This window comes from Pistacia vera, unplaced genomic scaffold, assembly GCF_008641045.1.
Source record: "Pistacia vera cultivar Batoury unplaced genomic scaffold, PisVer_v2 Contig476, whole genome shotgun sequence".
NCBI classification, from domain to species: Eukaryota; Viridiplantae; Streptophyta; class Magnoliopsida; order Sapindales; family Anacardiaceae; genus Pistacia; species Pistacia vera.
In genome coordinates this window covers 265,734-409,912 of record NW_022196308.1, presented here as the reverse complement: position 1 = coordinate 409,912, position 144,179 = coordinate 265,734, and the positions used below count along the sequence as shown (strand labels likewise).

At 36.7% G+C, this 144,179-nt stretch overlaps 10 protein-coding genes and 3 pseudogenes across 13 annotated transcripts; 3 read left to right on the top strand and 10 right to left on the bottom strand.

The window, feature by feature from the left end:
• Positions 1–3,409: 3,409 nt before the first annotated feature.
• LOC116146299 (isoaspartyl peptidase/L-asparaginase-like) lies at positions 3,410–3,745 on the bottom strand. The gene has a single exon (XM_031431706.1). It carries the CDS (start codon positions 3,743–3,745, stop codon positions 3,410–3,412), a length of 336 nt encoding a protein of 111 aa, XP_031287566.1.
• A 1,108-nt stretch (positions 3,746–4,853) lies between these two features.
• On the bottom strand, positions 4,854–6,134 carry LOC116146339 (cytosolic sulfotransferase 16-like). 2 transcript variants are annotated; one of them, XM_031431749.1, is made up of 3 exons: positions 5,758–6,134; positions 5,590–5,672; positions 4,854–5,461 (listed from the first exon to the last, which is right to left on the bottom strand). In XM_031431749.1, exons 1-3 carry the CDS (start codon positions 6,017–6,019, stop codon positions 5,003–5,005), a joined length of 804 nt encoding a protein of 267 aa, XP_031287609.1. In that variant the 5' UTR covers positions 6,020–6,134; the 3' UTR covers positions 4,854–5,002. The 2 variants fall into 2 exon arrangements, with proteins under 2 accessions (XP_031287609.1, XP_031287608.1); XM_031431748.1 differs by lacking the exon at positions 5,590–5,672 and having other exon boundaries at positions 4,854–5,550.
• A 36,846-nt stretch (positions 6,135–42,980) lies between these two features.
• LOC116146345 (isoaspartyl peptidase/L-asparaginase-like) lies at positions 42,981–69,791 on the bottom strand. Of its 2 annotated transcripts, none has more exons than XM_031431758.1 (2): positions 69,415–69,791; positions 42,981–43,444 (listed from the first exon to the last, which is right to left on the bottom strand). In XM_031431758.1, the coding sequence occupies exons 1-2, from the start codon at positions 69,674–69,676 to the stop codon at positions 42,981–42,983; spliced, it is 726 nt and encodes a 241-aa protein (XP_031287618.1). In that variant the 5' UTR covers positions 69,677–69,791. The 2 variants fall into 2 exon arrangements, 1 of the variants encoding a protein (XP_031287618.1); XR_004130483.1 differs by lacking the exon at positions 42,981–43,444 and adding an exon at positions 68,894–69,118 and having other exon boundaries at positions 69,415–69,502.
• On the bottom strand, positions 66,713–67,993 carry LOC116146346 (annotated as a pseudogene).
• Positions 69,792–76,799: 7,008 nt separating the features above from the next.
• LOC116146298 (isoaspartyl peptidase/L-asparaginase 1-like) lies at positions 76,800–79,674 on the bottom strand. The gene is made up of 4 exons (XM_031431705.1): positions 79,406–79,674; positions 78,566–78,799; positions 77,712–77,798; positions 76,800–77,282 (listed from the first exon to the last, which is right to left on the bottom strand). Exons 1-4 carry the CDS (start codon positions 79,565–79,567, stop codon positions 76,800–76,802), a joined length of 966 nt encoding a protein of 321 aa, XP_031287565.1. The 5' UTR covers positions 79,568–79,674.
• A 2,427-nt stretch (positions 79,675–82,101) lies between these two features.
• LOC116146297 lies at positions 82,102–85,907 on the bottom strand (annotated as a pseudogene).
• A 513-nt stretch (positions 85,908–86,420) lies between these two features.
• LOC116146333 lies at positions 86,421–88,882 on the bottom strand (annotated as a pseudogene).
• A 3,170-nt stretch (positions 88,883–92,052) lies between these two features.
• On the bottom strand, positions 92,053–103,703 carry LOC116146287 (uncharacterized ATP-dependent helicase YprA). Its single transcript, XM_031431697.1, is given in 26 exon segments — positions 92,053–92,188; positions 92,266–92,328; positions 92,420–92,515; positions 92,866–92,989; positions 93,302–93,411; positions 93,601–93,768; positions 94,887–95,042; positions 95,166–95,282; positions 95,400–95,579; positions 95,684–95,843; positions 95,934–96,070; positions 96,636–96,711; positions 96,859–97,067; positions 97,253–97,354; positions 98,332–98,399; positions 98,474–98,568; positions 98,715–98,794; positions 98,887–99,018; positions 99,123–99,272; positions 99,351–99,473; positions 99,732–99,800; positions 100,491–100,640; positions 101,276–101,373; positions 101,478–101,589; positions 102,595–103,329; positions 103,496–103,703. Coding segments are annotated over 26 exon segments (3,762 nt in total). The 5' UTR covers positions 103,655–103,703; the 3' UTR covers positions 92,053–92,095.
• A 1,356-nt stretch (positions 103,704–105,059) lies between these two features.
• On the top strand, positions 105,060–105,548 carry LOC116146296 (dirigent protein 23-like). Its single transcript, XM_031431704.1, has one exon. It carries the CDS (start codon positions 105,060–105,062, stop codon positions 105,546–105,548), a length of 489 nt encoding a protein of 162 aa, XP_031287564.1.
• A 13,018-nt stretch (positions 105,549–118,566) lies between these two features.
• On the top strand, positions 118,567–119,708 carry LOC116146295 (protein BREAKING OF ASYMMETRY IN THE STOMATAL LINEAGE). Its single transcript, XM_031431703.1, has 5 exons — positions 118,567–118,654; positions 118,723–119,132; positions 119,234–119,293; positions 119,377–119,525; positions 119,600–119,708. The coding sequence occupies exons 1-5, from the start codon at positions 118,567–118,569 to the stop codon at positions 119,706–119,708; spliced, it is 816 nt and encodes a 271-aa protein (XP_031287563.1).
• Positions 119,709–121,190: 1,482 nt separating this feature from the next.
• Positions 121,191–124,572, bottom strand: LOC116146329 (protein MICROTUBULE BINDING PROTEIN 2C). The gene is made up of 5 exons (XM_031431740.1): positions 124,237–124,572; positions 124,050–124,133; positions 122,371–122,724; positions 122,038–122,259; positions 121,191–121,614 (listed from the first exon to the last, which is right to left on the bottom strand). Exons 1-5 carry the CDS (start codon positions 124,432–124,434, stop codon positions 121,405–121,407), a joined length of 1,068 nt encoding a protein of 355 aa, XP_031287600.1. The 5' UTR covers positions 124,435–124,572; the 3' UTR covers positions 121,191–121,404.
• Positions 124,573–132,981: 8,409 nt separating this feature from the next.
• LOC116146288 lies at positions 132,982–135,816 on the top strand. Of its 2 annotated transcripts, XM_031431699.1 has the most exons (4): positions 132,982–133,048; positions 133,349–134,019; positions 135,175–135,560; positions 135,647–135,816. In XM_031431699.1, exons 2-4 carry the CDS (start codon positions 133,360–133,362, stop codon positions 135,753–135,755), a joined length of 1,155 nt encoding a protein of 384 aa, XP_031287559.1. In that variant the 5' UTR covers positions 132,982–133,048; positions 133,349–133,359; the 3' UTR covers positions 135,756–135,816. The 2 variants fall into 2 exon arrangements, with proteins under 2 accessions (XP_031287559.1, XP_031287558.1); XM_031431698.1 differs by lacking the exon at positions 132,982–133,048 and having other exon boundaries at positions 133,300–134,019.
• Positions 135,817–138,729: 2,913 nt separating this feature from the next.
• On the bottom strand, positions 138,730–140,136 carry LOC116146324 (dof zinc finger protein DOF5.4). Its single transcript, XM_031431734.1, has one exon. It carries the CDS (start codon positions 139,906–139,908, stop codon positions 138,919–138,921), a length of 990 nt encoding a protein of 329 aa, XP_031287594.1. The 5' UTR covers positions 139,909–140,136; the 3' UTR covers positions 138,730–138,918.
• Positions 140,137–144,179: the final 4,043 nt, after the last annotated feature.

Sequence of the window (144,179 nt, the reverse complement as noted above, 5' to 3'; positions counted from 1 at the left end):
TTGCGGGGAATCTCCTTGTTGTTACCAGTGCTAGTATGCTCAGTTTCAAAGCCATGAGCCATGAGAATTTTTGGTTGATCTTCGAAAGAGAAATTGATGGGTTAGTTGAGTTTACTGGATAGAGAGCTGTTGTGAATCTCGGCCCTCCTTCTAGCGCTAAACTGTTTATGCTTGATTTTGACACCAAAGACTTTGCACATGTAAAGTGCTAAGAAATCACACGTGAGCTAATTAAATTTTGTGGTGAGGTACTATATGCACAATAGCATGCAAAGACGTAAATGTAAAGTTGACAAGAGAATTTTTATAATGATTTAGATGCTTAAAGCGAATCCTACATCCATTCCATTCGTTTATATTAATTTGTTACTAGTCATTAGACAGGCTTACAAGAGGTCACGAATTGTGATCTGGTACTACAAGTGTTTGGTGTTCTAAGTGTTCTTATAGAATGTCAAGCCAGACTCTTTCTATTATTGTGTCTTTGCTAATTTCTTTGTTGAATTCGTGAGTGTCTGATCCCGAAATTATGGGGGGAGGAGCTGCCCATTTATATCCGTTTTGCTCAAGGTAATGATTACACTTTTGCAAGTGGCCTAATGTCGTGAAGATCTCTCCTACCTTCCCATTCGTTGAGAACTCAAAGAATGTCCTTAAATTAAATGGGGCTTAGGTAGGTGTGCAAACCAAATTCATTTAGAGACAAATTCTTAAGTCGATTGGATTATTGACAGCTATACTCTTTTTGCCTTTGTAGACATGGCATGTTCTGGACAATATAATACTTTCTTGAATTCTGATTGGTGCTTGATGACACCACTATAAGGTAGCCCTTATTTTAGGCATAACAATTTGTTTATTAATTTTACTGCATTTGGGATCAAAATGTAATTTATTCACTTATTTATTATTTTAAGTAAATCAATAAGAAAAAATCGGTATCTTAATTCTCAAATGAAAATTCAGATATACGGATACCATTGTTAGAAGTTGGGAGTTTTGCTATGCAAAAACTGTAGTTGGAAGTTAGAAAAGAGTTACTTTAGTTATATTTATCTTGTGCTTTCCAAGAGCCACAATGTTCTTCATCTTTCAAAATTTTTTGAAGAAATTTATTCTTCATTCAGTCTCATTGTCGATCAAGGTAATATCTACTCATGGCTGAAGCTTTTATCACAGCTGAGAACTGTTTTGTTCCTAGGACAAAGAAGGAAGACGAAGAAATTGAAACAATCTACAATAAATATAAAGACATGATCGAGGGATGGTGACAATGTCTTTCGATATCGAGGTTTTTGGTTCATTTTCAAGCATACTCCCGAAATAATGTGGGTGTAGCAACATTTCAAGGTTCGACCCTCTGATGTTTACTTGGCTTCATATCAAAATTTGGTACTACTTGGCTTAAAGCTCTAGTTTTCTTTGTAATCTACGGGACTAAATATGAGTTTTCAGCTTATCACTTGCTTACAAATAACGTCCATGATTGTGTTCCCTTTATGGAACTTGACCATTTCAGGAACCCTTCTATTGTTGACCCTAAAGTCCTTCCCTCTCCTCATCTTCTTATTACTCATATACCTTTCACTTTGTTGCCAGATACCATAAAAAAAATATATAAAAAAAAAAAAACTCTTCCTGTCTGATTGTCTACATATGTAGAAACCTGAAAGATGTATTTGTTTCCTTTTGGCAACTCCGAAGAACTTGAATTCCAGAGATCTATCATTTGCTTCATTCGAAGATTCATTTGACATGTTCTGTGAAGGGATTTCCCCATTCGAACCTGTTGATGCTCGATTTTAGACACAAACTACTCGCACGTGTAAAATGCTAAGCGGACTTAGAAGTCATACATGATATGGAAATACTTAGTTAAATAAGTGGCGAGAGGCAATGTTTAAAGTGGTTCGGATGCTCAAAAGCGAATCCTACGTCCACTGCTATTGTATTAACAAGAGGATCAAGGTCAGGTCGTGTTCAGCGAGCTGAGCTACTGTTTAGAGAGCAAGTAAGCTATTTAGAGCAAAATTAACCAATCCCGTAAATGAGAGGGTATTTATAGTGGGAGAAACCAAGGTAATGATTACTAAATCTGCAAGTGGGTGAGTACTGTGCAAATCCTTTTCTGCGTCCCATTGTTCACATGCCCGAGGGATTTTCTTGACTTATGCAGGGTTTGGACACGTGGATGATTTCCAACCACCTGCTAGCCTGGCACTCACTCACTGCACTGACGGGGGCGTGCCACTTGCGCCATTACACGACGTGGCTGCGTCTAGACGGTCACAGATCCTTCCCAAGTTCTTACCATCCCATTCTGACAAGGCTCCACGTTAGCCCTACCTTTTCAGGCATAACAGGACCCTTTTGGGATCATGTTTTAGAATATTGGAAAGCAAGTTTAGAGTTCCCCAACAAGGTCCTTTTCTTGAAATGTGAAGAAATGAAAAAGGAGCCCTTACTCGATCTAAAGAGATTGGCAGAGTTCTTGGGGCAGCCATTTTCCTTGGAAGAAGAAGAAAATAGGATTGTGCATGAAATTGTTAGACTTTGTAGCTTTGAGAACATGAAAATTTTGGAGGTGAACAAGACTGGTCTCTATCGTGTTCAAGGTTCTAAGAACAATATCTTCTTCAGGGAAGGTAAGGTTGGAGATTGCGAGAACCATTTAACAACTGAAATGATGGAGAGTCTAGACCAAATCACAGAGCAAAAGTTCCATGCTTCTGGCTAGATGTTTTAGTTTGATCCGAGATCGACCAGTTTGCCATTGTGCTTGTTTAAATTGGAGTTTGTATCCTAAGATTTACTAGTTTGTCATTGTACTCGCATAAATTGGAGTTCGATTTTTTTTGTTTCTTAAATTATGTTTCTTTCATCAAATGCAACATTGTATGAACAATATAATATTGTTTATTCCTATAAAAAAAGGAGGGATTAAGAGGATGTCGAGAAACTAAGTTCTTTTTTCACACACTAGTAAATATGATCAAAACTCAATGAAGAAACCTCTCTGCTTGTGGCCGGATGGTAAAGTTTTTAGCATTTATACCCAGGAGATTCGTGTACGAGTGGCAGTAAGGTACTTACCAAAAAAAAAAACATGATCAAAACCTCTTAACAAAACAGATCAAATGCTTCTTCTACTTGGGTGTTTGATAATTCCTTCCCAAAGAAACAAGAACATTTTTTTGGTCTTACAATTGTACAAATTCGACAATTACAAGATTTTATTGTTTAATGCAAGCAAAACAAGAATGATTAATTTTTTACATTACTGGTATGAAAGTGTTATTGAAACATCAACATTCACAACAATTATAGTTATCTGAAAGCAATTCCTTTCGCAACAACATAGCTTTGAAGCATGGGGAACCTAAAACAACTGAAAACTCAAGCAAATCACTTAATTTTTTTCCTCAGAATTCCATATTCCAATTTCTGAATACCCATCTTCAGTAGCACAAGCTCGAAACATACATGTGGTATTGAGAGGCATGGTGATTTCCCCTGTGGAAGACACAGCAACCAACCCAACAGTGCCTCTTGGAACGCACTCCTCTACAATATGAGTTGCTGCTTCCTTCAGAAAGAGACCTATAAATTCCATAAGAGCAGCAACATCCCTCGCAGCAGTAGCTCGTATTATTGCTTCACCCTTGCCAGTAGCAGAAATTGCACAGACGTTGTTTGCGTATGTTTCTGCACCAATGATGGGTGTATCCCCAATCCTACCCACCATTTTGTTAACAAATCCACCCGTAGAAGTTCCAGAAGCCAATTAAATTTCCTTCATTATCAACAGCTACACATCCAACAGTTCCAATTTGGCTATCACCATCCGCAAGTGGAGTTTCATTTTGGCATCCTTCGGAACTGGCTGTGTATAATCTAACTGTAGAATCATAACTATATTACAAGCATGTAAATAGAAAAACCAATCAAAGTGATTCAAATATAAAAATCAGTTTTCAGGCACACGGACATTAAAGTCAAGCCAATGAACAACCAAAAATAATGTAGGAAGTACTGAGTATACATGCATGCATCTTTTAGATATTGTCAAAACCAGGAAAACAACAATGTGGAGATCTTCCTTCCAACAAATATCGAACTGTATACAACAACATTATATTGCATAACTTCTTGAGAAAAGCTGCTTACAGCTGTTTTACTTTTAATAATAATAAGACAAGTTCAGAGCAGTGTCACCACAATATGAAAATAATCAACGAAAACCTAGGGGAACCAACACGAGCAAGTTTGCATGTATACAGAACTTCACATTTAAAATGAGAGCGAAAAAAGACAGGCCCTCAGCTATACAGTTATGAGCTTAACATAAACAACGTAGAGGAGGCAGAGTAAGATTGTAACTAACTTGCTTCCTAGCAAAATCCTCTGCTCCATCAAATGCAAGATAAATATGAGGAGTCTTCTGCATGACAAGTCGTGCCACAGATATAGGATTAACAACAGTGGTAAGTCCATAAACAGCTCCACATCTCTTTGCATTATTTGTATTATGCAATTATTTTCCCACAATCATACATTTCCTTAATCAATTTAACTATATACATAGCATCTTATAGATTTGTAAACCTCAGATAGTGAAGATGAACTTTTATTTGAATGCAATTGATGGGTTTGAATGAATTTTTATTTGATTTGGGCTATAAGTTTGTATTTTGGGCCAAGAAACCCACTACACGGATATTGAAGATGAACCTTGTGGTTTGATGTTAGCTGTTCTCAACTTCGATTATAAAATTTGAATTAGGTGGTAGATGATGGTGAGTTTACAATAATTTATTTATACTTTAGGGTTGATATTAATTAATAATAGAATGTAAAGAAAATATTTGCAATTGATCTGAATCGTTCAACCACATCCTACAAGTTACAATCATCTCCTACGGAAATGGAAGTAATACGAACTCTAAATTAATTTAACCATCAAAGAACAGAACAGAACATATCACTAATCTTGGGTATAAAACTAAAACATTAACCCGGAACCATGGAACTTTTGCTTTGCAATTTCATCAAGACGTTCTGCCATTTCATTTGTTAGATGATTCTCCCAATCTCCAACCTTTCCTTCTCTAAAGAATACATCGTTTTTAGTGTTGCGAACACGGTAGAATCCATTCTTATTCACCTCCAAGTTTTTCATTTTCTCAAAACTACATAGTTTCAAAATTTCTTGCACAGTCCCATTTTCTTCTTCTTCTAAAGAAAATGGCCGACCAACAAACTCCGCCACTCTCTTTATATTCAGTAAAGGCTCCTCTTTCATATCTTCATATTTCAAGAAAAGGATCTTGCTTGGAAACTCTAAACTTGCTTTCCAATATCCTAAAACATGATCCCAATAGGATCCACACGGAGAAATCCCTTCACAAAACATTTCAAATGCATCTTCTAGCGACAGTGGAGGCAGATCCTTGGGTTTCACCTTCATCACGAATTGACATAAAGAAACGAGCACATCTTTAGGATTTCTACAAATGTAAACAATCGGACAAGATGATTTTTGTATGGAATCTGGTAACAAAGTGAAAGGTATATGAGTTGCAAAAATACGTGGTGATGGAAGAACTTCAGGATCAGCAATCGGAGTGGTCTTGAAAAGGTCAAAATCCATGAAGGGAACACACTCATGGACACTAGTGGTAAGCAAGGGGTGAGTTGAAAAATCAAATCGAGTTCGATTCATTATAGAGAAAAGGAGAGCTTTAAGCCAAGTAGTACCTGATTTTGGAGAGGAGATAAGGTAAACGTCAGTGGGTCGAGAGATGAAGTGTTGTTGCATCCACATGATTCCTTCAAGACCAACCATGGGTTGAAACCAAAAACCTTGATATTGACAGAGATGCTGAGTCGCCCAACCTCTGTTTCTTGGAAGGGTTGCGATTATGTTTCTGTAACTGTTGTAGATTCTTTCGATATCTTCTTCTTCCTCCTTTGATTTAGGAACAAAGCATTTCGCAGCTGTGATCAGAGCTTCAGCCATGAGAATGTGCTGTACTGGCCTGTCAGTAGCTACAGAGTTCTGAATGAAGAACTTTAGGAAAACCTGATACGAGAAAGATTAACCGTGCTAATTTATATCAGCAATAATCACAAAATCTATAAAAAAACATTCATAACTAAGATGTGTAGATTACCACGTTAGAGTTATAAAAAAAAATTATATAATTGAGTTGTAAGAATATTAATTGAATTGATTAAATAATGGTGGAGTACCAAATTTGTTTAAAGAAAAGTCCTAAGTTCAATGAATATAAAAAAGTCACGAATTTAGAGCTAGGCATTTAGGACCGGGCCCAAAAGCCCAGCTCTAAAATCCGGTCCTTGAGAGGACTGGACCTAGGAGGCCTGGTCCCGTTTTGGGACCAGGCCTAAAGAGGAGGGTGCGGGCCCTCCTCCAAGGCCCAGGCCTGGGCCCAAAAAATTTTGTATTTTTTCAATGTAGTCCCTTGCCAAATCACATAAAATCCCCTGTTAATTTTAAAATAAATATAAATTACGAGGATTAAAATGAAATTTTACAAAATTTATTAAAAAAAAAAATCTTTCAGGTCTAAAAAATTTATAAATTTTACCCCTAAAAAATACTAAAAACCCCCTATAAAATTTTGTTTTCCCCCTAAAATATAAAAAAATTGAGGGGGGAAAAAAATTATCCAAGGCCCATGGGACAAGTCCCGACCAAGCCTAGGGCTTGGTCCGGGTCTTGGTTTTTCTCATGGGCCTGGGACCGGTCCCAGGCCCATGAGTGACTGGGACTGGGCCCAGGCCTGGGCCTGAGCCCGCAAGGGACCAGTCCCTTGCCCACCTCTAGTCACGATTATATATTGAGTTAATTACATGGAACTATACTTGGTAAAACAGGCGGGTCGGGTGGGTATGGACCCAAAAGGACTGATTTTAAATGGGTCCAATATTTTAGGGCCGTATCTAGTCTATGCGAGTATGGGTATATCCAGTTCAGTCCAATCTTCAATTTTTACAATTACACCCCCATAATTTCTATAATTTTCATTTTTTACAGTTACACCCCTACAATCAAATCTTCTAAATTCAATTCAATTCAACACACAAGTTCACAACCAAGAACGTGTAGAAACTTATAGCAAAGAAATCGGAAGGATAAACTTCAAAGCAATCAGATCTGATTCAAAAACTTGTTCAAAGAAAGCAGAGGACTTTTGTGTGTTACAGAGAAAACTCGTTCAAAGAAAGCAACATTTTCCCTTCAAGTGTTGTCGAATGGAAGAGACAAAAGAGTTGGATTCAAAAATTTGTTCAGAGAAAGCACTGTTACGAGGAAATTTAGCTGATAGGCCTTCCCAAGTTTCGAATTGAGAATATAACCTTGAAAAGGTTTTTGATTTTTTTTTTTTTTTTTTTTTTAAATCTGACCTGGCACAATTAAGCATAATTAAAGCAGTAAAAAAGGTTAGGGTGAAAAGATTTAAATGTTTGTGGGTTAAAGTATAATAAAAAGAAGTTGGTTTATAATTTGAAAGATAAAACACAATCCTCCGCCATTAACACCTTCTTCTTCCTCCGTCATTAACACCTTCTTCTTCCTCCGTCATTAACATCTTCTCTGCAAAGATCTGCCTCTTCCTACTCCTGACATTTCGTACAGGGATGTGTATCTCCTCTTTGCATTTTATATTTTTATTTACAAAGATTTAATGATGGATTGGGTTTGGGTTATGATTTTGATTATGTGGTTTAGGTTCTTGGGTAGTGTTTGATGTAATGCAAGTTGAAAGGAGTGAGATTTGTTGATGATTTTCTTACATTGTGCGTAGCTGGGGGTGGTAGCACCGATTATAGGTGAAGATGACTGAAAATGTATTCTGGAGCTAATGGATCGCTTAAGCGATCTGGTATAAGTCTGGGATATAGCAGCAAATAGCTTAAGCAATCTGGTATATCGCTTAAGCGATCGGGTATATGGCAGCAGATCGCTTAAGTGACCAGGCTTATTTATACCAGATCATTTAAGCGATATACTGGATCGCTTAAGCGATCTAGTAAGCGATACACCAAATCGCTTAAGCGACTCATCAAATGTTTTTTAAAATCTATCTAACCCTTAATATATCGGTTAATAACTTCTTTTTTTTTTTTATGATCGCTTAAGCGACCAAGGTTAAAAGCAAACGATTGCTTAAGCGATAGAATAAATCGCTTAAGCGATCGTGCGTCTGGGCACTTATTGATTCTGTCTTGTTTGTGATCGCTTAAGCGACCAAGTGTAAAAGCGTAGAATCGCTTAAGCGATAACATAAATACAACTAGATCTCTTAAGCGACTAAGTCTAAATACGCAGGATCGCTTAAGCGAGAAATACGCAGGATCGCTTAAGCGAGAAATACGCAAGATCGCTTAAGCGGGAAATGAAATCTCTTAAGCGATCCAATGTATTCGGATTATTTTTATTGTATTTCACTAGATCGATTAAGCGATTAACGTTATCTTAAACATATAAGGTGTATGATTCGTTCAGTGGACCATGACCATTATTATATTTTAATTAAATTAATTCTTTTACGGCTATATTAAACATATACGGTGTAGAATGTTTACTTCTATATTAAACATATCAGGTGTATGATTCATTCAGTGGACCATGACCGTTATTATATTTTAATTAAATTAGTTCTTTTATGGCTATATTAAACATATATGGTATAGAATGTTTACGTCTATATTAAACATATCAGGTGTACGATTCGTTCAATAGACCATGACCGTTATTATATTTTAATTAAATTGGTCCTTTTATGATTATATTAAACATATATGGTGTAGAATGTTTACATCTATATTAAACATATCAGGTGTACGATTCGTTTAGTGGATCATGACCGTTATTATATTTTAATTAAATTAGTTCTTTTACGTCTATATTAAACATATGTCCATAAACATAGAAAAGAAATATTGAAGAAAATTACTCTTAATCGCTTAAGCGATCCCGTCTATTTAGCCTTGGTCTACAGAGTGCATAGCAGATGGTTGCAGAGTTCAATTTTATATCAATATTATATTTTTTATATATTACTATATCAATATTATATTTTTTATATATTACTTTCTTGCCAAGAACTAACAACAATAATAGAATAATAATAGATCTTTCAGTTTTATGTACGGTGTTGATCGACAAAGACCGAAATGTTCTTTTCACATTCTATTGAAATGAAAAAGATAATTAATAATTAATAAAAAATGACTAAATATTAAATAAACATTACGGAATATAATTTCTCACTCAAACGTTCACAATATCAAAAGATTCGCTAAGCGATCGCTAATAAGTTATTAACCGATATATTAAGGGTTACATAGATTTTAAAAAACATTTGCAGAGTCGCTTAAGTGATCTAGTGTATCGCTTACTGTATCGCTTAAGCGATCTGGTATAAATAAGTCTGATCGCTTAAGCGATCTACTGCCATATGCCAGACTTATACCAGATCGCTTAAGCGATATACTAGATTGCTTAAACGATCCATTAGCTCCAGAATACATTTTCAGTCATCTTCACCTATAATCAGTGCTACCACCCCTAGCTACGCACAATGCAAGAAAATCATCAACAAATCTCACTCCTTTCAACTTGCATTACATCAAACACAACCCAAGAACCTAAACCACTAAATCAAATCATAACCCAAACCCAATCCATCCTTAAATCTTTGTAAATAGAAATATAAAATGCAAAGAGGAGATATACATCCCTGGACGAAATGTTAAGAATAAAAAGAGGCAAATCTTTGGCGGAGAAGATGTTAATGGCGGAGGAAGAAGAAGGTGTTAATGTTGGAGGAAGAAGAAGATGTACAGGAAGAAGAAGATATAGACGAAGAAGAAGAAGAAGATGTAGACGAAGCTTAGAAGAAACAACAACCAGGGGAAGGATGCGTTAATGGCGGGAGGAAGAAGAAGAAGGTGTTTGGGTTTGTTTGCAAGATTTTCGACTCTTTGGAGACTTATTATAATTTTTAAAAGATTACACAATTATTCATTAATCCTAATTAACCCACTAATCATGTTTAATTAAGCTTAATAAAAAACAAGGTCATTTAGTTAAAATTTACAAACTCTATAACCTTTTAATTAAATTTAAGCTAAAATGATGTTTTAATAAAATGCCCCGTTACCCGATTGTTACTGAGAAAACTCATTCAAAGAAAACAATTTTTTTCCCTTTCGAGTGTTGTTGAATGGAAGAGACAAGAGAGTTAGATTTAGGAATTAGGGATTTACGATTTACGTTAATTTTTTAATTTTACACGGGTACCTGCAGGTGTACCCGACCGACTAGCAAAAATTGGGTTGGGCCGAGTACAAATAAAAAAAAAAGGGGGTCAAAAGTGGTGGACTCGTACCATATATTATTTTTATGGGTATGGGTCCACCTACAGGTATGGACCTGTTTGCCAAGTATAAATGGAACTTGCCTCTTTCAATATTTTTATAAGAGTATAGAAAAAATTATTAGGTTAACACAAATACCCTAGTTTTTTAAGTTTTCGTTAACGCTTTGTTAGGATTATTTTCCTTACATCCCCTCCAATATATTTAGGATTATTTTCCTTGCATCCCCGCCAAATTCCCCGGTAATTAGCCACTCACACCTATTATCGTCAATTTTTTGTGTCAAAGTTAATTAAGGGAAGGGTGAAATAGACCTTTTATTGTTAAAAAAAAAGCAGAATTATAAATTACATAAATTTTTAGAAAAAAAAATAAATATAAAATATATTTAAGATTTAATAGTACTTTTAAAAATATTACCTTTTTTTTTTATCACAAGATTTGTCCACCATTAGAGATCGCCAAAACCACCATTCTTAGAGTGCTAAAACTGGCAACTTCTTTTTTTTCTTATTTTTTTATTATTAAATTTTTCAATTTACAAACAAGTTTTTTTTTTCAGATTTTATATTTTTACTTTATAAAATTATTTTAATTTGTCATCACATATTTATTAATTTAGAAAAATAATATTTAAAAATTTTTTATCAATTTTTTAAAAAAAATTTAGTTCACAAATATAATGTTAAATAAATTCATGTGTTTTTAATAGATTTTTTTTATTCATTATTATTTATTTATTTTTTTTGCAGTTTTTTTTTTTTTAAGAAACATATTAATTTTTTTTATCAAGTTACATGGATATAATGGTCAAATCTTAAAATATCTATGGGCATATTTGTAATTGCAAAAGATGGAAGCATCATTAAAGGTATTTGCCTCAGTTAACTATGGTCTTTAGAAATTTAAGAAAAAGAAAAGGAGATCGTGGTTCCGAAAATCGAAAAATGGAGGTTCCAAGGATAAGAGATTGTCGAACACCTCTTTTGAAAAATAAGTAAAACTATTTAAAAATAATATTAAATCTTAAAATATATTTTATTTTCAAGAATTTTTTCTAAATAGTTTTTATTATTTTGAAATATTTAATTTATAATTTTGTGTGTTACTATGAAATTTCTATTTTGTCCTTTGTTAGTTAAATTTGACACCAAAAATTGACGATAAAAAGTGTAAGTGGCTAATTACAAGGAACAAATTGTCAATATTTTATGTTAGAGGGGTGTAACAGAAATATTAAATGATGATAGATGAACAAATTAATATGGCCATTAAAGCAATATGTTAGATTGAAGGAGGGGTATGGTTATACTTATAGCAACTTATAAGAATGTTATATTATTCCCAAAGGAAAAGGAGAACTTGTCTCAACCCAAAAAGTCTTAAACGAGGTGTAAGTATCACCTAATTTATTTTACAAAAGAATCACTGGGTCGAACCTTGAAATGTTGCTGCACCTGCACCCACATTACTCCTTCAAGACCAACCATGGATGGGAACCAAAAGCCTTGATATTGGAAGATACTCGCAATAGACCACTCTGGTTCTTGTAAGGATTGTGATGCCGAGAAGATTAGCTGTTCGGTTGAGTTTCCCCAACAGTGCTCATAGTCAGATATGTGGATGATTTGTTTATTAATTTCACTACATTTGGGATTTTAATTAAATTTATAACAAAAAAATCGGTATCTTAATTCTCAAATGAAAAATCAGATATATGGATACTGTTGTTAGAAGTTGGGAGTTTTGCTGTACAGAAACTGTAGTTTGAAGTTGGGAAAGAGTTACTATAGTTATATTTATCTCGTGCTTTCCAAGAGCCACAAAGGTCTTCATCTTTACAAATTTTCTGAAGAGATTTATTCTTCCTTCAGTCTCATTGTCGATCAAGGTAATATCTACTCATGGCTGAAGCTCTTATCACAGCTGAGAACTGTTTTGTTCCTAGGACAAAGGAGGAAGGAGAAGAAATTGAAACAATCTACAACAAATATAAAGACATGATCGCAACTCTTCCGGAAACCAGGTAGTGGGATGGTGACAATGTCTTTCAATATAAGGTTTTTGGTCCCGTTTCAAGCATACTCCCAGAATAATGTGGGTGCAGCAACATTTCAAGGTTCGACCCTCTGATGTTTACTTGGCTTAAAGCTCTAGTTCTCTCTGTAATCTACCGGACTAAATATGAGTTTTCAGCTCATCCCTTGCTTACAACTAGTGTCCATGATTGTGTGCCCTTCATGGAACTTGACCTTTTCAGGAAGCCTCCTATTCCAGACCCTAAAGTCCTTCCCTCTCCTTGTCTTCTTACTACTCATATACCTTTCACTTTGTTGCCAGGTTCCATTAAAACAAAACAAAAAAAAAAAAGAAACTCTTCCTGTCCGATTGTCTACATATGTAGAAACCCGAAAAACGTATATGTTTCCTTTTGGCAATTCTCTGAGAAGTTGAGCTCCAGAGATCTGTCATCCGCTTCATTCGAAGATGCATTTGACATGTTTTGTAAAGGGATTTACCTGTTCGGACCCTTTTGGTTTGGGATCATGTTTTAGAATATTGGAAAGCAAGTTTAGAGTTCCCCATCAAAGTCCTTTTCTTGAAATATGTAAGACATGAAAAAGGAGCTCTTACTAAATATAAAGAGATTGGCAGAGTTCTTGGGCTAGCCATTTTCCTCGGAAGAAGAAGAAAATAGGATTGTGAATGAAATCTTTAAACTTTGTAGCTTTGAGAACAAGACTGGTATCGATCGTGTTCAAGGTTCTGAGAACGATATCTTCTTCAGGGAAGGTAAGGTTAACCATTTAACAACCGAAATAATGGAGAGTCTCGATCAAATCATAGAGCAAAAGTTCCATGCTTCTGGCTTGGATGTTTTAGTTTGTTCCGAGATCGGCCAGCTTGCCATTGTGATTGTTTAAATTGGAGTTTGTATCCTAAGATTTACCAGTTTGTCATTGTAGTAGCATAAATTGGAGTTCGAATTTTGTTTTTCTTAGATTATGTTTCTTTCATCAAAATGCAACATTGTAATATTGTTAATTTCTATAATAAAAGGAGGGATCAAAAGGATGTCGAGAAACTAAGTTCTTTTTCACACACTAGTAAACATGATCACTGGTATGAAAGTGTTATTGAAACATCAACATTCACAAAACAGCAACATAGCTTTGAAGCATGGGGAACCTTAAACTTAAACCAGAGGACACCACAAAACAGCTTTCGAACACCACGAAGGCACTATGAATTTCTGGTAATGCCCTTCGGCCTTACAATGCACCAGTCACCTTCCAAGCAGTAATGAATGACATCTTCAAGCCTATTTTAAGAAAGTTCTTGTTAGTTTTCTTCGACGACATACGATTTATAGTAGGGAGGTGGGCGAACATGCTAGGCATCTAAGCATTATTTTACAGGTACTATTAGAAAATCAGTTGGTGGTCAATTAGAAGAAATGTCATTTTGGGAACCAGTTAGAATATTTGGGGCATGTGGTCTCAGCTAAGGGCGTGGCAGTTGACCCCTCACAGATAAGAGATTTACTAAATGGCCAGACCAAGAGGACATCAGGGCACTCCGAGGTTTTCTAGGGCTGACAGGATATATCGCCACTTTGTTCGCGATTATGGAAAGATAGCCCTTCCACTCACTGCCCTATTAAAGAAGGATTCATTTGTGTGGAATACAGCAGCTCAAGGTGCTTTTGAAGAGTTAAAAAGGCTCATGACAAGTGTCCCAGTTCTTCGGAGCCTAATTTCACTCAAGAATTTACACAGAGACTGAGCTTCCGGGAGTGGTTTAGGAGCTGTGCTGATGCAACAGGGGCGACCTATTGCCTTTCTCAACAAAGGTTTGTCTCTAAATTCAACGAAATCAGTCTATGAACGTGAATAATGGCTATAGTTATGGCGTGCAAAATGGCGCCATTATCTTTTGGGGAGATGCTTTTTTATCGAAGATCAGCGCAGTCTTCACTTCTAACTGATCAAAATCTGTTGAGTGAAAATCAGCAAAATGGATTATCAAGTTGTTGGGGTTAGATTTTAAATTCAGTATAAACCTGGGCCACAGAACAAGGCAATAGACACTCTTTCTAGGATGCCTGAAGTTGTAGAGCATCATGCTCTTCTATTGGCTATTTTTGAGACTAGCCAGTTTAGAAGATGCCATTCAGCAAGATGACAGGTTAACGAGATCATGCAACGCTCTTTATCGACTCGAATGCCATTCTCATTTCAGATTGGTGGGACGCCATCTGCTGTAACCATAACAGGCTGGTGGTACTAATCTGGACCTCATATCCAGAAAATATTACATGGTTTCAGCCTCACCCATCGGGGGCCATTCGGGGTTCTTTCGGACATATAAGCGCATCACAAATGTGGTTGTGGGAGGAAATGAAGAATGACATTAAGGAGTTTGTGGCCGCTGCTCTATTTGCCAACAAAATAAATACGACGCCTTGAGCCCAGGGTTTGCTTCGCCATTGCCTATTCCTAACCAGTGTGGGAAGATGTCCGATGGAATTTATCATGGGGCTTCCCAAGCTCTTGGGGTCGATACAATTCTGGTAGTGATTGATCGTCTTACAAAAATAGCATTTTTTAACTTTTAAGCATCCTTACACAGCCAAAGTGGTAGCTGACCTGTTTATCAAAGAGGTGGTCCGATGCATGGGTTTCCCCGTACCATTGTTTCGGATCGGGATAGGGTTTTCATGAGCAACTTTGGGGAGAATTGTTTAAACAGACAGTACCTAATTGCACTGAGTTCAGCTTACCACCCACAGACGGATGGTCAAACAGAGGTGGTAAACCCCTGCTTGGAGACATACCTCTGGTGCTTTGTCAATAGCCAACCCCACAATGGCCAAGGGTTTTGTGGGCAGAGTTTTAGTTCAACACACTTATAATGAATCCCAGGGATGTGTCCATTTAAGGCTCTTTATGGTCGTGACCCTCCAACGGTGTTGCGCTATGCAGACCACACTTCTTCAGTCGAAGAAGTTGACCAGCAACTTCAGCATGCAACCTATATCGAGGAATTAAATGAGAATCTCTTCAAGGCTCAAAACCGAATGAAAACTTATGCTGATCACTGCCGACGAGAAGTTACGTTTGAAATAGGGGATCTATGTATTTAAAGTTACAGCCATACGATTAAGATCTCTAGCTCGTCAATATAATGAGAAACTTAGCCCGCGGTTTTACGGTCCATTTGTGATCACCGACAGAATTGGGGCAGTTGCATACAGGTGGCATTACCTTCTTCAGCTCGTATTCATGACGTTTTCCATGTTTCGCAATTGAAAAGGGCAACTTTCCCAATCCCAATAGCCAACTCTACCGACAACCCTCAATGAAGATTTCATTTTGCAACTTGAACCTGAAGCAGTACTCAAGAAAAGGAAGCTCCTGAATGGACAGTGGGAGGTGCTAATTCAATGGAAAGGCTTACCTCCCTATGAAAACACTTGGGAGGATTTTGACACTATCCACTACGAATTCCCTTCTTTCTACCTTAAGGACAAGGTGGTTCTCCTTGGGGAGGGTAATGATGAGCAACTAAAGGGTTGGTTTACGCGTAGGAAGAGTAGTGGTAAGAAGTAGGGAATATTTGCTATGTAGGAGGTTAGGATTTGTTATGGGAGGACAGGTGGCCTGATAGGATTAGATGAAAGAGGAATTATGTTAGGAGCAAAAAAGTGTCAGGGAATATAAAAAGGAGGTGGAGAAAAGAAAAGGATATTCATAAAGAAGGTTAAGGTGGGAAGGGAGGTGATTGACCTCGAAGTTCTGTCTCATCATTTATTGTTTTCTTTATTGTACTTTGCTATTTTCGGTTGTTATTGGTTCATGGGTTGCCGATAGAAATGGCCTTTGGATGTATTATCTCAGGATGTACTGTTCTGTTTTGATATCAATATATAGAGTTATTCTTTCTCTGGTTGTGACCATTGATTGTGAACTGTTGGATAGACTGTTTGGTATTGCTGGGTGATTTGCAGGTCAGGTTCTATCAGAAGTACTGTGTATACGTGCTTTTTTAGTATTTGTTCAAAATCAGGAAAACAACACTTGGAGATCTTCCTTCCAACAAATATCGAACGGTATAAAACAACATATATACTGCATAGCTTTGAGAAAATTTGCTTACAGCGTTTTTACTTTTCATATAATAAGACAAGTTCAGAGCAGTATCACCACAATATGAAAATAGTCAATGAAACGTAGGGGAACCAACACGAGCTCCATGCATGCAAATTTGCATGTAAACAGAACTTCAAATTAAATCAGAGCGAAAAAAGACAGGCCCTCAGCTATACAGGTATGAGCTTAACATAAACAACATAGAGGAGGCAGAGTAAGATTGTACTAACTTGCTCCCTAGCAAAATCCTCGCTCCATCAAAAGCAAGATAAATATGAGGAGTCTTCTGCATGACAAGTCGTGCAAGAGATATAGGATTAACAACAGTGGTAAGTCCAGAAACAGCTCCACATTCTTGTTTTTTCCATCCATTATGCAGCTTCCATCGCAACCGTGCCTTTGGTGGTTAATACGATCCTACCCGCATTAAAGTTTGGATGGTTCTAGTCACGAACCTATTAAGAGCAAAATCAGCAATAATACACAACAAAAAGACTATCAAATCGACAACTATTCAATGATTCACCACACAGCAGGCTCATTCACAAACAACTAAAATCTTTCTTTGCATTATTTGTATTATGCAATATTTTCCACAATCATACATTTCCTTAATCAATTTAACTATATACATAGCATCTATGATTTGTAAACCAGATAGTGAAGATGAACTTTTATTTGAATGCAATTGATGGGTTTGAATGAATGTTTATTTGATTTGGGCTATAAGTTTGTATTTTGGGCCAAGAATCCCTCTACACGGATATTGAAGATGAACCTTGTGGTTTGATGTTTGCTGTTCTCAACTTTGATTATAAAATTTGAATTAGTGGTAGATGATGGTGATTTACAATATTATTTATACTTTAGGGTTGATATTAATTAATAATAGAATGTAAAGAAATATTTGCAATTGATCTGATCGTTCAACCAATCCTACAAGTTACAATCATCTCTAGGAAATGGAAGTAATACAAACTCTACATTAATTTAACCACTAAGAACAGAACAGAACAGAACATATCACTAATCTGGGTATAAAATAAAACATTAACCCGGGACCATGGAACTTTGCTTTGCAATTTCATCAAGACGTTCTGCCATTTCATTTGTTAGATGATTCTCCCAATCTCACCCTTCCTTCTCTAAAGAAGACATCGTTTTTAGTGTTGCGAACACGGTAGAATCCATTCTTATTCACCTCCAAGTTTTTCATTTTCTCAAAACTACATAGTTTCAAAATTTCTTGCACAGTCCCATTTTCTTCTTCTTCTATAGAAAATGGCCGACCAAAAAATCCGCCACCTCTTTATATTCAGTAAAGGCTCCTTTCATATCTTCATATTCAAGAAAAGGATCTTGCTTGGAAACTCTAAACTTGCTTTCCAATATCTAAAACATGATCCCAATAGGATCCACACGGAGAAATCCCTTCACAAAAAATTTCAAATGCATCTTCTAGCGACAGTGGAGGCAGACCTTGGGTTTCACACCTTCATCACGAATTGACATAAAGAAACGAGCACATCTTTAGGATTTCTACAAATGTAAACAATCGGACAAGATGATTTTTGTATGGAATTGGTAACAAAAGTGAAAGGTATATGAGTTGCAAAATACGTGGTGATGGAAGAACTTCAGGATCAGCAATCGGAGTGGTCTTGAAAAGGTCAAAAACCATGAAGGGAACACACTCATGGACACTAGTGGTAAGCAAGGGGTGAGTTGAAAAATCAAATCGAGTTCGATTCATTATAGAGAAAAAGGAGAGCTTAAGCCAAGTAGTACCTGATTTGGAGAGGAATAAGGTAAACGTCAGTGGGTCGAGAGATGAAGTGTTGTTGCATCCACATGATTCCTCAAGACCAACCATGGGTTGAAACCAAAAACCTTGATATTGACAGAGATGCTGAGTCGCCCAACCTCTGTTTCTTGGAAGGGTTGCGATTATGTTCTGACTGTTGTAGATTCTTTCGATTTCTCTTCTTCCTCCTTGATTTAGGAACAAAGCCTTTCGCAGCTGTGATCAGAGCTTCAGCCATGAGAATATGCTGGACTGGCTGTCAGTAGCTACAGAGTACTGAATGAAGAACTTTACCAAAACCTGATATGAGAAAGATTAACCGTGCTAATTTATATTATAAATTAAGATACACTCACAACCAAATCTTATAAATTTCTCATAACCCTAACGCTCACAATATATAGACAAAACTCATTATAGACTTACAATTACGAACTACCATATAAAATTATAAAAGAGAGTTGATGGAATTTGAATTGTAAGCAAAATATTATTCTATTATTATTGAATTAATTAAATATTATTTAATAGTATTTTACCACCTTGATGGTGGAATACCAAATTTGTTTAAGTAAAGTCTTCAAGTTAATGAATATAAAAAAGCAACGATTATATATTGAGTTAATTACGTGGAAGTTGCTCTTTCAATATTTTATAGGAGTATAGAAAAAATTATTAGGCTAACAACAACAATACCCTAGTCTTTTAAGTTTCTGTTAATGCTTGTTAGGACTATTTCCATACATCTCCTCCAATATATGAAACTAACATTCTCCCCGCAATTAGCCACTTACACCTATTATCGTCAATTTTTTGTGCTAAAGTTTACGGGAAGGGTGAAATAGACCTTTTATGTTAAAACACAGAATTGAAATTACATAAAATTTAGAAAAATTTAAATATAAAATATATTTAAGATTTATTATTATTTTTAAAAGAAATTAACTTTTTTTTTTTTTTTTTTACAAGAAGTGTCCAACTGTTAGAGATCGCCAGAACCATCATTCTTAGACTGTTAGAACCGACGATCTCTTTTTTTTCTTTTTTCTTTTTTGTTATTATGAATTTGACATTACAACAAATATATAATATTTTACTTTGTAAAATATTTTTAATTTTTCACACATATTTATTAATTTAGAAAAATAATATTTAAAAATTATGTTTTAATTTTAAAAAAATTTAGATTTTTTTTAGTTCACAAATAAAATGTTAAAATAAATCAATGTGTTTTATAAATTGTTTTGAGTTTTTTTTTTTTTTTTTTTTAAAGAAACATATAAATTTTTTTTATCAAGTTACAGTATATAATGGCCAAATCTTAAAATATCTATGGGCATATAGTAATGCAAAAGATGGAGGCATCATCAAAGGTATTTGCCTCAGTTAACTATAGTATTAGAAAATTACAAAAAAAGAAAGAGATCGTGGTTCCGGCACTAAAAATGGTGGTTCCGAAGATAAGAGTTTGTCGAACACCTCTTTTGAACAAAAGTAATTTTTTTAAATATATTAAATCTTAAATATATTAAAAACTTTTCTAGATATGTTTATATTAGTGAAATATTTAATTTATAATTTTGTATGTTACTTTCAAAGTTCTATTTTGTCCTTCCATTAGTTAACTTGGGCACCAAAAATTGATGATAAAGGGTGTAAGTGGCTAATTACATGCGAACAATTGTCAATATTTATGTTAGACGGGTGTAATAAAAATTATTCTAAAGAGCGTAACAGAAGTTAAAGGAATGCGATGTTTATGTAACATAATAATCTTTTCTATGTGTTGTGAAATTAATATATTATGTCATTGTGTAATTAGACTTTAAATATCTAGTGTCTCCTCTAGCTTCAACATTTTTTTTTTAGCAAAAAATGGAATCAATGAAATATTAAATGATTATGGATGAACAAATTAATATGGCCATAAAAAAACATGTTAGATTGAAGCAGTATGGTTATAGTAACTTATAAGAATATCAACCCACTTACTTTGGCCAAAGACCACGGGCTTGTCCTATTTCGGAGCCTTGTCAAGGTCGGAGGACTAGTCAAGATGCACGTAAATTGGTCTGAATATTCCCGATTAAAATATATATATTCTTACCCAAAATCTTGTCTCAACCAAAAAGTCTTAAACGAGGTGAAAGTATCACCTAATTTATTTTAAAAAAGATTCAGTGGGTTGAACTTGATATTGGAAGATATTCTGGTTTTGTAAGGACTCTGATGCCGAGAAGATTATCTATTTTATTGAAGAGTAATGCTAGCCTTACTCACTTCTCTTACTCATTCTCTACTCACATACATATCTGCCAGCGTGAAGATAAATTGATAGGAAGAAAATGAGCTGTCATATAAGTGAGTAAGAAAAATGAGTGAAGAGATTGAGTAAGGCTAACATTACTCTTATTGTAACCCTACAAAACTATCATTTAACATAACATATCTTTTCATTAAATAAATGAGTAGACCTAACCAATAAATGCATTATTTCCTTTATCTTTCCAAGCATATAGCTACGTAATAAATTATTTAAAAACTTTTGAAACATTGAATGTTAAGTATAGCTTCATAATTTTCATGAAAAAGAGTCGAAGAAATGGCAGCTGGTCGACTCCAACATTGGCACAATTTTTATATAAATATATACAATCTTACATAATCTTCAATTTTTGGCTAAATCTTTACCCCCGTCTTCAATTTTAAATAAAGATATAATTGTAGAAAATATATATATATAAATATAATATATTATATATATATATATATATATATATATTATATAATTATATATATATATATATATATTATCTCTCTTTCTGAAATAATTGTATCTGTCCTCATATGAAGAGCGAGTAAGTACCCAACAGTGCTCATAGTCAGATATGTGGATGATTTGTGTTGATGCTTATTTTGACACCAACGAGCCAATGTAAAGTGTAAGAAATCACACGTGCGCTAATTAAATTTTGAGGGTGAGGTACTATATGCACAGTAAAATGCAAAGAAGTAAATGTAAAGTTGACAAGAGAATTTTTTAGTGGTTTAGATGCTTAAAGCAAATCTTTATCCACTCTATTCGTTTGTATAATTTGTTCATGGGTTAGACAGGCTTACAAGAGATCACGAATTGTGATATGTTATTATAAGTGTTGTGTGTTCTAAGTGTTTTATAGAATGTCAAGTCAGTCTCTTTCTAGTAGTGTGTCTTTGCTATTTTCTTTGTTGAATTCATGAGTGGCTGATCCCGAAATTGTGAGGGGGGGTCTGCCTATTTATTCGTTTTGCTCAAGGTAATGATTACACTTTTGCAAGTGGCCTGTGCCGTGAAGATCCTCTCTGCTTCCCATTTTTTGAGAACTCAAAGATATCCTTAAATTAAATGGGGCTTGGGCAGGTGTGCGAACCAAATTCATTCAGAAACAAATTCTTGAGCCAGTTGAATTTTGACAGCTATGTTCATTTGCCTTTGTAGACGTGGCATGTTTGGACAATAGAATATTCTTGAATTCTGATTGGTGGCTTGATGACACACTAAGGTCAGCCCTATTTTAGGTAACAGAAGCTCCCAGTTCTTAAGATTCAAAGTGTTAGATTTCGGGATCTTCATGATTATGCCACGACCTAAGGGTGTCTTGGAGACATGAATCCGATATGAGAGTTGAGGCGACCATTGTTGGAGACACCTAATGCTAGTTGCTGAGAACGAAAGCATCGCTTCACGCTATCCATGAGATTTTGTCTTGATCCACGAGCTGGTGGTCGACCGTGAATTGTAACTGAGAGTTGTGCACATGACCTCAAGATGATCGTTTATGGAGATCGACGATCTAAGCTTGATCGTATCTCGGGACCTCGGAAAATGCTTTGGACTTGGTCATTATTCACGATTTGAAAAAGTTAGATTTTTCCATTGCTTAGAGCTTTGAACAAGCTGAGTTGGTGTTCGCTTATGACAATTCAAAGGAATGCCTCTTTTGAACAACCTCTTCAGATTTTTTTGTCGCATTGACAGCTAGTATAGCAATAAAGTATTCTTTATCTGAAAAAAGTGACACTATGCACAATTAAAGTTAACCACGAAAAAATGCTAGCATGCTGAAATGACATTCTTTTGGGGTGCATTTAAGTGGTTGAGATGATTACGCTGGCGATTTCAATTCTTGATGGAGGCTATCGTCGATGGTTATGGCAAAACGTGGGATCACTCTTTTCGTGGATCAATGACAAGTGGTCGAGATAACGATAAGAAATTTATTCCCGCCCAAATTTGTATATAAGGCAACTAATTAATCATCACCTTTCACCTTAAAACCCTAACTTTGCCCTAAATTCTGAAAACTTACGAATTCTTTCAAGAAAAACTTTCGTTTCTTGCTCTAAAAAACTAGCTTTTTTATCCGTTGATGCGAACTTACGTTACGCAAAATACTCCCTCCGGTAATTGTAAGGTAAAAGCTTTCTTAACTTTTACTCTTTTTTATACTTTTCGTGTATTTTAACATTCATGGTGATTGTGGGTATTTGGTAGGGTGTAGATAAGAAGCATTTTTCGGGGTTGTGGTCGAGGGAGTCATCAGAAAGCTTAGAAAACTTAGCGTAAAGAATCATGATGGATCTTTTAGGAGTTTCTAGTGTAGCAGTAAATGCCATGGGATCCTTTGAGTCTTCTTCTGAGTCACTCTTTGAGGTAGATTATTTAGGGTTTGAATCCCCGCTGTTGTCATCCTTTACAGATGATAGAACCAATTGAGCATCTAGGTGGTTATCAAGTGAGTGGACACAAGAGTGAAATGGGGAAGTTTGGTGAAGAAGACACCTCCAACGGGTACCTCATCTGCAAGACCCGAAAACCCAAAGTTCGCCAGGTCCATGATCTCTGCAGAAGAGCTTCAAAAGATCGCATATCAGTATGCGATCTCAAAAAACTTGTATTGAAAAAGAAGCTTTACAGCTCAAGATCCTCCGATGGAATGGCTACGATCTTCGAAGTAATTTTCAAATGCGAGGTCCAGTTCCTTTCCACCCCTTCATCAGGTCGATACCGACCACTTCTGGATCTACCATTTAGTTGACGCCAAATGGGTACATCATGGTAATGGCGATGTACATCTCGTTCTGTGAACAGACCTGGGAGAGCCTAGGCGCTAGAGCTTGCATGTGCCTACATGCTAAAAAAGAGCAAGGATAAAGACTCGTACTATCTCTGCAAGCGATCAACGATCGTAGAAGGATTATTTGGTATCCCAGTAATGTGGAAATATACGAAACCAAATATTTTTCTGCAAGTACGATGGGTTCTGTAAATTTTAGGAGTCGAATAGGTTTCCTTTTTGTTTAGGTCCATTCCTTTTCCTTTCTCTTTATTTGAAGTAGGCTAACAAACCTTTTGTATGCAGAGAACAAAGTAACTAAGTTGCGGCTATTAGAGGTCATAATTGCATTCAAGCTTTTGGTCGCTTCCCTGAGGATTTTCGCAATGAGAAGCTCTTTACGATAGAGCCCAGGAAGCACAGGTTCTTTTCTGCTGACACATACTAGACTCTTTAGCTGGTAAGTTTTCCTCTTTGCCAAATACTTAGTTTTTGTTTCTTTTTTATGTTGTCGCTGATCTATTGCTTTTTTTATGATACAGCAATGCAACCAAAAAGAGTTAAGAGAACATCGGGATTACATTCCCAGATGTTTAGGGAGCCCACAGCTGAAAAGACTCCGAGCAACGCCCTGTAGCGGGGACTCAAACTAGTGTCGAGAAGCATCGGGAAAAGGAGCAGCTTAACGAAGCTCCTAACCAGGGTTAAACCCCCAAAGAAGAAGTTTGTGGCTTCAAAGAAGAGGAGGAAGATAGTGACAGAAAAGATTGAATCTTCTTTAGACAAGCTCAAACAGCGACTAGCCATGGATCCCAATAGAGTGGATCCATGGTGGCTACCACAACTGCCCCTTCGTCGATGCTTCAACCAAAGGACATGCCAGTGGCCACTCAAGAGAAAGGTGGGTGAGGCCACTCAAGAAAAGGCCAAGGAGACTTTTGAGGTGAAGGGTAATAATGACTCATCTTAGACCTCATTGGGAAGCTCCCCAAGCACTTGCAGCCTCTACTTTTCACCATGCTTAAGTGCCAATATGGAGATGACCTCGACAGGTAATAGAATGCCAAACCCTCTGACCTTTTGGATGGCACTTCAGTTATAGAACCAGGTAGAATACTTTGTTTCTGCAATCTTTATTAAGATTGATTGAAAATCCCTTTTTTTTATGACTAACTCATATTTTTCTCCTTTGTAGGCACTCTTGCCTTGAACATTGCCCACAAAAAAACAAAACTTTCCTCCAAAGATAGAACTTAGGAACTGAAGGAGGAGGTCGTTAAGTCGAGGAACGCCCTTACAAAGACAAATGTGACTGCGAGGGAGGTTCAACTTTAGCAGACAAGCGCCTAGAGGAGAAGAGATTGCTTTGAAAATGGTAGATTTTCAGAAGAATGAGCTTCAAAAGAAAGAGGATCTGGCCAAGGAGCTTCAGCTGACAATGGCAAGGCTCACCAGAGAACTAAGCTCAAAAGAAACGGAGCTTCAAGAGAGTAGAAACCGCGAGAAGGAGATGGAGGCATCTCGAGCCAAGTGTAGGTTGTCATAGAGAAAGCCACTAGAGAGAAGGATTGAGAGCTTGAGATCGCTCACAAGCAAATCTCCTCACTAAATGAGCAGTTACAGCAAACTAATCTTGAGTAGAGAAGAAGGCTGAGGAGTGGTTGATGTAGGTTATCAACAAATTGCATGAAGATATTCTAACATGGACTTTTCTTCCCTTCCGAAGAATACAGGAGGCCATCTTATTGCGCCGCTCATTCATTCCAAGGAGGAAAAGGATGACCAGGATGCTGTGAGAAGGGTGATCACGAAGAACAAAAGAATCCTTAAGGCAAAGCTACCGATCCAGAGGTTAGAGCAATTGAAGCCAAGGATTGAAGACGAGGAAAAGTGATTGTCCTCCCTTTGCTCACTTTAGAGAAGTTTTTTCATTTTTATAGTTCTCTACATTTCCTCTTTGTACATATTTTTGAATTAATATATACAAGTTTTTTTTTTTTTTTTTTTTTATCATTTGTGATTGTACTTTTATATTTAAGCACTTCACTAAATAACACAGCTCTCTGATCGCATAATTTGTACAATATTGTAATAACAAGATTATGAAGACTAATGTGATAACACAAGTAATTCTTGAAGAATAATAATTTATTGATAAAATCACAAGTACATGAGACGAAAAAAAAAGAAAAGAACTTGGAATTTACTGATAATAAGGTCGCAGGTATTCAGCATTCCGAGCCGCGGTACTTCAGAAATATTAAGTCGCTTTAGAGATACGTTCCAGGTCGTATGACCTTAGCGACCCGATAGGGACCTTCCTAGTTAGGTCCAATACTCTTGCGCTCGATTCTCAAGTACCAAGAAGGATTTGTTGAGGACCAGATCTTGATTGGAAGTCTCTTCTTCTAACTTTAGAGCAAAGAACCTCTTAGCTCATTGTTGATAGGAATTATCGTATTGTTTGAGCTTTTGTACGACATTCTTCGACTAAATCCAGACTGACACATATGACAGCTTCATTGTTTTTCTCGTTGTAGGATTCCCTCGAGAGAACTTGTCTCGACCTTAACTGGGATCATTGCCTCGCAACCATATGCTAGCGAGAATGGTGTTTCCGTAATAGGGTCCTTAGACTGGTTCTATATGCCCATAAAACCTCTGGGAGATCGTCGACCCAATTGCCTTTATCTATGCCAAGTTTGGCCTTCAAAGTATGCTTAATGGTCTTGTTGACAACCTTGACTTGCCCATTAGCTTGCGGTCTTGCTACTAAGGCGAATTTCTTATGAATCCCCAAATCGTCGCAAAACTATTTGAACTCTTCATTGTCAAACTGTTTCTCATTATCTGAGATAAGGGTAGAGATGGCAATGGGCCCGATATTCTAATACCCGGCCCGTCCCAAAAGGTCGAGCATAACCGATGTTGCGGGCTTGGGTTTAGGCTTGGGCCTAATTTTAAGGGCCGACCCAGGTACGGGTCGAGCCTAGGTATGTCTTCAGGCTCGACTGGCCCGACAATTTAGTATTAATTATACTAAATTACCCTATTATATATATATTTACAGATTATCCTACATATATATACTCATTTTTCCCAAACCCTACATGGATGGATGGATGCACTTTGTGGAAAGTTATTTATATATTTGATGAGTACTCAAAAATAAATTAATATTTAAAAATGTGTTACAAATTAAAAATATAAAAAATTTGAAATTTATAATATTTAAAAAATCACATTATAAAAATGGGTGGGCTGGGCCGAGCCTAAGGTTACAAAAACCTTGTCGGGCCGGGCTGGGCTTTACTTGTGATACCGTGACGGGCTCGAGCCTTGTTAGAGGTCGGGCTTGGGCCTAGGCCAAGGGGTACCTGGTCCCAGCCCAGCCCATTGCCATCACTAGATAAGGGTATGAGGAATCCCATAGCAACACATATATTCTTGAAGATAAAGTCTTTCAGCTTTTTGTAGTGATCGCCGGCACTTCGATCCATTTATGAAAATAATCCCTGCAACCACGCAACTTGACGTCACTTTTGCCAGTTGGCATGGGACCAATGAGATCAATTCCCCACATAGCGAATGGTCAAGGGTTGGTCATCGTTGTAATTGATGGGAAGGAGCTTGTAGTATGTTCGCGAATCTCTGACATTTGTCACACTTCTTCACAAAGTTATAGGTATATTCATGAAGTAAGGGCCAATAATATCCATGTCGGATAATTTTATGTGTGATAGATCATGGACAGTGTGATTACATATCCATTGATGTATTTCTTCAGATGTAGATGCTTCTTCATCTATCACACATCGGAGCAAAGGAGGGTTAAATCCTCATGTACAGTTGGTCTCCAATCAGGGTGTAACTAGCAGCTCGAGTTTGTAGGAGTCTTGCCTCAGTTTATTTGGGAAGAACTCCTTCGTTGAGATACTGAATAATAAAAGTCATTCAGATCATTGACTCTGTAGTACCACGTCTAGTCAAGTGAGTTATTGTTGGAAACTTCAATTTATTTGACCGAAATGTTATTTAGTACATCAAAATCCAGCAATGAAGCTATCTTAGCCAAAGCATTCGCAACTAAGTTGTTATGTGTGAATTTGCTTGATCGTATAGTGCTTGAAGGACTCGAGTCCGGCTTTAGCTTTCTTCAAGTAACTGATCATATTCTCTTCTTTGGCTTGATACTCTCCCAATATTGATTAACGCAAGTTAGAAGTCGCTATTGATTGCGATCATTTCGACACCATCTCTTTTGCTAATCGTAACCAACAAATAGCGATTCATACTCAACCTTGTTGTTGGTAGCTTTAATCCAAACTTGAGGGCTATTATGCGAACACCCTCAGGGCTTACGTGCAAAAGACCAACTCAACTCTTTTCTATTGAAGGATCTATCAACATAGAGACTCCATGTTGACAGATTATGGACAGTCCTTGGATCGTGTCATTAGCTGGCTAATCGGGTTCTCGATCTGATTGATAATTTCGATATGAAATCAGAGACAACTTGCTCTTGATAGCTGCTTTAAGCTTAAAATGCATATAGAATTGACTTAACTCCATTGTCCTAAGCAATTTACCTGAAGTCTTTGATTTCTGAAAACGTGTCTAGCAAGTAATTAGTTAAGACATGGATGGTGTGGGCATAGAAGTAAGGCTGCAGCTTTTTGGAGACGATTACCAGGCAAAGGCTAACGCTCCATTTCTGGATTACCTTGTTTGTTGTTCAATAGCCATTGTTGGTGTTAATACACAAGCCATTGAATTTATTTTCTTCGAATAAGAGTGTAGATCGCATGCTGAGAAACGGACAGGTAGAGAAACAAGATTTTCCTTTGGAAGTGGCTTGGACAGAGAGGGGCTTTCCAAGATCCTCTTTTATGCTTTAGGAAACTCACTCACATTTGAAGTTCATTCAAATTTTATTGGCTCTAAGTACATTGAAGAATGGCAAATAGCGATATGTAGCTTTTGTATTGAAACTACTAAGAGTCGTTATCTTTCATTTAAGCTTTTAACTTGCTTGGGTTTTGTAGGACTACTCATATTAAGAGAGCTTGAACTTTTTCGAGGTTGACTCAATTCCCTGATGGTTAACCATGTACCCCAAGAATTTACCCGAGGCTACCCTAATGAACACTTCAGTGGATTAAGTTTCATTGTGTATTTTCCAGTATGTTAAACATTTCTAAAAGGTAAACTATGTGATCTAAAGCGACAAACGACTTGACTAGCATGTCATCAATATAAACCTCCATTGTTTTCCCAATTTTTTTCGAAAAATGTTCGGTTAACCAGCGCTAGTTAGTTGCTCCAAACATTTTCAAGCTGAAGGACATGACCTTGTAGCAGTAAGCTCTCAATTTGTGATGAATGAGGTATGCTCCTCGTCAGGCGTGACTGTCAAGATCTGATTGTATCTCGAATATGCATCCATGAAGCTTAAAAGCTGTGCCATAAAGTGGCATCGACGAGTTGGTCGATTCTAGGCAAGGGGAAACTGTCTTTGGGGCAAGCCTTGTTGAGATCCGTAAAATCAACTCAAGTTCGTCATTACCATTGGGTATTTTCACCAAAATAGGATTGGAACCCAACTAAGGTAATGAGCTTCTCGGATGAATCCAATTGAGAAGAGCTTATCCACCTAACTTTGAGAGTGCATAGCGCTCTAGGCATTGCTTTTCTTTTTTGGCAAATGACCTAATCTCACGATCTACATTGAGTGCAGGCATATGACTTCGTGGTTGATCAGATCATATCAGCATGTGTCATGCAAAAACATCGACGTTTCTAAGGAAGCTCGTTAAATTAGTTGTGAGTGGGGGTTGAGATTACTCCGATTCTAACATATGAGTTGGCTCATGCTCGTCGATTAGACAGCGTCTCTACTGGCCACTATGGGAATTCTCCTCCTGAATACAAGGATCAATGTTATCCTCCACTAGGTCAGGCTATGGCTTGATCTTGCTATCGTCTTGACTGCTTAGGCTTGCCCTCGGGCTTTCCTTTCCCTTGCATGTAATCTGGACTGCTTGATTGTAGTGGGCGCGAGTTTCACCTATGATCCTCTCACTTCTCCATACCCTGACGGAGTGGGGAACTTCATTCTGAAGGTAGATAGAGGTGACGGCTTTAAAGTTCTGCAAAGTGGTCGTCTAATGATGCCATTGAATGCGGAGGGACAGTACTACCAAGATTCTGTCATCTGGTCACTCGTGGGGATCGCCCAAAGTGACCGGAAGAGTTATCATTCCTCGGGGAGTTAGGTGGTCTCGGTAAAACCATAGAGAGGAGTGGTTTACAGGCTTCAGGTCTTATCTTCCAGGTTTATCTTCTCAAAGGCTTCTGAAATAGGATATTCACGATGCTCCCATTATCTACCAATATTTTGTAACTTACACACTTCTATCTCAGCTGCGATAACCAATGCGTTAGTATAAGGATGATGCACTCGTCTCATAGCTCTTTCAATAAGGTTTTTCTTCTTCTCTACGCTATTTGTAAGGTCGTTTTTCCAGATTTAGAACATTGTAAGGCTCAATCGACTTTCTCGGGCATTGATCTTGTGCATGTCAGAGGTCCCTGCAATATGATCCCATATGTGGTCCCAACTAAGTGGAGACCTTTGCGTCTTTCCCCATTGTCACAGTTTTTTTTCCCTCAAGGGAATTGGACCGTCAACTACTCTGGAATGACCTTTCTGGATGAAGTCTTCAGTTGCTTCCTTCAGAGCTCGACACTCATCGGTATGATGTCTAATATCCCTATAGAAGTGACAATATTTCTTGTTACTCCTCTTTGACTAGGGTGCCTTCATGGGCTTTGGATCTACGAGCAGGTTGGCTTCTTTGAAACAGCCAAGATGTTCAAGATCGATATGTTCGATGGAGTAAAGTTGTACAGAAGAGGTAGTGGGACATAAGCCTTTTGGGCTCAAAACGTTGTTTATTCCCTTCTCTAATCGTCATTTGCCCATACGATCATTCCTTCTACTTTCTCCCTGGAATTCATCCTTTCAACTGGAAGCGTTGGCGAAGACCAAGGTCATGGCGATTTAGAGCTACCACAGAGTTTTCAGTTCGCAGATATTTTTCTATGAGATTGTACAAGCAAGTAAAGGAAATGTTGTCTTCCAATTGCAGCTTATTTCACAAGTCGGTTTGTAGAAGAACTCCAACTATAATCAGAGTTGAACTGAACTTAAGTGTGTTAGCCACCTTATTCAGTTCCCTATGGAACATGTCAATGTAAGACTTGAGAGACTTATTCTCTTTACCGTAATTTGCTAAATAGTTAGCAGCATTGAGTACTTCTGATTTGCTTAATAGTATCTCCAGAATAATGAGCTCATCTGCTGCCACGTTGTGATAGATCCAGGTGGAAGCGATCTAAACTAACGCTTTGCATGGGCAGTCAGGGTCACTACAAGCAGCGCGACACTTTGGCAAGTTTGAGACTTGGTGTAGCTCCATGAGGTCATTAAACTCAAAAGGTGATCATGAGGATCAAGATTCTAGTCAAATGCCTTCATGTCTGGCATTTTGAATCTTGGCGGGAAAGGTGCTGTCAAGACTTCTGGAGAAAAAAAGGAGATGCCTCAATGATTACTCCTGCTCCTTTTGTTGAGCTCAAGTAATTTAGAGTTTGCTACAAACTTAATTTAAGGAAGTGGAGCCATTGGGGGATCACTTTCCGCAATGTGGGTATGTTCCCTATGATTGCAGTTGATGAAAGACCGCAAGTGTGCTTTCTATGCTTGGCCGGAGCCTTCAGCATGCCTTGACACTTGAGGGTTGGAGCCTGTAAAAGTGTAGTGGCTAGGGGAGATTTCCTTATCTCTGCAATGGTCAAAACCAACGCACTAATGGTGGGTTTTCCCTCTCAGTGATGGTCGGAACCATCGTGCCGATAATGGTGTAACCCCCCACCTGGCACTTCATAGCGTGCTGTGCAATGTGCCATAGGACTGCTCTTGATGTGAAGTATTGCCAAGCTATTGAACAAGAGTTTTGTTTCTCTGGTCGTGGGCAGTATTCGAAAGCCCTTTTGAGCTTTTCTACCCTTGATCGGCTATATGTTTACCCTTTGTGTTGCAGTGTGCGTGGTATAAGGATGTGCTCGTTTCCACGCTTTACGCGACCTGCAGACGTCTTTAGGGGTGGTACTACCTGTCTGAATTAGGTGGTACTACTTTGTCCAAACGATCCAGCCATTGGTTCATCGTTTTGAGAGTGTTGTCAAACTGTTCCAAGTAACGAATTGAGGCAGGATCCGCTTGGGAGGTCGAGGGCATGCTCCCCAATGTTTTAGGGAGTTAGAGCTCCTCCAGGAGGAGTGGGATCCTAGTTGTGGGGAATCTCTTGTTGTTAACGTTGCTAGTTGCTCAGTTTCGAAGTCATGACCCATGAGAATTTTTGGTTGATCTTCGAAAGAGAAATGACGGGTTAGTTGAGTTTACTGGATAGAGAGCTGATGTGAATCTCAGCCCTCCTCTAGCGCAAACTGTTGATGCTTGATTTTGACACAAAGGACTTTGCACATGTAAGGTGCTAAGAAATCACACGTGAGCTAATTAAATTTGTGGGTGAGGTACTATATGCACAATAGCATGCAAATACGAAATGTAAAGTTGACAAGAGAATTTTTAATGATTGATGCTTAAAGCGAATCCTACATCCATTCTATTCGTTTGTATTAATTTGTTCCTAGTCGTTAGACAGGCTACAAGAGGTCACGAATTGTGATCTGGTACTACAAGTGTTTGGTGTTCTAAGTATTCTTATAGAATGTACAGCTAGTCTCTTTCTAGTAGTGTGTCTTTGCTAATTCTTTGTTGAATTCGTGAGTGTCTGATCCCGAAATTGGGGGGGAGGGCTGCCTATTATATCCGTTTTGCTCAAGGTAATGATTACACTTTTGCAAATGGCCTAATGTCATGAAGATTCTCCTACCTTCCCATTCGTTGAGAACTCAAAGAATGTCCTTAAATTAAATGGGGCTTAGGTAGATGTGCAAACCAAATTCATTTGGGACAAATTCTTGAGTCGGTTGGATTGTTGCAGCTATATTCCTTTTGCCTTTGTAGACATGGCATGTTCTGGACAATATAATACTTTCTTGAATTCTGATTGGTGCTTGATGACACCACTATAAGGTAGCCCTTATTTTAGGCATAACAATTTGTTTATTAATTTCACTGCATTTGAGATCAAAATGTAATTATTCACTTATTATTATTTTAAGTAAATCTTAAGAAAAAATCGGTATCTTAATTCTCAAATGAAAATTCAGATATCGGATATCCATTGTTAGAAGTTAGGAGTTTTGCATACAAAAAATGTAGTTGGAAGTTACAAAATAGTTACTTTATTTATATTTATCTCGTGCTTTCAAGAGCCACAATGTTCTTCATCTTTCAAAATTTTTTGAAGAAATTTATTCTCATTCAGCTCATTGTCGATCAAGGTATATCTCTCATGGCTGAAGCTTTTATCACAGTGACAACTGTTTGTTCCTAGGACAAAGAAGGAAGACGAAGAAATTGAAACAATACAATAAATATAAAGACAGATCGAGGGATGGTGACAATGTCTTTCGATATCGAGGTTTTTGGTTCTTTTTCAAGCATACTCCCGAAATCATGTGGTGTAGAACATTTCAATGTTCTACCCTCTGATGTTTACTTGGCTTCATATCAAAATTTGGTACTACTTGGCTTAAAGCTCTAGTTTTCTCGTAATCTATGGGACTAAACTATGAGTTTTCAGCTCATCACTTGCTTACAACTGCATCCATGATTGTGTTCCTTTATGGAACTTGACCGTTTCAGGAACCCTTCTATTGTTGACCCTGAAGTCCTTCCCTCTCCTCGTCTTCTATTACTCATATACCTTTCACTTTGTTGCCAGATACCATAAAAAAATATATATAAAAAAAAAACTCTTCCTGTCCGATTGTCACATATGTAGAAACCCGAAAGACGTATTTTTTCCTTTTGGCAATTCCCGAAGAACTTGAGTTCCAGAGATCTATCATTTGCTTCATTCGAGATGCATGGACATGTTCTGTGAAGGGATTTCCCCATTCGAACCTGTTGATGCTCGATTTTAGACACCAACTACTCGCACATGTGAAATGCAAGAGGTAGAAGTCATACATGATATGGATACTAAGTGAAATAAGGGGCAGAGGCAAAGTTTAAAGTGGTTCGGATGCTCAAAAGCGAATCCTACGTCCACTGCTATGTATTAACAAGAGGATAAAGGTCAGGTCACGTTCAACGAGCTGAGCTACCGTTTAGAGAGAAAGTAAGCTATTTAGAGCAAAATTAACCAATCCCGCAAATGAGGGGAATGCCTCTATTATAGTGGGGAAACCAAGGTAATGATTACTAAATCGCAAGTGGGTGGGTACTATGCAAATCCTTTTTGCGCCATTTCACATGCCCGAGGGATTTTCTTGACTTATGCAGGGTTTGGACACGTGGACGATTTCCAACCACCTACTAGCCTGGCACCACCACTGCACTGACGGGGGCGTGCCATGCGCCATTACGCGACGTGATTGTGTCTAGATGGTCACAAATCCTTCCCAAGTTCTGACCATCACATGCTGACAAGGCTCCACGTCAGCCCTACCTTTTCATGCATAAAGGAACCTTTGGGATCATGTTTTAGAATATTGGAAAGCAAGTTTAGAGTTCCCAACAAGGTCCTTTTTTGAAATGTGAAGAAATGAAAAAGGAGCCCTACTCAATATAAAGAGATTGGCGGAGTTCTTGGGGCAGCCATTTTCCTTGAAGAAAGAAGAAAATAGGATTGTGCATGAAATTGTAGACTTTGTAGCTTTGAGAACATGAAAATTTGGAGGTGAACAGAATGGTATCTATGGTGTTAAGGTTCTAAGAACAATATCTTTTTCAGGGAAGGTAAGGTTGGAGATTGCAAGACCATTTAACAACTGAAATGATGGAGAGTCTCGACCAAATCACAGAGCAAAAGTTCCATGCTTCTGGTAGATGTTTAGTTTGATCCGAGATCGACCAGTTTGCCATTGTGCTTGTTTAAATTGGAGTTTGTATCCTAAGATTTACTGTTTGTCATTGTACTAGCATAAATTGGAGTTCCATTTTTTTGTTTCTTAAATTATGTTTCTTTCATCAAATGCAACATTGTATGAACAATATATATTGTATTCCTATAATAAAAGGAGGGATTAAGAGGATGTCGAGAAACTAGTTCTTTTCACACACTAGTAAATATGATCAAAACTCAATGAAGAAAGCTCTCTGCTTGTTGCGGATGATAAAGTTTTTAGCTATTGGTGTCATTTATACCCAGGAGATTCGTGTACGAGTGGCAGTAAGGTACTTACCAAAAAAAAAACATGATCAAAACCTCTTAACAAAACAGATCAAATGCTTCTTCTACTTGGGTGTTGATAATTCCTCCCAAAGAAAAAGAACATTTTTTGGTCTTACAATTGTACAATTCGACAATTACAAGATTTTATTGTTTAATGCAAGCAAAACAAGAATGATTAATTTTTTCATTCTGGTATGAAAGTGTTATTGAAACATCAACATTCACAACAATTATAGTTATCGAAAGCAATTCCTTCGCAACAACATAGCTTTGAAGCATGGGGAACCAAACAACTGAAAACTCAAGCAAATCACTAATTTTTTTCCCAGAATTCCATATCCAATTTCTGAATACCCATCTTCAGTAGCACAAGCTCGAAACATATGTGGTATTGGAGGCATGGTGATTTCCCCTGTGGAAGACACAGCAAACAACCCAACAGTGCCTCTTGGAACGCACTCCTCTACAATATGAGTTGCTGCTTCCTTCAGAGGAGACCTATAAATTCCATAAGAGCAGCAACATCCTCGCAGCAGTAGCTCGTATTATTGCTTCACCCTTGCAGTAGCAGAAATTGCACAGAGGTTGTTTGCGTATGTTTCTGCACCAATGATGGGTGTATCCCCAATCCTCCCACCATTTTGTTAACAAATCCACCCGTAGAAGTTGCAGAAGCTAATTAAATTTCCTTCATTATCAACAGCTACACATCCAACAGTTCCAATTTGGCTATCCCCATCCGCAAGTGGAGTTTCATTTTGGCATCCTTCGGAATTGCCGAGTAATCTAACTGTAGAATCATACATATGTACAAGCATGTAAATAGAAAAAACAATCAAAGTGATTCAAACATAAAAATCAGTTTTAAGACACGCGGACATAAAGTCAAGCCAATGAACAACCCAAAATAATGTAGGAAGTACTAAGGATACGCATGCATTTTAGATATTGTTCAAAACCAGGAAACAACAATGTGGGATTTCCTTCCAAAAAATATCGAACTGTATACAACAACATTATATGCATAACTTCTTGAGAAAGTTGCTTACAGCTGTTTACTTTTAATAATAATAAGACAAGTTCAGAGCAGTGTCACCACAATATGAAAATAATCAACGAAACGTAGGGGAACCAACAGAACTTCAAATTAAATCAGAGCGAAAAAAGAAAGGCCCTCAGCTATACAGGTATGAGCTTAACATAAACAACATAGAGGAGGCAGAGTAAGATTGTAACTAACTTGCTCCCTGCAAAAACCTCTGCTCCTCAAATGAAGATAAATATGAGGAGTCTTTGCATGACAAGTCGTCGCAAGAGATATAGGATTAACAACAGTGGTAGTCCAGAAAAAAGCTCCACATCTCTTGTTTTCCATCCCTATGCAAGCTTCCATCGCAACCGTGCCTTGTGGTTATACAGATCCCCTACCCGCATAAGTTGGATGGTTTTCTAGTTCACGAACCTATATGAGCAAAATCAGCAATAATACACAACAAAAAAGACTACAAATCGACAATTCAATGATCACCACACAGCAGGCATTCACAAAAACTAAAAACTCTTTGCTTATTTGATTATGCAATATTTTCCACAATCATACATTTCCTTAATCAATTTAAATATTACATACTGATTATAGATTTGTAAACTCAGATAGTGAAGATGAATTTATTTGAAGCAATTGATGGGTTTGAATGAATTTTATTTGATTGGGCATAAGTTTGATTTTGGGCCAAGAAACCCACTACACGGATATTGAAGATGACCTTGTGGTTTGATGTTTGCTGTTCTCAACTTGATTATAAAATTTGAATTAGGTGGTAGATGATGGTGATTTTACAATAAATATTATTATACTTTAGGGTTGATATTAATTAATAATAGAATGTAAAGAAAATATTTGCAATGATCTGAATCGTTCAACCACATCCTACAAGTTACAATCATCTCCTATGGAAATGAGTAAGTACAAACTCTACATTAATTTAACCATCAAAGACAAGAACAGAACGAACTATCACTAATCTTGGGTATAAAACTAAAACATTAACCCGGGACCATGGAACTTTGCTTTGCAATTTCATCAAGACGTTCTGCCATTTCATTTGTTAGATGATTCTCCCAATCCCAACCTTTCCTTCTCTAAAGAAGACATCGTTTTTAGTGTTGCGAACACGGTAGAATCCATCTTATTCACCTCCAAGTTTTTCATTTTCTCAAAACTACATAGTTCAAAATTTCTTGCACAGTCCCATTTGCTTCTTCTTCTAAAGAAATGGCCGACCAAAACTCGCCACTCTCTTTATTCAGTAAAGGCTCCTCTTTCATATCTTCATATTTCAAGAAAAGGATCTTGCTTGGAAACTCTAAACTTGCTTTCCAATATCCTAAAACATGATCCCATAGGACCACACGGAGAAATCCCTTCACAAAACATTTCAAATGCATCTTCTAGCGACAGGGAGGCAGATCCTTGGGTTTCACCTTCATCACGAATTGACATAAAGAAACGAGCACGTCTTTAGGATTTCTACAAATGTAAACAATCGGACAAGATGATTTTGTATGGAATCTGGTAACAAGTGAAAGGTATATGAGTTGCAAAATACGTGGTGATGGAAGAACTCAGGATCGCAATCGGAGTGGTCTTGAAAAGGTCAAAATCCATGAAGGGAACACACTCATGGACAACTAGTGTCAGCAAGGGGTGAGATGAAAAATCAAATCGAGCTCGATTATTATAGAGAAAGGAGAGCTTTAAGCCAGTAGTACCTGATTTTGGAGAGGAGATAAGGTAAACGTCAGTGGGTCGAGGATGAAGTGTGTTGCATCCACATGATTCCTCAAGACCAACCATGGGTTGAAACCAAAAACCTTGATATTGACAGAGATGCTGAGTCGCCCAACCTCTGTTTCTTGGAAGGGTTGCGATTATTGTTTCGAACTGTTGTAGATTCTTTCGATATCTTCTTCTTCTCCTTTGATTTAGGAACAAAGCATTTCGCAGCTGTGATCAGAGCTTCAGCCATGGAATGTGCTGTACTGGCCTGTCAGTAGCTACAGAGTTCTGAATGAAGAACTTTAGGAAAACCTGATACGAGAAAGATTAACCGTGCTAATTTATATCAGCAATAATCACAAAATCTATAAAAAAAACATTCATAACTAAGATGTGTAGATTACCACGTTTAGAGTTATAAAAAAAAATTATATAATTGAGTTGTAAGTATATTAATTGAATGATTAAATAATGGTGGAGTACCAAATTGGTTAAAGAAAAGTCTAAGTTCAATTATATAAAAAAAAGTACGATAATATTGAGTTAATTACATGGAACTATACTTGGTAAAACAGGGGGTCGGGTGGGTATGGACCAAAAGGACTGATTTAAATGGGTCCAATATTTTAGGCCCGTATCCAGCCTTATGCGAGTATGGATATATCAGTTCATCCAATCTTCAATTTTTACAATTATACCCCCATAATTTCTATAGTTCATTTTTTACAGTTACACCCCACAATCAAATCTTCTAAATTCAATTCAATTCAACACACAAGTTCACAACCAAGAAACGTGTAGAAACTTAAGCAAAGAAATCGGAAGGATAAACTTTAAAGCAATCAGATCATTCAAAAACTTCTTCAGAGAAAGCAGAGGAATTTTGGGTTTACAGAGAAAACTCGTTCAAAGAAAGCAACATTTTCCCTTAGAGTGTTGTCGAATGGAAGAGACAAAAGAGTTGGATTCAAAAATTGTTCAGAGAAAGCACGGACTGTTCGAGGAAATTTAGCTGATAGGCCTTCCCAAGTTTCGAATTGAGAATATAACCTTGAAAAGGTTTTTGATTTTTTTTTTATTTTAAAAATCTGACCTGGCACACTTAAGCGTAATAAAGTAGCAAAAAGGTTAGGGTGAAAAGATTTAAATGTTTGTAGGTTAAAGTATAATAAAAGAAGTTGGTTTAAAATTTGAAAGACAAAAAACCATTCCTCCGTCATTAACACCTCTTCTTCCTCCCTCAAACATCTTCTCTGCCAAAGATCGCCTCTTCCTACTCCTGACTTTCGTCCAGGATGTGTATCTCCTCTTTGATTTTATATTATACAAAGATTTAAAGATAGATGGGTTTGGGTTATGATTTTGATTATGTGGTTTAGGTTCTTGGGTAGTTTTGGTAATACAAGTTGAAAGGAGTGAGATTTGTTGATGATTTTCTTGAATGTGCGTAGCTGGGGGGTGTAGCACCGATTATAGGTGAAGATGACTGAAAATGTATTCTGGAGCAAATGGATCGCTTAAGCGATCTGGTATAAGTCTGGTATATCGCTTAAGCGATCGGGTATATGGCCATAGATCGTTAAGCGATCAGGCTTATTATACTAGATCATTTAACGATATACTGGATCGCTTAAGCGATCTAGTAAGCGATACACCAATCGTTTAAGCGACTCATCAAATGTTTTTTTTTAAATCTATCTAACCCTTAAATAAGGTAATAACTTTTTTTTTTTATGATCGCTTAAGCGAAAGGTTAAAAGCAAAGGATTGCTTAAGCGATAGAATAAATCGCTTAAGCGATCGTGCGTCTGGGCATATTGATTCGTCTTGTTTGTGATCGCTTAAGCGACCAAGTGTTAAAGCGTAGAATCGCTTAAGCGATACATAATACAACCCAGATCTCTTAAGCGACTAAGTCTAAATACGCAGGAGCGCTAAGTGAGAAATGAAATCTCTTAAGCGATCCAGTGTGTTCGGATTATTTTTATTGTATTTCACTAGATCGGTTAAGTGATTAACGCTATCTTAAAAAATAAGGTGTATGATTCGTTCAGTGGACCATAACCAATATATTTTAATTAAATTAATTCTTTTACGGCTATATAAACATATACGGTGAGAATGTTACGTCTATATAAACATATCAGGTGTATGATTGTCAGTGGACCTGACCGTTATTATATTTTAATTAATTAGTTCTTATGGCTATATAAACATATATGGTGTAGAATGTTTACGTCCATATTAAACATATCAGGGTACGATTCGTTCAATAGACCATGAGTTATTATATTTTAATTAAATTGGTTCTTTAATGGCTATATTAAACATATATAGTGTAGAATGTAGTCTATATTAAACATATCAGGTGTACGATTCGTTTAGTGGATCATGACCGTTATTATATTTTAATTAAATTAGTCTGTATGGCTATATTAAACATATATGGTGTAGAATGTTTACGTCTATATTAAATTAATCAGGTATACGATTCATTCAGTGGACCATAAAGTTATTATATTTTAATTAAAATTAGTTCTTTTTAGGTATATTAAACATATATGGTGTAGAATGTTACGTCTTATTAAACATACAGGTGTACGATTCGTTCAGTGGACCATGACTGTATTATTTTTTAATTAAATTAATTCTTTTACGGCTATATTAAACATATATAGTGTAGAATGTTTACGTCTATATTAAACATAGACGGTGTCGATTCGTTCAGTGGACCATGACCGTTATTAATTTTAATTAAATTAGTTCTTTACGTCTATATAAACATATGTCCATAAACATGGAAAGAAATATTGAAGGAAAATTACCTTAATCACTTAAGCGATCCCGTCTATTTAGCCTGGTCTACAGAGTGCAAGCAGTGGTTGCAGAGTTCAATTTATATCAATATTATATATTTTTATATAGTACTTTCTTGCCAAGAACTAACAACAATAATAGAATGACAATAGATCTTTCAGTTATGTACGGTGTTGATCGACAAAGACAAATGTTCTTTTCACATTCTATTGAAATGAAAAAATAACTAATAAAAAATGACTAAATATTAAAAAAACATTGGAATATAATTTTTCACTCAAAGTTCACAATATCAAAAGATTCGCTAAGCGATCGCTAATAAGTTATAACCGATATATAAGGGTTAGATATATTTTAAAAAACATTTGCAGAGTCGCTTAAGCGATCTGGTGTATCTTACTGTATCGCTTAAGCGATTGGTATAAATAAGCTGATCGCTTAAGCGATCTACTGTATCTGCAGACTTATACCAGATGCTTAAGCGACTAGTATCGTTAAGCGATTGTGCGTATACATATATAATGCTTAAACGATCCATTAGCCCAGAATACTTTCAGTCATCTTCACCTATAATCGGTGCTACCACCCCCAGCTACGCACAATGCAAGAAAATCTCAACAAATCTCACTCCTTTCAACTTGCTTACATCAAACAAACCCAAAACCTAAACCACTAAATCAAAATATAACCCAAACCCAATCCATCCATTAAATCTTTGTAAATAGAAATATAAAATGCAAAGAGGAGATAACATCCCTGGACGAAATGTTAGGAAGTAGAAGAGAGATCTTTGCGAAGAAGATGTTAATGGCGGAGGAAGAAAAAGGGTTAATGGTGAGGAGAGAAAGTGTTAATAGTAGAGGAAGAAGAAGAGTCAGGAAGAAGAAGATGTAGACGAAGCTAGAAGAAACAACAACCAGGGGAAGGATGCGTTAATGGCGGAAGGAAGAAGAAGAGGTGTTTGGGTTTGTTTGCAAGATTTTGACTCTTGGAGACTTATTATAATTTTTAAAGATTACAAATTATTCATTAATCATATTAAACCCACTAATCATGTTAAAATTAAGCTTATAAAAACAAGGTCATTTAGTTAAATTTACAAACTCTATAGCCTTTTAATTAAATTTAAGTTAAAATGGTGTTTTAATAAAATGTCTCGTTATGCGACTTACAGAGAAAACTCATTCAAGGAAAACAATTTTTCCCTTCGAGTGTTGTTGAATGGAAGAGACAAGAGAGTTAGATTTAGGAATTAGGGATTTACTATTTACGTTAATTTTTATATTTACACGGGTACCTGCAAGTTACCCGACCGACTCGCAAAAAGGGGTGGGGTCAAGTAAATAAAAAAAAAAAGGGGTCGAAAGTGGTGGACTCGTAACATATATTATTTTTATGGGGTGGGTCCACTACAGGTATGGACCTGTTTGCCAAGTATAAATGGAACTTGCCTCTTTCATATTTTATAAGAGTATAAGAAAAAATTATTGGTTAACACAAATACCCTAGTTTTAAGTTTTCGTTAACGCTTTGTTAGGATTATTTCCTTACATCCCTCCAATATATTTGGATTATTTTCCTTACATCCCCGCCAAGTCCCGGTAATAGCCACTCTCCATTTATCGTCAATTTTTTGTGTCAAAGTTAATTAAGGGAAGGGTGAAATAGACCTTTTGGTTTAAAAAAAAGCAGAATTTTAAATTACATAAATTTTTAGAAAAAAAAATAAATATAAAATAATTTAAGATTTAATAGTACTTTTAAAAATATTACCTTTTTTTTTATCACAAGATGTCACACGATTAGAGATCCCAAAACCACCATTCTTAGAGGTGAAATTGAACTTTTTTTTTTTCTTATTTTTTTATTATTAAATTTTTCAATTTACAAACAAGTTTTTTTTTTCAGTTTTTATATTTTTACTTTAAAATTATTTAATTTGTCACATATTTATAATTTAGAAAAAAATATATTTAAAAAATTTGTATCAATTTTTTTAAAAAATTTTAGTTCACAAATATAATGTTAATAAATTCATTGGGTTTTGATTTCACAAATATTTCATTATAGTCCAGGTTCCAAAATAGGTTCTAAACAGGTTCCAAAAACAGTTTCTAAAACAGGTTCCAAACAGATTCCAAAACAGGTTCCAAAGTAGGTTCCAAATAGGTTCCAAAACAAGTTCCAAACAGGTTCCAAACCGGGTACCCCCTACAGGTTCCAAACAAGGTACCTTTTTTACAGGTTTCGGTTCCGATTCCGGTTCCTCCACATGCAAGAACCGGAACCGTTGGAACCGGAACCTACCCGCACAGTGCAGGTTCTGGGTAGGTTCCGGTTTTGGTTCCGATTTTTACCCCCGGTTCCGGTTCTACCCGCTACCCGTGCTCACCCATTACATCATTGGTATGAAAGTGTTATTGAAACATCAACATTCACAACAATTATAGTTATCTGAAAGCAATTCATTTCGCAACAACATAGCTTTGAAGCATGGGGAGCCTAAAACAACTAAAAACTCAAGCAAGTCATTTAAATTTCCTCAGAATTTCATATTCCAATTTCTGAATACCTATCTTCAGTAACAGAAGCTCGAAACATGCTTGTGGTATTGAGAGGCATGGTGATTTCCCTTGTGGAAGACACAACAATCAACCCAACAGTGCCTCTTGGAACCCACTCCTCTACAGCATGAGCTACTGCTTCCTTCAGAGAGAGACCTATAAATTCCATAAGACCAGCAACATCCCTCGCAGCAGTAGCTTGTATTATTGCTTCACCCTTGCCAGTAGCAGAAATTGCACAGAGGTTGTTTGTGTATGTTTCTGCACCAATGATGGGTGTATCCCCAATCCTACCCAGCATTTTGTTAACAAATCCACCCGTAGAAGTTGCAGAAGCTAAATTTCCTTCATTATCAACAGCTACACATCCAACAGTTCCAATTTGGCTATCACCATCCACAAGTGGAGTTTCATTTTGGCATCCTTCGGAATTGGCTGTGTATAATCTAACTGTAGAATCATAACTATTTTACAAGCATGTAAATAAAAAAACCAATCAAAGTGATTCAAACATAAAAACCAATTTTCAGGCACGCTGACATTAAAGTTAAGCCAATGAACAACCAAAAATAATACCCTGGTTAAAGAAACATAACCAAAAAATACATTACAATATGTCAAATGATTAAAAGTTGCAATTATATATAGTCAGTGCATCACACTGATACTATCCTCAGTTATCAAACCATGCTAAGTAAATATATTTTCATACTAGGTTTCTACTTTCTATCAAAACCACAGAAACGTCAAGCAGATGGGCAACCTTAATGGTAGCAAAATTCAAGAAGCAGATAAAAGAGATAACTAATAAGTAAAAATTTATTTGAAAAGTTAAAAGCATCAGAATTCTGAATCTCATTTATCTACATTTCTAGGAAAAAGAGATACCTAAACTCTATTGGCTTCTTTTGCCTGCTTTAGCCTTTCAACATTTTCTGGTGTAATAAAATGACTTGAATCTACAGTTTCAACACCCTGGACAATTTAAAAATCACAACCATATGTGACAATTTGATCAATATCAAAAACTCATCTAATAAATGCTAGTAGGGATGCATCTAACAAAGTGAACAACAAAAGATGATCAAAATTCAACTCAAACTAATATAGAGAAAAATGCACAGCTAGTTTATGGAAATTCAGGAACAAACTATTTATGTAAAAAAGAAAAAAAAGGCTTCAAGAAGTCTAGTTCACACAGAACTAGAAAAAACATTTCCACTGAGACAGAAATTCTGATAAAGGACATGCTTCTTTAGATATTGTTCAAAATCAGGAAAAGAACTATTAAATAATGTAGGAAGTACTGTGTATACATGCTTCTTTTAGATATTGTTCAAAATCAGGAAAACAACATTGTGGAGATCTTCCTTCCAACAAATATCGAACCGCATAAAACAACATTATACTGCATAGCTTTTTGAGAAAATTTGCTTACAGTTGTTTTACTTTTCATAATAATAAGACAAGTTCAGAGCAGTATCACCACAATATGAAAGTAGTCAATGAAACGTAGGGGAGCCAACACGAGCTCGATTGCTGGAGGTGTTGGAGAAATTTAGTCAAGTTTTCGATCCACTTCCCGGGTTACCACCTGCCAGGTCAAGATACCACACCATTAAATTAGTTCCAGGAACTCAACCACCAAACCTTAGACCATATAGGTACCCTTACTATCAAAAAAATGAAATAGAGCGCATTGTCAAGGAAATGCTGGCTTCGAGAATTATAAAGTCAAGCATCAACCCATTCTCAAGTCCTGTTTTATTGGTGAAGAAGAAGGATGGAGGGTGGAGATTTTGTGTGGATTATAGGGTAGTTAACAAGGTGACAGTTCCAGACAAATTTTCGATTCCAACTATCGACAAGTTATTTGATGAGTTAGAAGGGGCAATAGTGTTTTCGAAGCTCGATTTGAAGTCAGGCTATCATCAAATCAGAGTTAAACCAGAGGACACACACAAAACAGCTTTCCGAACACACGAAGGGCACTATGAATTTCTGGTAATGCCCTTCGGCCTTACCAATGCACCAGTCACCTTCCAAGCAGTAATGAATGACATCTTCAAGCCTTATTTAAGAAAGTTCTTGTTAGTTTTCTTCGACGACATACTGATTTATAGTAGGGAGGTGGGCGAACATGCTAGGCATCTAAGCATTATTTTACAGGTACTATTAGAAAATCAGTTGGTGGTCAATTAGAAGAAATGTCATTTTGGGCAACCCCAGTTAGAATATTTGGGGCATGTGGTCTCAGCTAAGGGCGTGGCAGTTGACCCCTCACAGATAAAGAGTATTACTAAATGGCCAGAACCAAGAGACATCAGGGCACTCCGAGGTTTTCTAGGGCTGACAGGATATTATCGCCACTTTGTTCGCGATTATGGAAAGATAGCCCTTCCACTCACTGCCCTATTAAAGAAGGATTCATTTGTGTGGAATACAGCAGCTCAAGGTGCTTTTGAAGAGTTAAAAAGGCTCATGACAAGTGTCCCAGTTCTTCGGATGCCTAATTTCACTCAAGAATTTATCACAGAGACTGATGCTTCCGGGAGTGGTTTAGGAGCTGTGCTGATGCAACAGGGGCGACCTATTGCCTTTCTCAACAAAGGTTTGTCTCTAAATTCCAACTGAAATCAGTCTATGAACGTGAATTAATGGCTATAGTTATGGCTGTGCAAAAGTGGCGCCATTATCTTTTGGGAAGATGCTTTGTTATTCGGACAGATCAGCGCAGTCTTCACTTCTTAACTGATCAAACACTGTTGATTGAGAATCAGTAAAAATGGGTTATCAAGTTGTTAGGGGTTAGATTTTATAATTCAGTATAAACCTGGGCCACAGAACAAGGCAATAGACACTCTTTCTAGGATGCCTGAAGTTGTAGAGCATCATGCTCTTTCTATGGGCTATTTTTTGAGACTAGCCAGTTTAGAAGATGCCATTCAGCAAGATGACAGGTTACACGAGATCATGCAACAGCTCTTTATCGACTCGAATAGCCATTCTCATTTCAGATTGGTGGGACGCCATCTGCTGTACCATAACAGGCTGGTGGTACCTAAATCTGGACCTCATATCCAGAAAATATTACATGAGTTTCATGCCTCACCCATCGGGGGCCATTCGGGGTTCTTTCGGACATATAAGCGCATCACAAATGTGGTGTTTTGGGAGGAAATGAAGAATGACATTAAGGAGTTTGTGGCCGCTTGCTCTATTTGCCAACAAAATAAATACGACGCCTTGAGCCCAGCGGGTTTGCTTCAGCCATTGCCTATTCCTAACCAAGTGTGGGAAGATGTCTCGATGGAATTTATCATGGGGCTTCCCAAAGCTCTTGGGGTCGATACAATTCTGGTAGTGATTGATCGTCTTACAAAATATAGCCATTTTTTAACTCTTAAGCATCCTTACACAGCCAAAGTGGTAGCTGACCTGTTTATCAAAGAGGTGGTCCGACTGCATGGGTTTCCCCGTACCATTGTTTCGGATCGGGATAGGGTTTTCATGAGCAACTTTTGGGGAGAATTGTTTAAACAGTCAGGTACCTAATTGCACATGAGTTCAGCTTACCACCCACAGACGGATGGTCAAACAGAGGTGGTAAACCACTGCTTGGAGACATACCTCTGGTGCTTTGTCAATAGCCAACCCCAACAATGGCCAAGATGGGTTTTGTGGGCAGAGTTTTAGTTCAACACCACTTATAATAGATCCACAGGGATGTGTCCATTTAAGGCTCTTTATGGTCGTGACCCTCCAACGGTGTTGCGCTATGCAGACCACACTTCTTCAGTCGAAGAAGTTGACCAGCAACTTCAGCAATGCAACCATATCATCGAGGAATTAAATGAGAATCTCTTCAAGGCTCAAAACCGAATGAAAACTTATGCTGATCACTGCCGACGAGAAGTTACGTTTGAAATAGGGGAATCTATGTATTTAAAGTTACAGCCATACAGATTAAGATCTCTAGCTCGTCAATATAATGAGAAACTTAGCCCGCGGTTTTACGGTCCATTTGTGATCACCGACAGAATTGGGGCAGTTGCATACAGGCTGGCATTACCTTCTTCAGCTCGTATTCATGACGTTTTCCATGTTTCGCAATTGAAAAGGGCAACTTTCCCAATCCCCAATAGCCAACCTCTACCGACAACCCTCAATGAAGATTTCATTTTGCAACTTGAACCTGAAGCAGTACTCAAGAAAAGGAAGCTCCTGAATGGACAGTGGGAGGTGCTAATTCAATGGAAAGGCTTACCTCCCTATGAAAACACTTGGGAGGATTTTGACACTATCCACTACGAATTCCCTTCTTTCTACCTTAAGGACAAGGTGGTTCTCCTTGGGGAGGGTAATGATGAGCAACTAAAGGGGTTGGTTTACCGTAGGAAGAGTAGTGGTAAGAAGTAGGGGAATATTTGCTATGTAGGAGGTTAGGATTTGTTATGGGAGGACAGGTGGCCTGATAGGATTAGATGAAAGAGGAATTATGTTAGGAGCAAAAAAGTGTCAGGGAATATAAAAAGGAGGTGGAGAAAAGAAAAGGATATTCATAAAAGAAGGTTAAGGTTGGGAAGGGAGGTGATTGACCCTCGAAGTTCTGTCTCATCATTTATTGTTTTCTTTATTGTACTTTGCATTATTTTCGGTTGTTATTGGTTCATTGGGTTGCCGATAGAACATGGCCTTTGGATGTATTATCTCAGGATGTACTGTTCTGTTTTGATATCAATATATAGAGTTATTTCTTTCTCTGGTTGTGACCATTGATTGTGAACTGTTGGATAGACTGTTTGGTATTGCTGGGTGATTTGCAGGTCAGGTTCTATCAGAAGTACTGTGTATACGTGCTTCTTTTAGATATTGTTCAAAATCAGGAAAACAACACTCTGGAGATCTTCCTTCCAACAAATATCGAACGGTATAAAACAACATTATACTGCATAGCTTCTTGAGAAAATTTGCTTACAGCTGTTTTACTTTTCATAATAATAAGACAAGTTCAGAGCAGTATCACCACAATATGAAAATAGTCAATGAAACGTAGGGGAACCAACACGAGCTCCATGCATGCAAATTTGCATGTAAACAGAACTTCAAATTTAAATCAGAGCGAAAAAAGACAGGCCCTCAGCTATACAGGTATGAGCTTAACATAAACAACATAGAGGAGGCAGAGTAAGATTGTAACTAACTTGCTCCCTAGCAAAATCCTCTGCTCCATCAAAAGCAAGATAAATATGAGGAGTCTTCTGCATGACAAGTCGTGCAAGAGATATAGGATTAACAACAGTGGTAAGTCCAGAAACAGCTCCACATCTCTTTGTTTTTCCATCCATTATGCAAGCTTCCATCGCAACCGTGCCTTTGGTGGTTAATACAGATCCCCTACCCGCATTAAAGTTTGGATGGTTTTCTAGTTCACGAACCTATTAAGAGCAAAATCAGCAATAATACACAACAAAAAAGACTATCAAATCGACAACTATTCAATGATTCACCACACAGCAGGCTCATTCACAAACAACTAAAATCTTTCTTTGCATTATTTGTATTATGCAATTATTTTCCCACAATCATACATTTCCTTAATCAATTTAACTATATACATAGCATCTTATAGATTTGTAAACCTCAGATAGTGAAGATGAACTTTTATTTGAATGCAATTGATGGGTTTGAATGAATGTTTATTTGATTTGGGCTATAAGTTTGTATTTTGGGCCAAGATCCCTCTACCGGATATTGAAGATGAACCTTTGTGGTTTGATGTTTGCTGTTCTCAACTTTGATTATAAATTTGAATTAGGTGGTAGATGATGGTGATTTTACAATAATTTATTTATACTTTAGGGTTGATATTAATTATAATAGAATGTAAGAAAATATTTGCAATTGATCTGAATCGTTCAACCACATCCTACAAGTTACAATCATCTCCTATGGAAATGAAGTAATCACCTCTACATTAATTTAACCATCAAAGAACAGAACAAACACAGACATATCACTAATCTTGGTATATAACTAAAACATTAACCCGGCCCATGGAACTTTTGCTTTGCAATTTCATCAAGACGTTCTGCCATTTCATTTGTTAGATGATTCTCCCATCTCCAACCTTTCCTTCTCTAAAGAAGACATCGTTTTAGTGTTGCGAACACGGTGAATCCATTCTTATTCACCTCCAAGTTTTTCATTTCTCAAAACTACATAGTTTCAAAATTCTTGCACAGTCCATTTTCTTCTTCTTCTATAGAAATGGCCGACCAACAACTCCCGCACTCTCTTTATATTCAGTAAAGGCTCCTCTTTCATATCTTCATATTTCAAGAAAAGGATCTTGCTTGGAAACTCTAAACTTGCTTTCCAATATCCTAAACATGATCCCAATAGGACCCACACGGAGAAATCCCTTCACAAACCATTTCAAATGCATCTTCTAGCGACAGTGGAGGCAGATCCTTGGGTTTCACCTTCATCACGAATTGACTAAAGAAACGAGCACATCTTTAGGATTTCTACAAATGTAAACAATCACAGATGATTTTTTGTATGGAATCTGGTAACAAAGTGAAGGTATATGAGTTGCAAAAATCGGTGGTGATGGAAGAACTTCAGGATCAGCATCGGAGTGGTCTTGAAAAGGTCAAAATCCATGAAGGGAACACACTCATGGACACTAGTGGTAAGCAGGGGTGAGTTGAAAAATCAAATCGAGTTCGATTCATTATAGAGAAAAGGAGAGCTTTAAGCCAAGTAGTACCTGATTTGGAGAGGAGATAGTAAACGTCAGTGGGTCGAGAGATGAAGTGTTGTTGCATCCACATGATTCCTTCAAGACCAACCATGGGTTGAACCAAAACCTTGATATTGACAGAGATGCTGAGTCGCCCAACCTCTGTTTCTTGGAAGGGTTGCGATTATGTTTCTGTAACTGTTGTAGATTCTTTCGATTTCTTCTCTTCCTCCTTTGATTTAGGAACACCATTTCGCAGCTGTGATCAGAGCTTCAGCCATGAGAATATGCTGGACTGGCCTGTCAGTAGCTACAGAGTACTGAATGAAGAACTTTACCAACCTGATATGAGAAGATTAACCGTGCTAATTTATATTATAATAAGTACACTCACAACCAAATCTTATAAATTTTTCCTCATAACCCTAACGCCTCACAATTATAGACAAAACTCATTATAGACTTACAATTACGAACTACCATATTAAATTATAAGAGGTTGATGGAATTTGAATTGTAAGCAAAATATTATTCTTATATTAATTGAATTAATTAAATATTATTTAATGTATTTTACCACCTTGAGGGGAATACCAAATTTGTTTAAGTAAAGTCTTCAAGTTAATGAATATAAAAAAGCAACGTATAATTGAGTTAATTACGTGGAAGTTGCCTCTTTCAATATTTATAGGAGTATGAAAATTATTAGGCTAACAACAAAATACCCTAGTCTTTTAAGTTTCTGTTAATGCTTTGTTAGGACTATTTTCCATACATCTCCTCCAATATATGAAACTAACATTCTCCCCTGCAATTAGCCACTTACACCTATTATCGTCAATTTTTTGTGCTAAAGTTTACTAGGGAAGGGTGAATAGACCTTTTATGTTAAAACACAGAATTGTAAATTACATAAATATTAAAAAATTTTAAATATAAAATATATTTAAATTTATTATTATTTTTAAAGAAATTAACTTTTTTTTTTTTTTTTACAAGAAGTGTCCACGTTAGAGATCGCCAGAACCATCATTCTTAGACTGTTGAACCGACGATCTCTTTTTTTTTCTTTTTTCTTTTTTTTGTTATTATTGATGCATTTACAAACAAATATAAATATTTTACTTTGTAAAATATTTTTATTTTTCATCACATATTTATTAATTTGAAAATATATTTAAAAATATGTTTTAATTTTTAAAAAAAATTTAGATTTTTTTTAGTTCACAAATAAATGTTAAAAATAAATCAATGTGTTTTTAATAATTGTTTTGCATTTTTTTTTTTTTTTTTTTTAAAGAAACATATTAAATTTTTTTTATCAAGTTACATGTATATAATGGCCAAATCTTAAAATATCTATGGGCATATATGTAATTGCAAAAGATGGGGCATCATCAAAGGTATTTGCCTCAGTTAACTATAGTATTTAGAAAATTACAAAAAAAGAAAGAGATCGTGGTTCCGCAATCTAAAATGGTGTTCCGAAGATAAGAGTTTGTCGCCACCTCTTTTGAACAAAAGTAATTTTTTTTAAATAATATTAAATCTTAAATATATTAAAAACTTTTCTAGATAGTTTATATTAGTTTAAATATTTAATTTATAATTTTGTATGTTACTTTCAATTCTATTTTGTCCTTCCATTAGTTAACTTGGCACCAAAAATTGATGATAAAGTGTAAGTGGCTAATTACATGCGACAACTTGTCAATATTTTATGTTAGACGGTGTAATAAAATTATCTAATAAGCCGTAACAGAGTTAAAAGGAATGCGATGTTTATGTTAACATAATAATCTTTTCTATTGCTTGTGAAATTAATTATTATCATTGTGTAATTAGACTTTAAATATCTAGTGTCTCCTCTAGCTTCAACATTTTTTTTTTAGCAAAAAATGGAATCAATGAAATATTAATGATTATGGAAACAAATTAATATGGCCATTAAAAAAACATGTTAGATTGAAGCAGTATGGTTATAGTAACTTATAAGAATATCAACCCACTTACTTTGGCCACAGACCACAGGGCTTGTCCTATTTCGGAGCCTTGCTCAAGGTCGGAGGACTAGTCAAGATGCACGTATTGGTCTGAATATTCCCGATTAATATATAATTATTCTTACCCAAATCTTGTCTCAACCCAAAAGTCTTAAACGAGGTGAAGTATCACCTAATTTATTAAAAAAGATTCAGTGGGTTGAACCTTGATATGGAAGATATTCTGGTTCTTGTAAGGACTCTTGATAGCCGAGAAGATTATCTTTATTTTATTGTAAGAGTAATGCTAGCCTTACTCACTTCTCTTACTCATTTCTCTTACTCACTTACATATCTGCCAGCCGTGAAGATGAATTGATAGGAAGAAAATTGAGCTGCCATATAAGTGAGTAAGAGAAATGAGTAAGAGAAGTGAGTAAGGCTTGCATTACTCTTGTAAACCCTACCAAAACAATCATTTAACATAACATATCTTTTCATTAAATAAATGAGTAGACCTAACCAAAATAAATGCATTATTCTCCTTTATCTTTCCAAGCATATAGCTACGTAATAAATTATTTTAAAAACTTTTGAAACATTGAATGTTAAGTATAGCTTCATAATTTTCATGAAAAAGAGTCGAAGAAATGGCAGCTGGTCGACTCCACAACTTGACACAATTTTTATATAAATATATACAATCTTACATAACCTTCAATTTTTGGCTAAATCTTTACCCCCGTCTTCAATTTTTAAATAAAGATATAATTGTAGATATATATATATATATTATCTCCTCTTTCTGAATATAATTGTATCATGTCCTCATATGAAAGAGCGAGTAAGTACCCAACAGTGCTCATAGTCAGATATGTGGATGATTTGTGTTGATGCTTGATTTTGACACCAACGACTTTGCACATGTAAAGTGCTAAGAAATCACACGTGCGCTAATTAAATTTTGAGGGTGAGGTACTATATGCACAGTAAAATGCAAAGACGTAAATGTAAAGTTGACAAGAGAATTTTTATAGTGGTTTAGATGCTTAAAGCAAATCTTATATCCACTCTATTCGTTTGTATTAATTTGTTCATGGTCGTTAGACAGGCTTACAAGAGATCACGAATTGTGATATGTTATTATAAGTGTTTGGTGTTCTAAGTGTTCTTATAGAATGTCAAGTCAGTCTCTTTCTAGTAGTGTGTCTTTGCTATTTTCTTTGTTGAATTCATGAGTGGCTGATCCCGAAATTGTGAGGGGGGTCTGCCTATTTATATTCGTTTTGCTCAAGGTAATGATTACACTTTTGCAAGTGGCCTGATGCCGTGAAGATCTCTCCTGCCTTCCCATTTTTTGAGAACTCAAAGAATATCCTTAAATTAAATGGGGCTTGGGCAGGTGTGCGAACCAAATTCATTCAGAAACAAATTCTTGAGCCAGTTGAATTGTTGACAGCTATGTTCATTTTGCCTTTGTAGACGTGGCATGTTCTGGACAATAGAATACTTTCTTGAATTCTGATTGGTGCTTGATGACACCACTATAGGTCAGCCCTTATTTTAGGCCTAACAGAAGCTCCCCAGTTCTTAAGATTCAAAGTGTTAGATTTCGGGATCTTCATGATTATGCCACGACCTAACTTGGCTGGTCTTGGAGACATGAATCCGATATGAGAGTTGAGGCGACCACATTGTTGGAGACAACCTAATGCTAGTTGCTGAGAATCGAAAGCTATCGCTTCACGCTATCCATGAGATTTTGTCTTGATCCACGAGCTGGTGGTCGACCGTGAATTGTAACCTGAGAGTTGTGCACATGACCTCAAGATGATCGTTTATGGAGATCCGACGATCTAAGCTTGATCGTATCTCGGGACCTCGGAAAATGCTTTGGACTCTGGTCATTATTCACGATTTGAAAAAGTTAGATTTTTCCATTGCTTAGAGCTTTTGAACAAGCTGAGTTGGTGTTCGCTTATGACAATTCAAAGGAATGCCTCTTTTGAACAACCTCTTCAGATTTTTTTTGTCGCATTGACAGCTAGTATAGCAATAAAGTATTCTTTATCTGAAAAAAGTGACACTATGCACAATTAAAGTTAACCACGAACATTAAATGCTAGCATGCTGAAATGACATTCTTTTGGGGTGCATTTAATGTGGTTGAGATGATTACGCTGGCGATTTCAATTCTTGATGGAGGCTATCGTCGATTGGTTTATGGCAAAACGTGGGAATCACTCTTTTCGTGGATCAATGACAAGTGGTCGAGATCAACGATAAGAAATTTATTCCCGCCCAAATTTTGCTTATATAAGGCAACTAAATTAATCATCACCTTTCCACCTTAAAACCCTAACTTTGCCCTAAATTCTGAAAACTTACGAATTCTTTCAAAGAAAACTTTCGTTTCTTGCTCTAAAAAAACTTAGCTTTTTTATCCCGTTGATGCGAACTTAACGTTACGCAAAATACCTCCCTCCGGTAATTGTAAGGTAAAAGCTTTCTTAACTTTTACTCATTTTTTATACTTTTTCGGTATTTTAACATTCATGGTGATTTGTGGGTATTTGGTAGGGTAGATAAGAAGCATTTTTCGGGGTTGTGGTCGAGGGAGTCATCAGAAAGCTTAGAAAACTTAGCGTAAAGAATCATGATGGATCTTTTTAGGAGTTTCTAGTGTTAGCAGTAAATCGCCCATGGGTGGATCCTTTGAGTCTTCTTCTGAGTCATCCTTTGAGGTAGATTATTTAGGGTTTGAATCCCCGCTGGTTGTCATCCCTTTACAGATGATAGAACCAATTGAGCATCTAGGTGGTTATCAAAGTGAGTGGACACCAAGAGCTGAAATGGGGAAGTTTGGTGAAGAAGACACCTTCCAACCGGGTACCTCATCTGCAAGACCCGAAAACCCAAAGTTCGCCAGGTCCATGATCTCTGCAGAAGAGCTTCAAAAGATCGCATATCAGTATGCGATCTCAAAAAACTTGTATTGAAAAAGAAGCTTTACAGCTCAAGATCCTCCCGATGGAATGGCTACGATCTTCGAAGTAATTTTCAAATGCGAGGTCCAAGTTCCTTTCCACCCCTTCATCAGGTCGATACTCGACCACTTCTGGATCGTACCATTCTAGTTGACGCCAAATGGGTACATCATGGTAATGGCGATGTACATCTCGTTCTGTGAACACGACCTGGGAGAGCCTAGGCGCTAGAGCTTGCATGTGCCTACATGCTAAAAAAGAGCAAGGATAAAGACTCGTACTATCTCTGCAAGCGATCAACGATCGTAGAAGGATTATTTGGTTATCCCAGTAATGTGGAACATTACGAAACCAAATATTTTTTCTGCAAGTACGATGGGTTCTGTAAATTTTAGGAGTCGAATAGGTTTTCCTTTTTGTTTAGGTCCATTCCTTTTCCTTTCTCTTTATTTGAATGTAGGCTAACAAACTCTTTGTTATGCAGAGAACAAAGTAACTAAGTTGCGGCTATTAGAGGATCATAATTGCATTCAAGCTTTTGGTCGCTTCCCTGAGGATTTTCGCAACATGAAGAAGCTCTTTACGATCGAGAACCTCAGGAAGCACAGGTTCTTTTCTGCTGACACATATCTAGACTCTTTAGCTGGTAAGTTTTCCTCTTTGCCAAATACTTAGTTTTTGTTTCTTTTTTATGTTGTTCGCTGATCATATTGCTTTTTTTATGATACAGCAATGCAACCAAAAAGAGTTAAGAGAACATCGGAGATTACATTCCCCAGATTGCTTAGGGAGCCCACAGCTGAAAAGACTCCGAGCAACGCCCTTGTAGCGGGGACTCAAACTAGTGTCGAGAAGCATCGGGAAAAGGAGCAGCTTACCGAAGCTCCTCAACCTAGGGTTAAACCCCCAAAGAAGAAGTTTGTGGCTTCAAAGAAGAGGAGGAAGATAGTGACAGAAAAGATTGAATCTTCTTTAGACAAGCTCAAACAGCGACTAGCCATGGATCCCAATAGTGGATCCATGGTGGCTACCACAACTGCCCCTTCGTCGATGCTTCAACCAAAGGACATGCCAGTGGCCACTCAAGAGAAAGGTGGTGAGGCCACTCAAGAAAAGGCCAAGGAGACTTTTGAGGTGAAGGGTAATAATGACTCATCTTAGACCTCATTGGGAAGCTCCCCAAGCACTTGCAGCCTCTACTTTTCACCATGCTTAAGTGCCAATTGGAGATGACCTTCGACAGGTAATAGAATGCCAAACCCTCTGACCTTTTGTGATGGCACTTCAGTTATAGAACCAGGTAGAATATCTTTGTTTCTGCAATCTTTATTAAGATTGATTGAAAATCCCTTTTTTTTATGACTAACTCATATTTTTCTCCTTTGTAGGCTACTCTTGCCTTGAACATTGCCCACAAAAAAACAAAACTTTCCTCCAAAGATAGAACTTAGGAACTGAAGGAGGAGGTCGTTAAGTCGAGGAACGCCCTTACAAAGACAAATGTGACTGCGAGGGAGGTTCAACTCTTAGCAGACAAGCGCCTAGAGGAGAAAGAGATTGCTTTGAAAATGGTAGATTTTCAGAAGAATGAGCTTCAAAAGAAAGAGGATCTGGCCAAGGAGCTTCAGCTGACAATGGCAAGGCTCACCAGAGAACTAAGCTCAAAAGAAACGGAGCTTCAAGAGAGTAGAAACCGCGAGAAGGAGATGGAGGCATCTCGAGCCAAGTTGTAGGTTGTCATAGAGAAAGCCACTAGAGAGAAGGATTGAGAGCTTGAGATCGCTCACAAGCAAATCTCCTCACTAAATGAGCAGTTACAGCAAACTAATCTTGAGTAGAGAAGAAGGCTGAGGAGTGGTTGATGTAGGTTATCAACAAATTGCATGAAGATAATTCTAACATGGACTTTTCTTCCCTTCCCGAAGAATATCAGGAGGCCATCTTATTGCTGCCGCTCATTCATTCCAAGGAGGAAAAGGATGACCAGGATGCTTGTGAGAAGGGTGATCACGAAGAACAAAAGAATCCTTAAGGCAAAGCTACCGATCCAGAGGTTAGAGCAATTGAAGCCAAGGATCTTGAAGACGAGGAAAAGTGATTGTCCTCCCTTCTGCTCACTTTAGAGAAGTTTTTTCATTTTTATAGTTCTCTACATTTCCTCTTTGTACATATTTTTGAATTAATATATACAAGTTTTTTTTTTTTTTTTTTTTTATCATTTGTGATTGTACTTTTATATTTAAGCACTTCACTAAATGAACACAGCTCTTCTGATCGCATAATTTGTACAATATTGTAAATAACAAGATTATGAAGACTTAATGTGATAACACAAGTAATTCTTGAAGAATAATAATTTTATTGATAAAATTCACAAGTACATGAGATCGAAAAAAAATAGAAAAGAACTTGGAATTTACTGATAATAAGGTCGCAGGTATTCAGCATTCCGAGCTCGCGGTACTTCAGAACTATTAAGTCGCTTTAGATGATACGTTCCAGGTCGTATGACCTTAGCGACCCGATAGGGACCTTCCTAGTTAGGTCCCAATACTCTTGCGCTCGATTCTCAAGTACCAAGAAGGATTTGTTTGAGGACCAGATCTCTGATCTGGAAGTCTCTTCTTCTAACTTTAGAGTCAAAGAACCTCTTAGCTCATTGTTGATAGGAATTTATTCGTAATTGAGCTTTGTTACGACATTCTTCGACTAAATCCAGACTGACACATATGACAGCTTCATTGTTTTTCTCGTTGTAGGATTCCCTCCGAAGAGAACTTGTCTCGACCTTAACTGGGATCATTGCCTCGCAACCATATGCTAGCGAGAATGGTGTTTCCGTAATAGAGGTCCTTAGACTGGTTCTATATGCCAATAAAACCTCTGGGAGATCGTCGACCCAATTGCCTTTATCTATGCCAAGTTTGGCCTTCAAAGTATGCTTAATGGTCTTGTTGACAACCTTGACTTGCCCATTAGCTTGCGGTCTTGCTACTAAGGCGAATTTCTTATGAATCCCCAAATCGTCGCAAAACTATTTGAACTCTTCATTGTCAAACTGTTTCTCATTATCTGAGATAAGGGTAGAGATGGCAATGGGCCCGATATTTCTAAGTACCCGGCCCGTCCCAAAAGGTCGAGCATAACCCGATGTTCGCGGGCTTGGGTTTAGGCTTGGGCCTAATTTTAAGGGCCGACCTCAGGTACGGGTCGAGCCTAGGTATGTCTTCAGGCTCGACTTGGCCCGACAATTTTAGTATTAATTATACTAAATTACCCTTATACTATATATTTAATTTCAAGATTATCCTACATATATATACTCATTTTTCCCAAACCCTACATGGATGGATGGATGCACTTTGTGGAAAGTTATTTATATATTTGATGAGTACTCAAAAATAAATTAATATTTAAAAATTGTTTACAAAATTAAAAATATAAAAAATTTGAAATTTATTAATATTTAAAAAATCACATTATAAAAATGGGTGGGCTTGGGCCGAGCCTAAGGTTACAAAAACCTTGTCGGGCCGGGCTTGGGCTTTACTTGTGATACCCGTGACGGGCTCGAGCCTTTGTTATGAGGTCGGGCTTGGGCCTAGGCCAAGGGGTACCTGGTCCCAGCCCAGCCCATTGCCATCACTAGATAAGGGTATGAGGAATCCCATAGCAACACATTATATTCTTGAAGATAAAGTCTTTCAGCTTTTTGTAGTGATCGCGGCCAAGGGTTCTACTTCGATCCATTTTATGAAATAATCCACTGCAACCACTGCATACTTGACGTCACTTTTGCCAGTTGGCATGGGACCAATGAGATCAATTCCCCACATAGCGAATGGTCAAGGGTTGGTCATCGTTGTTAATTGATGGGAAGGAGCTTGTAGTATGTTCGCGAATCTCTGACATTTGTCACACTTCTTCACAAAGTTATAGGTATATTCATGAAGTAAGGGCCAATAATATCCATGTCGGATAATTTTATTGGTGATAGATCATGTGACAGTGTGATTACCACATATCCATTGATGTATTTCTCTCATGATGTAGATTGCTTCTTCATCTATCACACATCGGAGCAAAGGAGTGTTAAATCCTCATTTGTACAGTTGGTCTCCAATCAGGGTGTAACTAGCAGCTCGAGTTTGTAGGAGTCTTGCCTCAGTTTTATTATTGGGAAGAACTCCTTCGTTGAGATACTGAATAATAAAAGTCATTCAGATCATTGACTCTGTAGTACCACCGTCTAGTCAAGTGAGTTATTGTTGGAAACTTCAATTTATTTGACCGAAATGTTATTTAGTACATCAAAATCCAGCAATGAAGCTATCTTAGCCAAAGCATTCGCAACTAAGTTGTTATGTTTGTGAATTTGCTTGATCGTATAGTGCTTGAAGGACTCGAGTCCGGCTTTAGCTTTCTTCAAGTAACTGATCATATTCTCTTCTTTGGCTTGATACTCTCCCAATATTTGATTAACGACAAGTTAGAAGTCGCTATTGATGTCGATCATTTCTGACACCATCTCTTTTGCTAATCGTAAACCAACAAATAGCGATTCATACTCAACCTTGTTGTTGGTAGCTTTAAATCCAAACTTGAGGGCTCCATATATGCGAACACCCTCAGGGCTTACGTGCAAAAGACCAACTCCAACTCTTTTTCTATTGAAGGATCTATCAACATAGAGACTCCATGTTGACAGATTATGGACAGTCTCTTGGATCGTGTCATTAGCTGGCTAATCGGGTTCTCGATCTGATTGATAATTTCGATATGAAATCAGAGACAACTTGCTCTTTGATAGCTGCTTTAAGCTTAAAATGCATATAGAATTGACTTAACTCCATTGTCCACTTAAGCAATTTACCTGAAGTCTTTGATTTCTGAAAACGTGTCTAAGCAAGTAATTAGTTAAGACATGGATGGTGTGGGCATAGAAGTAAGGCTGCAGCTTTTTGGAGACGATTACCAAGGCAAAGGCTAATCGCTCCATTTCTGGATTACCTTGTTTTGTTGTTCAATAGCCATTTGTTGGTGTAATACACAAGCCATTGAATTTTATTTTCTTCTCGAATAAGAGCTGTATTGATCGCATGCTGAGAAACGGACAGGTAGAGAAACAAGATTTTCCTTTGGAAGTGGCTTGGACAGAAGAGGTGGCTTTCCAAGATCCTCTTTTATGCTTTAGGAAACTCACTCACATTTTGAAGTTCATTCAAATTTTTTATTGGCTCTAAGTACATTGAAGAATGGCAAATAGCGATATGTAGCTTTTGATATGAAACTACTAAGAGTCGTTATCCTTTCATTTAAGCTTTTAACTTGCTTGGGTTTTGTAGGACTACTCATATCTAAGAGAGCTTGAACTTTTTCGAGGTTGACTTCAATTCCCTGATGGTTAACCATGTACCCCAAGAATTTACCCGAGGCTACCCCTAATGAACACTTCAGTGGATTAAGTTTCATTGTGTATTTTCACAGTATGTTAAACATTTCTAAAAGGTAAACTATGTGATCTAAAGCGACAAACGACTTGACTAGCATGTCATCAATATAAACCTCCATTGTTTTCCCAATTTTTTCGAAAAATGTTCGGTTAACCAGGCGCTAGTAAGTTGCTCCAACATTTTTCAAGCTGAAGGACATGACCTTGTAGCAGTATAGCTCTCAATTTGTGATGAATGAGGTATGCTCCTCGTCAGGCGTGACTGTCAAGATCTGATTGTATCTCGAATATGCATCCATGAAGCTTAAAAGCTCGTGCCTGAAAGTGGCATCGACGAGTTGGTCGATTCTAGGCAAGGGGAAACTGTCTTTGGGGCAAGCCTTGTTGAGATCCGTAAAATCAACTCAAGTTCGTCATTTACCATTGGGTATTTTCACCAAAATAGGATTGGCAACCCAACTAAGGTAATGAGCTTCTCGGATGAATCCAATTGAGAAGAGCTTATCCACCTAACTTTTGAGAGCTGCATAGCGCTCTAGGTCCATTGCTTTTCTTTTTTGGCAAATTGACCTAATCTCACGATCTACATTGAGTGCATGGCATATGACTTCGTGGTTGATCATGATCATATCAGCATGTGTCCATGCAAAAACATCGACGTTTCATCTAAGGAAGCTCGTTAAATTAGTTGTGAGCTGGGGGTTGAGATTACTCCCGATTCTCAACATATGAGTTGGCTCATGCTCGTCGATCTTAGACAGCGTCTCTACTGGCCCACTATGGGAATTCTCCTCCTGAATACAAGGATCAATGTTATCCTCCACTAGGTCAGGCTATGGCTTGATCTTGCTTATCGTCATTGACTGCTTAGGCTTGCCCTCGGGCTTTCCTTTCCCCTTGCATGTAATCTGGACTGCTTGATTGTAGTGGTCGCGAGTTTCACCCTATGATCCTCTCACTTCTCCATACCCTGACGGAGTGGGGAACTTCATCTTCTGAAGGTAGATAGAGGTGACGGCTTTAAAGTTCTGCAATAGTGGTCGTCTAATGATGCCATTGAATGCGGAGGGACAGTCCACTACCAAGAATTCTGTCATCTTGGTCACTTCGTGGGGATCGCCCAAAGTGACCGGAAGAGTTATCATTCCTCGGGGAGTTAGGTGGTCTCTGGTAAAACCATAGAGAGGAGTGGTTACAGGCTTCAGGTCTATATCTTCCAGGTTTATCTTCTCAAAGGCTTTCTGAAATAGGATATTCACGATGCTCCCATTATCTACCAATATTTTGTGAACTTCACACCTTCCTATCTCAGCTGCGATAACCAATGCGTTAGTATAAGGATGATGCACTCGTCTCATAGCTCTTTCAGATAAGGTTTTTCCTTCTTCTCTACGCTATTTGTAAGGTCGTTTTTCCAGATTTAGAACATTGTAAGGCTCATATCGACTTTCTCGGGCATACTGATCTTGTGCATGTCAAGAGGTCCCTGCAATATGATCCCCTAATGATGGTCCCAACTAAGTGGAGACCTTTGCGTCTTTCCCCATTGTCACAGTTTTTTTTCCCTCAAGGGAATTGGACCGTCAACATACTCTTGGAAATGACCTTTCTGGATGAAGTCTTCAGTTGCTTCCTTCAGAGCTCGACACTCATCGGTATGATGTCTAATATCCCTATAGAAGTGACAATATTTCTTGTTACTCCTCTTTGACTAGGGTGCCTTCATGGGCTTTGGATCTACGAGCAGGTTGGCTTCTTTTGAAACAGCCAAGATGTTCAAGATCGATATGTTCGATGGAGTAAAGTTGTCACGACGAGGTAGTGGGACATAAGCCTTCTTGGGCTCAAAACGTTGTTTATTTCCCTTCCTCTAATCGTCATTTGCCCATTAACGATCATTCCTTCTACTTTCTCCCTGGAATTCATCCTTTCAACTGGAAGCGTTGGTCGAAGACCCAAGGTCATGGCGATTTAGAGCTACCACAGAGTTTTCAGTTCGCAGATATTTTTCTATGAGATTGTACAAGCAAGTAAAGGAAATGTTGTCTTCCAATTGCAGCTTATTTCACAAGTCGGTTTGTAGAAGAACTCCAACTATAATCAGAGTTCGAACTGAATCTTCAAGTGTGTTAGCCACCTTATTCAGTTCCCTATGGAACATGTCAATGTAAGACTTGAGAGACTTATTCTTCTCTTACCGTATATTGCTCAAATAGTTAAGCAGCATTGAGTACTTCTGATTTGCTTAATAGTATCTCAAGAATAATGAGCTCATCTGCTGCCACGTGTTGATAGATCCAGGTGGAAGCGATCTAAACTAACGCTTTGCATGGGCAGTCAGGGTCACTACTAAGCAGCGACACTTTGGCAAGTTTGAGACTTGGTGTAGCTCCATGAGGTCATTAAACTCATAAAGGTGATCATGAGGATCAAGATTCTAGTCAAATGCCTTCATGTCTGGCATTTTGAATCTTGGCGGGAAAGGTGCTGTCAAGACTTCTGGAGAAAAAGGAGATGCCTCAATGATTACTCCCTGCTCATTTTGTTGAGCTCAAAGCTAATTTAGAGTTTGCTACAAATCCTTAATTTAAGGAAGTGGAGCCATTGGGGGATCACTTTCCGCAATGTGGGTATGTTCCCTATGATTGCAGTTGATGAAAGACCGCAAGTCGGTGCTTTCTATGCTTTGGCCGGAGCCTTCAGCATGCCTTGACACTTGAGGGTTGGAGCCCTGTAAAAGTGCTAAGTGGCTAGGGGAGATTTCCTTATCTCTGCAATGGTCAAAACCAACGCACTAATGGTGGGTATTTCCCTCTCAGTGATGGTCGGAACCATCGTGCCGATAATGGTGGTAACCTCCCCACCTGGCACTTTCATAGGCGTGCCTGTGCAATGTGCCATAGGACTGCTCTTGATGTGAAGTATTGCCAAGCTATTGAACAAGAGTTTTGTTTCTCTGGTCGTGGGCAGTATTCGAAAGCCCTTTTGAGCTTTTCTACCCTTGATCGGCTATATGTTTACCCTTTTGTGTTGCAGTGTGCGTGGTATAAGGATGTGCTCGTTTCCACGCTTTTACGCGACCTGCAGACGTCTTTAGGGGTGGTACTACCTTGTCTGAATTAGGTGGTACTACTTTGTCCAAACGATCCAGCCATTGGTTCATCGTTTTGAGAGTGTTGTCAAACTTGTCCAAGTAACGAATTGAGGCAGGATCCGCTTGGGAGGTCGAGGGCATGCTCCCCACAATGTTTTAGGGAGTTAGAGCTCCTCCAGGAGGAGTGGTATCCTAGTTGTGGGGAATCTCCTTGTTGTTACCGTTGCTAGTATGCTCAGTTTCGAAGTCATGACCCATGAGAATTTTTGGTTGATCTTCGAAAGAGAAACTGACGGGTTAGTTGAGTTTACTGGATAGAGAGCTGATGTGAATCTCAGCCCTCCTTCTAGCGCTAAACTGTTGATGCTTGATTTTGACACAAAGGACTTTGCACATGTAAGGTGCTAAGAAATCACACGTGAGCTAATTAAATTTTGTGGGTGAGGTACTATATGCACAATAGCATGCAAATACGTAAATGTAAAGTTGACAAGAGAATTTTTATAATGATTTAGATGCTTAAAGCGAATCCTACATCCATTCTATTCGTTTGTATTAATTTGTTCCTAGTCGTTAGACAGGCTTACAAGAGGTCACGAATTGTGATCTGGTACTACAAGTGTTTGGTGTTCTAAGTATTCTTATAGAATGTCAAGCTAGTCTCTTTCTAGTAGTGTGTCTTTGCTAATTTCTTTGTTGAATTCGTGAGTGTCTGATCCCGAAATTGTGGGGGGAGGGGCTGCCTATTATATCCGTTTTGCTCAAGGTAATGATTACACTTTTGCAAATGGCCTAATGTCATGAAGATCTCTCCTACCTTCCCATTCGTTGAGAACTCAAAGAATGTCCTTAAATTAAATGGGGCTTAGGTAGATGTGCAAACCAAATTCATTTGGAGACAAATTCTTGAGTCGGTTGGATTGTTGACAGCTATATTCCTTTTGCCTTTGTAGACATGGCATGTTCTGGACAATATAATACTTTCTTGAATTCTGATTGGTGCTTGATGACACCACTATAAGGTAGCCCTTATTTTAGGCATAACAATTTGTTTATTAATTTCACTGCATTTGAGATCAAAATGTAATTTATTCACTTATTTATTATTTTAAGTAAATCTATAAGAAAAAATCGGTATCTTAATTCTCAAATGAAAATTCAGATATACGGATACCATTGTTAGAAGTTAGGAGTTTTGCTATACAAAAACTGTAGTTGGAAGTTACAAAATAGTTACTTTATTTATATTTATCTCGTGCTTTCCAAGAGCCACAATGTTCTTCATCTTTCAAAATTTTTTGAAGAAATTTATTCTTCATTCAGTCTCATTGTCGATCAAGGTAATATCTACTCATGGCTGAAGCTTTTATCACAGCTGACAACTGTTTTGTTCCTAGGACAAAGAAGGAAGACGAAGAAATTGAAACAATCTACAATAAATATAAAGACATGATCGAGGGATGGTGACAATGTCTTTCGATATCGAGGTTTTTGGTTCTTTTTCAAGCATACTCCCGAAATCATGTGGGTGTAGCAACATTTCAATGTTCTACCCTCTGATGTTTACTTGGCTTCATATCAAAATTTGGTACTACTTGGCTTAAAGCTCTAGTTTTCTCTGTAATCTATGGGACTAACTATGAGTTTTCAGCTCATCACTTGCTTACAACTAGCATCCATGATTGTGTTCCCTTTATGGAACTTGACCGTTTCAGGAACCCTTCTATTGTTGACCCTGAAGTCCTTCCCTCTCCTCGTCTTCTTATTACTCATATACCTTTCACTTTGTTGCCAGATACCATAAAAAAATATATATAAAAAAAACTCTTCCTGTCCGATTGTCTACATATGTAGAAACCCGAAAGACGTATTTGTTTCCTTTTGGCAATTCCCGAAGAACTTGAGTTCCAGAGATCTATCATTTGCTTCATTCGAAGATGCATTTGACATGTTCTGTGAAGGGATTTCCCCATTCGAACCTGTTGATGCTCGATTTTAGACACCAACTACTCGCACATGTGAAATGCTAAGAGGACTTAGAAGTCATACATGATATGGGAATACTAAGTGAAATAAGGGGCGAGAGGCAATGTTTAAAGTGGTTCGGATGCTCAAAAGCGAATCCTACGTCCACTGCTATTGTATTAACAAGAGGATAAAGGTCAGGTCACGTTCAACGAGCTGAGCTACCGTTTAGAGAGAAAGTAAGCTATTTAGAGCAAAATTAACCAATCCCGCAAATGAGAGGGAATGCCTCTATTTATAGTGGGAGAAACCAAGGTAATGATTACTAAATCTGCAAGTGGGTGGGTACTATGCAAATCCTTTTCTGCGTCCCATTTTTCACATGCCCGAGGGATTTTCTTGACTTATGCAGGGTTTGGACACGTGGACGATTTCCAACCACCTACTAGCCTGGCACTCACCCACTGCACTGACGGGGGCGTGCCACTTGCGCCATTACGCGACGTGATTGTGTCTAGATGGTCACAAATCCTTCCCAAGTTCTGACCATCACATGCTGACAAGGCTCCACGTCAGCCCTACCTTTTCATGCATAACAGGAACCTTTTGGGATCATGTTTTAGAATATTGGAAAGCAAGTTTAGAGTTCCCCAACAAGGTCCTTTTCTTGAAATGTGAAGAAATGAAAAAGGAGCCCTTACTCAATATAAAGAGATTGGCGGAGTTCTTGGGGCAGCCATTTTCCTTGGAAGAAGAAGAAAATAGGATTGTGCATGAAATTGTTAGACTTTGTAGCTTTGAGAACATGAAAAATTTGGAGGTGAACAAGACTGGTATCTATGGTGTTCAAGGTTCTAAGAACAATATCTTCTTCAGGGAAGGTAAGGTTGGAGATTGCAAGAACCATTTAACAACTGAAATGATGGAGAGTCTAGACCAAATCACAGAGCAAAAGTTCCATGCTTCTGGCTAGATGTTTTAGTTTGATCCGAGATCGACCAGTTTGCCATTGTGCTTGTTTAAATTGGAGTTTGTATCCTAAGATTTACTAGTTTGTCATTGTACTAGCATAAATTGGAGTTCAATTTTTTTTGTTTCTTAAATTATGTTTCTTTCATCAAATGCAACATTGTATGAACAATATAATATTGTTTATTCCTATAAAAAAAGGAGGGATTAAGAGGATGTCGAGAAACTAAGTTCTTTTTTCACACACTAGTAAATATGATCAAAACTCAATGAAGAAACCTCTCTGCTTGTGGCCGGATGGTAAAGTTTTTAGCATTTATACCCAGGAGATTCGTGTACGAGTGGCAGTAAGGTACTTACCAAAAAAAAAAACATGATCAAAACCTCTTAACAAAACAGATCAAATGCTTCTTCTACTTGGGTGTTTGATAATTCCTTCCCAAAGAAACAAGAACATTTTTTTGGTCTTACAATTGTACAAATTCGACAATTACAAGATTTTATTGTTTAATGCAAGCAAAACAAGAATGATTAATTTTTTACATTACTGGTATGAAAGTGTTATTGAAACATCAACATTCACAACAATTATAGTTATCTGAAAGCAATTCCTTTCGCAACAACATAGCTTTGAAGCATGGGGAACCTAAAACAACTGAAAACTCAAGCAAATCACTTAATTTTTTTCCTCAGAATTCCATATTCCAATTTCTGAATACCCATCTTCAGTAGCACAAGCTCGAAACATACATGTGGTATTGAGAGGCATGGTGATTTCCCCTGTGGAAGACACAGCAAACAACCCAACAGTGCCTCTTGGAACGCACTCCTCTACAATATGAGTTGCTGCTTCCTTCAGAGAGAGACCTATAAATTCCATAAGAGCAGCAACATCCCTCGCAGCAGTAGCTCGTATTATTGCTTCACCCTTGCCAGTAGCAGAAATTGCACAGAGGTTGTTTGCGTATGTTTCTGCACCAATGATGGGTGTATCCCCAATCCTACCCACCATTTTGTTAACAAATCCACCCGTAGAAGTTGCAGAAGCTAATTAAATTTCCTTCATTATCAACAGCTACACATCCAACAGTTCCAATTTGGCTATCACCATCCGCAAGTGGAGTTTCATTTTGGCATCCTTCGGAATTGGCCGCGTATAATCTAACTGTAGAATCATAACTATGTTACAAGCATGTAAATAGAAAAACCAATCAAAGTGATTCAAACATAAAAATCAGTTTTAAGACACGCGGACATTAAAGTCAAGCCAATGAACAACCAAAAATAATGTAGGAAGTACTAAGGATACATGCATGCATCTTTTAGATATTGTTCAAAACCAGGAAAACAACAATGTGGAGATCTTCCTTCCAAAAAATATCGAACTGTATACAACAACATTATATTGCATAACTTCTTGAGAAAAGTTGCTTACAGCTGTTTTACTTTTAATAATAATAAGACAAGTTCAGAGCAGTGTCACCACAATATGAAAATAATCAACGAAACGTAGGGGAACCAACAGAACTTCAAATTTAAATCAGAGCGAAAAAAGACAGGCCCTCAGCTATACAGGTATGAGCTTAACATAAACAACATAGAGGAGGCAGAGTAAGATTGTAACTAACTTGCTCCCTAGCAAAATCCTCTGCTCCATCAAATGCAAGATAAATATGAGGAGTCTTCTGCATGACAAGTCGTGCAAGAGATATAGGATTAACAACAGTGGTAAGTCCAGAAACAGCTCCACATCTCTTTGTTTTTCCATCCATTATGCAAGCTTCCATCGCAACCGTGCCTTTGGTGGTTAATACAGATCCCCTACCCGCATTAAAGTTTGGATGGTTTTCTAGTTCACGAACCTATTAAGAGCAAAATCAGCAATAATACACAACAAAAAAGACTATCAAATCGACAACTATTCAATGATTCACCACACAGCAGGCTCATTCACAAACAACTAAAATCTTTCTTTGCATTATTTGTATTATGCAATTATTTTCCCACAATCATACATTTCCTTAATCAATTTAACTATATACATAGCATCTTATAGATTTGTAAACCTCAGATAGTGAAGATGAACTTTTATTTGAATGCAATTGATGGGTTTGAATGAATTTTTATTTGATTTGGGCTATAAGTTTGTATTTTGGGCCAAGAATCCCTCTACACGGATATTGAAGATGAACCTTGTGGTTTGATGTTTGCTGTTCTCAACTTTGATTATAAAATTTGAATTAGGTGGTAGATGATGGTGATTTTACAATAATTTATTTATACTTTAGGGTTGATATTAATTAATAATAGAATGTAAAGAAAATATTTGCAATTGATCTGAATCGTTCAACCACATCCTACAAGTTACAATCATCTCCTATGGAAATGGAAGTAATACAAACTCTACATTAATTTAACCATCAAAGAACAGAACAGAACAGAACATATCACTAATCTTGGGTATAAAACTAAAACATTAACCCGGGACCATGGAACTTTTGCTTTGCAATTTCATCAAGACGTTCTGCCATTTCATTTGTTAGATGATTCTCCCAATCTCCAACCTTTCCTTCTCTAAAGAATACATCGTTTTTAGTGTTGCGAACACGGTAGAATCCATTCTTATTCACCTCCAAGTTTTTCATTTTCTCAAAACTACATAGTTTCAAAATTTCTTGCACAGTCCCATTTTCTTCTTCTTCTAAAGAAAATGGCCGACCAACAAACTCCGCCACTCTCTTTATATTCAGTAAAGGCTCCTCTTTCATATCTTCATATTTCAAGAAAAGGATCTTGCTTGGAAACTCTAAACTTGCTTTCCAATATCCTAAAACATGATCCCAATAGGATCCACACGGAGAAATCCCTTCACAAAACATTTCAAATGCATCTTCTAGCGACAGTGGAGGCAGATCCTTGGGTTTCACCTTCATCACGAATTGACATAAAGAAACGAGCACATCTTTAGGATTTCTACAAATGTAAACAATCGGACAAGATGATTTTTGTATGGAATCTGGTAACAAAGTGAAAGGTATATGAGTTGCAAAAATACGTGGTGATGGAAGAACTTCAGGATCAGCAATCGGAGTGGTCTTGAAAAGGTCAAAATCCATGAAGGGAACACACTCATGGACACTAGTGGTAAGCAAGGGGTGAGTTGAAAAATCAAATCGAGTTCGATTCATTATAGAGAAAAGGAGAGCTTTAAGCCAAGTAGTACCTGATTTTGGAGAGGAGATAAGGTAAACGTCAGTGGGTCGAGAGATGAAGTGTTGTTGCATCCACATGATTCCTTCAAGACCAACCATGGGTTGAAACCAAAAACCTTGATATTGACAGAGATGCTGAGTCGCCCAACCTCTGTTTCTTGGAAGGGTTGCGATTATGTTTCTGTAACTGTTGTAGATTCTTTCGATATCTTCTTCTTCCTCCTTTGATTTAGGAACAAAGCATTTCGCAGCTGTGATCAGAGCTTCAGCCATGAGAATGTGCTGTACTGGCCTGTCAGTAGCTACAGAGTTCTGAATGAAGAACTTTAGGAAAACCTGATACGAGAAAGATTAACCGTGCTAATTTATATCAGCAATAATCACAAAATCTATAAAAAAACATTCATAACTAAGATGTGTAGATTACCACGTTAGAGTTATAAAAAAAAATTATATAATTGAGTTGTAAGAATATTAATTGAATTGATTAAATAATGGTGGAGTACCAAATTTGTTTAAAGAAAAGTCCTAAGTTCAATGAATATAAAAAAGTCACGAATTTAGAGCTAGGCATTTAGGACCGGGCCCAAAAGCCCAGCTCTAAAATCCGGTCCTTGAGAGGACTGGACCTAGGAGGCCTGGTCCCGTTTTGGGACCAGGCCTAAAGAGGAGGGTGCGGGCCCTCCTCCAAGGCCCAGGCCTGGGCCCAAAAAATTTTGTATTTTTTCAATGTAGTCCCTTGCCAAATCACATAAAATCCCCTGTTAATTTTAAAATAAATATAAATTACGAGGATTAAAATGAAATTTTACAAAATTTATTAAAAAAAAAAATCTTTCAGGTCTAAAAAATTTATAAATTTTACCCCTAAAAAATACTAAAAACCCCCTATAAAATTTTGTTTTCCCCCTAAAATATAAAAAAATTGAGGGGGGAAAAAAATTATCCAAGGCCCATGGGACAAGTCCCGACCAAGCCTAGGGCTTGGTCCGGGTCTTGGTTTTTCTCATGGGCCTGGGACCGGTCCCAGGCCCATGAGTGACTGGGACTGGGCCCAGGCCTGGGCCTGAGCCCGCAAGGGACCAGTCCCTTGCCCACCTCTAGTCACGATTATATATTGAGTTAATTACATGGAACTATACTTGGTAAAACAGGCGGGTCGGGTGGGTATGGACCCAAAAGGACTGATTTTAAATGGGTCCAATATTTTAGGGCCGTATCTAGTCTATGCGAGTATGGGTATATCCAGTTCAGTCCAATCTTCAATTTTTACAATTACACCCCCATAATTTCTATAATTTTCATTTTTTACAGTTACACCCCTACAATCAAATCTTCTAAATTCAATTCAATTCAACACACAAGTTCACAACCAAGAACGTGTAGAAACTTATAGCAAAGAAATCGGAAGGATAAACTTTAAAGCAATCAGATCCGATTCAAAAACTTCTTCAGAGAAAGCAGAGGACTTTTGTGTGTTACAGAGAAAACTCGTTCAAAGAAAGCAACATTTTCCCTTCGAGTGTTGTCGAATGGAAGAGACAAAAGAGTTGGATTCAAAAATTTGTTCAGAGAAAGCACTGTTACGAGGAAATTTAGCTGATAGGCCTTCCCAAGTTTCGAATTGAGAATATAACCTTGAAAAGGTTTTTGATTTTTTTTTTATTTTAAAAATCTGACCTGGCACACTTAAGCGTAATTAAAGTAGCAAAAAAGGTTAGGGTGAAAAGATTTAAATGTTTGTAGGTTAAAGTATAATAAAAAGAAGTTGGTTTAAAATTTGAAAGACAAAACACATTCCTCCGTCATTAACACCTTCTTCTTCCTCCCTCATTAACATCTTCTCTGCCAAAGATCTGCCTCTTCCTACTCCTGACATTTCGTCCAGAGATGTGTATCTCCTCTTTGCATTTTATATTTTTATTTACAAAGATTTAAAGATAGATTGGGTTTGGGTTATGATTTTGATTATGTGGTTTAGGTTCTTGGGTAGTGTTTGATGTAATACAAGTTGAAAGGAGTGAGATTTGTTGATGATTTTCTTGCATTGTGCGTAGCTGGGGGTGGTAGCACCGATTATAGGTGAAGATGACTGAAAATGTATTCTGGAGCAAATGGATCGCTTAAGCGATCTGGTATAAGTCTGGTATATCGCTTAAGCGATCGGGTATATGGCAATAGATCGCTTAAGCGATCAGGCTTATTTATACTAGATCATTTAAGCGATATACTGGATCGCTTAAGCGATCTAGTAAGCGATACACCAAATCGTTTAAGCGACTCATCAAATGTTTTTTTTTAAATCTATCTAACCCTTAATATATCGGTTAATAACTTTTTTTTTTTATGATCGCTTAAGCGACCAAGGTTAAAAGCAAAGGATTGCTTAAGCGATAGAATAAATCGCTTAAGCGATCGTGCGTCTGGGCACTTATTGATTCTGTCTTGTTTGTGATCGCTTAAGCGACCAAGTGTTAAAGCGTAGAATCGCTTAAGCGATTACATAAATACAACCAGATCTCTTAAGCGACTAAGTCTAAATACGCAGGATCGCTTAAGTGAGAAATGAAATCTCTTAAGCGATCCAGTGTGTTCGGATTATTTTTATTGTATTTCACTAGATCGGTTAAGTGATTAACGCTATCTTAAACATATAAGGTGTATGATTCGTTCAGTGGACCATAACCATTATTATATTTTAATTAAATTAATTCTTTTACGGCTATATTAAACATATACGGTGTAGAATGTTTACGTCTATATTAAACATATCAGGTGTATGATTCGTTCAGTGGACCATGACCGTTATTATATTTTAATTAAATTAGTTCTTTTACGTCTATATTAAACATATGTCCATAAACATGGAAAAGAAATATTGAAGGAAATTACCCTTAATCACTTAAGCGATCCCGTCTATTTAGCCTTGGTCTACAGAGTGCATAGCAGATGGTTGCAGAGTTCAATTTTATATCAATATTATATTTTTTATATAGTACTTTCTTGCCAAGAACTAACAACAATAATAGAATGACAATAGATCTTTCAGTTTTATGTACGGTGTTGATCGACAAAGACCGAAATGTTCTTTTCACATTCTATTGAAATGAAAAAATAACTAATAAAAAATGACTAAATATTAAAAAAACATTACGGAATATAATTTTTCACTCAAATGTTCACAATATCAAAAGATTCGCTAAGCGATCGCTAATAAGTTATTAACCGATATACTAAGGGTTAGATATATTTTAAAAAACATTTGCAGAGTCGCTTAAGCGATCTGGTGTATCACTTACTGTATCGCTTAAGCGATCTGGTATAAATAAGCCTGATCGCTTAAGCGATCTACTGTCATATGCCAGACTTATACCAGATCGCTTAAGCGATCTAGTATCGCTTAAGCGATCTGCTGCTCTATACCAAACTTATATCAAATCGCTTAAACGATCCATTAGCTCCAGAATACATTTTCAGTCATCTTCACCTATAATCGGTGCTACCACCCCCAGCTACGCACAATGCAAGAAAATCATCAACAAATCTCACTCCTTTCAACTTGCATTACATCAAACACAACCCAAAAACCTAAACCACTAAATCAAAATCATAACCCAAACCCAATCCATCATTAAATCTTTGTAAATAGAAATATAAAATGCAAAGAGGAGATATACATTCCTCTGGACGAAATGTTAGGAGTAGAAGAGACAGATCTTTGACGAAGAAGATGTTAATGGGGAGGAAGAAAAAGGTGTAATGGTGGAGGAAGAAGAAAGTGTTAATAGTAGAGGGAGAAGAAGATGTACAGGAAGAAGAAGATGTAGACGAAGCTCAGAAGAAAACAACAACCAGGGGAAGGATGCTTAATGGCGAAGGAAGAAGAAGAGGTGTTTGGGTTTGTTTGCAAGATTTTCGACTCTTTGGAGATTATATAATTTTTAAAAGATTACACAATTATTATTAATCATAATAACCACTAATCATGTTTAATTATTAGCTTAATCAAAACAAGGTCATTTAGTTAAAATTTACAACTCTATAGCCTTTTAATTAAATTTAAGTTAAAATGGTGTTTTAATAAAATGTTCGTTATGGACTATTACGAGAGAAAACTCATTCAAGGAAACAAATTTTTTCCCTTCGAGTGTTGTTGAATGGAAGAGACAAGAGAGTTAGATTTAGGAATAGGGATTTACTATTTACGTTAATTTTTTAATTTTTACACGGGTACCTGCAAGTATACCCGACCGACTCGCAAAAATGGGTTGGGTCAGTACAAATAAAAAAAAAAAGGGGTCGAAAGTGGTGGACTCGTACCATATATTATTTTTATGGGTAGGGTCCACCTACAGGTATGGACCTGTTTGCCAAGTATAAATGGAACTTGCCTCTTTCATATTTTTATAAGAGTATAAGAAAAATTATTAGGTTAACACAAATACCCTAGTCTTTAAGTTTTCGTTAACGCTTTGTTAGGATTATTTTCCTTACATCCCCTCCAATATATTTAGGATTATTTTCCTTACATCCCCGCCAAGTTCCCCGGTAATTAGCACTCACAACCTATTATCGTCAATTTTTTGTGTCAAAGTTAATTAAGGGAAGGGTGAAATAGACCTTTTTTGGTAAAAAAAAGCAGAATTTTAAATTACATAAATTTTTAGAAAAAAAAAATTAAAATAAAATATATTTAAGATTAATAGTACTTTTAAAAAATACCTTTTTTTTTATCACAAGATTTGTCAACGATTAGAGATCACCAAAACCCACATTCTTAGAGTGCTAGAATTGCACTTTTTTTTTCTTTTTTTTATTATTAAATTTTTCAATTTACAAACAAGTTTTTTTTTTCAGTTTTTATATTTTACTTTATAACATTACTTTAATTTGTCATCACAATTTATTATTTAGAAAAATAGTATTTAAAATTATGTATCAATTTTTTAAAAAATTTAGTTCACAAATATAATGTTAAATAAATTCATGTGGTTTAATAGATTGTTTTTATTCTTATTTTTTTTTTCGCAGTTTTTTTTTTTTAAGAAACATATATTTTTTTTTTTTTTTTTTTTATCAAGTTACATGGATATATGGTCAAATCTTCAAATATTATGGGCAATATGTAATTGCAAAAGATGGAGGCATCATTAAAGGTATTTGCCTCAGTTATATGGTCTTTAGAAATTAAGAAAAAGAAAAGGAGATGTGGTTCGACAATCTAAAAATGGTGGTTCCGGGAATAAGAGATTGTCAACACCTCTTTCGAAAAAAAAGTAAAATTTTTAAAATATATTTAAATCTTAAAATATATTTTATTTCAAGAATTTTTTCCAAATAGTTTTTTTATTTTGAAATATTTAATTTATAATTTTGTGTGTTCTATCAAATTTCTATTTTGTCTTTTCGTTAGTTAAATTTGACACTCAAAAAGCGTAAAAGTGTAAGTGGCTAATTCATGAAACTGTCATATTTTGTTAGAAGAAATATTAATGTGAGATGATACAAATTATATGGCCATTAAAGCAATAGTGATTGAAGGAGGGGTATGGTTATCTATAGCAACTTATAAGATGTTTATTATTCCCAAAGGAAAGGAGACTGTCTCAACCACAAAAGTCTTAAACGAGTGAAGTGGGTCGAACCATTGAATGTTGTACTATCTGCACCACACCCCACTTACCTTCAAGAACAACCATGGATGGGAACCAAAAACCTGATATTGGAGAATAATCGCAATAGACCACCTCGGACTTGTAAGGATTGTGATGCCGAGATATTAGCTGTTAGGGGATTGTCCTCAACAGTGGCATTCAGATATGTGGATGATTTGTTTATTAATCACTACATTTGGATCAAAATGTAATTTATCATTTATTTTTAATTAAATTTATAAGAAAAAAATCGGTATCTTATTCTCAAATGAAAAATCAGATATATGGATACTGTTGTTGAAGTTGGGAGTTTTGCTGTACAGAAACTGTAGTTAGAAGTTGGGAAAGAGTTACTATAGTATATATTATCTCAGCTTTCCAGAGCCACAAAGTTCTTCATCTTTACAAATTTTCTGAAGAAATTTATTCTTCACCGTCTCATTGTCGATCAAGGTAATATCTACTCATGGCTGAAGCTTTATCACAGCTGAGAACTGTTTTGTTCCTAGGAAAAGGAGGAAGAAGAAGAAATTGAAACAATCTACAACAATTATAAAGACATGATCGCAACTCTTCCGGAAACCAGGTGTGGGATGGTGACAATGTCTTCAATATAAGGTTTTGGTCCCGTTTCAAGCATACTACCGGAATAATGTGTGTTGCAGCAACATTTCAAGGTTCGAACTCTGATGTTTACTTGGCTTAAAGCTTAGTTTCTCTGTAATCTACCGGACTATATGAGTTTTCAGCTCATCCCTTGCTTACAACTAGTGTCCATGTTGTGTGTCCTTATGGAACTTGACCTTTTCAGGAAGCCTCCTATTCCAGACCCTAAAGTCCTTCCCTCTCCTTGTCTCTCACTACTCATATACCTTTCACTTTTTTGCCAGATTCCATTGAAAAAAAAAAAAAAAAACTCTTCCTGTCGATGTCTACATATGTAGAAACCCGAAAAATATTATGTTCCTTTTGGCAATTCTCTGAGAAGTGAGCTCCAGAGATCTGTCCACGCTTCATTCGAAGATGCATATTGACATGTTTTGTAAAGGGATTACCTGTTCGGACCCTTTTGGTTTGGGATCATGTTTTAGAATATTGGAAAGCAAGTTTAGAGTTCCCATCAAAGTCCTTTTCTTGAATATGTAAGACATGAAAAAGGAGCTCTTACTAATATAAAGAGATTGGCAGAGTTCTAGGGCCAGCCATTTTCCTCGGAAGAAGAAGAAAATAGGATTGTGAATGAAATTTGAACTTTGTAGCTTTGAGAACAAGACTGGTATCGATCGTGTTCAAGGTTCTAAGAACGACATCTTCTCAGGGAAGGTAAGGCTAACCATTTAAAAACCGAAATGATGGAGAGTCTCGACCAATCTAGAGCAAAAGTTCCCTGCTTCTGGCTTGGATGTTTTAGTTTGAGCCGAGATCGACCAGTTTGCCATTGATTGTTTAAATGGAGTTTGTATCCTAAGATTTACCAGTTTGTCATTGTAGTAGCATAAATTGGAGTTCGAATTTTGTTTTTCTTAGATTATGTTTCTTTCATCCAAATGCAACATTGTATATTGTTAATTTCTATAATAAAAGAGGGATCAAAAGGATGTCGAGAAACTAAGTTCTTTTTCACACACTAGTAAACATGATCATGGTATGAAAGTGTTATTGAAACATCAACATTCACAAAACAGCAACATAGCTTTGAAGCATGGGGAACCTTAAACAACTGAAACACTCAAGCAAATCACTTAATTTTCCTCAGAATTCCATATCCAATTTGAATACCCCTCTTCAGTAGCACAAGCTGAAACATGCCTTGTGGTATGATTGAGAGGCATGGTGATTTCCCCTGTGGAAGACACAGCAACCAACCCAACAGTGCCTCTTGGAACGCACTCCTCCACAACATGAGCTGCTGCTTCCTTCAGAGAGAGACCTTTAAATTCCATAAGAGCAGCAACATCCCTCGCAACAGTAGCTCGTATTATTGCTTCACCCTTGCCGGTAGCAGAAATTGCACAGAGGTTGTTCGCGTATGTTCCTGCACCAATGATGGGCGTATCCCCAATCCTACCCACCATTTTGTTAACAAATCCACCCGTAGAAGTTGCAGAAGCTAAATTTCCCTCATTATCAACGGCTACACATCCAACAGTTCCAATTTGGCTATCACCATCCGCAAGTGGAGTTTCACTTTTGGCATCCTTCGGAATTGGCTGTGTATAATCTAACTGTAGAATCATAATTACGTTACAAGCGTGTAAATAGGAAAACCATAAAAATCAGTTTTCAGGCATGCGGACATTAAAGTTAAGCCAATGAACAACCAAAAATAATACCCTGGTTAAAGAAACATAACCAAAAAATACATTACAATATGCCAAATGATGGAAAGTTGCAATTATATATAGTCAGTGCATCACACTGATATTATCCTCAGTTATCAAACCATGCTAAGTACAAATATTTTCATACTAGGTTTCTACTTTCTATCAAAACCACAGGAACATCAAACAGATGGGCAACCTTAATGGTAGTAAAATTCAACAAGCAGATAAAAGAGATAACTAACAAGTAAAAAATTATTTGAAAAGTTAAAAGCATCAGAGTTCTGAATCTCATTTATCTACATTTCTAGGAAAAAGAGATAACAAGCATACCTGAACTCTATTGGCTTCTTTTGCCTGCTTTAACCTTTCAACATTTTCTGGTGTAATAAAATGACTTGGATCTACAGTTTCAACACCCTGGACAATTTAAAAATCACAACCATATGTGACAATTTAGTCAAGATCAAGCACACATCTAATAAATGCTAGTAGGGATACACCTAACAAAGTGAACAACAAAAGATGATCAAAATTCAACTCAAACTAATATAGAGAAAAATACACAGCTAGCGTATGGAAATTCAGGAACAAACTATTTATGTAAAAAAGAAAAAAGAAAAGAAAAGGCTTCAAGAGATCTAGTTCACACAAAACTAGAAAAAACATTTCCATTTAGACAGAAAGTTTGATAAAGAGGTTTCTTCAGGTAGAGGAAAGAAAATTACCTCTCATTTTTCAATTTGATTAAACAACTACTAAATAATGTAGGAAGTACTGTGTATACATGCATCTTTTAGATATTGTTCAAAATCAGGGAAACAACAATGTGGAGATCTTCCTTCCAACAAACATATGTTTCAAGGAAAACAATGTTGAAGAGCGCACAAATTAGAAAAATAAGAGTACATCGAATTGTATACAACAACATTATATTGCATAACTTCTTGAGAAAATTTGCTTACAACTATTTTACTTTAATGATAATGAGACAAGTTCAGAGCAGTGTCACCACAATAAGAAAATAGTTAATGAAACGTAGGGGAACCAACACGAGCTCCATGCAAGCAAGTTTGCATGTAAACACTTCAAATTTAAATAAGAGCGAAAAAGGACAGGCCCTCAGCTATACAGGTATGAGCTTAACATAAACAACATAGAGAAGGCAGAGTAAGATTGTAACTAACTTGCTCCCTAGCAAAATCCTCTGCTCCATCAAATGCAAGATAAATATGAGGAGTCTTCTCCATGACAAGTCGTGCCAGAGATATGGGATTAACAACAGTGGTGAGTCCAGAAACAGCTCCACATCTCTTTGTATTGCCATCCATTATGCAAGCTTCCATCTCAACTGTACCTTTGGTGGTTAATACAGACCCCCTACCCGCATTAAAGTTTGGATGGTTTTCTAGTTCACGAACCTATTAAGAGCAAAATCAGGAATAATAAACAACAAAATGACTATCAAGTCGACAACTATTCAATGATTCACCATACAGCAGGCTCATTCAAAAACAACTAAAATCTTTCTTTGCATTATTTGTATTATGCAATTATTTTCCCACAATCATACATTTCCTTCATCAATTCAACTATATACATAGCATCTTACAGATTTGTCAACCTCAGAGTATTTTATATATGTTAAAGAAATATCACTATTCATAAGTAGAAGTCTATTTTGCACCAAAAAATAAGTAAAAAAAAAATTGAATATAATCTCAGCAATTTCATCAAGAATAAAGAAGGAACAAACATCCTAGTGTTTATCTTTGAACAAAGTAATGATAATTACGCTGATTAATAAGTTAATCGTCAGCCAAAACTAGATAACATATATACTAATTTTATAATCATAGTGTTAATCCATTCTTTTCTTAATTTATATAATATTTTTTCATTTCTTAAATAAACAAAAATATTGACTTTTTTGACAGGCAAATAGCTTTGCTGCCTTTGCAGATTTAAATAATAATCGTTTTAAAAGAAACAAACAAAAGAGTATATGCGAAGAGATACGGAGGTACCACAAGTTCGACAACATCCAAGGCGTGTCGTCGGGTTTTGAGAGCGTTGACACCGATGTCAAGGCAGTGGCGGAGAGCAACTTCGCGTGTCTGGCGACGCTCCGCCGGCATAGAGCGTGGGATGTCTCCGGCGCCGCCGTGTAAAGCTATGGCCCACCCCATTTTTTCCACTCTCTCACTCAACGAAACCAACTTTCGATCATTCAGTTAAGAGAGATGGAGTTGAGGAAATGACACGTCGTTTGTGTGTTTATAGAGAAATGGAGATTGGAGGGAAGGGAACAAATCATCTTGTACTACGTAGGACGTAGTGTTGAATAACTGTATTTCAGTTTTAACACTGGGTAAAAAGTAACTGATAATATTACCCCTATAATCTAAATGGGATCATTCGATTTAAGTTTAAAAAGAATTATTAATAGTGCAATTACATATTAACTACATATAATATAATAAATTACAACATTAACAAAATAAGATAATTTCATTAATTTTGCTTCTCGAAATTTCAGTTAGACTGTCTATGCATCATCTATTCTATATTTTAAAAAACTGCCTATATTTTATTTTATAATTAAACTTTTGCAACTTGAAATTGTTTATTTAAAATTGGACAATATATGAAGAATGTGACCTAAAAAAGTATAATATCTTGGGAAATAATAGTGAAGTGAACCTTTGGTTTTATGCTGATTGTTGAATTTGAAGAAGAATTATTGAGGGCTGTGTATGTAATCAAAATGTTGGATTTTTAATAAAAGCAAATGAGAGATGAGGTCAGGGCGGCCAATTTCCAATGGAATAAGAATATATTGTATAATATTCCCATCTTCTTTTTTAAGTGCTGATTTTAACCCCTCAGCATATATTCCATACATTATCATAATGCATGATTCTAAGTCATTTGGCAAGTTTTTATTTCCACCCATTACAGATTATCTAATTTAGAGTACATCCACCATTTTTTATATACTCAAGTATTATATGCTCCTTGTAGAGGCCCTTACACACGAGGTGTAAGTATCACCTAATTTATTTTACAAAAGAATCACGGGTCGAACCTTGAAATGTTGCTCACCTGCCCCACCACCCACATTACTCTTCAGACCAACCATGGATGGGAACCAAACCTTGATATTGGAAGATACTCGCATAGACCACTCTGGTCTTGTAAGGTTGTGATGCCGAGAAATTAGCTGTTGGAGTTTCCCCAACAGTGCTCATATCAGATATGTGGATGATTTGTTTATTTAATTTCACTAAATTTGGTTTTAATTAAATTTATAAAAAAAAAACGGTATCTTAATTCTCAAATGAAAAATCAGATTATGGATACTGTTGTTAGAAGTTGGAGTTTTGCTGTACAGAAACTGTAGTTGAAGTTGGAAAGAGTTACTATAGTTATATTTATCTCAGCGCTTTCCAGAGCCACAAAGTCTTCATCTTTACAATTTTCTGAAGAAATTTATTCTTCCTTCAGTCTCATTGTCGATCAAGGTAATATCTACTCATGGCTGAAGCTCTTATCACAGCTGAGAACTGTTTTGTTCCTAGGACAAAGGAGGAAGGAAGAAATTGAAACAATCTACAACAATATAAAGACATGATCGCAACTCTTCCGGAAACCAGGTGTGGGATGGTGACAATGTCTTTCAATATAAGGTTTTTGGTCCCGTTTCAAGCATACTCCCGATAATGTGGGTGCAGCAACATTTCAAGGTTCGACCCTCGATGTTTACTTGGCTTAAAGCTCTAGTTTCTCTGTAATCTACCGGACTAAATATGAGTTTCAGCTCATCCCTTGCTTACAACTAGTGTCCATGATTTGTGCCCTTATGGAACTGACCTTTTCAGGAGCCTCCTATTCCAGACCCTAAAGTCCTTCCCTCTCCTTGTCTCTACTACATCATACCTTTCACTTTTTGCCAGATTCCATTAAAAAAAAAAAAAAAAAACTCTTCCTGTCCGATTGTCTACATATGTAGAAACCCGAAAAAGTATGTTTCCTTTTGGCAATTCTCTGAGAAGTTGAGCTCCAGAGATCTGTCATCCGCTTCATTCGAAGATGCATTGACATGTTTTGTAAAGGGATTTACCTGTTGGGACCCTTTGGTTTGGGATCATTTTTAGATATTGAAAGCAAGTTTAGAGTCCCATCAAAGTCCTTTTCTTGAAATATGAAGACATAAAGGAGCTCTTACTAATATAAAGAGATTGGCAGAGTTCTGCAGCCATTTTCCTCGGAAGAAGAAAAATAGGATTGTGAATGAAATCTTTAACTTTGTAGCTTTGAGAACAAGACTGGTATCGATCGTGTTCAAGTTCTAGAAACGATTTCTTCAGGAAGTAGGCTAACCATTTAACAACCGAAATGATGGGAGTCTCGACAAATCATAGAGCAAAAGTTCCTGCTTCTGGCTTGATGTTTTAGTTAGCCGAGATCGCCAGTTGCCATTGATTGTTTAAATTGGAGTTTGTATCCTAAGATTTACCAGTTTGTCATTGTAGTAGCATAATTGGAGTTCGAATTTTGTTTTTTCTAGATTATGTTTCTTTCATCAAATGCAACATTGTAATATTGTTATTTCTATAATAAAAGGAGGATCAAAGGATGTCGAGAAACTAAGTTCTTTTTCACACTAGTAAACATGATCACTGGTATGAAAGTGTTATTGAAACATCACATTCACAAACAGCAACATAGCTTTGAAGCATGGGGAACCTTAAACAACTGAAACTCAAGCAAATCACTTAATTTTCCTCAGAATTCCATATTCCAATTTCTGAATACCCATCTTCAGTAGCACAAGCTCGAAACTGCCTGGTATTGAGAGGCATGGTGATTTCCCCTGTGGAAACACAGCAACCACCCAACAGTGCCTCTTGGAACGCACTCCTCCACAACTAGCGCGCTGCTGTCTTCGAGAGAGACCTTTAAATTCCATAGAGCAGCAACATCCCTCGCAACAGTGGCTCGTATTATTGCTTCACCCTTGCCGGTAGCAGAATTGCACAGAGGTTGTTGCGTATGTTCCTGCACCAATGATGGGCGTATCCCCAATCCTACCCCACCATTTTGTTAACAATCCACCCGTAGAAGTTGCAGAAGCTAATTTCCCTCATTATCAACGGCTACACATCCAACGTTCCAATTTGGCTATCACCATCCGCAAGTGGAGTTTCACTTTGGCATCCTTCGGAATTGGCTGTGTATAATCTAACTGTAGAATCATAATTACTTACAAGCTGTAATAGGAAAACCATAAAAATCAGTTTCAGGCATGCGACATTAAAGTTAAGCCAATGAACAACCAAAAATAATACCTGGTTAAAGAAACATAACCAAAAAATACATTACTATGCCAATGATGGAAGTGCAATTATATATAGTCAGTGCATCACACTGATATTATCCTCAGTTATCAAACCATGCTAAGTACAATATTTTCATACTAGGTTTCTACTTTCATCAAACCACACAGGAACATCAAGCAGATGGGCAACCTTAAGGGTAGTAAAATTCAACAAGCAGATAAAGAGATAACTAACAAGTAAAAAATTATTTGAAAAGTTAAAAGCATCAGAGTTCTGAATCTCATTTATCTACATTTCTAGAAAAGAAAACAAGATACCTGAACTCTATTGGCTTCTTTTGCCTGCTTTAACCTTCAAATTTTCTGGTGTAATAAAATGACTTGATCTACAGTTCAACCACCTGGACAATTTAAAATCACAACCATATGTGACAATTGTCAAGATCAGCACACATCTAATAAATGCTAGTAGGGATACACCTAACAAAGTGAACAACAAAAGATTATGTTGAATGGAAGAGACAAGAGAGTTAGATTTAGGAATTAGGGATTTACTATTTACGTTAATTTTTTAATTTTACACGGGTACCTGCAAGTATACCCGACCGACTCGCAAAAATAGGGTTGGGTCAAGTACAAATAAAAAAAAAAAGGGGTCGAAAGTGGTGGACTCGTACCATATATTATTTTTATGGGTATGGGTCCACCTACAGGTATGGACCTGTTTGCCAAGTATAAATGGAACTTGCCTCTTTCAATATTTTTATAAGAGTATAAGAAAAAATTATTAGGTTAACACAAATACCCTAGTCTTTAAGTTTTCGTTAACGCTTTGTTAGGATTATTTTCCTTACATCCCCTCCAATATATTTAGGATTATTTTCCTTACATCCCCGCCAAGTTCCCCGGTAATTAGCCACTCACACCTATTATCGTCAATTTTTTGTGTCAAAGTTAATTAAGGGAAGGGTGAAATAGACCTTTTTTGGTTAAAAAAAAGCAGAATTTTAAATTACATAAATTTTTAGAAAAAAAAATTAAATATAAAATATATTTAAGATTTAATAGTACTTTTAAAAATATTACCTTTTTTTTTATCACAAGATTTGTCAACGATTAGAGATCACCAAAACCACCATTCTTAGAGTGCTAGAATTGACTTTTTTTTTTTTCTTATTTTTTTATTATTAAATTTTTCAATTTACAAACAAGTTTTTTTTTTCAGTTTTTATATTTTTACTTTATAACATTACTTTAATTTGTCATCACATATTTATTAATTTAGAAAAATAGTATTTAAAAATTATGTATCAATTTTTTAAAAAAATTTTAGTTCACAAATATAATGTTAAATAAATTCATGTGTTTTTAATAGATTGTTTTTATTCATTATTTTTTTTTTTTCGCAGTTTTTTTTTTTTAAGAAACATATTAATTTTTTTTTTTTTTTTTTTTATCAAGTTACATGGATATAATGGTCAAATCTTCAAATATCTATGGGCATATATGTAATTGCAAAAGATGGAGGCATCATTAAAGGTATTTGCCTCAGTTAACTATGGTCTTTAGAAATTTAAGAAAAAGAAAAGGAGATCGTGGTTTCGACAATCTAAAAATGGTGGTTCCGGGAATAAGAGATTGTCAAACACCTCTTTCGAAAAAAAGTAAAATTATTTTAAAATAATATTAAATCTTAAAATATATTTTATTTTCAAGAATTTTTTCCAAATAGTTTTTATTATTTTGAAATATTTAATTTATAATTTTGTGTGTTACTATGAAATTTCTATTTTGTCCTTTGTTAGTTAAATTTGACACCAAAAATTGACGATAAAAAGTGTAAGTGGCTAATTACAAGGAACAAATTGTCAATATTTTATGTTAGAGGGGTGTAACAGAAATATTAAATGATGATAGATGAACAAATTAATATGGCCATTAAAGCAATATGTTAGATTGAAGGAGGGGTATGGTTATACTTATAGCAACTTATAAGAATGTTATATTATTCCCAAAGGAAAAGGAGAACTTGTCTCAACCCAAAAGTCTTAACGAGGTGTAAGTATCACCTAATTTTTTACAAAGAATCACTGGGTCGAACCTTGAAATGTTGCTGCACCTGCACCCACATTACTCTTCAAGACCAACCATGGATGGGAACCAAAAGCCTTGATATGGAAGATACTCGCAATAGACCACTCTGGTTCTTGTAAGGATTGTGATGCCGAGAAATTAGCTGTTCGTGTGAGTTTCCCCAACAGTGCTCATAGTCAGATATGTGGATTTGTTATTAATTTCACTACATTGGGATTTTAATTAAATTTATAACAAAAAAATCGGTATCTTAATTCTCAAATGAAAATCAGATATATGGATACTGTGTTAGAAGTGGGAGTTTTGCTGTACAGAAACTGTAGTTGAAGTTGGGAAAGAGTTACTATAGTTATATTTATCTCGTGCTTTCCAAGCGCCACAAAGGTCTTCATCTTTACAAATTTTCTGAAGAGATTTATTCTTCCTTCAGTCTCATTGTCGATCAAGGTAATATCTACTCATGGCTGAAGCTCTTATCACAGCTGAGAACTGTTTTGTTCCTAGGACAAAGGAGGAAGGAGAAGAAATTGAAACAATCTACAACAAATTATAAAGACATGATCGCAACTCTTCCGGAAACCTAGTGGGATGGTGACAATGTCTTTCAATATAAGGTTTTTGTCCCGTTTCAAGCATACTCCAGAATAATGTGGGTGCAGCAACATTTCAAGGTTCGACCCTCTGATGTTTACTTGGCTTAAAGCTCAGTTCTCTCTGTAATCTACCGGACTAAATATGAGTTTTCAGCTCATCCCTTGCTTACAACTAGTGTCCATGATTGTGTGCCCTCATGGAACTGACCTTTTCAGGAAGCCTCCTATTCCAGACCCTAAAGTCCTTCCCTCTCCTTGTCTTCTTACACTCATAACCTTTCACTTTGTTGCCAGGTTCCATTAAAACAAACAAAAAAAAAAAAGAAACTCTTCCTGTCCGATTGTCTACATATGTAGAAACCCGAAAAACGTATATGTTTCCTTTTGGCAATTCTCTGAGAAGTTGAGCTCCAGAGATCTGTCATCCGCTTCATTCGAAGATGCATTTGACATGTTTTGTAAAGGGATTTACCTGTTGGGACCCTTTTGGTTTGGGATCATGTTTTAGAATATTGGAAAGCAAGTTTAGAGTTCCCATCAAAGTCCTTTTCTTGAAATATGAAGACATATAAAAGGAGCTCTTACTAAATATAAAGAGATTGGCAGAGTTCTGCTAGCCATTTTCCTCGGAAGAAGAAAAATAGGATTGTGAATGAAATCTTTAACTTTGTAGCTTTGAGAACAAGACTGGTATCGATCGTGTTCAAGGTTCGAACGATATCTTCTTCAGGGAAGGTAAGGTAACCATTTAACAACCGAAATAATGGAGAGTCTCGATCAAATCATAGAGCAAAAGTTCCATGCTTCTGGCTTGGATGTTTTAGTTTGTTCCGAGATCGGCCACTTGCCATTGTGATTGTTTAAATTGGAGTTTTATCCTAAGATTTACCAGTTTGTCATTGTAGTAGCATAAATTGGAGTTCGAATTTGTTTTTCTTAGATTATGTTTCTTTCATCAAAATGCAACATTGTAATATTGTTTATTCTATAATAAAAGGAGGGATCAAGAGGATGTCGAGAAACTAAGTTCTTTTTCACACACTAGTAAACATGATCACTGGTATGAAAGTGTTATTGAAACATCAACATTCACAAAACAGCAACATAGCTTTGAAGCATGGGGAACCTTAACATATGAAAACTCAAGCAAATCACTTAATTTTCCTCAGAATTCCATATTCCAATTCTGAATACCCATCTTCAGTAGCACAAGCTCGAAACATGCCTGCGTATTGAGAGGCATGGTGATTTCCCCTGTGGAAGACACAGCAACCAACCCAACAGTGCCTCTTGGAACGCACTCCTCCACAACATGAGCCGCTGCTTCCTTCAGAGAGAGACCTTTAAATTCCATAAGAGCAGCAACATCCCTCGCAACAGTGGCTCGTATTATTGCTTCACCCTTGCCGGTAGCAGAAATTGCACAGAGGTTGTTTGCGTATGTTCCTGCACCAATGATGGGCGTATCCCCAATCCTACCCCCATTTTGTTAACAAATCCACCCGTAGAAGTTGCAGAAGCTAAATTTCCCTCATTTCAACGGCTACACATCCACCGTTCCAATTTGGCTATCACCATCCGCAAGTGGAGTTTCACTTTTGGCATCCTTCGGAATTGGCTGTGTAATATCTAACTGTAGAATCATAATTACATTACAAGCATGTAAATAGGAAAACCATAAAAATCAGTTTTCAGGCATGCGGACATTAAAGTTAAGCCAAGACACCAAAAATAATACCCTGGTTAAGAAACATAACCAAAAATACATTACAATATGCCAAATGATGAAAGTTGCAATTATATAAGTCAGTGCATCACACTGATATTATCCTCAGTTATCAAACCATGCTAAGTACAATATTTTCATACTAGGTTTCTACTTTCTATCAAAACCACAGGAACATCAAACAGATGGGCAACCTTAATGGTAGTAAAATTCAACAAGCAGATAAATGAGATAACTAACAAGTAAAAAATTATTTGAAAAGTTAAAAGCATCAGAGTTCTGAATCTCATTTATCTACATTTCTAGGAAAAGAGATAACAAGCATACCTGAACTCTATTGGCTTTTTTGCCTGCTTTAACCTTTCAACATTTTCTGGTGTAATAAATGACTTGGATCTACAGTTTCAACACCCTGGACAATTAAAAATCACAACCATATGTGACAATTAGTCAAGATCAAGCACACATCTAATAAATGCTAGTAGGATACACCTAACAAAGTGAACAACAAAAGATGATCAAAATTCAACTCAAACTATTAGAGAAAAATACACAGCTAGCGTATGGAAATTCAGGAACAAACTATTTATGTAAAAAAGAAAAAGAAAAGAAAAGGCTTCAAGAGATCTAGTTCACACAAAACTAGAAAAACATTTCCATTTAGACAGAAAGTTTGATAAAGAGGTTTCTTCAGGTAAGGAAAGAAAATTACCTCTCATTTTTCAATTTGATTAAACAACTACTAAATAATGTGGAAGTACTGTGTATACATGCATCTTTAGGTATTGTTCAAAATCAGGGAAACAACAATGTGGAGATCTTCTTCCAACAAACATATGTTTCAAGGAAAACAACGTGAAGAGCGCACAAATTAGAAAAATAAGAGTACATCGAATTGTATACAACAACATTATATTGCATAACTTCTGAGAAAATTTGCTTACAACTATTTTACTTTAATGATAATGAGACAAGTTCAGAGCAGTGTCACCACAATAAGAAAATAGTTAATGAAACGTAGGGGAACCAACACGAGCTCCATGCAAGCAAGTTTGCATGTAAACACTTCAAATTTAAATAGAGCGAAAAAGGACAGGCCCTCAGCTATACAGGTATGAGCTTAACCTAAACAACATAGAGAAGGCAGAGTAAGATTGTAACTAACTTGCTCCCTAGCAAAATCCTCTGCTCCATCAAATGCAAGATAAATATGAGGAGTCTTCTCCATGACAAGTCGTGCCAGAGATATGGGATTAACAACAGTGGTGAGTCCAGAACAGCTCCACATCTCTTGTGTTGCCATCCATTATGCAAGCTTCCATCTCAACTGTACCTTTGGTGGTTAATACAGACCCCCTACCCGCATTAAAGTTTGGATGGTTTTCTAGTTCACGAACCTATTAAGAGCAAAATCAGGAATAATAAACACAAAATGACTATCAAGTCGACAACTATTCAATGATTCACCATACAGCAGGCTCATTCAAAAACAACTAAAATCTTTCTTTGCATTATTGTATTATGCAATTATTTTCCCACAATCATACATTTCCTTCATCAATTCAAAATACATAGCATCTTACAGATTTGTCAACCTCAGAGTATTTTATATATGTAAAGAAATATCACTATTCATAAGTAGAAGTCTATTTTGCACCAAAAAATAGTAAAAAAAAATTGAATATAATCTCAGCAATTTCATCAAGAATAAAGAAGGAACAAACATACTACTGTTTATCTTTGAACAAACTAATGATAATTACGTTGATTAATAAGTTTCGTCACCAACAGTAGATAACATATATACTAATTTTATAATCATAGTGTTAATCCATTCTTTTCTAAATTTATATAATACTTTTTCATTCTTAAATAAACAAAAATATGACTTTTTGACAGGCAAATAGCTTTGCTGCCTTTGCAGATTTAAATAATAATCGTTTAAAAGAACAAACAAAAGAGTATATGCGAAGAGATACGGAGGTACCACAGTTCGACAACATCCAAGGCGTGTCGTCGGGTTTGAGAGCGTTGACACCGATGTCAAGGCAGTGGCGGAGAGCGGCTTCGCGTGTCTGGCGACGCTCCTCCGGCATAAAGCGTGGGATGTCTCCGGCGCCGCCGTGTAAAGCTATGGCCCACCCCATTTTTTCCACTCTCTCACTCAACGAACCAACTTTCGATCATTCAGTTAAGAGAGATGGAGTTGAGGAAATGACACGTCGTTTGACTGTTTATAGAGAAATGGAGATTGGAGGGAAGGAACAAATCATCTTGTACTACGTAGGACGTAGTGTTGAATAACTGTATTTCAGTTTTACACTGGGTAAAAAGTAACTGATAATATTACCCCTATATCAAATGGATCATTCGATTTAAGTTTAAAAAGAATTATTAATGGTGCAATTACATATTAATACATATAATATAATAATTAACACATTAACAAAATAAGTAATTTCATTAATTTTGCTTCTCGAAATTTCAGATAGACTGTTATGCATCATCTATTCTATATTTTAAAAACTGCCTATATTTTATTTTGCAACTTGAAATTGTTTATTAAAATTGGAACAATATATGAAGAATGTGACCTAAAAAAGTATAATCTTGGGAAATAATAGTGAAGTGAACCTTTGGTTTTATGCTGATTGTTGAATTTGGAGAAGATCAAATTATTGAGGGCTGTATATGCATTCAAAATGTTGGATTTTTAATAAAAGCAAATGAGAGATGAGGTCAGGGCGGCCAATTTCCAATGGAATAAGAATATTGTATAATAATAATATTCATGTTGTTTCCCCATCTTTTATTTTGTGTGCTGATATTATCCCTCCATGGGTAATACTAGTTTTCAAAGATATATGCAAAGGTATACAAAGATAATCTCCACCCTGATTTTCTCTCTTTCTCTTTTTCTCTTTTCCCTTTTTTTTTTTATTTTTTTTCTTCTGGATGATGTCACTTTGTAACCCTCTTTGTATGAGTCTTTGTAAGGATAACATTTTTCATATTCCATACATTATCATAATGCATGATTCTAAGTCATTTGGCAAGTTTTTATTTCCACCCATTACAGATTATCTAATTTAGAGTACATCCACCATTTTTATGTACTCAAGTATTATATGCTCCTTGTAAGAGATAAATGATAAATTCAAGGAGATAAATTTCAAGGGGATATATTATATAATAATTTTTAGAAAGGAAAATGATAGAGTTACCGAAAGTTACACATCGAATTTGTGTACCGAATGACGTGACAAAATCTTGACCGTTGATTAATATTAACTTATAATGAATCAACGGTCAAGATTTTGTCACGTCATTCGGTACACATCCTTCGGTAACTGTAGCATTACTCTTTCATAAATCGTGGGTGAGCTTGAAAACCTTAATATGATATATGAATAGAAATTTGACTGTTTGGTTATATGACTAATATGGGTCAACCGGCCTATTAGCTCAGTTAGACCTGGCAAAATGGGTCTGGACCCGCGGGTCGAACCTAAACCTGGGTAAAAAATATAGGGTGTGGGTCTTTAATATTTGACCCTTTTTTCTTCTACCCGTACCCAGCCCAACCCGTTTTCCAACGGGTTAAACGGGTACACCCGCGGGCACCTGTTTGTTTTTACCCTTTTCATTTTGTAGGGATACCCTAAATTCTAAATTGGGGTTTGGCCATGTTTTTGCCCCAAATCACAAAATCCCTAACTCTCTCAAACTCATCGTCGCAGCTTCTCCTCTCAAACTCATCGTCGCCATTTCTCCTATCTTCGTTTTGCTTCTCCTCTGTCACAGTCATCCCTTCTCTGTTAACTTCTTGCACCTTTTTTGTGACCCAGATTCGCTGTCGTCGTTTTGCCCCAGTTTCCTCTTCTCTGGCTCCGTTCTTTTACCTTCAGACATCTTCGATAATTGTGTATAATCTGAGGTGTATTTTTGTAAGTCTCTTGTATTATATTTGAGAAGAGAGAGGTGAAACTCAGAAGTTGATATTCGTGGCAGTGATTAGTGATGAGACAGGGGCAATGATCAGTGATGAGGCAAGGGCAGCAGGTGGCATGTGGGACATAGGGAGTGGAAGTGAGTGGAAGTGGAGGTGATTAAAGTCAAAGTTAGGTTTCGGTTGGGATGAAGACTGAAGAGTGGAGAATCTGCGATAAAAGTTTCAAAAACTAAACAGTAAAAGAGGATACTCAGATCTGTTCAATTTTGCTTGTTTGCAAAGTCAATTCATTCTCAAATTGTTGCTTTTCTTCTGTAAATTTTTTCTTTTTTCAGATTTTATTATATGGGCTTATTTGGTTGATGAGGAATGAAAGGAAATCAATAAAGTTTTCTAATCTTTTTCTTTGCTAGGTTCTGGGTTTCTGTTTGGCTAGTGAGAAAACTTGGGAGAAAACGTGGGTTTCTTTTTTCTGTTTGGTTGGTGACAAATTTTGCTCAAAAATAAAGATTTTAGGAAGATTTAGGGGTGTAACTGCAAAAATCTAAAACTGGTGTGAACAGTACAGACACCCGCGGGTCCACCCATACCCGTATAGGGTAGAGTGTGGGTCCAAAATATTGGGCCCATTTAAATCAACCCGTTTTGAGCCCGTATCCGTGAGACCCATACCCACGAGACCCAACCCGTACCCGACCCACCCGCCCGTTTTGCCAAGTCTAAGCTCAGTTGGTTAAAGCGTCATGCTAATAACGCGAAGATCGCAGGTTCAAAACCTACATGGGCCATTTTTTGAAGATTTACTTTTTGCATAAAAATTGTAAGAAATGGATATTAACTCAACCACATAAAACAAGAAGACGTAAAAACATATTTTCCTTACTTTGGCAATGAATACTCATCAAATGCCACCCTTTATCGACACTAATTTTACATGGAAGACAAAACTGTTAAGCTTTTGGGCTTTTGGCTGTTAACAAAGAGAGGATCTACATTGGTATGGAGTAAATTTTAATTATCAATGTTCTGGTTAACCTCCACTGTTGGGGATTCAGAAGAGTCTGGGAGATTTTGAAAGTATGATTTCTCAGCATCCAAAACACCCTGTACAAGCAAAAGATTACTCAGTAGCTGAAAATAAAAATAGCAGACATTTGGGTCCGTGAGTTTCAAAGCCGAACCTTCATAATCATGATGGCTGCATCCTTGTGTATGAGCTCATTATACTCATGACAACTGAGATTCTGCACATAAAGAGTAAAAATGTTATATATTACTCTTACTGCAAGTTGCAGAGACATAATACATTATAAGCAAGTGATGATTCAGATGGACCTGAATGCAATTGGGGCAGCCAGTGTCTCCCGAGCAGAGGCAAGATGTTAGAAGTTCTAAAGCAGCAGTTAAAAGCTCTGTAAAATACGGTTGAATCTAGCATACATCCATATAAACCACGTTAGCAATAACAAATGCATCTCCTTCATTCAGGAGAAGATAAGATCAGAAAATGGCCGCCACTCATCAAAAAGATAATTTGTGAATCATGGAGAATCAAACGTTATTAGCTTAAATTTATTATGCATAAGGGGATGAAATATCACTGGCCTAACGCCAAACGTACTTGTGAGCTAACAGTTGCTGCCCAATTAAAAATTGCTTTGAATCAAATATCATTAATTTATTTAAAGCTTGAAGTATTATCAAGAATTGAATTAAATCAACTTCACACATTGAAGTCAATGCCTTCTTTAAATTAATCAAATTCTATTTCATTTAGTCACCTGTTTTGAAACACCAGTCCCACCGGGATGCTGATCATACAATAGAATTCTTTCTGGAAAATAGCGAGCATCATGAGGGTTTGGACACTCTGGAGCCAAGTCGGATAAGTTGCATCTCAAAAATCTACATGCCAAAGAATTACAAAGCAGTCAGATACACAGCCTAGGAACAATAGTGTTAGTAATTAGTAAGCCGAACAACTTGTAAAAACAACAGCAAGCAGCAAATAATAACAGAATCCCACTAAGCAATGAGTTTTTTCAGTCAGTTCAGTCCTAAAAATGCACAGAAAAATACTTGCACATTAGAAATAATCGTTACAGACATCATCAAGCAGAGTTTCAAGACAATCTTAATGTCCAAACATCAATCTGACAGAAATCAGACAGACAGTAGCTTAATTTTTCATAAGATTATAGAATTTAAAATGCTTACATAGGCACTACATGTAGAAGAGCATGAGAGGCAGCATGCAGGCCTGAGCGGAATGAAAATTGTTTTTCCACCAATGCTTTCACCGATTGTGGAACTTGAATCCAAACTGCCTGTATGCATGTAATGAGAAATATTCTCCATTAGACTATGGAAACAAAACGACTACTGGTTACTTCATATATATATATATATGAAGTAACCAGTAGTTGTTTTGTTTATATATGTGTGTGTGTGTGACAGAGCAGCAACACAAAAAATAATAATTAGAAGTAAATTTCATATAATGTCCTTAAGAGAACCTGTGATTCATATGAATATTTAGGCAGATGAAGTTCAACTGTATCGAAGATTTTGCTGCTTCCTCTCCATATCCGATGAAAACCAAACCAAGTAGTTGTTACTTTACAAACATTGACTTGGGCTGTTGTTCTTAGCAACTGGCTGTTGGAACCCTTTGACGGATAGGCCTAAACAAAGTCAGAACAAGTAGCTCAAGAGCAATTCAGATATCGCTATTTGACAGGTATCACTTTTAAAATGCAATAGAGATTCAACAACATTTGCAAATTCCCTCAGAGCAAATTTAGAAAAAGTATGTTAACCGTAGCAGTCCCAACATTTTGACCATTTTAAGAACTCAGAAAATACTCCTCCAAGTAATTATTTGACAGGAATCATGATAAAAATGCAATGGAGATTGAACAATATTTGGAAATTCCATCAAGCAAATGCAGAAAAACTGTGTTAGTCAATAGCAGTCCCAACTAACCCTCCAAGTACTCTAAAGTATTTTGAAGCTCTCATGACAAAACAACAAAAGAACTTATTGATAATTACATTTAAAATAAAAAAGATGATTTTTTTTTCATATCAATAGACTTTGAGTAGAGTTTGCTCTTTGGCTGCATCAAGTAGCATCTCATGCCTTCATGAACAAAAGTTCCTAAACCTTTAAACACAAATTTTTCGAAGTAGTTGGAGTTGGTTTAAGCTAGTGGATTACCAAAGATTATTCAGGCTATGGGGTTCTCTTCAGGATAGTGGTAGATGGTGAGTGTTGTTAATTAATACATTACCTTTTCATCTCTTTAATTTGAATAAAGTATCTGTGGTACTCCACTAATTCAATGTGATATTTTTCAATATTGAGGCTTCCCATGGTATGGTATACATAAAACTTTTATCAGGAATTACAACAGTAACTATTGAAGCATAAAATTTATCTTCTATCACTACATTGTCATATTTCCTAGGACTTCATACTACTTGTGAGATAAGGTCCTAAATACATAATAGGAGAACTATAACATAAGGATTTTAATGTAAATACTTTATTAACAAATTGTGGTTCACATATTTCAAGAATTCTATGATTCAAATAAACAAGGTTCCAACTATAAGCCATTATTGTGCCTGATTAATTATATATAAATCAAAACTGAATAGCATGATATAGATTTACCAGTTGTTTCCAAATATCTGTTAAATGAAGGGCAAGACGACAGTACGAAAGATGCACAATTCACAGATGTCATTTACAAAGTGGTAAAAGAAAAACAGGTCTGACAGTCAAGAGTTGACATACAATATTACCACCAACAACATGAATATCTGTGTAGTCACGAGTCTTTGTGTAATACTTCAGATCAGCTTTTTGGCAAAAGGCAATCTTATCAGATATATTTAACTCCTTGACCAGATAGTTATGGCCTTGGTGCAAGTACACAGCACCTTCATATACCTGAATATTGAATCATAATAAGGTCAGAATATACTAGTTGTCTATGACATAAAAAGGGATCAAGGAACAATTCCTAGTAATAACCAAAAATTACATGAGAAATTACTATTAGAACTTAACTACCTGGAAGAAAGCTTTGCTTTCCTCAATCTCCTCAAGAACTTCATCTTTTTGCATGTCTATTACTTTGTATTTCACCGTGTCTATTGCCCGTATACTAATTGCACGTGAAGGCATTTTCTTGAAATAGGAAACATACAAAACTTTTAAAAAGAAGATGACACTTTGTACTTTACCAAGCAAGAAAGGAGAAGAGATATTTAAACAAGTACAAAACTATGCATTGAAATAATATACCTCATGCCCAATGTACCTCCATAATTTAGCAGAAGATTCACGTGATGGATCAGAACTGAGGTATCCTCTACTTTTAAGAGTTAGAACGGCAATGCTTAGACCACATCCAAAGTATTTCTCATCATAAACCAAACTTACTGGGTGTTCAAGAGCAGCACAGACCAGATGCTGCTCAAGTACCTTAATTTATCACATCAGAAAAGATAAGCATAACTTTGCAGATTGGTTATAACCCATGGCTAATTTAAATTTAAACAAAATGTCAATGAAAGAAAAATCCAAACCTGCTGGTTTTCAGCATCAATATGACAACACTCAATTGGGCTATTGAAGAGTTTCTGAGGAAATTTCATAAAATATTGATCAAGAGGTCCTTCAAATGCAACATATACAGCAAGAGATGGTTTCTCCCTTCTTCCAGACCTGCCAGCTTGTTGCCACAGGCTAAACACAAAAGAAAAAAGCAGCCCAATCAAAATTATGAAGCAAATAGTTAAATAACCAACAAAGGACAGAAATGACAAAGAACAGTACCTGGCAATACTACCAGGAAAACCTAAATGCAAAGTTACATCAATGTGTCCAACATCAATACCCAACTCAAGAGCATTTGTAGCAGCAATACCACAGAGCTTCCCACCAAAGAAATCACTCTCTATTCTCCTTCTGTCCTGCTCTAACAGTCAGCCAATGTTACAACACAACCAAAAAAGCGTCAGCAATGTACAGGGAGAAAAATAATGTCCTGTTTAAGATTTGGAAGGTTATAAACAAGGATTATTAACAAGACAATATTAACTTTCTTTCAGAAATGAAAGGCTCCATTAAATCATATATGGCAACAAACTCGCATAACCTAGTCAACAATAATGTAGGTGGTACAGAGAAAGGCAATCCCGTCTATGTAGTAATGGGGCTGCCTTAATTGAGAAATTTATTTGGTAACCTTCCGTAGTTGGTTAGACAATCTGGTAGCTAGTTTACTTGTATGAGTTACGATCCAGAGCATCAGATTTTATAAAGCAAAATGCAGGGACTTAATGCTCCATTGCTAAGTAAAATTATGAGTTCGAAACCCTAGATTGACAAAGAAAGATGAAAGGATTTTGTGCAAAATGTTGACATCAACATTAACAGGACAGCTTTATGCACATGGAGATGACCAACATATGGAATAATGCAAAAAGAATGATAGCATCACCTAATCATAGCAAATTGCAAGAAAACAACACTAACCTGAGCAACATAGCCAGCACGATAAGCGCATATGGAATTGACTAGGTGAGGTGCTGTCTCCTCAAGAATTTCACGCCTATATGTATCATCCCAAAACATCATTATTATACAAGCATTTAGTATGGTTTTAGCAAATTGACTATAAATTGAAACCAAGGTATAAGCAAAACCAAAAACATCAAAACTCAAATGGGTAGATAATCAATAAATTGACAAAACATACGTGTAAGATAAAACAAGCTCACAAAGTTTACGCGACTTGCAAAAAGTAATGCAGCGAAGTCCATGCTGAACCATTTCTGCAAAGAGGTATGACACTTCTGATATTGGACTGAAAAAAAGAAGCAATGCAAAAATAAGGGACTAAAGTTTTAAGCCAGATACATAACAATAATTTCAATCCAAAATTTTTTACTGGCACTTTTCTTTTTTCTTTTTTATATAGAAGGTTAATCATGCTACCTCGGATTTTTATGGGAAGTATTGCTTGTATCATCCATGTTACTCTGAATTTTGTTCAACACCTGAAATTGGGCAGCAGTAGAACTAGGTCAACAAACACTAACATGGCTCATTTACTTCTCTATATTGTCAAAGTACATTAGCAAAGAACCTACAGTCCTTGTATTTGGAGTAGGATTCCAGAGGACAAAATGCTTTCTAGATGAAGGACTTCCATCCTTTTTAATCAGCTCCAATGTTGACAAATTTGCAAGTTCCTGCAGCATAATAATAGATTCATTCCAGTCCATGTATACAAAAAAACTAAATAAATAAAATATGACAGAATCTAAGATTTCATAAAAGATGCCTATGAAAAATTAATCAGACCTCGAACAAATTTCCACCAAGTATAGATGCCTATATATTAATCATTTCATGTCCTAAAAATTGCCCTTGTGAAAGTTTTATTCACCCTCCTCCCAGTGCTCCAAAACAAAAGTAAGTTTGAGGTGTCACACAAAATGAGAATGCCATATGGTGAACAAGTCACACACTACTAAGAAAGGTTCTACAACGAATCGGAAAAACATCTCAACTTACCTATAATTAGTGGAATCTAGATAATTATGTGCATGGTAATACCATTAATGTCATGGCAAGTAATTTAGGATCCATTAGCTAAGGAGAGTTTCACCATGGTATCTACACCAGGTTGACCAAAAGGTCATATGTTCAAGCATTCAATTCTATTAATTAGATTGTCACGCAAAGCTGGGTGACCATAATGCTTCAATGGATCTAGCAGTATGGCTGAATACGTTTATAACACAAGTCCTTATTAAATTTAGTCATGCACCTAAAGAGGAGGGTTGAAGTTTAAACTTTAAATACTATTGTTCATTTCCTAAGAGCTTAAGCTTTTGAAATTAGTGGTGTTGAAACCCTTATTTTGCCTACCAATAGTAAGGATAAAATGTCAGTTTTATAAAATTAGCAATAACACGAACTAGTTTGTAACACAATAATAATTCAACATTATATTGTAGACAAAAGTATTTTATATTTTTTAAAATTTCAAAGATATTGTGGAACCAATATGATTTTTCCACATAGAACTTTTCCTAGAGAAAGAAGAAAAAACAAAAGGGAACAAGCAAAGAAAAAATGCAGCACTATATATATATATATATATATATAACAAACAGTAAGAGAAACAAAAACAAATTATGTAATTAGTCTCCAAAAGCCATACCATGCAATGCTCCTGAGGATTAGCAGAAGTTGCAGTAGAAAATACAAAAGAAGGATCACTACCATAAACTGCACATCAAGAATACTGGATTCAATTCTCTAAGTCAAAGAAAAACAAAAAGAAAAATGTGAGAAAATGGTACCGTGAGAGCAAAGCCGACGTAGTCTTCTTAATATAAGAGCAGTATGGCATCCAAATGCTCCTTTATAAGCATGAGCTTCATCAACCACTACATACCTAACAAATTAAATTATAAAGTAAACTTTCTGTCATAACAAGTATAAATGTAATTGACATTGAAAGAGACATGATGCTACAAAGAGAACAACTTAAGGATGAATTCTGTAGACCAAAATCCATAGTCATATTGCAACAAAGATTACCTAAGATTCAATAAAATTCGGCTGAATTGTCGATGTGATGGCAAGATTGACATGTGCAGCATATCAGGATTGGTTATCAACTGCATGCCAGATGACAAGAATTTCAGCATTCAACTGGAGGTTGTCAGCTGAAGCAAAGTCCTACCTAAGACAGCTAAAACTTACTAAATACCAGTCTAGCATTATCACGCAGCCATATCCTGTCCTTCTGAGAAGTGTCACCATCATATATCCCAGCATTAATGGAGGCACCAAATGCTTCTATTATAGTTAACAAAGCTTTTAGTTGATCTTGAGCTAAGGCCTACATGCATGAAGAATTTGGATATCAATTTCCCCAAAGAATTCCCAAGAAAGGAGAAAAATTCAACGGATCTGGGAAGAACAGAATGCCGACAATAAACAAACCTTTGTTGGGAACAAGTATAGGGCACATGATAACAAATTTTGGGATAACGCTTCCAGAACTGGCAGGTTATAGCAAAGAGATTTTCCACTAGATGTCATTGTTGCCACAACAACATTCTTCCCAGAAAGGGATGCCATTATGGACTCTGCCTACAGAAATAACAAGAGTTGAACCATCTTCAGAAAATAGTAGGTTCAAAAGAATGGCCTGTAAGAAAACATCCATACCTGGTGGCTATATAATTTAGAAATCCCAATACATTTAAGAGCCAATTTTGCATTATCTGAGAGTTCATTAGGGATTTCTACATGAACAGCTTTCCTTGGATTGATGTCTTCAACATGTACTATCTGCATCAGACAAACACCAGAAAATGGTACTCACAACAGCCGTCTCAGTCAAAGATGTTAAGAAAAATGCACTAAATTTCACATGAAATTACATGTTTGAATACTTCTTATGTAACTTTCTGGAAAAAAGATTGACATATTTGTTCAAGTGTAAGGGTGCTAAGTCCAAAGATATCTAGTCGGTTGTAGACATTTTTTTTTTTTTTTTATCTTATTAATTCCTAAAGTATTTACTTAAAAGAAAAGCATAGATATAACCTGTCCATGAGATCCAATGCCCTTCCGTAAATGTTCAATCATTTCCAAAGGTAGCAATTGACTGGTGTCCTGCTAGATCAAGAAGTTGTTATAGTGATTCAGGTCTCTTAGATATACTCAAACAATATTCTGGATAAAAAGACAAATATATATATATATATATTTTTGTGTGTATATTAGACAGAAAATATCAGGTAATACCTGCCCAGACCCATACCTACACATCAGAGCTAGTCAATGACTAAGTACTAATCCATGATCTCTGCTATTTAACTTTAAACAAACTCCATGGGCAATTTCAGTACATGCTAAGCAAAAATTCTTAGCAGAACTCACACCTTGTAGAGCAAATGGTCTGAACAAATAAGACCATTTGCTCTTCAAAGAAAATGAGAAGCCATATAACCTTCTAATTCTAATCATGATTATAGTCCCATACATCAGCACAAAATGAATCTTTATGCCTGATGAACTTCAATATTTAAATAGTCGTATAGCCAGAATATTATATAACAACAGAACAGCAGTAATACTTTAAATATAGAATTTGTTGCATAAAGTCATAGCGAGTATAACATCAGTATCACTGACCCTAACCACAGCAGCATAATTAGTTAATTATGAGCCTCCATAACATACCATTTGGTTTTTGTTTTCTTTCTTATTTTCTGTTCCCATAGAGTTCGCATTTACATCTTAAAGAAGGTATAGAGAAACAAGACAACCAGTTAAAATGTATATATAAAGATAGATACATACATTACATCGTCTTTCATGAGAACTTGAAGCAGAGGACGAGTTTCTACTAGGTCGTTTTCCTCCATTTTCACTGACAACAGTACCATGTTCCTTGGCAAATATTAGCAAATCCTCCAAGGAGAGGGATATGGCTCTCTTTCTAATTTTACACTGAAAGAAAAAATACTCCATTCATCCAAAAATCCATGTATGTCTTTGTAGGTGTCAAATTATTTTTATTGTATCCTAAGTTACATAATCTCATGTGTGTATAATGAGCATGCAGACACACGTATACATATGCATGTGTTAATGTATATATGCATATAGCTATTTATGAATAATATTAATGTTGCAGAGTGTAAATCGAAAGCTCAAAACACTTTTAGTCTATAGAATCATATAGAAGTATGATTTAGAGCCACTTAGGGTTAATGAAAAGCCATTGGAGTTACTTTTCATCTTCTTTTTTTCTTTCTTTTTTGCTCATTCTTACGTCGCTCTCTTTTCTTTTATGGCTTCGTGGCACATATAGGAATATTTTCCCTTTAAACAAATAACATGAAGTGTTTCAACATTCACCCCTTACTATTTCTAATACTGAGTTCTCTCAGCTTTCTCTTCTACAAAATCAATCATATATACCATTTTCTAATACTTAACTGAAATCGTTATCCAGTGATGAGAAATTAGAACTGTGAACTAAAACATAAATCTGACATATAAGAGACTTTCTAAAAGAAATTGACAAATAAATTGGCATTTATAGACTCATGGTATATAGAGATGAAAGAACTTGAAAATACCATTAACAGTTTAATAGCCTCCCACAGATTAGATTTGAAGGAACTCTCCCATTTCTTCAATGCATTAAATATCTTGGATAAAGACATGTCTTTCTGGCCTGAACAGGAGGCAAAAGTAAACAGAAATATTTTTCCTCATTAGGAAGCTGATTGTAATTAGGCTCAAAATTAGAATAAAATATCTATTGAGTTTCAACAATACCAATTCTTAGATTGACTTCTACTTGATATCTTTCTTCAGTTGGAGCATTGATGATAACAATGGAATTGCGATAATTTTCAGACTCCATATCATCATTAGCAAACTGTACCACCTGAGATGGACACAAGCCTATGCTTCAGGAAAAAGGTAAACAAGGGGAAGAGAGGGGGCTAAGCACTTTCCACTGCCCCTGGATCACAGCTCAAATGAACAAAGGGCAGAGCTTGGAATAAAATAGGTCTTTGGCACAAACTGAACCAAAAAAAAAAAGGAGAGAAAAGAAAAGGTCACCCTAAGAATCAGCACAGTGATTCAGGCACATAATTGATAATATCCACATAAAATAAAATGTTTTAAGAAATAAGGGCCTTATGCAGAAATAGGTTAATCACTTTCAGTAAACTACATGTGCTGGTCATCATGACATGGAAGAAAGAGCTCAGAGAGTAATCCTCCTTCAGTGAAAGCTTATTAGAGTATTTCATAGCGTAATTGCAACTAAGAGAGAGATACCAATATTTGGGCAAATCATAGGAGCAAAACCAGGCCAAATAATAACAAAGCATCTTAAAGCAGTAACCTTGTCCAACAGAAAAAAGCAGCTTCGCAGAGAAACTAAAATCCTCTCAAATAATGCATGACCATGCATGAAACCTTCTTAATAACAGAAAACACAAAATCAACTTCAAATGCCATTTTGATCACCAATGCTAAAGCCCTCCGACCTCCAACACCCTAATTTCCACACAGATACTCCCAGCTTAACTGGTTTTAATGTTGATTTACTTCCCTTTTTTTTCTTTTTTTTCTTTTTTTACATCATAATACCCAGTCAACAGATGCCAAATCCCAACTTGGAAAACATAAAAGTAACAAAGGCCAGGTTTTGTTAGGCCAAATAACGTAGAATCCTGTATGCCGCTAGATGAAAATACAATCAAGAAATTATCAAATTATATGCTCTAGTTGTCAAATAGCCTGACATTGGGAACTTAACAGAGGAACCTGCTCTACTGGGGTAACCCATATGAAATCAGTGACCTCTTACCTAACATGTTAGTAATAAAATCTCGTAAGTACTCCAGTTGATATAATTCTAGAAAATTAAAACAATTACCTTAGGACAAAGAACAGAAAGATGCTCAATGTCCTCAATACTGACTCGAACTCCAAACTTCCCAAGCTGGTTCAGTGCATCCTTCACACGAGACAAGGTGACCTTTTCTTTTCGCAAATGAAGATATGCACAAAAGATGCTTAAAAAAGAAAATGCCTCCATAATCTTCTTCAACCAAACCGGACACAAGCAAGAACAATCATTATCATTGCTTTCCCACAGTCCACCATTACTACTTCGCATACTAGCTTCTCTTAACAACATACACTTCCCTGAATGCGGATCCAATAAACAAGTCACCGACTGTAAAACCTCAACAAACTTTTCAGAATTCTGTCCTTCAAAAGCATTCTTGTTCTTAGACCGCCAAACAGTCCATAAAAAATCATAAGGGCCCCCCTGTTGACTATCACAATCAACAACTCTCTTGCGTTTTGCCTCTAAAGGACCTCTACTTACATTTCCAAAATCCGTATAGCACTTTGGTTGATTATTATCAATATTACTTGTTTCCTCTTCACGGAAAGAAGCTAAATCTTGCATCATTTCAAGATATGTAGAATCAACAAACTTTTTCGAACTTGAGTTTTGTTCGGCAGCATTTGAAGAAGTTTCAGAAAAATCATGTTTGGGTGTTTGATGCCTATCCTTCTTAGTGAAGGGTATTAGAACAATGAATTCTCCGGGCTCCATCTTTAAACTGCCTACTTGACTCTGCAAGCTCAACTTAACACCCTGATAAAATAATTACGTTGTTATTGCTACAATAAAATTTCAGAATTAAAACTTTTCAAGCAAAATCAAATTAAAATTAGTTAAAATTCAAAATTAGAAAACCTAGAGGATACACGCATAAAATACAAATAAAATGTAGATAAATATAAATGAAGAGAGTAGTTGCCTTGAAAAAGAGGTGGAAATTGGGGGAGGAAGAGGCGGGAGGGAAACTGAGCTTCAAGAGAAGCTTGAGTTCGTGAATGGATTTATCAGACGACACCGAAACGGTAGACGTTTCACCGTTCAGTGTACGGACTTCGATTTTTGTCACACACTTCTCCATTTCGATCTCTCACTGCATTTGATTTCAACAGATTTTAAAGGAAACTCAAGGGTTTCTGAATTTCTGATTTTAAGTCACTGCACATACTTTGGCGGGGAATTAACGGATTGGACTACAAATGAATTGGACCTCAAACGGCACAGAGAGCAGAAAGATTTACAAAAACTTTATGGGCCCAATTAGCCCATCTAATATTTTCTTCTTCACACTTTAATTTTTGGTTTTTTTTTTTTTTTTTTTGTTTGGGTGTATTTTATGAATAAAATAGTATGTGATAATTATTATCTCTTAATTTTTAGAAAATTTATTTCTTTTTTAAATGATTTTGATTATGTACATTAGACGTCTTAAGTGTTGAGCTAAAATAAGGTTCAATTTGTAAAATTTTGTAATTCAAAGTCCGTCTAATATTTGATTTGCATTTATGGGTAATTAATTAATAATTATGAAAATTTATACTAATTGTACAACTAATCCAACAAATATTAATGTGCTATAAAGACTAATTAAATATAGATAATTAATACGATATGCATATAGAGAGATGTTATTGCGTTAACTATGCTAGCAATACACCTCACATGACACCATGTTCGTCAATAAAATTAAAAACCTCACCAATAATGAATAATTAATCTGATATTTATTATTAATCTTTATTCATATATGATCAAAATCTTTACGTTTGTTAGTTACTAATTAGATGAAAGGATTTAACCAGGTAATATACTCAATCTAATCTATGTTTAAATCTCTAATCTCAAAGTTGCATAAATCCATCATCTAATCACACTTAATTTACATTGACAGTTTGGTATATAAACCAAAATCACAAGGTTCAAGAGGCAATAATTACTCAAACGAACTATCTATGGGTGATCGAGTGATTCGATAGGTACTCTTGTCTCTTGGGTGTATTACTTAAGAGATTCTAAGTTCAAATATTTCCTCGGTTGTTAATGGGAATAGCCATTGGAGCTCTTACCCAACCAGTAGTTCTAAGGTCTTGAGGGATTAATTGAGATACGCGTAAGCTAGTTCAGACACCTCTGGTCATTGAAAAGAAAAAAAAGAATTAGTCAGACGAGATTAAAATTCAAGTTCATATAATCATATTAGGTGACTGACAATGACAAAAAATCTAAATCTATTATCACTTGGAGCTTTTTCAGTTACTCACATCAAAACACGCTGATTTTGATAAGCCATTACCAATCCATTCAAAAGACATCAATCACACAACAATATCTATAAGCCCACCACTTTGAATTAAGAGAAACAAACTATGGCCCAAAATTCAATATACAATTTTAAACTCTTTGACGTTGTTCAAATTATCAACACGAGAAAGTATACTTCTCTTCTCTAAAATTGCATCATTACAGAGAGCTCGTTATTGTTATCAATGGCTTCGGCAACCAAATTTCTGCTTCTTGTTTTACTTCTTATGCCGTTTTACTTTTACACAACAGAAGCCCATAAATCGAACGTCACCCACATAGAATTCTACATGCATGACATGGTTGGCGGCCCAAACCCGACAACCGTCCAGGTTGTGGCTAGATCCAATTTCACAGGCCCGGATCCAGTTACCGCCACGTACGGATCCATTTTTGTTATAGATAACCCACTTACCGTCTCATCCAACCCGAATTCGACAGTTCTCGAACATGCCCAAGGGATCTACACTATGTCATCTCAGCATAAAGAGATTAGTCTTCTGATGTCATTGACTTATGTGTTCACTAGTGGAACATACAATGGCAGCTCCTTCAGTGTCCTCGGTCGGAATCCAGTGATGAGAGAAGAACGAGAAATGCCCATCGTCGGTGGTACCGGGATTTTCCTTCTCACACGAGGATATTCCTTAGTCAGAACATTTTTCCATAAATAATACGGTTGCCATAATCGGGTATGTTATGCCAAAAAAAGTAGGGCTGACGTGGAGCCTCGTTAGTAAAGGATGGTTAGAGTTCAGAAGGGTTCTGCACCGTCCAAGTGCGGCCACGTCGCACCTAGCGCAAGTGGCATGGCTCCTTTCAGTGCAACAGGTGAGTGCCAGGCCAGCAAGTGGCTGGAGATCGCCCACGTGTCAAATCCCTGCTCTAATCGAGGAAATCCCTTGGGCAAGTAATCAATGGGACGCAAAGAAAGGATTTGCACGGCACCTACCCACTTACAGCTTTCATAATCATTACCTTGAACTTTCCCACTATAAATAGAGGACTTCCCTTTCATTTAGAAAAAATAGCTAATTTTACGCTGAAATAGCTCTCTCTCTCTCTCCCCCTCCCTCTCTCTCTCTCTCTAAACTGTAACTCAGCTCGCTGAACGTGACCTGATCACTCTCTCTTATTAATACAATAACAATGAACGTAGGATTCACTTTAAAGCATCCGAACCACTTTAAATATTGCTCTTCACCTTTTATTTGATTCAATCTCCTCATATCACATGTGACTTTTAAGTCATTTTAGCATTTTACACGTGCGAGTAGTTGATGTCAAAATCAAGCATCAACAGTTTGGTGCTAGAAAGAGGGTCTGATTTAGTACCAACTCTTCATCAGAAAAATCTATGACTAATCGGTCCCACAATAGCAAATGGCTCGCGGTTTCGAATCTGAGCGAACCAATCATGACAATGAAGAAAACCCCTAGATCCAGGAGGACACTTCTCCCAAAATGCCGTCAATCCAACAGAATATCACAGGCGATATTCCTTCAAAAGCGTGACTCGACCCAGTCGTCATGAGTTACCTGAAGAGGTTCAATAATACACTTCAAACGGTCGGCCAAAGGCTAGATCGATTGGATCGGGTCATGCCACCCAAATCCAATGAGGCAGTGCCACTGCCTAAAACGCCTGCAGGTCGCGTGAAAGCACAAAAAAGGGTGAAAGCCCATACCGCGCGCACTGTAGCGCATCAGAGAAAGGGAAAGCAAGTGGTGCACAGCGGACTCAAGGGCTCTGAGGGACTAGTGAACACCAATTGTGCCCTAGGTAGATTACCCGTGGCATTGGGACTTGACGATATGTCGCAGCATGAGCCGTCCCGCGCCACGACGCATGGGCACTCCCATAAAAGTGCAAGGCGGGGAGATTCCCAATATCGCCAGAATGACGAATTCGGTCGTCATCATGCAGGGGATTCCCATCCTCTGCGAGTCAGTTCGTACCACTGCGAAGGTCAGGAAGACTTCCCGAATCACACGATGCAATCACACGGCTCTAGCCAGCATGTACCGAGATTGGTCAGAGCTTCCGATCGAGGTAAGGAAGAGTACGATTTGTGGTCTTTCCTTAACCGCAACTGTGAGGGTCGAACCCACGTTGCGGAAAGTGATCCCCAGGTAGCTCCGCTGCCCCAAATTGAGGAATTACAGTGAGCTCTAAATTAGTTTAAAGCTCAACAGAATGAGCAAAGGCAGATCGTAGATGCGTCCCTCTTTTCTCCGATAGTGTTAGCTGCCCCTCTCCTATCTAGATTCAGAATGCCCGACATGCGAGCATTCGATGGGAATTCCAATCCGTAGGATTATTTATACGAGTCCAACGACCTCATGGAACTCCACCAAGTCTCTGACTTGGCAAAATGTCGTTGCTTGGCAGTAACCCTTACCACCCATGCCAAGTGCTAGTTCAAGTCACTTCCAGCAGGATCGGTCGGCTCATGGCCTCAAATGAACTCGACATTTCTGAGGCACTTTTAGGCAAACAGAAAGTTCTCAATGCCGCTAAGCTATCTGAGCAATATACCGCATAAGAGGGATGAACCCCTCCAATCTTATATAGACAGGTTCCACAATGAGCTCCACAAAGTGGCTCATACTGCCGAAGAGTCTATTCAAACTCTTATCGTTGTGGGAGTTCACCCGCAGACAAGCTTATGAAAGGAACTGCATTCTGAGGATGATGTTTCCCTCACTCGCTTCTACAACCTTACTGAAAAGTACCTCTGAATCGAAAGTTATATGGCAGCTCTTAGTCGCCATGACCCCGATCTATCAGGTAGTGCTCACAACCAGGGGGAGAATAGGGGGGTTGATCACAGATGGGCTAATGATGATCAACAAAAAGAAAAGAAGCAATGGTATGAACCCAAGAAATCTTATGCCCTAGTTCCTCATCGCGATCGCAACAATAGTCAATACACTCCTCTAAATGCCTCGGTATCAGCTATTCTGGATAAATCAAGAGGAGACAGGTTTGCTCAGAGAGCCCGAGCCCATAAAGAATCCCCCCTCAGTCAAAAACAATAAAAAGTATTGTTGTTATCATCGGGATAATGGGCACCACATCGATGAGTGTCAGGCCCTCAAGCAAGCAATTGAGGACCTCATTAAATAAGGGCACTTCAAAGAGTATGTTGATGACTCAGCTCCCGTTCGGGAGAAAAAACAAAATGAACCAAGGAAGAGGCGTCGTAGTCGCAAAGGTCTTTATAGTGTGGGGATCATCTTTAGAGGATTACACCCTACGGGGAACTCTCGAGGTGCCTAGGAAAGGTATGCTTGGGAAGCTCATCATGACCCTATAAGTGTCATGAGCACAATGCCGCGACCCGCCAAGGTTCGTATAAATGAGGAAATCACCTTCTCTCAGAAAGACGCGGTGCGATTTCATCATCCCCATAAGGATACTCTCGTCATCACGCCTAAAATAGGTCGGTGCAAAATCCACAGGATACTGGTAGACAATGGAAGCGTCGTGAATATCTTATTTTAGCAAGCCTTCAAGAAAATGAAACTAGACAAGGCAGATCTGAAGCCTACCTCTATCCCTTTGTACGGTTTCACTGGCAATCATTTGATTCCCAAGGGGATGATCTTGCTCCTGGTCACGTTGGGAAAAACCAACGAGCTGACCAAAATGACTGAGTTTTTAGTAGTAGACTATCCTTCCACTTTCAATGGCATCTTGGGATGACCTCCACTACGAAGCTTCAAGGCAGTCATCTCAATATACCATCTAAAGATGAAGTTTCCCACCCCGATGGGGATAAGGGAAGTAAGTGGAACTCAACGCGTATCTCGCGACTTGTTATAGTAGATGCCCTAGAGCCAATCAATTATTGTAGAATTGACTCTTTGTAATAATGTTCATTAATCAATAATAAAAGGCATCTTATTCTATAATGCGTAAATCATTATTATTGCAATATGTATTGATATATGTCCTTAGAATGGTAGAACCGTGACGAGGGTATCAAGTGTTTCAAATCTTGATAGTGAGAACCCTATGAGCACATATGGTGGCCATTCTAGAAACGTCCGTAGCCCCAGTATTATTTTGAAGTAAGGGCACAGATAATACGGTAAGGCTATCATAGTGTTGAACGACCCTGTCGAAAGGCAGTGACTGATCTCACTTGTCAAGGTTGTTTGGTGACAACCTGGTGCAACACATGGGTGCTTGTTGTAGGCGGATATACCGCAGCAAGTTCACTGGACTGACCCACCAGAGGATTCCATATGGATGGTAACCCCAGTGTCTATGGAACAAATCCTCTAACGAATGGTGGTGCATGTGATCCTTAGACTTGAGATCACCGGAGCGCCTTGTGCACCGATTGGTACAGTTTGACACTAGCCTAACGCAGTTCTATTCAGAGCTGTCAGTACGGTGGTGATTGGCTATATCAAGGAGTGTATCAAGACTATGGTGGATTGACAAAGGATTCATCACTCCCGGGTACGGGAGAAGTTATCTCACGGCGCAATTCAGTATATGGCAATGACACTAAAACTGTGGCCACAGTGGGATTGAGTTGTTGCTCTATCCAGATTATAATACGGGTCATTGGTCCAGAAACTGAATATATAATATCGAGAGTAACCGAAGGTTGACACTATTTCTATGCCTTCGTCTCGTCGAGATAACGTATGATGAAAGGATCGTATTGTACGGTAACCATATCGTTGACAGGTAGCTACTTTGCTGAATCCGAATCTATCGGGTGGCCATGATGCCTTGCTAGGGGCCAATCTTGGTCTGTGTATTAGTGAGACGATTAATTGGTGTTAATCGCGATACTATACACTACCGGTATGATGAGGAGCCTATGGGTCACACACATAGAAGATAATTTAAGAGCCAAGAAGAAAGAAGGGCGTTTTCGTCTTTTTAGGCGAAAGGGTATTTTGGTAATTTCACAGTGCAATTAAATTTGCTGAGGTCGTAGCCTTTATTTAATTTGTTAGAAAAATTAAATAAGTGAAATTACGTTTAAATGTGTGTTCGCACATATTTAAATATATTATCATTATTGTTAAATGTTAATATATATTTAAATATATATTAATTGATTTTAATTGAGATAATGATGGAAAAATAAAAATATTAAATTGGGAGTGTTTGGCAACACGGGGCGTTTGGGTTGGAGTCCAAGCCTATTCCATATGGGATTAGGGCAAACTGGTTTTACTATAAAAGAAAAATTAAATGTAAAAGAAAGTGTGTTAATTTATTTTAGTTCATTTTCTTTGTAAAACCAAAAACACAGTAGCCCCAATATTGACTCTCCCACGGCATATTCATTTTGCCTAGAAATCAATTTAATTGATTTTCCTTTCTTCTTAATCTTGAAGCCAAAGAGGATCTAGCAAATCCCTCTTTGGTTCTTTTGAGATTGTCTTCGTGTGGACTACATGGGTTCGATCCTACACTTGGATCGGTAGCAAAACATTCGTTAACAAATTTGGTGGAGCCTCCAACATGCGTTTGTTTCTCTTAACTCATGTTTAATATTTCTGCAAATTCTTATTATGATAAAATTGTAAAATTATACCCTTGATCTTGGCTCATGTAAACGATCCCTGAATTATTTGTTTTTGTTTCCGCTGCGTATACGGGACCGTTTACTAACACGACTGCTATGTAAGGGCAGTGCAGATGGTGTGCAAGGGAAAGGGAGCACCAGTTGGCATCTCTGAGCAGGCAATGGCGATCAACAGGATCGAGCCACAGCCTGGCTCGATTAAGGATGACATGGATCCTCACATCCAGGAATGCCCTCACAGTGGGCCGATCGAGGATATATCTAAGGTATCGATCGATCAAAGCAAGCTGACCCGAGTGTTGAGGATCGGGAGTAATCTCAGCCCTTAGCTCGCCAACTACCTGACAAGCTTCCTCAGGGAAAATATCGACGTATTCGCATGGACTCATGCTGACATGGTCGGGATCACCTCGAATGTTATATGTCATGCCTTGAATATTAATACTGCAGTCAGGCCAGTTCGCCAAAAGAGGATAGCAATAGACCCTGAGCGGTATGTCACCTTAAAAGTCGAGGTAGATAACCTCCTCTTAAACGGCTCCATCCGAGAGGCACTTTACCCGAGCTGGGTTGCCAACCCGATCTTAGTAAAGAAGGCTACCGACAAATGGCAGACCTGTGTCGACTTTTTTGACCTTGACAAGACCTATCCGAAAGACAGTTTTCCTTTGCCGAGAATCGACCAATTCATCGATGCCACCCCCGAACACGAGCTGTTGAGTTTTATGGACTCCTACTCGAGATACAATCAAATTTCAATGTACGTATCGGACAAAGAGCATACCTCATTTGTTATATATTGAGGGCTGTATTGCTATAAGGTTATGCCCTTCGACCTAAAAAACACTGGGGCAACTTACCAGCGGTTGGTTAACCGAATGTTTTCTAAGCAGATCAAAAAATCAGTAGAAATCTATGTTGATGACATGCTGGTCAAATTGCATGTCGCTTTAGATCACATAGCACATCTCGCTGAGATGTTCGGTATACTCCGAAGGTACAGAATAAAGCTCAATCCCCTGAAGTGTTCATTCGGAGTATCCTCCAGAAAATTCTTGGGGTATATGGTTAACTAGAGGGAAATAGAAATTAACCCCGAAAAGATTCAAGCTCTCATTGATATGAGCAGCCCAACCAACCGAAAACATGTTCAAAGTCTTAATGGGTGAATAACAGCTTTTAGTCGCTTCATATTAAGAGCAACAAATCGCTGCTTTCCATTTTTCAATATACTAACGGTCAACAATGAAGTTTGAGTGGACTCTGGACTGCGAACAGGCTTTCCAAAGCATAAAAGAGCCCCTCGGAAAGCCACCTCTCATGTCCAAGCCGCTCTATCAAGAAATTCTTCTCCTATATCTATCCGTCTCTCAGCATGCGGTCAGTGCAGCTTTGATTTGGGAAGAAAACAGAGTCCAATGGCCAGTATATTACGCGAGTAGGCGTCTGCTAGATGCTGAAATACGGTATCCAGAAATAAAGCGATTAGCTTATGCTCTACTGGTTGCCTCCAGAAAGTTGCGACCTTATTTCCATGCAAACACTATCCATGTATTGACCAACTACCCACTCAGGCAAGTACTCCAAAAACCAGAGGCTTCGGGTAAGTTGCTCAAATGGGCGATGGAACTAAGTCAGTTCGATCTGTAGTACAGACCGAAAGTAACCATTAAAGGGCAGGCTATTGCCTTTTTCATTTTGGAGTTTTACACCAACCGATTCAGGAATTCGAGTAACAGTCCAGTGAAGACACCCAAGAAACTATTCAGAATCTATCGACCTAGAGCCTTTATGTCGATGGATCCTCGAACAAGAAAAATGTCAAGGTAGGTCTTCTCCTTCTTAGTCCCGAGGGGAGTCACATCAACGGTATTCTTCAGTTTGGGTTCAAAGCTACCAACAACGAGGCCGAGTATGAAATATTGCTCGCTGGTCTGTGATTGGCAAAAGAAATGGGGTTAACCATGATCAGTATTCACAGCGACTCCATGCTGGTTGTTAATCAAATTTTGGGAGAGTATCAAGCCAATGAAGAAAACATGATCAGTTATCTGAACAAAGCTAAGGTCGCACTCGAGTCTTTCAAGCACTTCGTGATCCCATAGATTCCTAGAGACAGTAATTCTGTTGCGGATGCCCTAGCAAGAATAGCCTCATCGCTAAACTCAGATGCCCCAAAAACTATTCCTGTTTGGTACATAGAGATCCCTAGTATCAGTTCACCCAAACAGGTCATGGTTACGACATAATCAGTTTCCTGGATGGCCCTAGTTATTCAGATCTCCGAGATAGGACATTGTCTAATGACAAGGTTGAGGCAAGAACCCTGCGAACCAGAGCTGCTCGTTACACACTCATAGGAGATAAGTTGTACAGTCAAGGATTTAGCGCCTCTCTTCTCCGATGCGTAACCGTCGAGGAAGCACACTAAATCATGAGGGAGATACATGAAAGGATCTGCGATAATCACACTGTTGCGCGATCCCTCGCTAACAAAGTTGTTCGTCAAGGGAACTATTGGCCCCTGCTTCAAAAGGATACCTTCAACTTTGTAAAAAAGTGTGACAAGTGTCAATGGTTCGCGAACATACCGTGAGCTCCTTCCCACCAACTGATAACTATGACCAGCCCCTGGCCATTCTCCATGTGGGGAATTGATCTTATTGGACCCATGCCAGCCGGAAAGGGAGGGGCAAGTATGTTATGGTCGTGGTGGATAATATCACCAAATGGGCCGAAGTTGAACCCTTGGCCGCGATCACTACCAAGAAGCTTAAGGACTTCATCTTCAAAAATACAGTATGCCGCTACGAAATTCCTCATCCACTCATCTCTGATAATGGGAAGCAGTTTGATAACGAGGGATTCAAGCAGTTTTGCGATAAGTTGGGGATCCATAAAAAGTTCGCCTCAGTCGTAAGACCGCAAGCCAATGGCTAGGTTAAAGCTGTCAACAAGACCATCAAGCATATTCTGAAAGCTAAGCTTGGCGCTGCCAAGGGAAATTAGGTCAACGACCTCCTAGAAGTCCTATGGGCATACAGGACAACTCCGAGAACCTCTACTATAGAAACGCATTTCTCGCTAGCATATGGCTGCGAGGCTATGATCCTAGTGGAAGTAGGGGCTGGATCACTTCGGAGGGACCTATTCAATAAAACAGACGATGAAGCACTTTTGCGTGCAAGTCTGGACTTAGCTGAAGAATACCGCAACAAAGCTCGGTTAAGGATAGCAGCTTACCAGCAGCGTGCGAAAAGATTCTTCGACTCTAAAGTCAGAAGAAGAGACTTTCAGGTCGACGACCTAGTTCTGAAAGAAGTCATTCTCGGTACAAGAGAACCAAGCGCAGGAGTATTGGGACCGAACTAGGAAGGCTCATACTGCATCGTCAAGGTGATACGACCGGAGACTTATCACCTCAAAAGGCTCAACGATTCCGAAGTACCGTGTGCTTGAAATGCTGAGCATCTTCGCCCCTATTATCAGTAATTCCAAACTTACTCTTTTAATTTCCTCGTAAGAATTCCTTTGAAAGCTTTGTAATTAATATCGTTTTAAGCCAAATTCATCTTGTATAAATGTATGATTTTGTTCCCCACATTGTTTTTATCTTTCTGTTCGCATATGTAATGTTTGTGAAGTATGAAAAATTATAAGTCCTCACAAATAATTTAATATTGCAAATAGCTAGAGAACGTCCCCCTGTTCGCATATGTAACGTTTTTGAAGTACGAAAGATTATAATTGCTCACAAATAATTTAAAAAATGATCATTTTATTCATAAATTTTTAAATACAAGAGAATATGCAAGAGCAGTCAAAAGCAAGGTTATGGAAAAAATAAATGCAGAAGCGATTACTGGTCTTCGTCCCTAGGCCTTGAAGGTGAGACCTCGGTATCTCCAGGTTGGTCGCTGACCACTTGGTCAACTGTCGGGTCCTCCAGGACATACTCCTCCGGTTGATCCTCTTCCAGGTGAGGCCCTAGACCTTCTTTCTCATCATCGGCTCTTGCCATGTAGGCAAGGATCTTCCGTTGAGGTCCATGGTCGGGTTCTTTGGCCGAAGGGCATAAATGGACTGAATCGACCAGTCAGCAGCTTTCCTCTCAATTTCCAATTCTTATCATTTCATCTCTTCGGTTAATGAAGCGACCAGCCCCTGGGATAATTCGAGGTCCGCCTCGAGTGCCCTCATCTGCTTCTCGAAAGTTTCCCACAACCGAGCTCTCACTTCCTCTGCTCGCAAGGCCCGCTCGAAGTTCGCACGCAACTCTAACTCTTTCTCGCCAGCCTCTTTGGTGAGCCTGGCCACTGTCCTTTGAAGTTGTTTAAGCTCCTCTCCCCTCTTCTCCAGCTCAGCCTTCTGGAATTCCACCGTGTGAAGAGCAGAGTTCCTCTCTAACATGTACTGGTTCGTCTAAACGATGTTTAGGTCTAGCTCTTCTTTCGCAGCTGCTAAGTCGTGCCTCAGCTGCGTGTTCTTTTCCTTCAGCTCGAAGAGTCTCCCGACAGCTTCCAGTTGGATCTTTTGTTGGGCCAGGTGCATGGCGAACAAAGACTGCATAATGAAATAAGAAGTATTAGACTGTCTCCTTGAAAAGAGTAAAGTATTAGAAAGTCCTCGACGAGGACAAATCGTCTTACCTGACTTTGCATTTGAACCGCCCTAATCATCAAGTCCGTAGGGTTGGAGACCACAAGCTCTTCAAAGACTTTGGCAAGTTGGCACTCCAAAAGGGTGAACACCACCGGCTGCAGGTGCTCCGGAATTTGGCCTATAGAGTCTAACACTAATGTGTTAGCTCTTGAAGCAGAGGGCACCTCGCCAGTCGGCCCTTTGCCTTCTCTCATCCTGAAAGAAGGGCCTCCCTTTGTCTCCTACGCAGACGGACCAGTGTAACCCCGGTTGGCTCCTCGAGCTTCCTCCCGAGCAAAAAGTCTGATAAGGCTGCAACCTCCCAAGTTGCACCCCCAAGCCCTCTGGCTCGGACTCTGATTCCTCGGGTTGCATCACCCTTCTTTTCTTGAAATTTTGGCCTATGGTCTTCTGCTTTGGGGGTGCGGTCGCAAGTTGAGAAAGTTCTGCTGATTGTTCGGTTGGTGGCTGCGCCCCCACCTGCGGTCCTTCGACAGGGGTGTCGCTAAGGCCCGCCTCGGCTGTTTCCATGGCGCCAACCTGGGGAAAACGAACCCCCTCTCTCTCAACGACCTTGGCACTCTAAGCGGCACATTCGCTGCATGCAAGTATTGTTAGTAAAAGAGTTCGCTATATACAAAAGCAAAAATTTGAAAAGACTGCAGACACTTACGAAGTAAGGGTTCCAAAGTCACTTCAGAATTGAAGAAGTCATACTTCCTCAAATTGGTGGTTGTCACGAGCAGTTTTACGTCATGACAATAATCTGGCAGGTTACCGAATGAAACTATTCGGTTGAAGTCAAAGATATCTGTCAACCTGGTCAACTTGTTTCCTGCGAAGAGACAAGAAAGATCGTTAGAAAGTAGATCCCAGAAAGAAAAGGAAAAATTCAGTAAGTACAAAAAGGAAAGACATACTCAGCTCCCTAAAGTGACAGATGCCATCGTAATGGAAAAAGAAAAGCTTGGTCTCGTATGCCCCGACATTACTGGGATAATTGAATATGCCTCCCTCGATCGTGGATCGCTTCGAAAGGTAGTAAGAATCTTTGTCCTTGCTCTTTTTTAAATAGTACGAGCAAGCGAGCTCCAGCGTAGTCAGTTGGCCAAGGTCGTACTCGATGCACGCGATATGCATAGCCACGGCTATCATATATGCATTAGACGTTAGTTGTAAATGTGCGACCCCAAAGTGATTGAGCATCGACCTAATAAGGGATGGAAGGGAATTAGTGCTCTGCATTTGAATATAGCTTCAGAGATCGCAGCCATTCCCTCTGGCGGATTCCGAGCTGTATACGACCTGTACCGGTAGACGTCTACGCTAAGTGTGTATTAGTCTACTACCTTCTATATTTCCTCTCAGGTAGCCACTGACAGAATCTCTTACGCAGGACCCACTAGGGCGTCCTGCGCCTGCGAGCTTGTCCCCTCATTTGTTCTGGTCACTGTAGGGTCTATCTTTTCTACAGTCTGAAAAAAGGGGACACGTACAGATTACTCAGTCTCCATACAGAATTTTGTACGACAAAGTGGAAGAACAAAACCCTAATGTATCTTCCAAAAATCCTAAAAAACCCTTGGGGACCACCCCCAATGGTTCGTATCCTGAAAACATATTCCTTACAGAAGTCTAGCCATAAACACCCACCATTATCGTCTAGTTAAGTTGTCCACAAAACAGAAAAAGGAAAGCAATGGAAGGATCTTCCTTACCGTTTTGGCTGTGGCGGTCGAACTTCTTACTGTTAATAGAAAGTGCGTACCAACTTGAAGGATTGAAAATCTGGTCTCGTAAGAGCTTTTTGCTTTTTCTGAAAGTATGAGTGTTGTGACATGCTTAAGGCGAGTCTGGGGTTTTATAATAGAGGAAACGACGATTGGTCTTCCTGAAGCTAAGCGACGTTTGAGCGAAATGCATCTTTCGACGATGATCACGACCACGTGTCATCAATCGACGAAAATGAGTAACAGCCACGTTTCAAGAAATTCAATCGTCGCGTCTTTCTGTTGAAATAATCGAGCGACGACTCAATTCTCTCCTCCACATTAAATGCGCTCTCATCCGCATTTAATGCCCTAATAAGGAATGTCGTTTCAACATGTCTTGCATTTAATGCGCATGGCTGACACTTATTGCGCACAGGACACGTTTTTCAAAATAAAGGAAACTTCATTAATGAATTAGCTGTCAAGCGCAACGGATAACATCTGAAGAGGTCGTTGGAAAAGAACACTCTTCATCGCATGTCGGTTGCAAAGCGATGTGATTCCTTGCCTCCAGCAAAAATATGCCAAGTGTAATCAGGTCGCGGACCTCGGTTAAGATAAGAGGTGCATTGATACGGCACTGAGTAAGGTCTGATCCGAGTCATCGACTTCACGGAAGAAGACCATCTTAGGTCGCTTGTAGAAAAATGTTTTGCGACCTCTTTGTAGCTAGGTTGGCTCGACCAAGCGTCATTTGAATATGTCAAATCATGGCATAATTATGAATTTTTCAAGGTTCGATCCTTGAACCTTAAAATCTGGGGGACTTCTATTATGTCGGAAAAAGTAAGGCTGGCGTGAAGCCTTGTTAGTAAAAGATGGTCAGAGTTCATAAGGGTTTTGCGCCGTCTAGGTGCAGCCACGTCGCGCCTAGCGCAAGTGGTATGACTCCTGTCAGTGCAGCAAGTGAGTGTCAGGCCAGCAAGCGATTGGAGATCGCCTATGTGGCAATGGGACGCAAAGAAAGGATTTGCACGGCACTTACCTACTTGCAGCTTTCATAATCATTACCTTGAACTTTCCCACTACAAATAGAGGATTTCCCTCTCATTTGGAAAAATTAGCTGATTTTACGTTGAAATATTTTTCTCTCTCTCTAAACTGTAACTTAGCTTGTTGAACGCGACCTGATCACTCTTTCTTATTAATACAATAGCAGTGGACGTAGGATTCACTTTAGAGCATCCGAACCACTTTAAATATCGTTCTTCACCTTTTATTTGATTCAATCCCCTCATATCACGTGTGACTTCTAAATCATTTTAATATTTTATACGTACGAGTAATTGGTGTCAAAATCAAGCATCAACAGACATCAGCAGGTATAATGTCACATTAATACTCTGCTAAACCAGTCTATATTATTTTATGTATTTAATTAGTTGTATTCTTTGTAATAAATTTGAATTTTTTTTCTTTTCTTTTCCTCGGGGGAATATTATAATAATTAAGAGCATAGTTATGTGTAGTTGACGAAAGACGAGTAAAATCTCCATAAATTTCTCTTCTTTTTACCATGTTAAGAATCATAACTGACTCACTAATCATCATGGGTTGACGAACAGTAACTTCCCTAATTCATTCTTTCATCTTTTCAAATTCAAACGGTTAATTCCCTCTCTTCTCCTTTCATTTCATCCATTAACTCTATCTTTCTTTCTCTTCATCTCTCTCCAACTGTTACAGAAAAGAACCACAACTTAAAAACATCATCAAAGATGTGGATACAGTGGTCACTTACAAGACTCGTTAGATGGAGAGTGAAGGACTGGGCTTCATGTTTCACCGCTTGCAGATTCCCTTTAGGTAATCAAATAGATTATAGTTGGCTTTGTGTGTACAACTTATAATGTCATACGGGTTTTTTTTTGCAGATGATGAGACGGATACGTATCGATCGTCGCCGCCGCAACTTCCGATGAGGAACATGGTATTTGAGATGAAAGATGGTGAGAGTACTAAAGGCAAAAGGATTGGTAAAAAGTTGCTAAGGAGAAAGCGATCATGCAGCAATAAGAATAGTAATAATAATATATGTGGTACAAGAATAAACCCCAGTACATCAACACAGGCGAGGAGCCATAATCTTGTTTCAACAGAAAACACAAATGGTAATGACTCGAGCTGGCCTCATTTTACCGATGAAGATTATATCGTCTTCTGCTTTAGAGAGGATGGAGCATTTGATGTGGTAAAGGATTGCAAATCAGAAACACCAACCAATCAAATTGATTCATTTGATTGTACAAGTACTAGAAGAAGTTCATGGCCTCTCAATCAAAAGGTAATTAGGAAAGAACCTCATTGTTCTCTGAAAAAAAATGGCAGCCCGCTTGTTTATTTTCGTTAAGAAGTAGAAATAACATTCATTTCTTGGTGGAATAGACGTATGAAGATGGCCCAACAAGTGAGGAAGATATCAAAATCCCTGTCACAGAGGTGATGGTGAGCTTTGAATTTCTTTGTCTATTGATAACAAAAGTGGAGTTGAATTAATTTGATTGTGGTTTTGGTTTTGGTTTTGGTAGGTTGATGAAGAAGAGATTATATACGTAGATGCAGAGTCATCTTCAAGGAGATACCAGAATGAGGAGATGGAGAATCAAGGAATGGTGTCAGTAGGATCAAGTGACTCCAATCAATCGGACAACAGCTCGGGATCTTTTGCGTTTCCTGTGTAAGTTAATATGAAAATTTGCAAGTTTTGATTTTCAAAATAATTGGTGAAAATTAATAAAAACAGTAATGCAGATTGGGATGGGAGTGGAAAGGGAGTCCAGCACAAATGCCGAAATCAGAGGGACTACATTTGAGGAAACACAAGACCATTTCTTTGAGTTTTCAGTGTTGTAGATTCTGAATTAATGTTCATCTTCTCAATTTTATATATTTCATTTATTTATATAATGGCTAGTTTTAGATTATGATCGTTAGAACATGGAAATTTCTGCGTTGCAAGAGACTAATTTTCCTGTAATGTGTCAAAAAATTCTATCTAATCCTTGTTATAGTAAAACCGTCTCACAAGTTCTTGCATTTAAGATTTTGGAAATTCTTTCCATATTGGGGCTTATGGATGCTAATTTATACATATAAAGTATGGGATGAAGATGAAGATGAGAAATTTGAAATAAATATTAAATAACCTTCATACAATCCTCAATATAATTAATATGGTATTATTATAAATTGTCGTCTTTGGGGCTTAACAATTATTCTTATCAGATTATTTTACTTCTCCACAGTATAAAACCAAAAAATAAAAAAATAAAAAAAATCTGTTTTTATTATACGTAAGATTATAACATTAGTCTAGTTCGCCTATACCATTTTATCTACCCTTATTAGTCCTTAGAGGCTTAAACCAACCATTTTTGTTGAGTTAATGACATTCATCTCTCATGTTTGAAAAAAGTGTTACTTTGTCCCAGTAAATGAGTAAAATCTAAAAAAGTCATTTTAGTTCTTGTCAGATTACTTTTTTTTTTTTTGATAAGTTCTTGTCAGATTACTACAGTTAGAAAAAATTATATAGTATAAAGGTATGGTTGTCCTTTTACAAATTTTAAGAATAATAACATGAAATTGAAAAAAAGGAACATTTTAATTTACATAATAATGAAATTAAATCAGGAAACAATAAATTATAAAATAAAATTTGATATGAGAATTTTTTTTATTTTCGTTTTTTAAGGTAGAGATTTTTATTTTAAATATTTAATTGTGAATTTTTTTTATTTTTTTATAGATTCTATTAATTTTCTATTTCATTGTAATTTCATTATATTAATTTCCAAAGTCTAATTTTTATTCTGTATTTATCCTTCCAAAAAGACAAATGGGGGTATGGTAGACATTTCAGTTTCAAAGCATCAGCACAATACTAACACTAGCACTCTTAACAGGGACTATAATGACTTTTTAATATTTTACCGGCCCAAAGGCAATTCTTCAAACGTCAGGGATGAAAATGTCATTAACTTTTTTCTTATTTGATGTAAGATTACAACATTCCCCCCCAACCAATAATGTCTCATCCCATTCAGTACTATTTCCGACTGGTGCAACTCACCCCTTAACTCAGCTCCATTTGACGTAGAATGGCAACAATATGCATTCTTAAAATTTATATAACATCCACTCTGTCATTTTAATCTTATAATTCAAGTTTTCAGAACGTCACCGAATAATGAATACAAAACTATTTCTGAAGCATAATCTAAACCAAACAGAAACATAATCCCGGTTGGGTTCTTTGTTTTAATCAGTTATGTCTGGTATGACTGTTCAGTTTATCGGGATCTTATTAGGCCAGAAATCGGTGAGAAAAGAGTGAGTTTGAATTGGATGCTTCACTCCTCAATCGGTGGACTCTATTGATAAAAAAATTCATACATTTGTTCACATCAAACAACAGGGTAGACGCTATTAACACCAAGAATGAAGCCTTATATTACTAACAAGTCACAGTTACGAGGGAAACTAGAGAAGCAATATAAGTTACAGGAAGAATCAGTGTGAACTTTTGGAACATTTTACATCAGACCGTGAAGGAGCTAGCGTGCTAAGGCTTTCGAAGAAGCGTCTGAAATCCCAGGGTCGGAAAAGTTTCCGGATCTGAAGACAATTGATTGAAGATACAATCTTGCACTGGCTGCAGCGGCAATAGATTCTTCATCTTGCTTCTCTTTTGCAGCAACAACAGCAGCAATGTACGCCTCTCTAGCTTCTTCCATTTTCTGTGTCTCCGTATCATCCATATCATCCTGCTCAATGCAACATCAACGTTACAATGTCTAATAGAAAAAACATGAACCATCAATTATCTGAATCTATAGAGATCCAAACTACTTCTCCTCAACAACTAATTGGCTACATTTTTTGTAAGATGAGTATAAGTCCAAAAGTAATTTCACATGTTGTCACTTAACCCACTTTAAACTTATCCAAGGCAACAATGACTTCAAATTTAATAGCATAAATATATGATGCAGAACACAAATGCAATTCGCTATAATCAGTAAATAAATCAAACAAATGTTTTGCTTGTAGACTTCCCCCTCTCAGGAATGTTTGTTTCGTAAGAAAGCAATTAAGTACCATGCAATGTGCAATGAACACCACAGAAGTGGGAGAAACAAAGCAAAACAGAAGAACTAGCGCAATCAAGAAGGGAGTGAAGAACTTACAGTATCAGAAAGATGATCACGATAATATGGTGTGACATCATAATCATCATCAGCATCAATAGTGGAATCATTCTTAATAATGCCTTTGAATAACTGCATAAACGATGAAATCTCTCCTTGCATGGAATCTAGTTCTTCCTGGAGCTTTTCCACTTTCTTATTTGCCGTCATTGCTTCCCATTGTATCCTCTCTAGGGCAGCTTGCTTGTCTGCAAGCTTTATCTGTGGATAAAGGTATATGATAGCATAAGATTGTTTACAAATAATCATTATACAACAACAAAGCATTGAGAAATTCATTATACAACACAAAGCAGTAGGCACTCTAGGTACCTTTGCATCAGAAAGTTGTAACTGTGTAGACTTAACTAAAGAGTCCTTCTCTTGAACCTGGAGTTTCAGCTCATCAAGTTTCAATTGAACAGCGTTCATCTCACTTTTTGAAATCTCAGCTGATTTCAGTAGTTCATCCTTCTCCAATAACTGCCTCCGTAGATCCTCTACTTCTTCTCTCAATGCAACCAACTCTTCTTTTTCTTTATCAGATGCCAAAGCCCTTGAGGAAAATATTGAGAAACTATCGGCATCTTGGTTACTGTTAGCATTCTTACCTAGGTCTTTATCTCCATGGTCCTTCTTCTTCTTTGGGGGAAGGGACTGAGCTACATTCCTACCTTTTGGATCCACCTTAATATGGATAAGAAGAGAATAATCAATGTGCATTTGACAATACAATAGTAGCAAATAAATACCCTATTTGAGACCATGATTTGGAATAAACAAAACACTCTTAAAAAAAACAGATGCATACTGACACAATATAAGTGCGAACTGAAAAATAAAGAATTTGTCAAAATGAAAACTTGAAAAATGAAGCAGCAGTTGGAAACGGAAATTTGATACTCATAGCCCAGATATCCTTTTCATCTGTGGCCTAAATAATCAAAAACAGAAATGAGTAATTGATCATGCCTGCCCTTAATTATAGCTACAAGTGGCACTTTGGATGCCATGGACAACCATGACTTTTACCAAACAAAAACAATAATCTGAATCAATGTAGTCAAACTGCAACCAAGAAATGTGTTTGGCAGGAGCACTAATAGCCACATGAACAACGATAATAGAAATATATGCAAGAAGCTTCCAAACTCTGCTTGAGTACTTGAACAATTTAGCAGAAAATTTTCAATATATCACATTGGCCCAACAAGATACAAGAAATTTACTCAAACACACTTGATTCCAGTTCTGACAAACCACTCACAAGTCACAAATGCTAAGACATGACTGAATGGGCAAAAAATGTCTAACCGGTAGAAATTTCCAACTACCATCTCCTTCAGTAATTTTTATTATTTAAGAAAATACAGCTAATCAAATCACCGAAAATCATAAGTATCCAGCCAGTACAAGAAATCCAACACAATTCAACCAACCATTATATCCCGGATATCCCACTTCCAAATCATAATACTCAATAGAAAACCATACAAAATGACAAATGATTAAACACACAAGTTTCGATGTGCATCATAATGTTTGTAGCTAGAAAAAGAAAATAATAAATCAACCACTCCAACTTAATAACACTAATCAAAAATTAAAATTATTACATTTTCAATTCTTTTGTTGTTGTTTACTAATTAGGAGTACTTTAAAATGTACTCGAAAGGCACATACTAAAGAAGACTTAAAGACAGAAGTTTGACGCAATTTTCAGTGCACTGACGGTTAGAAAAAAAACCCCGTTAACGCAACAAGCATTTCTCAGGTATTAAGATACACAAATATTCCCAATTAATTTCTTTCAATATTGTTACAAAAATCAATAAATTAATTAAAACCGCAAAATATTTTGATGCCTAATGCACTACTTGGCCACCTCTAACTCTCTAAGACAACACATAAATTGCCTAAACAACTTTGTTTAACATAATTAACCCAAATATACGTAAAACAGAAAAATTAAAATTAAAATAATAATATTAAAAATAAATAAAAAGCCTTACTTTTTTGGATAATGATTCTCTTGAAGGCGTCTTAGTGTAAAATACAGAACCACGGCGAGTAAATGAACTGTTCGCTTTCCGATCCTGAAAAAAGGAAACCATTTTTTTTTTTTTATTAAAAAAAAAAAAGCTAAAAATAAAATAAATTAAAATGAAAAATAAAGGCGAGGTTTACAAAATTACTTACGATGAGGGACTGAACGAGAGGGACGATCTCGACGAGGTCCTTGAAAAGGACGCGATCCACATTACTGTTAACTGTTCCGAGTGAGGGATGAGTTCGATGCTGACTCGGGGAGGAGTTGTCGTCTCCGATGAGCCAGGATTTTGGGTCCCCAAATGTCGAATTATCTTGCAAATCCAGAAAGTGTTGTGGCTCGAACATTCTTCTTCACTACTGGTACTGGTTTCAAAAAATTTAGCTTCAATAATTAGAAAATAAATTGAAATTTTGAGTGAAATTGGGGTTGGTGAGTGAGTGAAGGATATTACTCTCAAAGAGAGACTTCGTTTTGAATTTATTTGTTTGTTTTTCTCTTTTTAGACATGGATCTTCAACGGCATTTGGAAAATACTGGTAGATTTACTAAACTACCACTCTACCTTTTTCTTTTAAAAATAAAAAATTGGAATTGGAATTAATTGATAAACCATGGAAAATAAAATGAAAAAATAATATATTGTGTTAGTTCCTAAATTAAGGTGATTGAGGTTAATTAGAAGGAAATTTGGCGGTTGTTAAGAGTTATTTCGTTTAGTACATAGTAGTAATTAGTAAATCATTATCGGTCATAACATAACTTGAATCAATGGTGAGTAAACAAAATCAAAGGTTGGGCGTTACTGGCCTTGGGCCCGGGGGTCTGATTGGCCCTGAAAGAATTGGCCCAATTCTAAACCAAGGGTCGAGGTATAGAATGGTTTCTCTAATTTTAACAGCTCGGTCACGTGACGCTAAAAGATATGTGGAATGATTTTTTTTTTTTTTTTTTTTAATTTTTATGACTGGGATAAGAGGTGGAACAAATGGGTCGGGCTAGGGTGACGGGTCGGTTAGGCGGGTCAACCTGACCCGGCCTGCAATGAAGCGGGATGAACCCGGGTTAGGGGTCAACCCTAACCCGGCGAATGAAGCGGGATGAACCCGGACCGCCAATATGGCGGTCTGGGTTAAACCCAACCGGCAGCAACCGTGGGCGGGTCGGTTGCAAAATGGCAACCCACCGGGTTGCTGTTTTGTCTCTTCTAAAAGAGACAGCCAACCGCAATAACGGTCGACCACCGGGTTGACCCGCGGGTTGGCAACAGCCAACCTGGCAGGTTGGCCAAAAAAAATAAAAATAAATAAAAAATTAATTGTTTTTTCAAATTACCCATTTACCCTTAAATATAGTCGTTTGAGGGGTCTTTTTCATCATTTTCTTTCCCATTTTTTCTTAAAATTGGCTTAAACTCTCACATTTTTTCACAACAAATTCCCTCATTCTCTCATATTCTCTAATCTCTAATCTCTCAATTACATTTATTCTCTTAACTCTTTGTTATCAATTTGCTCGTATTTAATTTTTATTAGTTTTTGCAATTTTTAATTCATATTTCCAATTTTCCAAATTTCAATTTCCATATTCCAATTCTCTTCTTTTAATTTTTATTCTTCTACATCAAATTTTTTTTTAACTACAATGGATAGTATTTCTCTCCCATCAATTCAATGATGAAGGAAAACTATTCCTAGTCATAGTCACGATTTACTAACATAAATGCAGGAGGAGATTCAAATAGTCCCGCTTTCCCATTCTCAGAATCCGATACACCTCAAAATATGCTCCCGATTCCAACAGCTCCCGGCGGTTCTAGAAGTCATCCTCGTAATAGTCGTGCTCGTCAACTTCATCTCAAGCTGAGGCAGGATCATCAACTGCCGTCGAAAGCGAAGACAGACACACAACAGATGTTTGGGTGCATTTCGACAAGTTTTACGAGACAAAAAATGGCGATCAAGTCAAGAAAGCGAGATGCAAATACTGTAGAAATATTTATAAAGCTTCAGGTAATGATACTAAACTTTAAAAAGGCATGTTAATAAACAATAATCAACATGAAAATAAAGAAAGCAATCAAACTCAAATAACAATATGGGTACTAATTGGCGTTTAATTCTGATGTATATAGGGAACAGTTAGCTTTATATATTGCTGCAACTGATCAGCCTATTATATGGCTGAAGATAATATTTTGAAAGATTTGTTCAAAATTCATTTTTTCCAGGATTTAAAAGTTATTCTGAAATTGTAACTAGAAATAATTTATAAAATTATTTAGAAAAATGAAATTAAAAATAAAATACATACTTGTCATGTTAGTGCTGCCGATATTTGGAGTGGTAGAGCTAAACAAGATATATTTGTGTGACTAGTCATTATTTTGATAATGAATGTAAATTAAATAAATCTTTATTAGGATTTAGAATATGGATGTTGATCATAGGGGTGAATAAATTTATATAAAAATTATTGAAGTTTTAGAAGATTATGATATTATTAGTAAAGTGATAAGTTTAACTTTAGATAATGCAAGTTCCAATAGTAAAGCTATAAATTATTTTCAAAGTAATTACTTATATAACAATTTGAAGTTTTTTCACCAACGTTGTGTATGTCATGTTATTAATTTAATTGTGAAAAGTGTATGAAAACAATTAAAGAAAATATTAATAGAATTAGAGATTGTTTGGCTTGGATTACTAGTAGTAATAAAAGAAATACTGAATTCAAGACGCTTGTATAAAATCAAATAGTCTCCTAGAACTTTTGTATTGACTGCGTTGTAGATGGAATAGTACTTATTTAATGTTTGATTCATGTTTACCTTATGCTAATATAATTAGTCATGTAGCAAATAATAGAGGTCTCATTATTGGTAGAAAATGATTGGCAAAAAGCTAAAGTATTCATTTTCTTAAAATTTTTACCAATCCACTTTACAACTTTCTGGTGTGTATTATCCACTAGTCTATTGGTAATACATACAATTATAAAAATTTCCAAGTTATTATATAAAAAACAAAGACAATGTAATTTTAAATGCCCCAATAAAGGCAATGGAAATTTTTTTAAAAAAATATTGGAAACCCATTCTTTTCTTTATTGTTTAATGCTATATTTGATCATAGAATTAAAAGCACGTTTAGAAAATGATTTTGACAATTTATGTGAAACTTACAAAACGAAGTATATGCCAATCAAATGGGAGAGGTAAAAAATATACTTTTTGAAGTTATTTCAATATGAAAACAGGTAGGGAATCCGCAAAGAGGCAAAACATCTAGGGAAGTTGCTCAGAAGAAACAAATGAAAACTTCACTCTTAGGGTGCACTGAATAGGCCGAAGAGGACCCGAATCCGAAGCACAGCCTCCTCTTCAGAAGCTCCACCAACAATAACAACTAATATACTGTCTTCCATGCAGTCGCAGAGTAATGAGCTCAACAATATTGGCAACCCTTGAAATGTTACCAGTAGATCCACAACAGAGACAACATTGATCTCTTAGACTATTGGAGAGCCAGAAAATGTATTTTTCGGTATTATCAAGACTTGCCTTGGATGTTTCACTATTCCTGTCTCAACCGTCTCATCCGAACAAACATTTAGTACAAGTGGAAGAATTTTAAATGAAATGAGGGTTAAACTTTCACAAAAATGATTGAAGTCCTCACATGTCTTCGAGATTGGGAACAGTCGCGCCATCAAAGTCAATATGAGTTGTCAACGATATTTTAATAGAATCATTTATTTGTAATATAGATGATACGGATGAGGGAGGTCTTAGTGAATCCCAAAATGAGTTGTTTTGTAAATTGTAACGTAAATTAATTGTCAATTATTGCACTCTTTTTCCTTACCAAGTTTTGTCCCATTGGATTTTTCTTGGTGAGGTTTTGAACGAGACAATAATTATTATAATTTCTTATTTTATTTTTTAATAAATGAATAAATTTAATATTCTTATATTACAAATTTAAGTATTAAAATTGAATTAAATATTGGAATGTTAACAAAAAAAAAAAATTTAGTTTAATTAATTTGATATTGAAAAGAAATTAACACTTAACTAAAAACAATACATTTCATTTATAAATTGTTAATTATTCATTTGAAAAGTAATTAAACATTTAAACTTAAACAAAATAAAATAAAATCAAAAAGAGGGTTAACCCGACCCAACCGCGGCCTAACCCGACAGGTTAGGGTTGGCGGTCCGAGTTGGGCCAACCAATTCCCCAACATTGGCAGGCCTAACCGGCCTGCCAATGTTGCCGGGTGGGTTAGGACCAACCCGCCACTTTGCGCAACTCGCCACGGGTCGGGGCGGGCTGCTTTTTCACCTATAGTTGGATACCGTCGAATAAGAGTTTCAGGGGCCACTCTTACTAAAATTGAGAGTTAAAGTAAACAAACTTAGAACCACTTAAGTAATATATCTAATAATCTAATTGATCACTCAATAGTAATATCGCGGAATGATTATTGGAAACTATCAAAGACCTTTCTATTTAGATATTTTAATGCTTTTAGAGGTTTTTATATTTATAATAGTTTTTGATAATTTATTCAATTTATGATACTTTTTAAATGGTTTTAAACTTTTAAATAATTGATGGGTATTTAATGTTGTCGAAAATTGTTGAGACAACGATTTTTCACTAAAACTCAATGACTAGCAATATTTTTACAAGTTTTATATTCATTTTAATAATAATATTATATACCAACAAAAATTTAATGAAATTATCAGGTCCACTTATACTCGGTAAAGATAATCTTAATTTTAGTCCTTCCTTAAAAATTCTATTTTTAATATATAGATAGAATCAAAAAAATATATTGTAAACGAACTTTATTTATGGCACGTTTTAAATAACAGCATAACAAAATATATAAGATATATATAATGAAAGAGCAAAATGATGACAGGAAGATTTTGGATGCGATTGGGACAAGTACAAGAATTTGTGTGTGGCAAAGTGACGTCTATGGTAACTGGGCACAGTTTCTAATGTTAAGAGACATTAAATGACTCAAACTGTCCATTATGTACACTTTTTAACTAACCGTTTGCGTTCTTTTTATGTCAAAAGCCACTCTCTCAACATCCCCATAATTTTGTTTTCATCAGCTCTACATTTTCATGATATATGACTTCTCATTTTTTCATTCTTAATTTTCTCGCCACGCTGTATTATCTTTTATGAGGGTAGTAGTTTTAAATTTTGTCATTCCATGTAGGGTTTCATTTTTTCGTTATTTCAGCTTAATTGTTTGGATTCATAAAATATCACAAGTTTCCGTAAAATGTGAATGGGGTTGTTCCTGTTTTTTGTATTAGAATCCGGGAATTTGATGCTCTTTATATTCACATATTTTAATATGAGCATTGTATTCTTTTTGGTTTGCTGGTCATCTGTTTTGTTTGATTTCAAGCAGAGATAGCTGGAGGTAGAAGAGGAATGCAGATTTGATCTGGAAAGGTTTGCAGAAACTTTTGGAAATTAGACTTTTTTTGTCTTTTGGTAGAATTTTTCTTTTGAATTGATAATTGATTAGTTAAATAATTGTTTTGTTAGATCAAATATGGTCTATATTCAGGTGATATAATTTGATAATGAAAACTCAGTGCAACAAGGACAATAAGCAACATATATATTCTACCCTTCCGCTGAGTTGTCGCGTTTAAAGCTTTAATGCCTTTCTTTGACGGACTTCTTACAGTTGTGCTAATGCATTTTATATGCTAATTAATGAAACTGTTTACATCTACCATCTCCATATATGGTACTTTCCAATTTTGTCAGTGAAGTACTAATTTTGTCTAATGATGAGCATTTATGCTAATTAATGAAACTTGGTTACATCTACCATTCATATATTGATACTTTCCATTTTCTGTCAGTGAAGTACTAATTTTTGTCTAATGATGAGTTGTATTTTTACTGTCATCTGGAAAATTTGGGGTGAGCATTATGTTTTCTGTAATGTTAAACCGAACCTATGTGCCAAATGATGAGACGGTAACAGAAATAGCGTTTGTTGAGGGAAATAGCATTATGTATTATGTGAATGATTGTGATAGTTTCACAAACATCGATTTGGTTGAATACGAATTATCCAGAAACAATCAGATTGTGTAGTTGATATTTCTGAAATATGTGCAGGGAATGTTTTGTCTACCAGTTGACAGAAATGACACTTCATAAGGAGGTGTAGCCCACCATGCCTGGTAATTTGATGTAATCCACTAGGTTTAATACTGTATCACTTTAATTGACTTATGCTACAGATGAAGATACTAGTTGCATTTTGTCAAAGCAAAACCAATCACATTCAATTTGACTATAAGCAGTGATAAGCTCTTTTGAGATTCATGTATCCCCACCATTTTAATCATTTGTGCCTTCTAAAATCTAACCTTTTGTATGTGCTTATGTATTGATATTAAGTCTTATCACAAGATGTCAAATATCTTGGTTGGTTTCATGAATATTTCTATTTGATCTTGTTAAATTTTTGTACCTTCCAGTCTGAGATTCCATGTGTGGGAGTTCAACGCTGATCAATAAGTCGGATTACAAGGCTTTCAAATTCAGTGAGAACTTTCAGGAGATGAGAGCATTGAATAGGGATACGGAGAGAAATTTGGAAATTCAGCGACGAAGCAATGATGGAGTTGTCGAGAAGGTCCCTCAAGTTAATGAACTTATGGCTTGGAGGGATCAAGATCAATTGCAGGCAGCACCATGTGCTACGAGTCCGAGTAGAACAGAAGAAAATAAAGAAAGAAAGAAGTATTATACTAAAATGATAATGGAGGAAGAGGACTCCGACACACCAGAGCTGGTTGCATTTTTCCAAGAGCACAATTATCAGTTTGTTAAGTCGATTTTCATGAATGGGGAAATGCCTCCACTGAACAAGTGCTTGGTGGGAAATTGTGAGATGAACCACAAAATGCTTAATTCTGATGTGGACAAGAAGAGTGAATCAACCAAAGGAACTCTGGAGATAATGTCATCCTTGTCAAATGAGCCAAAACTTAGAATTGAGAATGACTCAAATGAGGATGTCATCAATAAATATGAATCTAAGAACTTGAAGATGGAAGATGAAGAAAATACTGATGCAAGAGATGTCAGATTACTTGATTGTTCAGTAGAGAAGATTGTACCTGCTGAAAGGGAACTAATGGAAAAGGTAAGAAAAGATGCCACTCACTTTCCATACATATATAGCTATTTGCTGATGAGGCTTGTCTAAAATGGTTTTAAATAATTTTATGGGTACTTAATGTTGTCGAAAATTGTTGAGACTCAATGACTAGTAAATGAAATAAACCCTTTATTTTACAAGTTTTATATTCAATTTTAATAATAATCCAACAAAAATTTAATGAAATTTATCAGGTCCACTTATACTTGGTAAAGATATATCTTAATTTTAGTTCCTTCCTTAAAAATTCTATTTTTAATATATAGATAGAATCAAAAAAATTATATTGTAAACGAACTTTATTTATGGCACGTTTTAAATAACAGCATAACAAAATATATACAGTATATATAATTGAAAGAGCAAAAATGATTGACAGGAAGATTTTGGATGCGATTGGGACAAGATCACAAGAATTTTGTGTTGGCAAAGTGACAGTTCTATGGTAACTGGGCATCAGTTTCATATGTTAAGAGACATTAAATGACTCAAACTGTCCATTTATTGTACCCACTTTTTAACTAACCGTTTGCGTTCTTTTTATGTCAAAAGCCACTCTCTCAACTATCCCCCTATAATTTTGTTTTCATCAGCTCTACATTTTCATGCATATATGACTTCTCATTTTTCTCATTCTTAATTTTCTCGCCACCTGGTTTATTATCTTTTATGAGGTTAGTAGTTTAAAATTTTGTCATTCCATGTAGGTTTCATTTTTTCGTTATTTCAGCTTAATTGTTTGGATTCATATCAAATATCACAAGTTTCCGTCAAAATGTGATATGGGGTTGTTCCTGTTTTTTGTATTAGAATCCGGGAATTTGTTGCTCCTTTATATTCACCATTTTGTTAATATAGAGGCATTGTGTTCTTTTTGGTTTTCTGGTTCATCTGTTTTTGTTTGATTTCAAGCAGAGATAGCTGGAGGTAGAAGAGGGAATGCAGATTTGATCTGGAAAGGTTTGCAGAAATTTTTGGAAATTAGACTTTTTTTGTCTTTTGGTGGAATTTTTCTTTTGAATTGATAATTGATATTGATCAAAGAATTGTTTTGTTAGATCAAATGTGGTCTTATATTCAGGTGATATAATTTGATAATGAAAACTCAGCTGCAAACAAGGACAATAAGCAACATATATATTCTACCCTTCCGCTGAGTTGTCGCGTTTAAATACTTTAATGCCTTTCTTTGACTGGACTTCTTTACAGTTGCGCTAAATTGCTAATGCATTTTATATGCTAATTAATGAAACTTGGTTACATCTACCATCTCCATATATGGATACTTTCCAATTTCTGTCAGTGAAGTACTAATTTTTGTCTAATGATGAGCATTTTATATGCTAATTAATGAAACTTGGTTACATCTACCATCTCCATATATGGATACTTTCCATTTTCTGTCAGTGAAGTACTAATTTTTGTCTAATGATGAGTTGTATTTTTACTGTCATCTGGAAAATTTGGGGTTAGCATCATGTTTTCTGTAAGGTTAAACCGAACCTATGTGCCAAATGATGAGACGGTAACAGAAATAGCGTTTGTTGAGGGAAATAGCATTATGTATTATGTGAATGATTGTGATGGTTTCACAAACATCGATTTGGTTGAATACGAATTATCCAGAAACAATCAGATTGTGTAGTTGATATTTCTGAAATATATGCAGGGAATGTTTTGTCTACCAGTTGACAGAAATGACACTTCATAAGGAGGTGTAGCCCACCATGCCTGGTAATTTGATGTAATCCACTAAGTTTAATACTGTATCACTTTAATTGACTTATGCTACAGATGAAGATACTAGTTGCATTTTGTCAAAGCAAAACCAATCACATTCAGTTTGACTATAAGCAGTGATAAGCTCTTTTGAGATTCATGTATCCCCTCCATTTTAATCATTTGTGCCTTCTAAAATCTAACCTTTTGTATGTGCTTATGTATTGATATTAAGTCTTATCACAAGATGTCAAATATCTTGGTTGGTTTCATGAATATTTCTATTTGATCTTGCTAAATTTTTGTACCTGCCAGACTGAGATTCCATGTGTGGGAGTTCAACGCTGATCAATAAGTCGGATTACAAGGCTTTCAAATTCAGTGAGAACTTTCAGGAGATGAGAGCATTGAAGAGGGATACGGAGAGAAATTTGGAAATTCAGCGACGAAGCAGTGATGGAGTTGTCGAGAAGGTCCCTCAAGTTAATGAATTTATGGCTTGGAGGGATCAAGATCAATTGCAGGCAGCACCATGTGCTACGAGTCCGAGTAGAACAGAAGAAAATAAAGAAAGAAAGAAGTATTATACTAAAATGATAATGGAGGAAGAGGACTCCGACACACCAGAGCTGGTTGCATTTTTCCAAGAGCACAGTTATCAGTTTGTTAAGTCGATTTTCATGGATGGGGAAATGCCTCCACTGAACAAGTGCTTGGTGGGAAATTGTGAGATGAACCACAAAATGCTTAATTCTGATGTGGACAAGAAGAGTGAATCAACCAAAGGAACTCTGGAGATAATGTCATCCTTGTCAAATGAGCCAAAACTTAGAATTGAGAATGACTCAAATAAGGATGTCATCAATAAATATGAATCTAAGAACTTGAAGATGGAAGATGGAGAAAATACTGATGCAAGAGATGTCAGATTACTTGATTGTTCAGTAGAGAAGATTGTACCTGCTGAAAGGGAACTAATTGAAAAGGTAAGAAAAGATGCCACTCACTTTCCATACATATATAGCTATTTGCTGATGAGGCTTGTCTTCATATATGCTTTTGGGCACTTTTCTCCACCAGATTCGGTTCATGTGTCTGTAGAGCTAAAAAGTTGATACAACGTGTATTTAATGTCTCTAATCTGGTGTCTCAATTAACTGTACATTCATTCTGATTAGGTTTTAATGGCATAGAAAGGACTACAAACTAAGCAGTTGTTAGCTATATGGATGCTAAAGATATAATTTAGACGTAGGCAAACTGATTTAGGTCTATACAAATTGGTTCTTATTGTCACATGGTTTGGTTTTATGATGTGCTGAAGAAGTTTACTCCAGTTGTTCCTCTCCCGTAGAGGAACAAATCTACAGAATTTGATCTCTGTATCCTTCTTTGGAACTCATTTTTTTAATTATGCTAGCTTGCCAACAGGAAACCAGCCAATAACTGTTGAGATTGTAGAGTCAAATTCAATTCAAATTAGTATTGCATTAGGATATAGGTTTTCTAATATGTTCCTATATAGAATTGTATAAAAAATGGTTAAATCCTACCGTTAGGTAATTTGAATAAAATAAAAGGCAAAGCTACACCTAGAGAATGAGGGCCATCAAAGAGAGGTTAAATGTTAAGTAATAGAGTCAATTTGTGAGGCGGCTTGAGAGACTAGACTATAATTTTTCTGATAGTGCACATGTGGTTGTTATTTGTCCTTTGTCCACTTAATTTTCACTTTTAAGATTTAGGATTTGCTAGCATTCGATTAAATCCCCACAACAATAACAACAAAATAGAAGCTCTCTAGCAGACTTGTAGTTACTATTGTGGCAGGCTGGCAGCTATCCGGGATTTCTAATGTTTGAATTGAGGATTTGTTGATACCTTAGTGGGAGTTCATGGTAACAAGGGTTAAGTAAATACAAGTTATGGCTACAATGTAGTAGTATAAATGAATGCATTAATGGTCATTATGTGTTGCTATCTCGTTTGCTTCATTCTCTTTTGCTGAATATCAAATAGATGAGGATTGAATGCTACCATCAGAGTTTCAACAATTATTTTCGCCTGAAGTTACATATATTCCTGCCATGATTTTAGATCATTATGACTGTTGAAGATTTTAATCTCTTAAAAATTTGTAGGTAGCAAGTAGAGAAGCAGACTTTGGGAACTCTATGGTACAATCTGCGATCGAAGTAACCATTGATAACAACTCTCATACAAGCAACGCCTCTTCTGAAAGTGAGGAGAGCAGAAGCATCAGTCATAATTCTGATTCACCTATAACAACCATAAATGGCGAAGAGGAATTTCAACAACATGCATATTCTCAACATTTACTTGAAGCGTTCCACGCATCAAAGCCTCAAAATGGCATGTCAGAAACAAATTCAAATCAAGATTCTTCTCAGCAACATGATCAAGAAGAATCCAATTTCTTACCATTTGAACAAACACTATATTCAGGAAGCATTTCTTGTCAGTCAAATAGCAGCAATGCAAGTTCAAGTTCTTTTATGTTTCCCATGTAAGTTCCTAATTTACCGATACCTCGTTGTTCTCTTGATATGACAATGAGTTAGTTTTCTCATACTTGGGCTTTGACTTGAACAGATTACCCTCAGAGTGGAGTGGCAGCCCAGTGAGAATGGCGAAAACTGACAGAAGACAATTTAGAAAGCGAAGAAGCTGGAAGAAGTGTTTTCTATGTAGGAAATTCTAAGTGCAATATGTTCCCTTCTTGGTTATTTAGTTGTATAATTGATTCTTTCTTTTACTTAAGATTCGGCGTTGGAATGTACAGTGAAAAGGATCAACAATATCATAGATGTTTTCATGTTCTGATACAAAAAAAAAAACAAAAAAACTATAATAATTAAAGAAATAACAAGAATTACTCCACCATAAAGCTTCAGTATTTGCATCATTATGCTGCCAAATTGTTTCCTTAAAAGAAGTTAAAGAACAACTTGACTTACTTCACCATTCAAATGAATACCAAGTCCCCACAACTCAACACTCCACTGACCACCGCCCGTCATGGTCCATGTACAAAGCAAAGTTGTGGGCAGGGCCATATTTCTGCTTAAATGGTACGAAAATTTGTCCAGTAAAATATACCATTTCGGATACTGAAAAAACCAATCTCTCTCTACTGGTAGTACGGAAATCTTTATCAATCATTTTGGGAAACATTTTAAGCTAATCCATGCATCACATTTCGCTCATCCTTAGCATTAAAAATCACTTTTGTTTTATGGCTCCACTTCGTTCTCAAATGTTTGGTGAAACAACAAAGGCCATAATGGTGCATCAAATGCGATTACACACATCAAAATTGAGGGGCAATGGCGCCGAGGACCACCACCACGTGCCTAACATTGAGGTACTAATCTCTAGTCACAATCCATGCCACTGTGTTGCTCTGCACTGCAATGTCAAGGCAATTCTGGAACACACTGGTCCAGTGCCAGTTAATTCTAATTAATCCTTATATTTCCTAGAGTAGACGACAGTTTCCCACCCAAGGTTTGGCCAATTTACAAGTTCCCACCCTTGGTTTCATAAATTGCAAATTCTCACCTTTAAATTAACAAAAAATTGTTTAATCTAACAGTTGAAAGGGTAAAATAGTCATTTCAAAGATAAAAATTTTAAAATAACATTTTATTTCTCAAATTCACCCCACCGGAGGTCTCAGGCCGTTCTAGCTTGTTTCTGGCACAATTGACCCCTCCCGACACCACCATTACAATCCCCTCAACCCCCACATCAAAATCCCTAACCTTCCCACCTGATTGAATCCCCCAATTGGCGATCGTCACTTTTAGTGTCAATCGGCATTTCATCTAAATTCTAGCAGGTCTCGGCACCGAAAACCACCCCCAAGACCACCAATAGCGTCACCAGCTTCTCCCCACCAAAACCACTAACATCGTCAACTGCAATTGCCCGTCGATTGCCGCCACCTCTCCCTTGGGTTTTCGCGTTTTGTCGCATCTTTCCAGCCAAATTCTGACACCTTGTCGAGGTGCAATCGAATGAAAAAGTTAGGGGTTTTGGTGAGGAGGATAAAGGGATGGTCCAATGGTGTAGGAATCAAGCTAGATTTTTGGCTTGGCCGGGATCTCTGGGGGTTATTTGAGATGCGAGAGTTATTTTAAGAGAAAAATAACGGTATTAATTTTAGGGTGAGAATCTGTAATTTATGAAACTAGGGGTGGAAACTTGTAGATTAGCCAAACCTTGGGTGGGAAAATGTGGTTTACTCTATTTTCTATTTGGGGAAAAAAATGTTAAATTAGACCTCCTCATGTGTCACATCTCTCGTATTTCATATGCTTGGACGGTTTCGTAAGCAAAACCCATTGGTTTTATCTTATGAATAGTTCTTTCCTGGACCATTAATTGAAGTCGGTTCAACAACTGTTCTTAATTAGCGCGACTGAATGATCAAATCAAAGGATGCAATATGAGAAGAAATGTGTTGATGATGGTAACAGGAGAGTTAAGAGTCTCATTTGCGAAAATTTCAAATAAATAGACAGAGAGACATTTAAGAAAGCAAATAGTAGTCAGATCCTGCCTATTAATCAACAATTTTCAACCAAGCCTACCCCATCTCGGCTAACCTTTGAAACTTTACCATCTAGCATCTACAACTGCTCCCATGATACCGTCCTAGCAGTTGCAGTTGTACATGTACCAGCAAAGTATTGGGGTTCATTTCAGTTTTAACTCAAAAGTTCTCTTATTGGAAGGGATGCGAGTTAAGGTGGGTAGTAGCATTTGACCTAAATGACTTGTACTGACACACTGAACCTAACCGACCGGAGGTTGAAGAAAATGAAAACTCCGAAATTCGAATTCTACAATTACCCAAAAATGGAAGTGAAAAAGACAACGGGAAGTGGCATGGGGAAAGGCCATTCCAATGCCGAAAATAATACCAAGGTATGGGAAAGTCAGTTGCAATAAATCTGTTGCTGATACCAAAAGAAGCCCAAAAAAAACATGGTGGGATCATGAGTGAGTGAAAAAACACACACATCCCACCAAAGGCAGGCGTGACCAAGACCACTTCTGCACATGCCTGCCGTTAGCCCCTTCCCCAAAATCACCTGTTTCTCAGTAACCACCCACCCACCTAATCTGGGCCCTTCGATTTTCCACGTCATTCTTCTTCTTATTTCTCTCTCTCACCATTTTCCGATATCATTTCACTTCACATCTCTCGATCACTCTCAGTCTACCCTGTTCATCACTTAATTTCTTTCACTCAGGACAAACCAACCCCTTCATTGTCGTGCCCGCCTATCACGTAAGCCCACGTGGCCCTACTCCCATTAAGAAAAGCCCGCCCCATTATCACCGCCACGTGGAGTCATAATCACGCATGGTACTTGTCACCACACCCCCACCCGGCCAACCCACCCTTGCCGACTAGTACACTCCCAACACTACTTCTCCATACAGTTACAGGCCAACGCGTAATTATTATCACCATTAACGTTATGAATAGTATGTTATCCACTAATTGGAGGATTAGCCAATACAAATTAAACAAATTAATAAATAAATCAAAACACTCTATAATCGTTCTATATTTTCTTGATGATTAATCTAATTCCAGATGCATTAACATTAAAATAAAATAAAAACTAACACGAAGTTAGTTGCACATGGACATCAAAGATCAAACCCAAACAACTTCCAAAATCAACCCAAAAAAAAAAAAAAAAAAAAAAAAATTTACATAGAAAGCAGTCATATTGATACTTTTCAATTTTCATATAACTCTCTGGATTTAATTTGTTTGATATTTTTGAGAGTTGTTTTTTTAACAAAAAAAGAAACTTTTTTTTTAGTTAAAAAAGGTAAAAGATTTACGGGAGATAATCAGTCCACTGGGTAGTAGTTTGAGTCCAGTAAGATGCATGATCAACAGCGTTAGGAAGATCAAACAAGTTTTGATCACCACTTCCATGCCAATCCAACGATCCAAATCCTCCATTACCCGATCTATCCTGCAGTGCCGATAACTCAGCCTGCACCGTCTGATCAAGCAACCCAGTCGTCATCTCCTGCATCTTCGACTGATGATGATCTTGACCTCCTCCCATGTGACCACTCACCATCTTCGGCTGATGTTCTTGCTGCTGCCACTGATGATGACTCTCTAATCCTTGTTGAGCATTCATTAAATTACTGAACCCAAACGACGACAACGGCTCACTCGATGACGTAATCAGGTTCGTGAAGCTCCCAATCTCTGAAAATATCCCACCACAATCGGAACCGTGTTCCAGCAAAGTAGTCGTCGTTGTTGCACCGTCAAAACCACCACCGTTGTTATTATTATTATTGTTGTTGTTGCTATTATTATCGAAAAGATTGCAATCATTATTCATACTCAAGACGTTCGACACTGAACTCGAAGAATGTACGGACACTGCTTCAACATTTGTATTATTCGTCGTCACAGTGAGACTCGAGCTTTCACTACTGGAGTTATGAGAATTGCTCTTAGGCTCTCTTTCTGAAGCCGGTGCTGGAATTTGTGCTTGTGTTTGTATTTGTTGTGCCGAGGAGTCTGAAGAGGGTTTAGGCTTGGAGTTACGTTTGGTCTTGCGGCAGCCACCGCCCACCGGCACGTTACGGAGGACGCCACCTTTGGTCCAGTAGCGGCGGCAGCTCTTGCAGAAGTGGCGAGGCTGAGAGAGATTGTAGTTATTGTAGTAACAAAATTTGGTATTCAGTGAGTCGCAGCGGGGACACTTGAGTGCCTGGTGGTTCTGGTGGTTGTGGGGGCGTAGCCGCCTGTCTCCGCCGCCACTATATAACCTGCCTCCTCCGATTGAATGGATGTCTTGCATACCGTACCTGTCAAGCTGCTGTTCCAAACCAATCTGTGAAAATCCAAGAACCCTTTTGGATATAGCCGTGAAGATTACAGAAATATCACTTCTTCACATTAGCTTATGCAAGAGAATCAAATATTCTTTTAATAATTTTTTTTTTTTTTTTAACTTTTTTGGTTTCTTTAGTTAAGAACTAAGAACAGAATCAGAATGGAATGAAAGTGTGTGAGAAAACGATGAAAGATGATCTGAAATTCTGACAAATATCCTCTACATATCTTCTAGTAATATTATTGTCTAATTACCATATTAACCACAAACTTTACACTATTTCCCTCAAGTCCTCAGTAAGACAGTAAGTGAAATATACAAAAACACCCCTACTAGGATAGGTTGTAATAGGGTTGGAAATGTCATTGAGTTGATTTGGTTGGACAAAAGAGGACCGTACAAGGAAATGGAGAAATCAGAAGCGTTGGTGAGAAGGTTACGTGGACGGACAAGAAAAGGAGAGAGATGATGTCCACAAAATCAGGTTGTCTAATTGTCGGCCACCCCAGTTTATCTGCTGTGCTATCTCGGTGTCAGTACAACTGGTTGAAGGACGGCCACGTTGCCTGATGTAATTGGTGAGCTGTCAAAAATATTTTCTTAACAGTGAAGTTACTGTGTCATGTATCTGACCCTATTATTATTACCATTCTAAATTTCAAATAAATCAGATCCTCACTGTTACCAAATCCCCATTTTGTAATGCGCGTGAGTGTGTGTGTGTTTTTTTAATTTCTACTTGTTAATTATAAATAAAAAATGACACCAAAAAAGATCTTAAAGGCAATCAATAAGTGCAAGAAAATATGAGATGAAATAATTTGAAGCACGCGCCTTCTAATGATAAGATAATAGGCACCGACTTTTATCTGTCCAGTAATTTTTTGTTATAGAAATAGTATTTAAACATTAAATTTAATTAGTAACGCACTAGTAATTTGTATAGTTGATTAAGTAGCAAAACAAATAAGAATGAACGAGCCGCCAGACGTGGCACGGGCACGTTAATCACTATTTAATTATCTGATAATAAAAGAGTAATGAAAGATTATTATTAGCATATTTTCTCATGTTTGAATTCTCTTAATAATAATAAAGTAAGAGAAGAATATAATATGATCTTTTAAGAGAATGATATAACATGATGTCTTATATTTGAGTTTTATTAAAAGTAAAAGAGTAAAACAAGAATCTAACATGATTTTTAAAGTTTAAACCTCTACGGTTGCTAACAGGTGTGGCTATTAGAGCTTATACCTAGATAATAATTTTAGGATCCTTAAAAATTAGTTGAGATACATATAAACTGATCAAGATATCTCTTATCGTTAAAAAAATTAAAATAAAATAAAGATGTGGCACATTAATAGCAGTGACAAATGGTTGGCCTTAGACCAAACCAGCATTACTCAATATTTAAATTAAGTGATTAAGAGAAGTTTGGTGGTACAAATCAGCATCTCAATATCTCGTTATTGTTTTAATCAATTCTACCTTCTATAACTGATTGGTCTTCCATTATAACTGCATAAAATTTTAAACTTTTTTAATTAATGGTAAAAAGAGAAAGGCCAAGTGTACATAAACTTTTACAAAAAAAATTTATACAAAGTGATGTGCCAGCTGTTACATCACTAGTTTCATATCAATCTTTTTTTTTATTTTTATAAACTGGTGATGTAACAGTTATCACATCACTTTGTACAAAAATCCTTTGTACAAAGTCTTTATACATTTAATATTTCTCTTGTAATAAACATAAAATTTTTATAAGTTTTTTACCATTGATGTTTGATAAACCAAATTCTTGATAATGGAAATTTGGAAGTGGGGTCTAGGTGAGACATAATGTTCCAAATGTACGATGAAGATTTCTTCCAAAACATACCACCCTTTTTTTCGGCACATTGATGGTTCATATAAAAAATTAAGATACGTATTTTCTTAAAATACTTTTTTATACTTCACTTCTCTTACCAATATTTTTAAGAAAAAAATGTTTGTTTTAATATATTTTATATATAATTAATTCTATATTTGCTATATAATCCAATTTTTAATTTATAAATATGTTTGAGTTAAAAAATTATTATTAAAAAAAAAAACAATTAATAATAGTGTATATAGAAAAATGGATGTGGATAGTTCACCAAAAAATTTGTTTTCAAAATCAATCATACACCCAAATCTTAAATTTTAATCTTTTTCTAAATTAATTTTAAAATATATATATAAATAAAACCTCTTTATAGTCATAACGTTAAGACTAACTAAATTTATTACTATGATGAGATTATAATTTAATAGAGGTTAAGTTACATGAATTATTATTATTATATGGTCATAATTGGTTAGTTCGTAAAGAGTCTTGTCTGTCTAATAATAGAATCAATATGTCTAATTGTAAGTTGATCAATTATGAACTATCATATTAAGATTATAAGAGAAAATTTGTAAAATTAAATTAGGACTCGCATTAGCCAATGGGAAAACCCTTAAAATATCTCAGTTGAGCGATGGGTGATGTATTATTATTGTCTTCCTATTAGCATTATCATGTACAATCAATAATTGCCTAGTTTACACGTGCAGCGCAAATACTGGCCGCCGATGAAGCGATAAACAGCGGAAATGGAGGTTTGGTGGAGCCCGATGGGGTAATGAAAATAAGAGCCGTGGGATTGGAGTGGGGATATAAGTTACAGAAGGATGTATTGTCCCACAGTACGAATAATAGATGGATGCACACACGCAATGGTGCCGCCTCTATAAATAGGCATATTATATTTTCTATAATTTCTCACATCCATTCCCATACGTACACTTTTCTACATACTTTTGTACCATACACAAAATGTATTCTAACCAGATTGTTGTATTATTTACTTTCTTTTGATTTAATTTCATGACCCTATCCCTATATATATGGGTGTGTTTGTTTCTCACTATTACACTACATTAAATTCATCAAAAGGATTACCACAGTATTATTACTCTACTACAAGCACCACCAATCCCAATAAAACTTTTTTTTTTTTAAATGATTAAAAGTGTTTGGACCAGTTTATATACACCTTAACCAATCTTTCAAGACCATAAAATTATTGATCGGACAAAAGCTTCAGTAGCTATCCCTATTAGCGTCCAAGGAGAGACTCAAACCCCGAGCTTCTTAAGTGTTATGCGATCAATCCAAAGAGGATAATTCCTTATTATGAGAGAAGATATTTAGATTGACTCAATTTGGAAGGAAGATATTCAGATTGACTTAGACTCTAGCTAAGATAGCTGAAGATTATGCAATTTCCTAATTCTATATATTTGAATCTTATCTCACTTCTATTATGTAAATGGATGCTATATAACACCATCATAACTTGTTTTAAGGGGGGTTGGACAATTGTTCTAAGCAAATTTTCTTAGAAATTATATTATTCTTTGTAAACTGTCAAAAATAATAAGATAACAGTAGACGTTGGCTCAAGTTCTAACTTATTGAACTACTTTAAAAATTGTTGTGTGCTCTTACTTATGACTCTTTCTTTTTTATTCACAGTTGATTTTTATTAAATCATGTGCACATTCATTCCGGTTCCAAAAAAACTTCATTGCTTCTTTATCTTCTCACTCTGACATAAAATAAAAACTTTGTTTCAAATCAAATATTTTATAACAAAATTGCAAATATAAATTAAATAATTGGCATATTTCACATAAACTCTTGAAAACGTAGTCATTTGAAAGAGTTTAATTTGTTGTGTAGGTGATAAATATCTTACTTTTCATTATTTTCTTTGTGCTTTTAGACAACTATACCCAACACATTCTTATTCTCAGACAAATAACATTTTATAATTTCATTTTTTACATTTTTTAATCATTTTAGTATTTTCAAAACTTATAAAACAAATTAAATCTCTCATCACATAATTTTAGATATGATATTATATCCTGATGTATTAAAATTTAAAATTAAGATTCTAACTTTATAAATGTTATTTAAATTAATAATACTTTAAATTTGATACTACAAGCCTATACTAGAACCATGAGCATCTCGGGTTCTAATTTTTTTTATTCTGAGAAAAATAATAATTAAAAATTTGACTCCTTTTCATCTTATAATTTATTAGACAATAACATTAACCGATACAATAGAAAACCATGTCTCATAATGTAACGATACATTTCTTATTATTTGTTGCTTCCTCAAGACTATAATTTTAATCCATCCA

Coding starts and splice junctions, on each gene's coding strand:
- LOC116146288 (XM_031431699.1), top strand. CDS start 133,360: ATGTGTGGGAGTTCAACGCTGATCAATAAGTCGGATTACAAGGCTTTC. Junction 134,020..135,174: donor AAAGGGAACTAATTGAAAAG/GTAAGAAAAGAT, acceptor AAAAATTTGTAG/GTAGCAAGTAGAGAAGCAGA. Junction 135,561..135,646: donor AGTTCTTTTATGTTTCCCAT/GTAAGTTCCTAA, acceptor TGACTTGAACAG/ATTACCCTCAGAGTGGAGTG.
- LOC116146299 (XM_031431706.1), bottom strand. CDS start 3,745: ATGGTGGGTAGGATTGGGGATACACCCATCATTGGTGCAGAAACATAC.
- LOC116146345 (XM_031431758.1), bottom strand. CDS start 69,676: ATGGCTGAAGCTCTGATCACAGCTGCGAAATGCTTTGTTCCTAAATCA. Junction 43,445..69,414: donor TATCTCCTCTCCAAAATCAG/GTACTACTTGGC, acceptor ATGATTCTACAG/TTAGATTATACACAGCCAAT.
- LOC116146329 (XM_031431740.1), bottom strand. CDS start 124,434: ATGTTCGAGCCACAACACTTTCTGGATTTGCAAGATAATTCGACATTT. Junction 122,725..124,049: donor GAGAATCATTATCCAAAAAA/GTAAGGCTTTTT, acceptor ATCCATATTAAG/GTGGATCCAAAAGGTAGGAA. Junction 122,260..122,370: donor TACAACTTTCTGATGCAAAG/GTACCTAGAGTG, acceptor CTTTATCCACAG/ATAAAGCTTGCAGACAAGCA.
- LOC116146296 (XM_031431704.1), top strand. CDS start 105,060: ATGGCTTCGGCAACCAAATTTCTGCTTCTTGTTTTACTTCTTATGCCG.
- LOC116146298 (XM_031431705.1), bottom strand. CDS start 79,567: ATGGGGTGGGCCATAGCTTTACACGGCGGCGCCGGAGACATCCCACGC. Junction 78,800..79,405: donor TGGATGTTGTCGAACTTGTG/GTACCTCCGTAT, acceptor TGCTCTTAATAG/GTTCGTGAACTAGAAAACCA. Junction 77,799..78,565: donor AGGATTTTGCTAGGGAGCAA/GTTAGTTACAAT, acceptor TAAATTGTCCAG/GGTGTTGAAACTGTAGATCC.
- LOC116146324 (XM_031431734.1), bottom strand. CDS start 139,908: ATGCAAGACATCCATTCAATCGGAGGAGGCAGGTTATATAGTGGCGGC.
- LOC116146339 (XM_031431748.1), bottom strand. CDS start 6,019: ATGGCTGAAGCTCTGATCACAGCTGCGAAATGCTTTGTTCCTAAATCA. Junction 5,551..5,757: donor TATCTCCTCTCCAAAATCAG/GTACTACTTGGC, acceptor CTTTGTTACCAG/ATTCCATACAAAAATCATCT.
- LOC116146295 (XM_031431703.1), top strand. CDS start 118,567: ATGTGGATACAGTGGTCACTTACAAGACTCGTTAGATGGAGAGTGAAG. Junction 118,655..118,722: donor CGCTTGCAGATTCCCTTTAG/GTAATCAAATAG, acceptor TTTTTTTTGCAG/ATGATGAGACGGATACGTAT. Junction 119,526..119,599: donor GGATCTTTTGCGTTTCCTGT/GTAAGTTAATAT, acceptor ACAGTAATGCAG/ATTGGGATGGGAGTGGAAAG.